At 54.0% G+C, this 138,380-nt stretch overlaps 6 protein-coding genes and 1 long non-coding RNA gene across 10 annotated transcripts; 3 read left to right on the forward strand and 4 right to left on the reverse strand.

The window, feature by feature from the left end:
- The first annotated feature begins 606 nt into the window (after positions 1-606).
- Positions 607-6,091, forward strand: LOC140662026 (uncharacterized). The gene is made up of 3 exons (XR_012045970.1): positions 607-4,072; positions 4,802-4,982; positions 5,460-6,091. It is a non-coding gene; the product is annotated as an uncharacterized lncRNA (long non-coding RNA).
- A 4,556-nt stretch (positions 6,092-10,647) lies between these two features.
- Positions 10,648-32,299, forward strand: ZC3H12A (zinc finger CCCH-type containing 12A). Of its 4 annotated transcripts, none has more exons than XM_072885012.1 (8): positions 10,648-10,801; positions 10,971-11,507; positions 14,718-14,857; positions 15,647-15,881; positions 16,432-16,538; positions 16,644-16,980; positions 20,916-21,130; positions 29,225-32,299. In XM_072885012.1, the coding sequence occupies exons 2-8, from the start codon at positions 11,014-11,016 to the stop codon at positions 29,476-29,478; spliced, it is 1,782 nt and encodes a 593-aa protein (XP_072741113.1). In that variant the 5' UTR covers positions 10,648-10,801; positions 10,971-11,013; the 3' UTR covers positions 29,479-32,299. The 4 variants fall into 4 exon arrangements, with proteins under 4 accessions (XP_072741113.1, XP_072741115.1, XP_072741114.1 ...); XM_072885014.1 differs by lacking the exon at positions 29,225-32,299 and adding an exon at positions 21,438-21,567; XM_072885013.1 differs by lacking the exon at positions 29,225-32,299 and having other exon boundaries at positions 20,916-21,398.
- Positions 30,353-37,647, reverse strand: MEAF6 (MYST/Esa1 associated factor 6). The gene is given in 8 exon segments (XM_072885017.1): positions 30,353-31,150; positions 31,629-31,662; positions 35,678-35,870; positions 36,534-36,579; positions 37,046-37,133; positions 37,279-37,394; positions 37,553-37,620; positions 37,623-37,647. Coding segments are annotated over 8 exon segments (579 nt in total). The 3' UTR covers positions 30,353-31,141.
- Positions 37,648-39,785: 2,138 nt separating this feature from the next.
- Positions 39,786-42,545, reverse strand: SNIP1 (Smad nuclear interacting protein 1). Its single transcript, XM_072885015.1, has 4 exons — positions 42,305-42,545; positions 42,121-42,217; positions 40,965-41,554; positions 39,786-40,297 (listed from the first exon to the last, which is right to left on the reverse strand). Exons 1-4 carry the CDS (start codon positions 42,481-42,483, stop codon positions 40,033-40,035), a joined length of 1,131 nt encoding a protein of 376 aa, XP_072741116.1. The 5' UTR covers positions 42,484-42,545; the 3' UTR covers positions 39,786-40,032.
- A 97-nt stretch (positions 42,546-42,642) lies between these two features.
- Positions 42,643-46,817, forward strand: DNALI1 (dynein axonemal light intermediate chain 1). The gene is made up of 6 exons (XM_072885016.1): positions 42,643-42,770; positions 42,848-42,978; positions 43,068-43,237; positions 44,076-44,254; positions 44,539-44,703; positions 46,218-46,817. Exons 1-6 carry the CDS (start codon positions 42,663-42,665, stop codon positions 46,251-46,253), a joined length of 789 nt encoding a protein of 262 aa, XP_072741117.1. The 5' UTR covers positions 42,643-42,662; the 3' UTR covers positions 46,254-46,817.
- A 418-nt stretch (positions 46,818-47,235) lies between these two features.
- GNL2 (G protein nucleolar 2) lies at positions 47,236-59,314 on the reverse strand. Its single transcript, XM_072885009.1, has 16 exons — positions 59,125-59,314; positions 58,967-59,051; positions 57,609-57,703; positions 56,949-57,088; positions 55,652-55,836; positions 55,090-55,156; positions 53,619-53,777; positions 52,938-53,051; positions 52,013-52,141; positions 51,184-51,288; positions 50,915-51,073; positions 50,664-50,771; positions 49,878-50,311; positions 49,125-49,204; positions 48,304-48,401; positions 47,236-47,416 (listed from the first exon to the last, which is right to left on the reverse strand). Exons 1-16 carry the CDS (start codon positions 59,186-59,188, stop codon positions 47,267-47,269), a joined length of 2,172 nt encoding a protein of 723 aa, XP_072741110.1. The 5' UTR covers positions 59,189-59,314; the 3' UTR covers positions 47,236-47,266.
- A 7,280-nt stretch (positions 59,315-66,594) lies between these two features.
- On the reverse strand, positions 66,595-72,170 carry RSPO1 (R-spondin 1). Its single transcript, XM_072885019.1, has 5 exons — positions 72,048-72,170; positions 69,570-69,761; positions 68,200-68,349; positions 67,581-67,769; positions 66,595-66,758 (listed from the first exon to the last, which is right to left on the reverse strand). The coding sequence occupies exons 1-5, from the start codon at positions 72,139-72,141 to the stop codon at positions 66,601-66,603; spliced, it is 783 nt and encodes a 260-aa protein (XP_072741120.1). The 5' UTR covers positions 72,142-72,170; the 3' UTR covers positions 66,595-66,600.
- Between the last annotated feature and the right edge of the window lie 66,210 nt (positions 72,171-138,380).

The raw sequence follows: 138,380 nt of genomic DNA on the forward strand, positions 1-138,380 counted from the left end.
CATTTAATTATTATTACAAAGAATTATAGAAAGATAGAGAATTGTCTAAATGCCTTAAGCTGCAACAGGTTATTAGCATGGATTTTTTTTTTTTTTATAGTCACGTTAAATGGATTAGTATCGCAGCTTTGCGCTAAGCATAGCGCAGACATCTTCGCATCGGCCCGCGTCATCCCCTCGACGGTTTCGTGGCAGCGCAGGTGACCTGCAGCGGGGACGCTCAGCACGGCCGGGCCAGCGCTGCTCGGCCTGCGGCGGGCAGGGACGGCCCCTGCTCAGCACGGCTCCCGTCGCAGGCGCTGGAGACTTCTCCTCTGGGGACTTCAGGCCGGGTTCACGGGCCGGGGCTGCCGGCTGCAGCGAGAGCAGGGAGAAGCCTCTCGCAACCCGTCCTGCGGGCCGCAGGGCCCGGCCGCTCCCGCAGCAGCCTCCGCTCCCCCGGCAGCCTCCGCTCGCCCGGCAGCCTCCGCTCGCCCGGCAGCCTCCGCTCCCCGCGGGCCCAGCGGCGGCTCCGGGGAGGCCGCCGGGCCTGCAGCGCCCGCCCCGCGCCTCTAGGGGGGAGCCTGGGAGCGCGAATCCGCCGCGGGAGCCCCGCGGCCCCGCCGAGCCCCGCCGGGCCGCCCGAGGGCCCTCCCCGGGGCCGCGGGGCAGCGCGGGGCCGGCCGAGCCCCCGCGCTCCGGCAGCCGGCTCCCGGCAGCGGCCTCCGGGGCCGCGGGGCCGGGCGCTGGCCTTCGGCCCTCCCGACGGCACCGGCGAGGCCGCGCCTCCGGCTCCCTGCGGCCGCCGGCCCCCGAAGCGCAGGGCGGGCCGGGCGAGGTTAGACGTTTTCTCTTCGAAACCCTTCTGCCTTCCCGCGCCCTCTGCTCCCGCTCACACGCTGCCCGGCGCGGCTCTCCCGGGGCACCGCGTCCCTCTGGGACGTGTCGGGGCGGCGCTGCGGGAGGAGCTGCCCCAGGCCCACCCGGGTCGTGGCTGTGCGGGAGTAGCCCCAAGCGCGAAATGGCAGCAGCGCCAGCAACGGCGACCGCTGGCGAGGCACGACGCCCGCTGAGGTGTTTGGCTGAGGAAGCTGGAGCCTTACCCAGGCGAGAAGTTAGGACAGACCCCTGCGCTAACACCGCTGATATTTCTTAAGGAGCTGTTGCACGCACAGGTTTTTCCCTTCCTTTCAACAGCAGATTAATGGGCAGAATCACTGCTAAAGCAAAGCTCAGTGGAAACCGACAGCCGCTCTTCTGTTTTAATGAAAACATGTTTTCTTCCAAAATGCAGTTATCGCTGGTAAACGGTCAACTTCCCACCCTTCACAGCAGCGCTGTGCATAGATCAGGAAGGAGGAGAAGGATGTGCTACTCTGTCAAGTCTGCAAAGAGGCAGGATGGCAAACAGGCACTTGGGAGAGGCACACCAGATTTACCTTCTGCTCTAAGCAATCGGAAGTTGTTGGCATTTACTGTACAGAGAATTCCAGATTATAAACCAAAGGAAATATTTCCATTTCTGCACATAAGATTGGACAGACAAGCCCAGAAATGCAACACGTGTTTATCAGCATGACTGGAAGATGGCATTAACCGCGCCTGAGCCTCTCAGTAACCTCCTCGCTGTATCCTATCATCCTTTTCATCCCAAATGCTCATTCCACAAAGCTGGGGACAATCAATCAGGAAGTTTTGGACTAAATTGTAAAACCTTGTTCAGTCCTCTAGGTCGAAGGCTCAGAAAACAAATCTAATTATTAGAAAAGGGGTAGTTTGTCCCAAAGAGCAAAACTAAAAGTGCAATCGCTTCTTTGCCCTCTTTACTTGATGTCAGATGTGAATCAGGCGCGTGGGTTGGGAAGACATTGTCAAAGGTTTGCAAGGTCTTAACTGAAATAGTCTGACAAACAGACCTCAGATCCCACACGCTGTTCCTGAATATTGTGTCTCTTGAGTCTTCTGCTCCAGATGCTGTTTTGCAATAAGTGCATCACTCCTTTTGTACACTGTTGTGTAAAAGTGGAAAGACAGGCTGGGGCCTGGCTGTGCTCTCCCGCTGCGGTGCATCAGCAGGACTGAACAGACCGGGATCAGGGCTGGGCAGCGCAGGAGGTGGCAGGGGCCCAAAGCCGCCGGCCGCAGCATCCCAAGCGCCGTGCTGTGCCAGGGGAGTTCCCTGTGTCCTGGATGCTACAGAAATCCGCAGCTCCCCAGGAGCAGCCAGAGCCCAGCGCAGCCAGAGGCTGCTCCAGCTCCACGCCAGTGCGGCACTCCTCGCCCTGGGGAAATCCCCAGCCAAAGGTAGCGAAAGCATGGTCTTGCCCCACGGAGACAGGCTGCTCTAATAGCAGTGTAAGTGAGGGAGAGGCCAGCCCTGCTCGCACTTCTGCATTGTGTGCATTGCACAACTGCTGCAAGGTGTGCAAAACACGGAGCTGTCCTCCAATACCAGACAGCTCAGTCCTTGTCTGCGCTCGTGGCCATCTGCCAAACGTTGGGAACAAGCTTTGCCACCGATCCGTGGGCCAGTTAACACCTTCTCTACTGGTTAGCATGAGCAGGTAGGAAACCACCTCTCGGCCGCTGCCTGCCAGCTCTGCCGGCTGACACAGGCTGAGTCATATCAGATCAGCAAATGGAGCGGCTCCTGCTGCCACTGACATCATGGGAGCCGCGAGGGGAGAGCTGTGCAGTCTGTTTGTCTTTCTGCCCCGGTGACACACATCCGTCTCGTGGGAGGGCTTTGGGGCAGCCAGCGCTGTCCCACATTGCGCAGGCAGCGGCACAGCCCCGATGGTGATGCCCGGCCCCCGTGTCTGGGGTCCGCGCTGACCCGGCCGTCCTGGCTGGGAGAAGGAGGAAATGAGAGTTTCCTGACCGGCAATGTGCGCTCAGCCCGGTGCCTGGCAGAGCCGGGAATCCCATTCCGCGCAGCTTTAACAGGAGCACTGGGGAGACCCAGCCTCTGTCCCGAGGGGCTCACGATGAGCCCGCTTAGCACAAGAGGTCCCAAAGCTGCTGTCAAGGAGTTAACCCCTTGGGTTGGTAGACCTCGGCGGGGCTCGTAAGGGAAGGACTGGAGATATCCTTCCCTGACCTCCTGGGTGCCCAGAGCAGACACTCCCCTGGAACACCTGGAAGCTGTTCCCAGATGGGCAGTCTTCTTCCCTCTAACGCTCCCGCTGCACAGTGACACCAGCAGCGTGGGGAGCGGCTTGGGGCTGGCCTGTTGGAGAGCAGCTGCTGGCGCCTGTGCCCTGGGCTGGGGGAGCTGAGGGCCGGGGCTGGGATGGCCGGCTGCCCCTCCACTGCTCCCCCCTGCTGTGGGCACCGAGAGCTGCCAGGTGAGAGCACGTCCCCGTGACTCAGGGAGATGTTCCTGCTCTCAGGGCTGGAAACGCAACAACAAACCACAGAGCAGACAGCACGGGGATGTGTGTCCCTTTGCTCAGGAAGCGTTTGACACTTCTGTTTTTTGCTACATGCCTCCATTCATCCTGGAGACGTGCCTACAGATGACTAACAGCTATGAGCCACAACGCTGCGCTGTCTCAGCGCCTTGCTGCGAAGCCAGCCTTGCAGACCCAGCTCGCTCCCGGCCCACGTGCTGAGCTGGGGCCCAACGCCACCACACGCCTGCAAGCCGGAGGCACGTGATGGACACGCTGCCACGAGGCCGCAGCGGGCACCAGGGCTCTCCCTCGGGACCTGCAGGGATCTCAGCCCTGGGCAGTTTGGGAGGCTTTGTCCTCTGCCCTGACACATGCAGGGCACAGGGAAAGAGCAAACACATCTCCCTTCTCCCTGCAGAGCGAGGGGCATCCCTAGCAAGCTCCTCTGGGGGCTGGGGAGCCGGAGGTGTAGCTGTGCCATCTCCCCGCTGCGTTCCCAGAGCGTAGGCACAGTGAGCTCTGCATCTCCTGCCCCGAGGTGAGGTCTGCTCCGTAGGATCCTCCACCATCCCTGGAGGGGAAGAGCCGGAGAGCTCCCGGCACTGCTGCCCTTGGCTCGCTTGTCTTGGGCGTGCTCTGCTTTCAGCTCCTTAGAACAAAAACTGTCTGCTTCCCAGATGGATGTGACTTCTCAAGAGGTATTTGCTCAGCAATAGGCATAAATCCTCCGCTCTTAACATTGCTCTGGGTGGGATAAGGTATTCTGTGACTGTCTATTTAAACATCTTATGTTAATACCATGAAATGTTTGTTCAACTTACATTATTCTTTCAGCTCTGAAGTAGTAAACGCTCCCAGGCATGTCATCAAATCCATGGCTACAGATGCTGCATCTAAACAAAACTCAGGCGGAACAGGCAGGGATGTTTCTGGAGAAGGGGACAGTTGATATTTTCCGGCAGAGGGGCCATGACTGGGAAGGGCTTAGCAAAACAGTAAATAGCTGCTGTCACAGGCACTTGCGTAACTGCTTGGTTTTCCCCATCATTATTTATTAGTTGAGTCTGTTGCTTCTCTCTGCTTTTGACTCTGCTGTGGTAAACCTGAGGTTACCCGGCAAGCCAGGAGCACTGCTTCGGAAAGGAGAGGGTGGGTGCTACCTGAGTGCAAATGCTCTGGGTCCTTCTGTTAAACACGTCTGCTGGGACGAGGGGATCACAGCGGGGAGGAATCATCCAGGTATTGAGTCACTGATGCATCCTGGGCAGGGGCAGTGGGACCAATCATCCCTGGCTTTGGTGCAGGGATGTGGGGGAACCTCTTTCCCAGGCCCAGCCCTGTCCCGGCTGCCAGGATGGTCGGCGACAGGGTTTCTTGGGAGCTGTCTGGCCCCAGCCATGGTTTGTCAGTGCCTTGCTTGCGTGCAGGTTTACCTTTCGTGGAAGACTTCAGGAGACACACGCCGAGCTGCACAGCCCTAGGCTGGGACAGACGAGGAGGATTCATTTCGCGGCTCCCTTGCAGGGTACCTGCCTCACCATCCCTGGCTGGTCAGCCGAGACCGCACGTGCAGCACCGTGTGCTGCACCTGGGACAGCCTGGGCGATGGTAAGGCCGTCTCTGTCCCTTCAACCCTCAACAGTAAGATTTATAGTCAAAAAGACCTTGAAAAGATGGCTCTTGTCCTTGATGGAAGCGCAAGAGAAAAAAATAGTCAGGGTGTGCCCGATCCATCTGTCACTGAGGAAATAATCCCGTCCTCCTATAACTTAATGCCATCATTCACTAAGACCAAAGGTAGAGATCAAGGCTGCTTACTCGGAGTAGTACCTAAGGCCATGTCTAGTCAGGCACACAGGCAGTCTCAGTGACAGCCAAGTAAATTACTCTGGCATGGTCCCTTGGGAGTGCGTGCTCTCCTCCAGAGCAAGCCATCGCCTCTGAAACACATCTACTCTGCAAGGAACCCTCGGGCTACGCAGGGAGTAAGTTACTCTGCAGAGTGCTTATGAGGATCTCCTTAAAAGCCAGGAAATAAGTTCAAGAGAGAATATTTCAGAGAAAAATCGGTCTATTTGTCTGCAGCTGCAAAGGAATCCCATGCTCGGGGATGAAGGCGCCACGGGGAAGACAGCTAGCAACGTGACAAGTACTGTGGGCGTACAGGCTCAAAACACGAGTCAGTAAGTTCTGCAAATCCTCGGTTAGCCTCTCCTCTAGTTCTCCCTTGCTACGTTTTCCTTTTTTGTGAGAAGACTTGAGCTACCTTTTCTCCCCTTGAATCACTATGGCACGTAGCACCAGGGTTGGGAGGCCAAGAGCTCTCGCCCGACGCGTGTGCACGGGAGCGGAGCTGCCCTGCGAGAGGGGAGTGACCTTCCCACTGGTGGCTCCGCTGGGCACACTTCCAAACTGGAGCGATGCGTCAGCTGATGGGTTCTCACTCTGCAACCAGCTACGATGCTGCCATCAGAGATGTCTTTATTGAAGCAAGCGAGAGAAGCAGATGGTCTCTCAGTCAGCATCTCCATAAATGTGAGTGGTTGCGGCTATAAAAGCAAACTGCTATAAAGGGATGTTGCTAAGCTTTCCTTCCAGCATTATTGCTCGGCTTTCCTCATGAGGCATGGTGATCCTCTTCCAAAGAAAGGGCGTAAATCATCACTTGTTTTTTCCTTTAATTCCTGGATGTGCTGAGTACTGTGTAATAAATTATACTGCTCACTGTAAAAGAAAATTCAGATGCAGCTCTGCCAGCCTTTTGAATCCCTGCGTCGCAGGCGATGGGAGGATTCAGTTAATCTACCCGGTATTGTTCGCATCACCCAGGAGCGAACACACGTTGGTAAGTGCAGTGAGACGAGCCATTAGGTCGCTCCGCAGATGAACAGGGAATCCGCAGATCCCAAGGCAGCCAGCCCCAGCCCCGTCCCCTCCCAGAGAGGCTGTAGCCGTGAGCTCAAGCTCTGAGCAGGTATGGGTACCTGCTCCTCATTGCTGGGGGCTTGTCTACACAGGACTCTGAACAAAGTTAAATTGAAGTAACTAAATCTAAAGTGGATTAAAGAGCATTAAAATTCTGCACAAAACTCTCATTCAGAATGATAGTGGCCTTAATTCAGTTTAATTTACTCCCAAATGCTCCTAAATAAGGCCATTAAAATTGTCCTTAGTTAACATAAGCGGTCCCATACAGGCATTTATAAATGAGGTTTAATTAGCCCATTTTTAAAAGCAAGTTAGCTGCCTTGAGCTTCCATAGGTGGGCAAGCCAGGTCCATGGCCACTTTGCTGACGAGGCTCCTGATTGAGGCTGGTTAGCAATAGTTTTGTAGCGTTGGCATCTCTTCCCAAGGAACTGGCAGGAGGCCAGCTTCTTCCCCGCCAGCAGATAATAAGATCCTTGAATACCACCTATTTTGACTGCGTTAAATGTACGAGTGGGAGATGAAAGGCTTTGCCAGAGGACGAGCTCTTCCTTTAAAATCTGGGACATGGGAGTGGTAATCCCTAGAAAAATCCCTAGAAAAATGGGATGTCAGGATTTTACAAGACTTGTTCATGAGCAAGGAATCAGACTGGAGGAAACCACTGCTTTACACAGAGAACTGGAAGGAGACGGGGGACTGGGAGGGACTGAGCCCACCCTGGGAGAGGGCTCCTGCTATCACAGGCTACCGCGCCGTCACTGCTGCCCCCGGATGCTTTTGTTCCTTTTTTGCTTACTAGAAGCCCCGATTCAGAAAGACGACCCTTCAGCAGCATGAGACACGCTGCTGGCTGCCCTTGATACCCAGCCTGGAGCGGTTGGGCACATCCTGTGGTCTAGCATCTGGCCTTGCCTGCCCGCTGCCCTCCCCCTTGCTCTCACAAGTTCCTCCTCAGGAAAGGCCCCGTGCATGCATGCGCTGCAGAGGGGATTTCCACCTCTTTCCTGTGGGCGCAGATATCTCACAGCGGGACGGAGGCACGAGCACCGCTCGGCAGCCCAGCAGTGCCAGCGGACAACCCGTCCCGTGGCAGAAAGGGAACGATGCGGCCGCCCGACTGCCGTCGCAGCGCTGCCTCCCGCCCAGCCCCGCCGCCCCGCAGCCGAGCCTCCCCAACAAGCCCCGCCGGGCACCTCAGCCCAGGGACCGGGGCTGTGTCCCCCCGCACGCCATCCAACCCCACCAAGCCAGCAGAAAGAAAGTCGGATCGCTGTGAGATGAGGGCTTGACCTCTGGTGCACAACACAAAATCTCAGCTGTGCAAGATGTTTTTCCCAAAACTAAGTGGTGTTTGTAGGCACCTGGATGTGGAAGCAGAGCGGGCAAGTTGGAAAGCACTTCTGCAAAAAGCCATGGAGGTGCTCAGGACCCCTTATGAAATCCATGAAATGGTTACTGGCATGTCTCCGGCAGACTTGGTGCTATTTAGACTCCTCTGAATATGGCTCCCTTCCCTCCCCTCAGACTGATTCTCTGTTGTGCAGCTCCTCCAGCATTCCCCACTCCGGGACAACTCCAAACTCGATGGCAGTGGGCTGTTGTGGTCATGGTTTTCTGCAGGGTACTGCTCCCTGGGCAGTGCTTTCCTGAAGTCCTGCTGGATCTGACACCCCCGGGTGAGCAGAGAGGGGCAGAGACCTCCGGGCGTGTTTGGAGGAAGCAGGACGGCAGCAGGTTCCCGGAAACCACCGCGAAGGCAGTACAGCAGCAGCCGCACAGCATGAGGGCCAGGGGACAGCGCAGCAGAGGCATGACTGTCCCTGAAGACACTCCGGGCTTGTTTGCACAAGGAATTCAACCACAATACCTCCTCCTCCATGCTGCGGAGTGGAATGGGTCAATGCACTTTCAAATCACACCCATTAAGTGAGAGCCGGTTTCTTGCTTTGGAGCTGAGAAGCTGTGGGAGCTTTTCTCACCTCAGAGGAGGTGTCACGGTGGGACAGCTCTGCTTTTCCAGCCCCTCTCCCTGTGCAGGGGACCCTTCGTGTGCCTCAGGGAAGAAACAAAGTCTCCCGCCTTGTAGGTGGTCGTGAAGGGCCTCGGTGCACCAGTGGTCCTGGCAGAGGCTTTGTTCTGGAAATCTTCATATCCTCAGAAGCTGCAGCCTCCACAACAGCCCTTGGAATGCCAAACAATTGAAGCAAACTTTCTCTTCAAAGCAGTTTGCAAATACAAATGCAAAAAAAAGAAAATAAATCAAAAGAAACCACTGGGAGTTTTGGGGCGTGGCCAGCACACGACCCTCTTTGACTTTGAGGTTGGAGAAGCCGACAGACCCTCTCTATCCTGGCTTCTCTTTTTTACCAAATCGAAACAGGCAGCATGCAGTTGCTGTCACTGCTTTGCATAAATCAGAAGATCCAGCTTTGTGGCTCTTACTTGGGGTATTTCCTATAAAAAGCACATCTGTGGCCATACTTTTTGCTGCAATAGAGTTTAGCCTGGAAGCAAAAGCACACAAACAATGCTAAATTCATGCTGACTGGAGTAGATTCCAAAGGAAAGAAGAGTTGGGAAAGCACCTACTTAAGTACTGACTAAGGATATTATCTCTGATCTGAATCTAGCCTCTGTGTGTGTGTTACTGTTGAGTACACAGTGCGGTTTCAGACATGGCCAGAGACAAGAAAAAATGATTGTTTCAGGGTAACCACAAGGAAGATGAATGCAAATGTATTCCTGTAACTGGGAGAGTTCCCTTGCTCTTAAGTTGGGCTCTAGTACATGGCCTCAGGGAAGCAAATTTGCAACTACCTTCATTAAATTGTTTAGGAATGATTAATCAGAAGTCAGAGATGTAAAATCTTTGCACATTGTGAAATGTTAGTTCAATTCCTGTACTTACGGACAGTCTGTAGGGGTGGCTTTAGCAAACAGTCAGGGGACAGGTACTGGTGGTTGATCGGTGCTTCCTGTCGGCTCTTATCTCCTCTAAAAGCCGGGTTGATAAGCCTCCACCGGCTGAATCACAGCCACCTGCATCACATCGGGATCAAAGTGGTGCAAGAGACGTGTGTCAGAGACTCCGGCCTCCTGCGCGGTGCGCGCCCGGCGTGCAGCCTGCGTGGGCACCTTCGGGCTGGTCACCGCTGGCGCAGGCGGGGCCACCTCGGCAGGAGATGCTGCTAGCACCCCTGGCCGCGCCCTGCCGTGTCCATCCATCAGGTGACTTCAGTGTCACCGTAGGCTGTGTCCAAGCACCGGCTGCTGGAAGTGCAGCTCATACAGAACATAGTAATACACAAAGCACCTTTGCCGATGTGCCTGAAGCTTGTGGCTGTACATTCGCTCATTCCTTCTGCCTAAAGCTGCCTACAGCTTAGGCTTGGCTTAAACGGCAGTGGTGCATTCTCAGTGACTCCTCGGTGACTGCAGGATTGCCCTTGCACCTGACAGAACCCACCGTCCCCTGCCTGCTGTCCCGTTTCCCTCCCTTTCCAGTTTCAGCTCGCGGGTCTCCTCTGCTTCCCAACTGGGCGCTGAGTGTGCTGGGGCTGGAGCGATGTTTTCCTGACAGCTCTGAGGCCAAAGCCTGGTCTTTAACATGGTGAGGGGCAGCAGGTTGGTACCGCCTCAGCCCCGTACAGGTCAGGAGATGCACGCTCTCTCGGGAAGCACCGAGCATGCGTTTCGGAGCTCTGGGACTCAGTTACCATTTGACATCCACCTCTGATGGTGGGGGGAAATAAAAAAGGGCCAGGACTGGAGTTTTAATGATGTTTTTAGCCTCAGAGCAACAGCAGCCAAGGACAAGCTGGAAAACCCTCTGAGGAAACAGCTTCTCTGCCGCATCGACCTCTTTGATCCAGGATTCGCCTGCCTTGGCTAACTCAGGGTTTTGCGGCGTCTCCTGCTCGGCTCGCAGCCCGGTCGCCCAGGCCGAAGGGCCGCAGATCCCACAGCGGGGAGCACGGGCTGTCCCCGGAGGAGAGCAGGAAGCAGAAGGCAGCATTTACCTAACGAGCACGCTTGTCGGGGCAAATCTGCCCGCATTGCAACACGATTTGCATAAAAACCAGGTGTTTGCAGCAGGGGCCTGCCTCTACATCTGCCGGGGTTATTCCGCAAGGAGGCACCGCCGGGGCTGGAAGGGGACCAGCGGCAACCGCAGGGGCCGGGACGCGGCGGGGGGCGGCCAAGCTCCGGCCCCGCTCCGCTCCGCTCGCCCGGCGGCGCAGGCCCGGCCGCGGCCCGGGGAGCGGCAGGCCCGGCGGCAGGGCCCGAGGCGAGGCCGCATGCCGGGGCCGGGCCGGGCCGGGCCGCGCCGCCTCCCCGCCCCGGGGCCGCGGCCGGGCGGGGCGCGGGGCGGACCGGGAAGCGCCTGCTCTGCCCTTCCGCGTTGACGCTGCCCGGGCCCCGGTATAAAGCGGCGGCCGCCGCCCAGCCCGCTCCGGCCCCATGGAGGCGCAGCGGCGGCCCGTCGGCGGCAGGCCGGTAAGAGAGGGAGGCGGGCGGCGGCTTCGGGGCGGGGGGCCCGGGGCCCGGCCCGACACGCGGCCGCGGCCTGGCCTGGCCCGGCCCGGCCCTGGCGGGGCCCCGCGGGGGCCGGGGGCCGCGCGGAGGCGTGCCGCAGCCCGCTGCTAACGCCCGTCTTGGCCCGCAGGTCCGGGGCGTGAGCGGAGGCCGGGAGTCCCCCGCGGGGAGCCATGAGCGCGGGCAGCGTCTCCTCCGTCCCGGCCTGGCCTGAGGCGCTGCCGGCCGCCAGGCCGCCGGCGTCCCGGCTCGGAGAGAGGATGAGCGCCAGAGACCCGTGCGAGAGCCGCTGCCTCGGCCCCGGCGGCCTGCCCGGCGCGGAGCTGCCCGAGGAGGCAGCGAGCCCCGGGCGGGAGCCCTGCGACAGCGCCGAGATGCAGCTGAAGGTGGACTTCTTCCGCAAGCTGGGCTACTCCTCGGAGGAGATCCACGTCGTGCTGCAGAAGCTCGGCCTGAACGCCGACACCAACACCGTGCTGGGGGAGCTGGTGAAGCACGGCCCGGCCGAGCGGGAGAGCACCGAGGCCCCGCCGGAGGCCAAGGAGGCCCCGCTGGTCCCGCGGGGGGGGGCCGCCAACAAGACCCCCGGGCCCGTGCCGGCCCCGGAGGAGATGGAGAGCGAGAACCTGAAGCCCATTGTTATCGATGGCAGCAACGTGGCCATGAGGTGCGTTTGGGGTTGCTGGGTCTCTCCGGGCTGGCAGCGCTCGCCGCCGTGGCCCGCTGTGGTGGTGGCTTTGCCCGACCTCTAGCCATGAGGTGTGCTGAGCGCTAAGAGCTTGAAGTCTGAAAAACTCTGGGGGTTTCTCACTGCAAACAGCTACCGCTGGATGCCCTGGTAGTGGCGGGTAATATTTTCCAAGGCACCTCACCAGTATGCATAGCTCTCGTGAGGACGAGCATCCCATTTGCAGATGCAGTCTGCCTTGATGGCCTCTGCTACCCATGGTCTCTGCCACTCCATAACCAGCAGTCACAGCGTTCTGACAAGGGCAGGTGTGCTTGCTGGGAAATAAAGACATTTCGTTCTATTTTCTAGCTTATGAGGAGGATAACTGAAGATATGTTGTCCTCTTACCTAATGGCTTTATGTAACTTTCTGTAGCAGGAAGTTGCTTAATAAATGATTACAGGTTTAATTAGAGAAGGCTGTGTAATATGGAGCTGTCTCCTGCATTGGACATCAGTCTCCAAATTGTGACTCATATTTTGGTTATGTTTCCATACAGTGTGGAGAACATCCTTTGGGATGCCAGAGGGGCACCCTAGTATATGGTGTCACCAAGGCAGGGCTGCGACTCACCCTCAGCATCTCAGGTGTTCTGGTGCTGATGGCGCAGGTCCTGGCAGGTACCGCAGCCAGAGGCAGCCTGCAAAGCCGCTTGGGTTGGAACAGTAACTTGGTACTGTGGGAGCCCTAATATCCATGGAGCACCCAGAAGCTCTGGGCTGGATATTTGTTGGCCTGATGTCCCTACTTGGCTTTTGTTGCCTGCCCCCACCTCAGCCCCTGGTGCTGCACTCCCCCCCCTTCTGCACAGGGGGGTCTGGGCTCCATTAATTTAATGCACCAGGTTTCTGAATTGGGCTTTGTCGTTGCAGCTCAGAAGCAAGCCTCCTTCGCTGTGTTTTAGCTTAATAGATCTTGTAATGTGTGTTTGTGTACACAGACCTTTTTATAAAAAAGCCCAACAACCAACAGGGTGCATGCGGTGCTGCTGCATGCATTACTGCAGACTTTGTCGAAGGTGAAAGTGCTGAGCAGAGCTATGCTTGCAGGTGTGGTTTTCTTTAAGCTGTGGTTGACAGGTCTGAGGACAGGACTGAGGAAAGATGGGGTACCGTCTGCTGTGTGACTGACAAACAGAGCCTGCGAGTCCCAGGGCAAATGAGGAATTCTGATGGCAATCGAGCAGGGCCGGAGAGTAAAAGGTGTGAGCTGGGCGTCTGCAGGAGAGCACAGTCCTGTTGCTGTGGCTCTCCAGCAGCTGTGCAGTCACTTGAGGAAAATGGCCCATTGTGAGACCTGGGCTGATAAGTGTGACTCTTGCAGTGAAGTTTGCCTTAGATAAGTACTCAGGCTTAAACAACAGAATTGGTTGTGTTTTTTGAATGAGGAGCCTCTTACCCATGGAAGTTATCCCAAAAAGTGCAGGAGAGATTGCAGGAAATGTGACTCGGGGCAGGCCAGCTGGTAATAACGCTGCCGATAGGACAGAGTTTGACATGAGAAGAGCAGTCTGGCTTTTTTTAAGCAATTTGCTAGAAGGGGAATTCCATTCTGAAACTTCCTGTATTGATGGTGTGATGTTCCCTGCTGATTCATTTGCAGTGTGTACAGCGGCCTCCCTGAACAGCTCTTGACAAACATATGCAAATCATAGTGGAAATTAGCTTTTACTTCCTTCTAAGGGAATTTTTCCTTGGCTACTGCCAAATCAGATCAGCTCAGTTAGCTCCTTTCTGTAGATTTGAGATTGGTAGCAGGGACTCAAAAATCTCTGCTTTTCTCATTTATCTCTAACAGACTATAGTAACCTGTGTCTGGCTATCTATAGCAGCACCAATCTGACACTGGAGAAAATTTTTAGAGCATCTTTCTTCTGATTGTTAATGTCAACTTTTCTGTGATTTGGGATTCTTAATGAAGATGTGTTAGGTGTCTCTTTAGGTGTTAGTTTTGGTGTTAAATGCATAGTTCTTATAGAATAATTATTTTGGTCCAACTCTTTGGTTTTCTTAATAGCTTCAGAGAAGGGTGAGGACAGGAGGAGAAATAAAGTTTCTTTCTAGTGGTACAGTTGTACTATAGTAACAGCGCTTCTTAGCAAAGCCTCTGCGGGGATGTAAGCTCTTCAGTAGTTACTTTATGGAGGAGTTCACCAGCATGCTAAGGGGTGGGTGGTGGGAGTTGAAATGTCATTCAAGTGCAGATGGGAAGAGTAAGACTTGGGGTGGGGTAGTGCCCAGGTGGGGAAAATCTTACTGAATTATGACACCAGTTATCTTTGGTATAGTACATCTTGCCAGAGTGTCATCCTGAAGCGCAGGCTGCTAGATCCCCAGAATGACAAATTGGGCTGTAATACAGAAATGTTGAAAGTTTGCCAGAACCGTTATCAACAGAAGAGCTGATGACACTGTAAATACTGGCACTTGTAAAACAGGAGTGGTAGTTTCCTCTTAGAAGTTCTTGAAACTTATTGATATGACCTCATTGATAGGACCTAATGAATAATTAAGAAGCAGCTTTTTGCATTGGTGTGTAGCTTCTGATTCTGTTGTCAAATTTTGTTCTCAAACTGCCAAGTGCTGTTAAGACATTCAGCACTGATCCTGTTAACAGGAGACGTTGCTGTTTCATGCCAATAGTGCATTCATAACTGACTTTTTGGGCCATAATATAATGAGAAGTGTCTTTCCTCAGTCCTGATGTCCTTGAGTGCATAAAATGTCTTGTTTTCCTTACCTTTACAAGGAAAACACCTAGTGAGGGTGCACTTTACACTGGCAGAGGTTAGCCACTGGTGCTAGCTGGCAGACTAGGACAAAGGGTGTTCAAGATCACATTGTACTCAGGGCTAAAAATAAAGATCTAGAGTCCAGAGTTGAAGCAAAGGCTGTTTCAGAGCAGCTGCCACAGTTACGGCTGCTTTCTCCCTCCCACTGAGGATTTGGGTATTTATTGGTATACTGAGGTGCTAAAAGCAACAGTAATTCTGTGAAGACCTTAGTTCTGCTATTTACACGAGATGAGCAACGAATACTGATTGTGCTACTCTAACACTTCTTCACTAAAGGTTGTCTGAATTGCTGGATCCATTTGCTTAGTGTATTGCCTGAATGTTGAAATTCTCAATTTTCTTCTTTGGTGCAGCCATGGAAATAAAGAAGTGTTCTCCTGCCGAGGTATCCTGCTGGCTGTCCAGTGGTTTTGGGACAGGGGACACAAGGATATTACAGTCTTTGTGCCATCTTGGAGGAAGGAGCAGCCACGACCAGATGTACTTATAACAGGTGTGGAAATATGAAAACCAAAAGTAGCTTTTCAGGCTTACTGCTTTGTCACTTAATGAGCTTGCAAAGTTCTGGCTAGTTAGTAATTAACTTATGAATGGAAGCTCTAAATAGTAGGAGATCCAGTAAGCTGAGCTGACCAGTGAGAATTAGTCATTAACTTCTCCCCTGAGCAAGTTCTTGCCTGGATCAGCTGGAATAATTCAGAGAACAAAATGTAATACTACTCTACTTCCTAACTTCTTATCTTCATTACTTGCATTTTTTTCCTCTTTCAGGGACACATCTTCATGCTATGTATTTGACTATAACGTATTTGACACTGTAGACTGTACAGAATTTCTACATGCTAAAAGTTAAAGCTTGATGGGAGTTGAGTCAGAATCATTCAAATTGAGGGGAGTTTTCTCTGAACTTGCAAACAGCTGAGATTTTGAAGTAACTCTACTCAGAAATCTGTGCGTGTAGTATGGCACTACAAAAGATACTAGCCTGCCAGTCTTAAATGCAAATTGCACTTTGGTGCATGCAAAGGATTATGTGGATGGGACTTGCTGTATTACAGCAGCCTCCGTGGTGTGTGCCGAGTGTTCTCGAGTGCCATGCAGGTGCCGTGGCTAGGAATCCACCTCTGACAGCCTGATGGATGGTATAAGAAGAGATGAGAATACAGGCTGGGTTGTGGAGAGATGAAATGGCTTTACGTGAATCTTGTAATTTATTTATAATGTTACTTTATCTGTGCGAAGGCCTTTGGGCTGTGTGTGTTCACAGTTGTGTTTGTTCTAGACCAGTACATTCTCCGTGACCTTGAAAAGAAGAAAATTCTGGTCTTCACTCCTTCCAGGCGGGTTGGAGGCAAGCGTGTTGTCTGTTATGATGATCGATTCATTGTGAAACTGGCACATGAGTCTGATGGCATTGTGGTTTCTAATGATACTTATCGAGACCTGCAGAACGAGCGTCCTGAGTGGAAGAAATTCATTGAGGAGCGTCTGCTGATGTATTCCTTTGTTAATGACAAGTATGTTCCCATTCTTCCTTTGCTTTTAAAAAAGATCTGCATGAGCATGCCATCTTGTTTTAATGAAGCAATGGCAAGTGATGCATGAAAAGAGCAAAATGCTGGTACAGAGTGGGAAAAATCCTGTAGAGATATTTTTTGGTAGAAGGAAGCATGGGGGGAAGAACTGCCCGACTGTGGTGAGGTACAAAGACATAAGGAATTGGAGCCATCTTAATAGCTGTTCGTGGTTTGCAGCTAGGAGTTCTGCTGTTGTGGAGTTCCTAGGAGAGCTCCAGGACTTGATTTCCTCACAGGACAATCATTAGCAGGCCCAGCAGCAAGTACTAATTCTGGTCAGCAGCAGAGCACCAAACCTCTTCTGTGCCTGAAGTGAAGCACTTCATGCCAGTCTTTACTAGGTGACAAGAGTTGTCACTGCAGTGAAATGGGAAAGCATTTTAGGGCTCAGATAGCTTTTAACCTTCAGTGAAATGGGAGACTTCTAGAGGAAGTGAAACCCTGACCCAAGGAAGTGAGCTACTGCTGATTGAGATTTATTTTTCTTTAGGTTTATGCCTCCAGATGATCCCTTAGGGCGACATGGCCCCAGCCTGGATAACTTTCTCAGAAAGAAACCTGTGGTGCCAGAACACAAGAAACAGCAGTGCCCTTATGGTAAGACCTGCCTTCTAAACCTGAAGACTGAGGTGTCTGTGCAAGTGTAATTCATGCATTCAGTAAAATTTAGCTGCTCATTCCATGCTCTGCCTTTCCTTGCAGGGAAGAAGTGCACTTACGGAATTAAGTGTAAATTCTACCACCCTGAAAGGATCAATCAGCCCCAGCGCTCATTAGCTGATGAACTCCGAGCCAATGCAAGGCTGTCTCCTACCAGAAGTACCAGTGCCAAGGAGGAGAAAAAGGGCAAAAGAGGTTCCCAGGCAGAGCTCTTGTGCTCTGTGCCCACAGAGAGTGATAAAAGCTCTTTGCAGAAGGTCTCTGCAGAGAGGAAAAGCTTGACCCACAAAGCAAAGCCCAGCGATGTTCCGCTTCAGGTCAAAGGCTGTGTGTCAGGCAGCGTCCCTCCTAACAGTGGGAGTCACAGGTCCTCTGACAGGTACCAGCAGCCTCATATGGACTCTCTATCTTATATCTCTCAGGAGCATCTTGACTCGGGCATTGGGTCTTTGGAGAACCAACTGTCTGACATGTGGCCTTACAGATCTACCAGTCACTGTGATCATTCCCATGCTGATCAGGTGGCAGTCTGCACCTGCGGTAGGCAGAGACCTGTCTACCCACATTCTCCCAGCTTAGAGCAAAATGGTCTGGTCTCTTACAAGCATGGTTCCCATAAATCTTCTTCCTCTGGTGCTAGCTTCTTGCAGTATAGCCCTGACATCTCTCACTCAGGACCACCTCACTCTTTCTCAGGCTATGGAGTACCTGTACACCCAGCGAATGCTGGGCAATACAGTCTGCCCAATGAGTATAGTGTCCCTCCACCCCATTCTCGCGAGTACTGGTCTGAACCGTACCAGATGCCACCTCCTCAAGTGAGATCTACCAGTGTGCGAGATCCTCGTTCAGTACAGAGAGCCCCAGGGCCAACATATGGGGACTCCTGCCAGTGGGCTGTCTCTGACCAGTTTGCAGAGGAGCGGGCCAATGTGCATGTCAAGCTGTGTGGCATATTCCATCCCCATTTAGTTGATGCTGTGATGAGCCGTTTCCCTCGGCTTCTGGATCCCCAAAGGCTAGCTGCAGAGATACTAACATACAAGTCTCAGAACCCAGGTATATGAGGCAGATGCCGAGGGCAGCCAGGCATGTGAAGAGCTTGAGGAGCAGTGTTAGCACTCTGTAGCTGCCATAGATGCCTTCTGAGGCCTCCTCCTTATTCCTTGGAAGTACCAGGCTCCAGCTGGAGGCTGGATACCAGATGGGGTATGCTCACAGCAAATCCTAGTCTAGCCATGACAGTGTGCTGCTCTTAGAGGCAGCCTAGGGTCCCATCTGCCCCAGAGGATGTTGAAGAGGCTCTGGGTGCTGAACAGAAGAGCCTGCAGCTTCAGAGCAGGATTTTTCCCTTGGGGTTGTGTGGCGAGTCAGGCATACCCTAAATTCCTGCAGTTGTTCAGAACTGAATGTGACCTTACTGTGCTCCCATTAGCTTCCCTTTTGAGATGGCTTAGTGTGTTATCAGGCATAGGGAGGGAGGAAGGACTCCGGGGGGGGGGGCGGCTTGTGAAAGATAAGGGGGTACTGCCTTTGCAGTGGTGTGAGGCTTATTTGTAAAGACTCAAATGCATTGTCAAGGCTGTTCTTAGCCCTTAACTAAGCCTCTTTACTAAATCCTACCATGCAGATCTGTGGAAAATGTTGGATTATAAATCTAGTATGAAGCTAGGTTTAGCTGACTTTAGTTTGGTTTTATTGGTGCAGTTCTTTAATGATGCTTTCCATACCCCTCCCACTTACGCTTACCTTCCTGAGACGAGGTAATTCTCCAGTACGTACCACAAGTGCTTAGCAAGCTGCTCAGCTCCCAGAAATGAGAGGAGCTAGGAGTGCAATCCTTTCTCAGGAGCAGGGGCCTGACACTGCTCCGAAGCTACATGCGAGTTGCATGTTTGGCATTTGCTGAAGAATGCAGTTGTCAGAAAATGTGGATGACCACGCTGTTGATGCTGCTCTAAAACATTGACCTTGGCTGGTAACCTGTCTTAGGCTATCTCTGTACAACACTGACAAGGAGGATTTATGATCTTGTGCCTTTTGTCTTCAAACAGCAATAGTTTTGAGCATTCAGTAAAACAGCTGTAGTCATGTCTGGACTGCTGCCAGTACTGTTCCTGAGGATTCCCTAATATTTTTCTCTGTAAAGCTGTTGCTTCATCTTCCTTCTTACTAATGTTCTCCTGTCCCCTTCAGCTTTGTCAGACTATAGCAGCATCCAAAAGTATAGAATAAGACTTATTTGGTAAGACTGTTCCCCTTTCATTCCCTCTTACTCTGTGAGATGTTTTTTACTGTAGATACTGTAGCAGATTTTAAATATGCAAAACCAATTGCTGTAGTAATTGGTTCTGGTCCTGGAATTTCATTGTGCTTAGAATGCAAAGATGTTTCTTGCACTTGCAGGCCAGAAGCAGTTGATTTGTTGATACACATTGTATCTGTGTGTTTTGTTATGTTTTTTAAATATGTCCATCTTGTGGTTAAACCAAGGTTGTTGAGTGGCAAATTACGAAGGGGAGAGTGGAAGACAGCTTGTTTCTGAGAAGCCTCTTCAGGAATGGCTTTGTCTGTTGCTGCTCTTCCCTCTGACTGTCCAAGGCGTGACCTACCCAGACTGGCACCATGTGCCGCAAAAACCACAGGGACACAGAAACCTGTATACCTGGTTAATTATGATACATTACAAATTAGTAATGTTTCATGTTAGTAAGCAAAATGCTTCTTAATTTTAAGTAACCTGATACTTTGCATATTTGTAAATTACAGGAAAAATGGTTTTTAATGTTATTGTCCAGCAACTTGCTGCTTGATGCTGTTTTTAATTAGTACTATTCTCGACTCAGCCATTGTGTTACTTGGCGTGGTGTTTTTGTTTTTCTAGTGGAATGCTGATATATGCTGCTTCTCTGCAATCAGAAGATTAACATTTTATACTCACAAGCTGACATTTTAATGAACTTTCTGTATCATTATGCAGTATATAGTTTATGTACTGAATGGAGGCAGCCGTGTGAAAGCCATGGCAAAGTAAGAACTTGTGTTATACAAATAAAAACTGCTGAGTTGAATTATTTGGTCTCTGGTGACTTTTTGGAAGACCATTCAACATTTTGGCTGGCTTTCCAGGAAAGCCAGAGAAATTATCCTTCTTCCCTGGGGTTCCTCTGCCAATGTTAGCTCTCCATACGCAGTCTGGTGGCTGGATATTGACAGGCTTGTTAATGGATGTGGTGTGATGGGTCAAAAAAATCAAATAGCTCCAAATTGCTGTAGCAGATAATAGCATGTCCAGTGTTTACGGTTTGGCATCACTGAAGTTAGCTCACTGCACAGGGGATGCACTGGCAGTCGAGGTGCAGTGAGGCAGCAGTGTGCTGGCATGTGGCTCTGACTGCGGTATGCGAACCGCTGTGGTGTTGGATGTCTCGGGTGCTAAGGAATAGTACACTCCAAATTATTTTGGAATAAATAGCGCAGGCTGTGCTTCAGTTTTAACAGCCAGTTCCACAGTACAGTCTGGAAAGAAATGCATATTTTATCCAGTTATGTAGCACATCTGTGCCAGATGTTGAGTATGATAATATGCTAACTGTAACATGTCAAGACTTTTGCTCTAAAGCTTTATTATGAACTGGAAAGGAAATGCAGTAGGAATATCAATGCTCACATTTCTGTATAGGAATCTTCCCCTCCCACCTGCTATACTGCAGTACAGCATGTTCTTATCTGGCTGGTTAAATAACTTTATGGTCTGTATTCAAATTTGTGCTCTTAATTTAATACAGAGCAATGGCTATTTCTAGTTAATCAAAAACAAGGAAAGGAGGTGCTCCTGGAGACAGTGCTTTTGTTTCAAAACACAAATCTGAAATTTGAACCTCACAGTCTGAAAGGTCATTTATGGGCTGTGGGAGAGGAACGCTCCTGAGGATGTCATCTGAACTGACAGTGAGCTCGTGTGGCTCTGTACATGTATGATGGCTAGGGTCTGGGGGGGATTAAGTGATGTGTCATAGGTTTGATCAGACCTTTTAACCAGGTGAAGACTTTTCTGCTGTTTGTAGTGGGGTCCGTAGCTGAAAAATGCTGCAGGATTTTAAGGCTGATCTTCCAGTAAAATACCCTAATAGGTAATTTTAGTTTTGCAGGATGTGTAGATGTAGGGGGGAATGTTTATTTTTATTTCTATCAAAGCTGGACGGATCCAGCTGAAGAAATCTGTGCAGAAGCACAGAGGTTCGTTACCATAACGAGGAAGGGAAGAGCTGGTGGTGACTTAGTTTGGTTATGATGTTAACTTTTCTATTGCAGTGACAGTCCCGATGGCACACTGAGCAATTTGGGAGGGTCAGTCCCTAACACAAATCTGGTCAGAATTATTCCCGCAAACTGCTGCTGTGTATGCTGCCATGCCACCCAGAAAACCAGCGGAAATCCAGCCACTGTTTCTCTGAATTCTCTCACACAAGGCTTTTGCGTGAGTGAACCTGCACCTCCTGCCCCTGGAGCATCCCCTGTGTTCGAGTGTAAGTACTGCTTTCTCGTGTGCCCCACATCCCGGTGGGCCCATTCACTGTGCTGCTCAGGAGCTTGGGAAACATGAGGAATGCTGATTGGAACTGTCACTGCTGCATATTTTTTCTCCCCACACAATCGTCTGCACTGAGTCAGAGGAGCTGCCTATCCGCACACCGCAGGCTGCTGCGCTCGGGCAGGCTCTCGCTGTGCTGTTACTGTGGAATTTTCATAGACGCTTCCTTGGGGTGCGTCGGTGGGGAGGACCTGTCATGATTACTGTGCGTTTACATTGTGTTTCTTATCCTTCTAAAATAGGTTAGATCTCGTCAGCTTACTGAGTTAAGGAGGTCACACACAGGCACCCTGTTGAAAGTTTCCTGTACTGCAGCGGGGTTACCCTGCCTTCATCCTGTCGGCCTTCTGCAGTTGGTAAAGCCTCGTGCTGAGCCCCGTGAGAGGCCGGCTCCTCTCCAAGCAGCTTTTCCTACCCCGACAGGGTGAGGAATCGCTGCTCTTCACCTTGAAAGAGGGAGCTCCCAGGCTGAGCTGGAGAATGGGGTGCAGAAGGCTCCTGAAAAGTGTCAGGGCACAACCATGGGAAAGAGGAGAATTGCTGAGATGACCCAATACTGTTTCTGTTGGACAGCGGGGCCAAGGGGAGCTGGCTGAACGGCTGTGAGCTCTGCAAAACAAGCCTGGTGAGCCCATCCATCGCTAGCTCTTTCCTCCTAAATCAAGCGTGCTGTCCTTCACCCTCCAGCAGTGGCCAAGTCATTCTCACTTGTCATCGGTGGTGTTTCCTGCTCAAGCCAGGTGCCTGCTCTCAGCAGGAGGGGATCGCTGTGGCTGTGTCCTGCTCAAAAGCACAAGGCAGTGTAAAGGGAACCGAGGAGAGTGGGTTGGGGTAGGAAAAACTCTCTTGACGTGAAGGTGAGGAGGCTGAGTGGGGGTGCCTGCAAAGAGAAATGAGGGGTCCACCAGTGTGTTTTGGGGGTAGAGGAGAACAGTGTCCTCTTTGCCTTCCCAGTTGTGCTAGAAATAGATGGAAAAGGGGGTAAATATCATCCACTGCACAACAAAAGGATGAACAGGCAGGGGAAGAGCCCTCCTTCAGAAGTCAGTGCTGCAGGATATCTTGACTTTGGTTTTTTTTAAATCAATACTCAAAAAAGGGAAGGAAGAAATGGGAAGCGGTGCTGTGGCAGAGGTCAGGGTAGAGGCTACAGGATTCTCGTCTCCCCCTGCCCTGTGCTGGGCGGTGACGCACGAAGGGGTTGCGCAGCCCCCTGCTCCCAGCCCAGAGGGGATCAGGCACCCGGTGTCTGCGGGGCGCAGCCTGCTCTCCAGGGTTTGCTTGCCTCTCCCCTGCGCCAGCTGCCTCGTGCCCTTCTTGCTTGCTGAACTTTCGTTTGAACCCATCTGGTTTCCTCCCACCGGGGGATTTCCAGGATGTGGCTAGCTCAACTCTAACTTTTTAAGGCGTTTCCAGAGGCAGGAATCTGACCCAAGGCTCCTGTACAGGCCGTGGGAAAGGGGCTGCTATTTAATGGAAGCACATGTGTGTGTGGTGTCACATGGGAGCTGCCGTGATGGCACCCGTCCGGGGCAGGCCACCTTACAAGGAAGCAGGTTCAGCATCAAACCGCTGTTTTCACCCAACTCTGAGGCTGCAGAGCTGTTTCTCTCCCTGCAGATAGGAAGAGGAAGAGGTGTCCCGAGCATGGCAGCAGCTCTGCACTGCGTGTTTCAGAGGCGGTTTGGGGTACAGTCTTGCTGTAAGACAGAAATGCAGGAAGCGAGTAACTCCGCAGAGTAAACGTTGCACCAAAGCGAACAGAAAGGTGCAACTGCTGGAGGGGTCTGGGTCCTGCCGGAGGGAAGGAAAGCGGGCAGAGGCAGGGAGGCTGGCGGTGCACTGGGGATGGCAGTGCTGCCTCTGCAGGTACCTGTCAGCGCTCGCCCTCCAGCCACGCATTTTTCAGTTCGCCTGTCACCAGCCTTCCTCGCTGCCTTGGGGTTTAGGCCCTGAATACCCCCGTGCTCCCTAAGGCCGGGGTTTGCCCGTGGAAAGGTTTCCCTTAAGGAGTTGCCTGAGGGCAGCAGAAGTGCTTTCTTGCTATCTCTGTTTCTCCTTAGGCAGACTGCTCCGAGCAAAGCTAAACCCCTTGCTGCAGCGATTGGGGTGGCAGCAGCCAGCTCAGCCCTCCTGGCCAAGCCACGGGCCATGAGCGAGAAGCAGCCCTGAGCTTCCCAGTGGCCCGGCGCGCCTCCCCCGCGCCCCCGAAGGCCCGCATTGCACAAATGTTTTGGAGTTAATACAGCGTCTGGTTGAGCAATAGGTCAGGAGGATTTGCATGGCGTGTTGGCCTGGGGGAAAGGTTTCCGCAGTCTGCGAGGCAGCTATTGCCTCACTCGGAGGTGGCGTGGGTGAGGGTGCTGCACCGTGGGGGCTGCTCCAGTGGCAAAGCAGCGTTGGCGAATGTAGCTAATGCTGCTTGATGTCACCCTCCACCTCCTGAACCCTGTCCGTGGCAGAGTTGCTGGGCCGCTGGCAGAGTGGGGCTGGCAGGGGATTTCCAGCACAGCCCTGTGGATTGCCTCTGGAGAGCCGAGCTGTGGCTGCGGCAGGGCTGGGACCTCGTCGCATCGCTGTAAAGCTGCTGTCTGGTGTCAGCGCCCGAGGTGTCTCTGCGTGGATGCTGCTGTGATTCCTGCGGGAGAGGGGATGGCTAACTTGGGGCTGGGGTATTGCTGCAGCAGGAGTGGCTCATTCACAGGACCTGATTTATTTTGGTATTTCTAAGAAGCGTGGGGCTGTCCCACCTCAAACACCGTGCAGGAGCCAGGTCGGTGCAGGATGAGTCAGGCTGCTGTTATTTGCATTGCATCAGTTCCCTGACGGTGCGGGGTGTTGCATGGGCACGTTGAGAGGAACGATCCCTGCTTGCTGTAGGAGCCTGTCCCCCGTCCCTGCAGCAGGCTGGCTCCCCGGGGCGGGCACGGGGGCTGCAGGCAGGGCTGTGGGGACGGTTACCACGTGCTCTCCAGGGCATGGGGACGGCAGCAGGCCCAGGGTCATGGCAGCCAGTCCACAGTGTTGCAGCGTTCCCAAGCAGCATCACACAAGCCTGCCTGGTGCTGGCAATAAAACCGGAATGAAAGTATTCCCATAAAAGCCTTAGTGCTGGAGGCCGGTTGTCAGGGCTGCAGGACTGCGAGGAGCAGGGTCAGGGGCTGACCCTCAGCCCTGTGCCATGGGGGCTCTTTGCGCTCACCCCAGGTGAAAACCGCAGCCCATAGCGAGCACCAGCAGGAGAGAAGGTAGGAGAAACTGGAGTTTCCTCTGGCCTGTCCCAGAAGAAGACGCCTGCCTGCGTGGTGGGTCAAGGGCCTCTGCCCTGCTTGGGAAGCAGGGAGACAGTTATGGGCACAAACTTGTTCCGCAGTCTGTTCCCTGCCTGATGCACAGGCTGGGGGCTTGGTGCACGTGCACGGTGGCATCAGGGGGCTCCCAGCGCCTGTAGGTCGTGCAGGCAGTGACAGCAGGAGCCTTGTGCTGCCGGTGGCAGAGGGCAGATGCCCCTATAGTAGCGGCTGCCTTGTCTCAGGGGCAGCTGCAGCTTCTGCAATAGGCCATTTGCCAGCACGTAGCTTCATTCCCCCTTCACCTGGCACTTGTTGGGAGTTATTAAGTGCCAAACACTTGTGGGGTCACCGCTGCCAAGGGTGTAGGCAGCTGATGGTGGCAGACAGCACGGTGCCAGGGCCTGCAGGGAAGGGCTGCGCACACAAGGCTGGCGAGACATGTTTTGAGCAGTGGGAACAGCGATGAAAAGAGTTTGCCCATCTCTTGGCAAGGAGTGGCTGGTTTGCATAGTCTTCTCGCAAGGCAGGATTATCTCCCAGGCGGGAGGTGCTGCTGCCACACGCTCCCCTCAGCAGCACGGTTCACGTTTGCAGCGAACACTTCCCTGACTGAATCACCGCTGCGGCACACACCGCTCCGGGCCAGGCCCCCGGCTGCCCGCAATGGGGACCGGTCCCCTCTCTGCTTCAGCAAGAGCTTGTCTGGGCACCCCCTCCCTAAAGAGCCGTGGGACCAGGGTCTTTGCAGCCGGTGGTGGCAGGGCTGTCCCAGCCTGCGCAGGGGAAAGACCAAGCAAACGCAACCAAGTGGAAAGCGGCCGCCTGTATTTTACAGCAGCGGAGCAGCGGCCGGCAGCCCCGGGGCGGTGCAGGCAGGGCGGGAGCAGCTCGCAGCCCCTGAGGCAGGACCAGGGCTGGGCACAGGGCAGCCGTCCTCCCCTGCGCCTCGTGCGGGGGCCTGAGGCTGATCCTGGCACCCGTGGGGCCTGGGGCTGGGCCAGAGCTGCCCTGCTCAGCACCCTCCTCCAGCCCCCCACGGCTGCTTCCTCTCCCTTTGCTGGGCTGGGGGCTGACTGACCCAGCATGGCACTTTGGAGGGGGCAGAGGCAGGTTTCCTCAGGTGTGCCCTGGGCGGTCGGTACAGCTCGGAGCCTGCTCGGCTTGTGGTTGGCACTGCGGTGGCACAGCATCCCTGGCTGAGCCATTCTCCAGGGATGAGGGCTCCTCAGCCACCCCAGGAGAGCCGGTTTCCCCCAAGTGCTGTTGCAAGGAGCCCGCCGAGAGTTGCAACACGCGTGTGGAGCAGCTGATGGAGGGGACTTATCTGGCCAACAAGGAAGTAAACAGGGCAGCACTTTGGGTTTTGCAATCCATCTGTGTGGGGCCACAAGCGTCTCCAGCTTGTGCAAGGTGATGGAGCTGGCAGTGACCTTACTCGTCGCTCCTGGAAGCTCCCAACAAGTTGCAATGGATTAGGAAGATGCTCCTTGCTGGGCTCCCCTGCCCAGGACACGGTCAGCTCTGGGGCTGGCCCCAGGCACGGGGCGGCTGTGACCTGCCCCAGGCAGCGCAGGGGGCAGCGGCTCACTCCGAGCTGCCTCCCGGCTGGTTCCTGCTTCGGGGAAATGGCTGCAGGGATGGAGGCACATACAGGGACACAAGAACGCAACTGGGACTGCGCCGTCCTGGTCGGTGTCCTGCGGTGCCTGGGCAGGGAGGGACATGTGGCTCCTTCCCGTCTCACCAACACCCTGCTTACACCTTCACTTACATTTTCTGCCTGTCATGGAGCCGCTGGCCCCAAAAGGCTGCATGGGCACGGGGCCGGCTACCAGGGTGGCTCCATCCACCGGCGTCCTTTAACAGAGCAAAAGGGCGAGAGGCGAAGTGATGGCCGGAGCCCTGCTGGGTGCAGCAGTGACTGGTCACTGGTGCAGAGGCCTGGGAGCTGTGCAGGGGCCGTGACCCGGTCCTGGGGCGGCTCGGGGGCAGCAGCAGGCCCCGGGCAGCTGCTCCATGTGGGCCAGGAGCTGCCCCCATGCAGCCCCCATGCTGCTGTCGCTTCCTCCTGCCAGGTCCAGCCGGGGCTGGGCCCCCTGCCCCTGGGGTCGGGCAGCCAGCACCCCGGCCCTTCCCCAGCACCCTCTCCTCCCAAGTACCTCCCAGGGCTGCCCAGTGCCCAGGTGGGAGCTGGTGGGTCCCCCCTGCTGCTCACTGGCACATTGCCCCAGCCCAGGTCTGGCTGCAGGCATCAGGTGCCCCCTTCCCTGACCACTGGCTCCCCATTCCCCCAGGTCCCCAGCTCCTACCTACCAGACTCTCTCCCTCGCTCCCACTGGCACTTGGGTCCTCTGCTTCCGCCGGCACCTCGGGGCTGTCACCGCAGTCCCACTGCCGCGAGCATTCCTGCAGCTGGGAAGGGGCGTGAGGGTCCTGGGTACCAGAGGGGACCGAGGGGGCTGGGGACCCCACGGGGGACTCACCCGCTGGCGCAGGCCTTGCTGCTCCTGCAGCAGCTCCAGGAACCGGCTGCTCCACAGCAGCTTCTCAGCACCCAGCTCGGTGCAGAGGAAGCGGACGTCGGCCTCCAGTGCCTCCAGCCTCCCCAGCACGGCCTCACTGGTGTCGCCTCGCGGCTGCCCTGGCACCACAGCTCTGCTCCCACCAGCGCCCCACGACACCCACGCTGCCTGGCTGCTGTGCCAGGGACACCCCCCGCCTGCCCGCGCCGCTGTGCTGGGGACCCACCTGCCTGCCCTGACTCCAGCGCCGCAGCGGAGCCCCCGTCCTCCTCCTCCTCGCTCCCCTCGCTGCCACTTCCCAGCCTCAACTGCAGCGCCATGCTGAGCTGAAAGCCACCACAGGCAGCAGGGACTGACACATACATACCGGCACCGACCCTGACCAGGGAACCACGCCATGCCCTGGGGACCTACAGCCCCGCTGGCACTGCCGGGCCACCCAACAGAGCACGTCACCAGGCTCAGCCCTGTCCTGCGGGGTCGGAGCTCTCCACAGCCTCCGTGGAGTGGGGACACGTCGGGGAGTTACCTCCTCAGTGACCTGGAAGGCGCCGTCCCAGCAGCTCTTGTAGCAGATCAGCAGGTACTGGGGGGAGAGGACGGTGGCCGTGCCGTGAGAGCGGCAGGCTCAAACCTGCCCCGGGGAGCACAGAGCCCGGAGCGATGTCCCCATATCCCCAGGGCTCTTGGTGGGCAGAACCATACAGCGCCTCGAGCCATCCCCCGAGGATGAGGGTCCCGACCCCTTAGTCATGCTGCCGGATGGGGTGGTGCCCCCCCCACCCCCCCATTCTCCAGCCCTGGCTCTGGACATGCGCCACGTTTGGAGCTGACACAAGTGCATGAAGGTCCTTGAGGAAGGGGCCCCATGGTACCAACCCACACCAGCCTCCAGAGCCACTGCAGCCCCCGGAGCATCGTCCCGGAGAGTGACACGAGCCACCAGCACCCGGTGCGCAGGAGCTGCCTCCACCTCGGCACCGGCGGGCCGTGCTGCCTGCCCATGGAGGCCCTGCAGAGCAGGAGACAGAGGTGATGTGCCCGCACCCTCAGGAGCCTTGCTCAGCTGCCAGGCTCTGCACACTGGAGGGATGCGTGGTGCACCGCCGCACGCCGGCGTCCAGCCCGGCCGAGTGCCAGGCTAGGGAAAGGGCCATATCCCAGCACGTGGGGCACGTGCTCAGCGGGCCCGCCTGCCCCCCCTCCCTGGCTCTGCCCCCTTACCTGGCGATGCACCACGCACGGACCCCTGCCCCTCCTGCCTGGTGCCAGCGCTCGGCTGCTGCTCAGCCGCTTGCTTGGGCTTGATAAACTCCTGCCTAATCCTCTTGGTGACGAGGCTGTGCAGGGGATTAGCGTTTCTCTTGCTCTACCTTTGGTGGCCATAAGGACAGTTCTGCCACACCTCATTTGCTCTGCTCAGGATTCATCTTCTGCAAGCAAAGGACTTGTGATTTATTTTTAACTACTACTTTCAGCTTTCGTTACCATTCAGGTAACAGCCTGCGCAGCTCGCTCTGGCTCCCCTGTCCAAGGCCGGGCACTGGCTAGCCTGGCGAACTTTAGTCACGCAGGCTGTTTAGGAAGAAAAATAGAAGTCTTCAGAAATAAAATAGACATTTTAGGCAAAACTGTCAGACTCCCGCATCCATCTCACGACACTCCGGTAGGTGATAGTGCTTGTGTTCCCAAAGCGATCGGAGACCCCGCACCCTCTCCTCCCTGCTCCTCATGGTAACACCGCAGGGAAGCTGGTGCTGCAGAGCCGTGGCTACCGGTTCTCGTTCTGGGACGAGGAACTGTTCCCTCTGCTGGGGCAGACCACACCAGGTCCCACGGCCCTTAATCTCACCTGTCTCATGGCAGCCAAAGGGCTGCTGCTGGTCAGCAGGCCCTGGGAGGGAATAGCTGCGCATCAGCAGAACAGGGTTGCTTTAACTGTGAACCAAGCGTTTGCCATTTAGCTTTCTGCCCTGATCAATGTGCCGGCTCCCCCGGGCTGCTGCCATCAGACGCTGTCCTCATCAGAACAGGCTGTCCCCTTCCTTTAGCGACAAACCCTGCCGGAGGGCAGAAAGGTTGCATTTTCCCCTTGTCCCCACAGCACCCCTAATGCCTATCACAGGGAAACTGGAGCTGACTGACACTTTGCCACAAAAACGCCTGTACACACAGGACTCCAAGCTACACAAGCCCTTTGCTGTCTCTCTGCAGGTAAACGTCCTGGCCAACAAGGTACAGCAGCTTTCCTCCAGGTCAAAGAGGCGCAGCAAAGACTTTTACCCTCTGAAGTCCCGGCGCTCTTGCGATCCTTGCTTTGGAACAGCAGCAGTAGTGGGACAAAAGCTGCTTTTGTACCAAGTAATCAAAAACCATCAGCTAAGACTTCTTCTTTCCAGAACTATGGAAAAGCAAGGCCTTTTAGGAGTTTATGCAGTTTCCTAGATCTTCCACCCCCCTGTATTTAACCTCTGTAACTTAAAACACAAAAATGTAGGACAGCTTTGCAGCTCTCCCGTTAAGCCGTTACATCCCGACACCCCCCGCAGATAAGCAGCCGTCAGCCCCTGACAGCAGAGTGCCAGCCGCTCGCTCTCCTGCGGGATAAGCCAGCTCCCACCACGAACAAATACAGAGCTGCCTTGATCCCTGAACCAGACAACAGAACACGGGAGAACTTCGCTCCTATACATTTGCCTTCACTCTTCGGCACCGCTCTGCACTGACTGGGTTGCCTGGAGGGAGCTGAAAAAGACCCAAGACACCACGAAAGTAGAGGTGCAGCAGAACGGAATGAACACTCAGCTGTCCCAAGTGCACATGCACGTACCAGGGGCTGTAAGTGACACAACTTTTCCCATGGCACTCCCTCCATCGGCAATGTTTAAGCAGACGCAAATGCATTACAGCGTCGGTAACAAAGGCAATTTACCGCCTTGAGAAGAGCAAAGCCTGTTTCGACATCAGCATTGATATCTTGACCTGGCTACTGTGAAAAGCAGCTAAGACTCATTCCTCTGTGTACTCTTCCAGTGGCAACCCAGACTGCTCATCCCTTATCTGCGGGCATTCTGCCAGTATCAGCAAGAACTGATTTACATCCAAGTCCTACCTTGAAGCAGGATTAGTTGAACACAGCTGGAGATTAGTGCCGGGCAACCCTTTCAAGTACTCAATGTTACGTCTACCAGAGGAAAGAAAGCACAAAAAAAAACTCCTAAGGGTCACGAGACAAGGAACAGCTACTATGCGAAAGTGGAAGAATTCCAGCAAAGTCCTCGTGAAGCAGGTGGAGAATAAAAAGCACTAGGAGTCAAATTTTGGACTGAACAAAACATGAGAAGAGAGACAAACATGTAACTTTTATTGTTTATGTACAAATGACAGAAGTTTGTATTAAAAAGAGAATCCACCCAACCTCAAAGATAGCAAAGAGCAAGATGGCTTTGAGCTCCAGCCTTCCCTGCATCTAAAAGCACTGCATAAATTTTAGGGCATGGTGTTTAAAATTAAAGTTTGAGAAAAGGGTTAACCACCTTCTTCTCTGCTTGAGTAAGAATCAAAATGAGCTGTTCCACAAAATGAAGAAGCTTCCACTCTATATGGATTAAAACAAAGAAACCAAAAGTCAATTTGTTAACTATACACTTTGGTTTAAAAAAAAAAAAAAAAACCAACAAAAAACCATAACAAAACCAAAACTACAAAGCTAAGTATCAGCAACAAAAGTAATCTAAGTCTTACAACATGGATGGGACATACTGAATCATACCCCAGTTCCAGTGGAAAAAGAAATACCTCTCCGTGGGTTTGCAGATGACAGGGGTGGCAGCAGCAAGATCAGCCAATTTTAGGAAGTTCCCAACTGAGGTGGAAGCACAGAATAGTCAGGAATTCAGGACTACTACTACTACTACTACACCTTAGTCTTCCTGCAACTCAGGTGATTTAAAAATGATGCAATGTACATGGTCCAAGATTTTCTCTCCCATCTAAGTTCTTTAGAGTGAGCCACTCCCATCTGCAGACACTTGGCCAAAGAGCTGCCATCGTGCTCATTCAGTCGACTGGCATTTTTCTCAGTGGGGATTCATGTAGACCTAAATCCCAGAAGCATCAGCACTGATGAGTCTAGTAGTCCTGCAGGGAAAGGAAAGGACAGGCACATTAAGACCTTTCTACCTTCAATTACGCTTGCAGAGCTGGGATTCTCAGTCTTCTCTCATTTCTACATACAGGCAAAACAGAAGAGAGATTTTTTTCTTGTAGCTAAACATTCAAAAGAAAGGACCCTTCAAAACCTTAGTTCAAGAATGCATCAACTCAGACCAGATGCTTCTTAATGCTCCAGATCATGACAAGATAACAGGACGCAAAACCAGCATTTTTCATAAAAAGTGCACAGGACTTAACTGGGACCTAGCTTCATGACAAGCCTACCTGGGCTTATTTACTGTTAACTCCACAAGACAATGCTTATTTCATACCATGATATTCCTCAACCATGAAAATAAGATCTTAAATTACAGCAGAGGGAGGCTTTTTAAGGTTAGGAGTCAGTCAGCCACTCAAGTCTACAGATGAGCAATGAAAACAATGACAGAGCACTGATACTTACGGCTCTTGGCTTTTTGTTTAACTTGAGATCAATCCTGTGGTTGGAAAGATAAGAGAAATGTCCATTTCAATACATTAAACCAAGACTAGAGCTCAAAGAACCAGCTACTGCATTTGGCACAGGCTACAACAAAGACTATTTGGTTAATTCAATCCACGTTCTCAATTCGGCTGAGCCAAATCACTGTCCCAGTATTACTGGACAAGAGAGTAGCAAAGAGACGGAGAGTGGATTCTTTATTATTTGCCAAAATGCATACTCCGTCCACTCAAGAAAAAGAGTTAATAAAGGTTCATAATAAAAATCACAGGGAAGTTATGCAGCATAAAGAAACAAGGTTAAATACGCATGCTCTATGTTAATTTGTTAGATGTGTAACTATGCCACAGGTAATTATTCAGACATAGTGGTAATGGTTATTTACTTGGAACAGAGATAGGACTTAAGATGACAGGGATTATATGAGTCAAAGGTACTGAGTTTATTACATTTTTCCAGAAGGAAATATCCAAGTCTACACTAATCTCCTTAAGAAGCAAAGCCAGAAGAATCAGTTTTTACACTACGTTTTTAAGTTAAAAAGTTTATCTATTTAAAAATGAAATAGAAAGGTAAGGAAGAGTGAAGTTAAATTAATTTTGCTGAAGTTATTAAATAAAATGTTACCTCCATCACGCTTTTCTGTTTTTAAAAAAAACTTCCCAGCCTAACCTAATATACATACCTACAATTAAACAGATAAACTATGGGTTAGAAAGGTCTCAAAAGGCACATTGGTGTCTACACACTAACAACACAGCACAAGTACTAATTCAAGTCAAACTTACTCAAAGTCATAATCAAACATGCCAGACGGGCTGAGGGGCAGCATTTGAAAGGAAGAAAGCAATAGAAATTAATATACTAATGAATTAAATAAATTAGTTGATTAGCCACCCTAGCGAGATTACTAAAAAATAAAAGAAAATTAAAAAATAATAAAGCCATAAAGTTCTTAAGATATCTTAACCAGAATTGGGCACAAAAAGCACTCCAGATTTGGCAATCCAGAGTCCCCCTCCCCAAGTGGATTTCTGGGAAAAAGAGGTGTTAGAACAGAGGCAGAGTGGTTTTATGGAGGGAATTTTAGGTGCTAAAAAAGGAAGCTATCAGATATGTGAGAGTGCACGCTAGCTCGCAGGCAGAGAGAAAAACTGACTTGCTTGCAAAAACAAACGAGCGGGTGGTCGGAAAGCAGTGGCTTTGTCTAGATTATTACAGCAAAGCAAAGCTTGTTCAGGCAGAGGCGGAGACGACACAGAACTAAGTGGGCAACTTTGCATTCGAATATTCTCATAATGCACACATCCTCTTGCACTCGCTTCCTTTAGTGAGCTAAAAAGAGAACACGGTCAATTGGCCAAAGCTAATTACAGTCTGGTGCCGTTCCCACCCCGTCTCAGCATTCGCACAGGTATCCCAGCACTGTCTCTAGAAACAGTTCTGCCCCAAAGCTAACAACTGTATTTGTTGGAAAGGACTTATCATCACATCAGCTGTAACTCAGTAGCTTTTCAGCACCGAATTTCTAAGAGGAAACAGTATTGTTTTCTCCTGAAATACTTTTTAGCCATGAAAATTGCTGAGCACACAGAATATAATCACCTTGGCCTTCCTGTGGTCTCAGAGGGAACAGAGGATGACTTCAGTAAAGACACTGTAACTTCCATCTGATTCCCTGGTTTTGACTGTTCGAAGTTAAACTGCCTATTCACACCAGTTCTGCCCAGTCTGAATCCAACCTTCCACACTGCTCGCAGTGGCACATGGAGTAGAAAACCCAGTGGAGTCAGTGCACCTTCGGGGGGCCTGCTCCCTACACCTCCCAGTTCTTCAGGAACAGGCGAGCAGAACTCAAACGTATGCTGGCAAATGGAAGAGCTTCCAAACAAAAAGAAACGCCAGTATTTCTTTTTCTTGCCTTTTTTTTTCTTTCAATCCATGACACTCAAGAAGCAGACACACAGGTCTCTTCCTAAAGAGCACTCGGGGCTGCAACGCATTTTAAAGCACTTAGCTGTACTTTCAGTAGACTGGGACTGTTCTGTTGTTTGGTTTTTTTTAACCTAGATATACTTGAAAATTGCTTGGTCTTTCCTGCCAAAATTTAGGGAATAGTCAGTAACGGCATTTGCAATTTTCAAAGTGTTTTTGTTACAGACAAACTTAATTATCTCTTCTTTTAATGATCTATCTGGCCATGCTACACATTACAAAATAGTCAATTACTAGCGGCAAAAGCCTTTCCGTAACGTTGATGTGGCTGACGTATCTCTTAGGATGATAAGAATTGCCATACCAGATCAGACCAGGGCTCCTCATGTCCAGCATCCTGTCCCCGACAGTAGCCAGCATCAGCTGCTTCAGTGGAAGGAATGCAGAAGCAACCCCAAAGCACACACCCTGCCAGCGGGGCAGTTTCTTCCTAACTCCTGTCGCTAACGTTCGGGTTATGTAACGGAGCAAAAGCATTTGTATTATTTACAGCATTCGTATTGCACCCCACTGCGTCTGCAGTGCATTGGTTTGCTGTCCATGTAAGCGCTTAGTGGAAGAATTTGTAATTTATTTGAAACAGCAATTTTCTTAAGCTGTACTTCAGTTCTACAGATTGTTCCTCTGAACTTGTTTACAGATGTAGTTTCTTGTGTTATTCCTGAGCTTCTTTCCAACTGTCTACAGGCAAAAGAAGAGTTTTGAACTGCTTTGGATTCCCAGCTCATGAGGGACCAAAGGGACATCCAGTACTTTACGATGTTGGCCCAATTAAGACTGCTGTAGGAAGAAAATTCTGATCTAAGAAACAAAGACACGCTAATGACTCAAAATGTCATGAAGGAGAAAAAGTAGTTAAACATTTTTCAAGTGCTATACCTACCTCTGCATCTCCCAAACCAACCTTCCCCCAGCAATCTTTGTAAATTTTTACTTTTCTTTAAACATTTCTCTCTTGTAATTGTATGGGAAGGTCTCTTAAAGAGGAAAGCCCACCCATACACGAAGCCAAGAAGCTCAAAGTTAGCAAGAACAGTAGATTTTTAAAAGTGCCTTTACTTCTAATAATCTCTAGGTACCAGTTCCAGCAATTGTTTCCAGAGAGGCGCAGTTTTGCAGTGCCTCCTCTTTCCAGAAGCATGGCTTTCCAGGTATTTTTTTTCCCCTTAGGGTGTGACTCCACAGTGCACTGCCGTACTCTGTAGAAATCCTTGGGCTAGCTCTGCCGAGGGGCACCGAGACACGGCTAAGCAGCAGGTTATGCTGGCCCATGGAGAGCAGCACTGTAAGGCAGGGAGTTTCTTTCAGATTTCTGAGCCGTCAGCCCGCCGTGCTGCATCACGCCTTAGGGGCATACCTGGTCATCTAAATTCAACCATACAAGAGTTCAGGAAAGCTTTGTTTCCCAGGAATTTCAGGTCAGTTTAATAACAAACACGTTGAGGTTAACGTGAGAAAGCAACTCTTCCATGCCATAATCAAAAGAGACTCAGTTTGGGACACCAAAAACTGAAAGGGCTTGGAGTGGAAATTTCAGGGAAGAGTGTCCACAACCCCCAAAACATTCCAATTTGCTTTTTCACCCTTCTTTTCCAAAGAAAGTACTGACATTCCTATCTTACTTGGTTCTGCAGAAACCAAGAAGCAAGCACAGGAGGCCAGGGCTGCAATCTTCCTCTACTGGAAGGCAGGCAGCTTTATTCTCCTGGACAGACAGGAGAGTTGAAAGGGCCATGTCAAAAGCATAGCGGTACCAGAGCTGGAGTCAGTACCCTGTCCCGACTGCTTGTTTGACTTCCTCTGCATGCCTTCCCCTCCTTGATACCACAGGGGCAATGGGGTCCTGATGAACGCTACAGGATGCATACAACTAAAAACCAGAGAAATTACCAAAACAAGTGACCTGAGCTGCTCATTATTCTAACAAGTTACTAGATCCCTTCACATAATGCAGTGAATCCAACAACAGCTAACCATTCAGAAGGCATGACAAGAAGGCTGCCGGTACCACTAACCTGTGTCGATTTTTGTTCTTCCGTTTTTTGTGGCTGCTGTGGTGGCTCCCAGAAGAAGTAGAGGAAGCAGCTTTCTGGGGTTTCACCCCCTGCACAGACCCATCCAGCTCTTCAGCATCCTCCTGGTTGGGCTCATTCTCCTGATTGTGAAAGTCTGGGGAAGTGTCACTTTCTGTGCCACTGCCTGGCTCCCCTAGAGCGTGACAAAGACAGACGAACACAGCGGTGACCTCCCCGCAGCTCACATCCCAGGCTGCCCTGGCAAAGCCCTGCATGGAAGAAGCAGCCCCCAGCAACAGTACACGGGCAGCAGAGACACGCTGAGCCTTACGGCACCAGGGGCTAAATAAGAGAACCTGAAAAACATTTTTGAAGGACAGCAAGCTACTTCTTCAGCAACTGAAGCACACCAGAACTGCACTCGATTTGGTACTGATTACAAAAACATTTTAAAAAATCCTGACCATAAGTGGCTCTTCCCCACGTCACTTGCAACCGACTGACAGACACACAAACAGAAACACGTTGCTTCCGCTCTTCTAACCTCTTTCTCCAAAGAGCACCAAATCCTTTTAAATAAGTTTTATGCACAATAAACCCTTGCTGAGCATACAAGTTTACTCGAGGAAGGAAGCTCAACTTTACTTCTGTTTCTCACAGCGCCGCTTTGCTGACTGTTGTAGCTAGAGGTTGTGCTGGGAGCCGGCCTCAGAGGAGCAGCCGCAGGTCCCTGAACGGGGAGCGCTGCCGGGGAGCAGCGAGTTCGGCGCAGATCCAGACAACTGGAGACAGAGCTGAATGGTGGGGAGAAGCGTAATTCTTTCCAAATTCTGAGAGAAATGAAAAAGTGACTTACGCTTCTCGATGAGCTGGTCCTGAACTCCAGCTAATGCACTGACCGCCTAGAAAACCGAAAGGGATGTTAATGAAAGCAGTAATTCACTTACCACTTTTCAAATGTTCAAACCCACAGAGATCACCTCACAGAGGAAGACACATCAGGCCTTTGCTTGAAAGAGCTTACGACCTAGCACCAGCACAACACAGCGGAAGGGGGTGAGGAGCAGAAAGATAAAGACACGGATGGCAGTGACAAGCGTGTGGCACGGGTGGCTCTCGACTGCGGTTCCCTTTCAGCTCTCTGGGTGTTAAGCGGGATAACGTGGGCACTAGGAAAAGGGCTTCTGAAAGAGGCTGCGAGGTGGGATGAAGATGCTTGGGTTGCGGGCGACAGAGCAGGTACAGGAGCTTAAATGGAAAACTGGTCCTGCAGCAGCCTGGGCGACCACCACGGGAGCAGCCGCACCGAGGAGCGCCGAGGGACGGGGACACCCGCTCGGCCCCGCCGGGGCCCGGCCTGGCACTCACCGCTGCCGAGGTGACCGAGGACTTGCTGAAGAGCCGCTCAGCCTCCTTGAACTTGCGGTTCCTCCGGTCGTTTTTGCTGTTGGAGTTCCTGAAACAGAGAGAAACAACATCGCGGGGGCCCGGCGGGCCGGGCAGGGGCCGGCAGGGCGGGCAGACAGGGCCGGGCAGGGGCAGGGGCAGGGGCAGGGGCAGGGGCAGGGGCAGGCAGGGCGGGCCGGGCCGCCGGGACTCACTTCTGGTTGGTGAGGTAGCGGTCCCAGCCGCGGATGATGTTCCCGTACATCTGCGTGTCCTCCAGGTAGCTGCCCTCGAAGGCGTAGATCTGCCGCTCCAGGTTGGCCAGCGTCTCCTGCCGGGCACAGCGCGGCGCATGGAGCGGGCCCGGCCCCGCGCCCGCCCCGCGGCCCAGGCCCCGCCGCCCGCCCGGCCCGGCCCCGCCGCCGCCGCCCGCGGCCTAGGCCCCGCCGCCCGCCGGCCCCGGCCCCGGCCCCGCCGCCCGCCGCTCACCGCCCGCTCCTGCTTGCGCTTCACCAGCTCGGCCAGCTCCCGGCGGGTGTCGGGGGTCTGCGGGGGCCGCCGGCCTTGGCGTGCAGCGCGGCCATGGCGGCGGCGGCCTGCGCGGGCCGGGCGGGGCGGGGCGCGGCGGCGGCTGCGCTGCCGGGCGGGGCCGCCGGGGGCAGCGCCGAGCCCGGCCCGGCCCCGCCGCTCCGCTCCGCTCCGCCCGGCCCCGCGGGGGCGGCCCCGGCCGCTCCGAAGCACCGCCCGGCCGCTCCGCGGCGAGCCCGCCGCGCCGGCAGCCCCGGTACCGGGCAACGCCGCGCCGAGAACGAGGCAGCGCGGCTCGAGGCGCCGGTTCAGGCTGCGGGGCCGAGGCGGCGTCGGTGTCCCGTCCCCCCCCCACCCCCCCCCGGCCTCGGCCCACCGCCAACGGGGTGCCCCGGTCCCGTCGGCCCTGCCCCGGCACCGGCCGCGCACGGCAGCTTCGAGCGGGCGGAGGCGGCCCCGAGGCAGCCCCGGGCTGCGGGGGGCCTCGCTCCGGCCGTTGTGCCGCCAGCCCGGAGCCCCCGGGGGGTCTCACAGCCGGCGGCGGGGCCGGGACGGGCACGGGCACGGGGCCCGGCTGCTGGCCCAGAGAGGCGAGAGGGTGCCTTGTCTGCCTTCGCCATCACAGCCCGGAGGGTCCCGGCTCCCTTGTGAAAAGCAGCCCCTTCGAACAGGTCACGTCAACGTCGGGTACGTTTGTCTGGTTCAACCGAACCCTTTTCAGCTAGGTTCAAGCCTCTACTGAATCACGCCAGTCGAAGCGCCCTGCAGTAAGCGAGACTCGAGGGGCCAGTTTGCCTTTCACGGCACCGATCATCTCCGGATCCAACCACGCAGCGATTTTGCGTCTCAGCGTGAACCCATCTGCCTTGGTGCAAAGAGCCTGGACACAGAAGAAGCCACCTGGGCCACGCTCCGGTAAGAGGGGTGCGAGCAGAGGGGTGCGGTACAAACCCGCCACAGCCTCTCACGTATACAAATCATGCAGGGTTTTTTTGGTTTTTTTTTAACTTATCTGCTGTCCTTAATACTGACGTGAGTACTGAAAGTTCATCTATTTCAAGGAACGTAAAGGAAAAAAAAGGGACACTAGAAAAATATTACGACTAAAAAGTAATGAGGGCTAAATTTACAAATTCTTTATTTAAAAACCCCTAGAGTATATATAAAGGAGATCCTCCCAGTCAGAACTCGTTCTACCTACTGTTGAAAACCTACATCAATGCCCCATATTTACACCATAAATGTTCTACCCTGTGTATACAATATGCAACCCTTGTATACACAACGTATATACACAGCAGGTATGAATAGCTCGTGACCACAGAACAAACATCCAGGCAAATTAGTAAACAGTGTGGAAAATACACATTTCTTATACATAAAGCAACGGGGAGAAGACATCCAAAAATACGCAAGATGCAAGTACTTGCAGTGAGTGGAATTGGTTTTTCTCTTCCTAAAGCACAGTTTTCTTTTCCAGGGGAGAAGATTATTTCAAACAAGTGACTCTAGAACTTTTTTTATAAAAAGAAAACTTAAATAGTGCAAACTCTGGTTAAAACATGTCACCGCATAAAGGGTGTTTATGCGTAATACAAACAAAACCAAGGAGAAGTTACTCACGGGGCAGGGGTGGTATCAGAAATAGAGGCCCCAGCTTCAGACCCGGACACTCAACACCAGCAACAGTTTCAGCACCGTACACTGGAACACTGGCCTAGACCTCAGCCCCCAAATCACAGTATCCTCACCTAAAATCCCAGGAAGCATTTAACTTCTATTTCGGATTACCTCGTGATTTTCAGGCAGCGTATTCCAGTGAAACGCCCCTCCCTGAAAGTGATCACAAGGCAAACTACCTACCCAAAGCCTACAAACACAAGAGGGGCTTGGCAACATTTCTGCCTTTTTAGCAGCGAGCCGGGTAAATTCTCCTGTCTAGAACTCTAACAGGCAAAGGAATTTGGCAAACCCTACCAAACAAGACGTGTTACAAAATGCATCGGGTTACTTTCTAACTAACATTTCCCTTAAGTAGCAATTTCAAAGGGCTATGACAAAACAGTTAATAAAAGTAATTGTAAATATGCCAGCTGCGTTTCACATCGTTTCCTAGAAGAGGACAGTCTTTCAACACTTGTTGCGTACTTCCGGCATCAGAGCATTCACATTCAGGTGCTCTTTTGCTTGTTGGGGGGAAAAAAGAAAAAAAAAAAAAAAAAAAAAAAAAAAAGGCTGTATTTCCTGATATGCCAAACTATCAAAGATGAATAACCAGTGAAGTCCCCCAAAATCAACTACGAGAACAGATCAGCAACAGAAAAAGGACTTTAAGGCAATACGAGGCATCAGTGCTGCGATGCTCCGATGTTTACATCCCAATGCACGTTCAACTGCAAAGAATTTCTCTCCCCTGCCCCCCCCAATTTTCTCCTCATCTGTTAACTGTCAGACTCTTCCTCCTTCTCCTCCTCATCATCATCGTCCTTTGTGTTGGCCTCAGATTTATCTGAAGACTCATGGAGAAGAACATATTCCCTGCTACTGAACCCAAACTTCAGTACATCCTTTTCCTTCAGTTCGTAGTAACGCTGAGGTTCAATCCGCTGGTTATTGAGAAAAGTGCCGTTCCCAGAGCCCAGGTCGATGATGTAGGGCCTTACTCTGCGGCCAACGGTCCCATCGGCACGAGTGTACTCCACAAGCCTAGCAAAACAGAAGACACCGTTTCAATCACAACAGCGAGAGACAGAAAACGTACCCCAACAGCAGACGAGTTTTCCAACACCTGAGCCCCAGTGCAGTTAATACTTATCTGTACTTGCAGAGATCTGAACAACTCTGAGGAGAGCAGTGAGAAACTGCGTGAGACTGAGCAGATTCTGACAGACTGCATCACCTTCTAAAACTTGTGATGATGTAATACGTAATTCCTACCACAGAACAGATGGCTGTTCCCTAAGAGAGCATCTTTGTCTTCAGCAGCAGGCCACCCCTGCTGCTTCAGAGGAGATCAGCAGACTTTGTTGTGAAAGACCAAATGAAACAAACCTCTCCTTGAAATGCCTTTACTGCCGATTACACCTGCCGGTTTATTCCAATTCAGATACACAAGCAGTTCTGCGTTTAACCCTGCTGTGTTATTTGTCTTACTAAAAGGCTGCTTGCGGTTAAGTGAGAGGAATTACAGATATTTTTGATTACTGCTAGGATGATATGCGGCAGTCAAACATAAACTCCATCTCTCTCTAACGTACTTACAGCAAACTCGTACCTCTCAACTGCGCGTATCCGGGGTTTGTTTGTTTGGGTTTTTTTTCCTTCAGAAGTTCCCGAATAATCCTGTTTCACCAGCAGGCAGAGCAATACTTACCGGTACTGAAACACAGCATGCTGCTTTGAGCAGGAGGGATGGTCAATTGGAATATCTGCGATTCTGCGGTGCCTGCCCAGAAGATAAGCGCTCTGCCTGTGAATGTACATGACTGGGAGAAACTCATCGTTTTTGAAAGGATAGAGGCGCCATCGCTTCTTCGGAATCCGAGCTTCGGGGGGCTCGCTGTACTTAATCACGACACCTCGGAAAGTGTTGGTATCCTCCAGAAGCGCACCAGACAGTTCAAAGCTTGGCTTCTCTTTGTTTACAGAAGCTTTTTCTTTTGGTTTGTTATCAGATTGCCCAAGTTCTGGATTCTGGTCAACGACAGTGCCTTCGTTATTTTGTCGATGCTCTCGTCTTCTCTCGTTATAAAACTCCCTCTCTGCTTGCTGCTCACGGATGCTCTGAACATCCCGCTCTCGCTCGTGGCCTCGGACTCCAGGCCTTTCGTTCGGATTCTTCCTTCTGTCCGAGTGGTCTCTGTGTCTATCTCTGTCACTACTTCTCTCTCTCCTGTGTTCTTGCTCTGATGGGTATCTCTGCTTTCGCTCCTCGTTTCCTCTACGACAATAATCATCTCGCTCCTGTAACGAAGAATCGCTTACAGTGACTGTAATACAGAGGCGTACTCAGAATTAGAACGAAAGAGCAGTGAATCTACCTCGGCTTTTAAGAACATCACAATCCTACCCATGGAAAACGCGTACTCGGACGTGTCGTGTGCAGATCTACCACAGAGCGAGAGACGCTTATTTCCTTGCCAAGCTATTTAGATTCCTACAATTTGCACAGAACAAAGCAAGATCAAGAAAGAGGGCGATGCACCGTCTGCTCTGGGCCCGTGAAGGAGCTTGCAGGGACAGCCAAGTGCCAAAGGCTGGGTTCACAACACGCGTGAACACCCGGTCGCGTACGGCAAAGCCCGAGGTTGGCAGCGCGAGCTACGGAACTACCCGCAGGCTCCCGTCCCGTCCCGTCCCTTCGGCGACAGGCGGGGGGACGAACCGCCAGGTGAGAAGGCGTTTTTCGTACCTGGCACGGCCGAGTCTCGCCGGAGCAGCCGCGGCGGCGGAGCCAGGCAGCGCGCAAGGCCCCGCTAAGGCCTCGGCGGGCAGGGCCGGGCCTCGCGGCTACCGACAGCGCGATTTACCTGCTTCACCTTCACGGCGGCGTGGTGCGGGCTGCGGCTCCTCCTGCCGCGCGGGGACCGGCTCCTCCGCCCGGACTTGCTCTTCCTCTTGGGCGATCTTGAAAACAGCGAGAGGAGGGGTGAGCCGCGGGGCCGCGGCCGGGCCGGGCGCAGCGCGGGGCCCGCAGCCGCCGGGCGGCCCTACCTGCTGCTCCTGCCGCGGCTGCCCTGGCGCGGCCCGGCCGGGCCCCGCCGCTCCTCGGCCGGCGGCGACTGGCTGCCCCGCGCCGAGCGGGAGGCCGAGCGCCGGGGGCTCCGCTTCTCGGCCTTCACCGCCACCTCCCGCCGCCGCCGCTCCCGCCGCCGCTCGGCCGCCGCCTCCATGGCGCCGCCGGCCGCCACAAAGGGAAGTGCGCGCCGCTTCCGGCCCGCGCGCCGGCACCCGGAAGCGCTTCTTCCGCCGGGGACGCGCCGCCGCGCAGGCGGCCGGCGCCGCCCTCGGGCGCCTCTGCGCCTGCGCGGGGGCGCGCGCCGGGCCTGCGCACGCGCCCTCCGCCGTCGCCATGGCGACAACGGGCGCCGCCGCCGCCATGATCCCGCCGCCGGACTCGCTGCTGCGGTACAACCCGCCGGTGCTCGTCAGCCGCCGCACGGAGAAGCGCTCCCCCGGGGTGAGCGGCGCCGGCCGGGCCGGGGCGCCCGCGGGCCGCGCCCCGCCCGCACCTACCGCGCTCTGCTCTCTCCGCAGGCCCGCCCGCTGAAGGCGACGCTGCCGCCGCCCGCCCCGAAGGGGCCCGTCCCGCCGCCGCCCCGGCCGGCGGCCGCCGCCCCGGCCGCCAAGCAGCCGCAGGAGATCCTCAACGCCATCCTGCCGCCGCGGTGAGCGGGGCCAGGCCCACCCGCACCTGGCAGCGCCCGGCCGGGCCCGCGCCCCCCCCCCCCGTAACGGCGGGTGTTTTTCCCGGCAGGGAGTGGGAGGAGGAGAACCAGCGGTGGGTGCAGGAGGTGTCCAGCGCGCCCGGCACCCGCCTGGAGGTCATCCAGCTGCAGGAGCAGCTGGACCTGCGGCTGCAGCAGAGGCAGGCGCGGGAGACCGGCATCTGCCCCGTGCGCAGGGAGCTCTACTCGCAGTGCTTCGGTCAGTGCCCACACCGGCAGGCGCCAAAAGCGTGGCTCCTCACCCTCAGCCCGCGGGGCTGCAGCCCCCGGATCCCCGTCCCGGTCAGCGCTCCTCCGCCCAGAAGGCTGGACGCAGCCTCGGTCCCCGCCGGGCAGCGCTGAGGGGTGCTGGCAGGGGAGGCTGCGCAGGGCAAGGGCTGCTTTTCCCGTCGGCCCGCAGCGCTGCAGGCTGGCGTGCCCTCACACCCGCCTACCCCGGCAGCTTTTACACAGAGCATTTTACAGTGTCTTGTTTGCAGCGTCTCGTGTACAGCGTACACTCAGAAGATGCGTTGTACAGGTATGCTTACACAGGCGTAACAGTGAAAAGTGGAAAGAAGCTTAAAATTCTCTCAGTTGTACTTAACCCCAACAGTTAATTTAAAAACTTAAAACACTGTGTAACTGTTAAGCACTCTTACGCACTCTGATGACGTGGTGTTGGTCTTCCAGCTGTAAGAGATTGTGCTCAAACAAATGACAATTCTTCTGGAGGCTCTTGACTCTTCTGCAAGCTTCCCGATAACTGCAAAAAAATCATTACAAATTCTGAGGTGTTTGCTGTTACAGCTTTAGTGGAGCAGTAGCACTGTTGTTACCATAGGTTCTGTACCACCACACCACCACGCTGCTTCTATTTGCTAGCACTTGATGCTATAGCTGTAACATAACAAAAAGAACAAAATTGTGACTATCTCCAGTTTGTGGTGCAGAGAACAGGTAAAAGACAAGCAGCTCTGGACCCTGTGTGTACCCAGCAGTCGCAGATAAAGGTACAGTAGCTACTCTAACTAGAGTGTTGTACCCTTTCTTTAAAGATGAACTGATCCGTGAAACTACAATTAACTGTGCAGAGCGAGGACTGTTGCTGCTTCGAGTCAGGGATGAAATCCAAATGACAATCGCTGCTTATCAGACACTGTACGAGAGCAGTGTTGCGTTTGGCATGCGGAAGGCACTACAAGCTGAGCAAGGCAAATCTGACATGGAAAAAAGAGTAAGTTGGGCTGTTAACCCCATAATGTAGTTTCCTGCACTTGATACAGTGTGAGGATATTACATACAAAAATTTTATATGAAACTATTTCGGTTTCCACTGGATGGCAGTAAAGATCACCAAAATACCTGTCTTACTGTTTTCCTAGGGCTTAATTGCACTTCATAATTACCTGCTATTATATCTGCAACACTTTAAAGACTGTACAACATACAACTTTGTCCCATCTTAACTGAAAATTTATTATTAACCAACAAAACTTGAGATCTGTACTCTCTTCCAAGATTGCAGAGCTGGAAGAGGAAAAGCGGGAGCTGGAAAGACAAGTGAGTGAACAGAAAGCTAAATGCGAAGCTATTGAAAGACGTGAAAATGAAAGGCGACAGACAGAAGAGAAGAAACATACTGAAGAGGTTCAGTTCCTGAAACGAATGAATCAACAGCTGAAGGTTAGTAAAAAAACCCACAATTCCAAACAGTAATGGTAAAACTCCTCGTTTTGTAATTAGATAGGCAAATAATTTTCTCCTTATAGTTTTCAAAGTGTTACATTTATGATGCATTTGTATTAATGTTCCACTTCCTTTAAATTCTCAATGAAATGGGAAAATAGCATTTTGCATTCTCTACTTCCTTGCTCAGTCAGTAATTGTTCATCACTAGTAAACCCCACGATGCAAACAGGTCAGATTAATTGAATTCTAGTCATACACACATTTGCCAGGGAGAGATCAGAATTTGTTCAGAAAATGATAAAGTGTTACAGTCAGCTGGAGAAGAGCAGACGCATGCAGCTGAACCCCAAATGCAGAGGCTTCAAACTTGACTGATACCCCAGGAATCTATTTCTGCACAACTGGATCGTAAGGTTATCGCAGTTAGCACCCCTTCTTGACTACAAAACAGAAAATCTAGAGAAGGCAAATTTCTTTGCTGTTGGCCATTAAAGTTGACTCCCTGATAACAAGACACACCACTTAACATGAAATATTACCTAAAAAGAACAATTGTGTACTTATGCAGTAGGGACTGCATAATTACAGGAGTGATTTTGTGCACGCTGCTTTGGTGAAAACAGAGCTTCTGCTCATTACTTTGCTTTTGAAAGGAAAAAATCCCACATCTTTTGAGTAAAGAAAAAAATGTTACTATAAACAATGTTAAATGTTTCTGGCTACAGCTAAAAACATATCCTTTACACCGAGCTGCTTTCCTTATCTTCACTGTTCCTACAGTTTCTCCTTTCTAAACCACTAATGTCTTCAGGCCATCTGTGTTTTAGGGCACAAAATGGAATAACTGTTAGATCCAATACGTGCTGCCACTGAACCCATGTTTCTTCCTTGAAGTACAAGTATTCTAACAGCTGTGCATGTACCACTGTTGTAGTTCATTTTGATGGCAGCTCTAGGAAGAGGACAACCTAAGGGTCCTGGAAGCTTCATGCACTACACGCTCCCTAAGCATGGGTAGCTCTCTGATCAATCTACTAATTGGGTGTCAAGTTGTCTCAGGAACTGAAAAACTTGCTGTTCCCAGCTACTTCTGTCCCAGAATGAGAGTTTGTGTTCCAAATGCTAGAGTGCCAAATATTTAATTTAGCTAACATAGTCCAGCCTGAAATCAGAGAATTCAGACCACTGTTTCAACAGCTTTTATTTAATTTCCTCTTCAGTGCTTTACATTATAAAACGAGTCTTTCGTTGTACGGAACCAAGGCCAGCTCTTTTCTTCTCAGAATGCAACAAGTGTGTATGCCAAGAATGAAAAGCTAATTTATAAAACATGTAGTAAGGAATGGAATAGCTAGGGAAAAAAACCCTGGCCTGCTTCTCTTGAAGTATTGCAGCATCCCTCAGCTCCTTGCTTTGAATATCTAACAGACAATTTATCACTTTACAGCAATGCGGGTTTATTTTTTAGGTTGAATCTAATTTGACTTACTGTCTCATTTGTTTTTCAGGCCCAACTTGAAAGCATCACTGCACCAAATAAGTAGATTTTTTTCTGTTGTCCTCCAGGCAGCGCTCACAAAAGCTGTCAGAGCAAGAAGTTGGCAATTAGTGACAAGGATTTGTCTTCATAAAACAATCTTGAATTTTCACTTACCGGTAACTGAAGGCAGCGTAATTGTATTATTTCTTTCTTTTTCTCTTGAAGATTTGAAATTCAAGAGCTTCATTAATTACTGCACCCTCTTTCAACGCCGTCTCAGCATTCAGCTCCTTGAACAGTGAACCTGTCTGGGACTTGCCTCTTGGCAATATGCTAGATGACCTTCAAAGCAATAAACTAATAAATGTTTTTATATGCAAGCACCTCTGTAATATTATTACTTTGAAAATGTTGTAGAAAATTCAGAAGCAATATACGAAGTGTCTACAATAAATACAAGTCACATTCAGGAAGAATCAGATTGCAGGTAATTCTCAGACAGGTGTTTGGAGGGTATTTCCTTGAGCACGTGCAAGTTGGTGTTAATTGTACATCAAAATCCCTTCTCAGAACTGTTAGCAGTAACCTAGATGAGCAACACCTAAGCTCTCTACGTGGTTATTTCTAATGAAACAAAGGGGTATAATACCACTGCAGCATCGCTTCTCAGTGGAAGCAAATGAAGGTACTGGAGGTACCTGTGTAACTAGCTGGTTATACATCGCAAGCAGACATGGGAGAGATAATTCACTGTAGTCATATGAAAAACTCCATAAAGCTAGTTTCCAGAAAAAAAAAAAAACAACAACACAAAACAAGCCCACCACCACTGAGTAACACTTCAGGATATGTTTTGCCAATGCAGTGTTTACTGGCCTTAGATGCTGATGTGGAAATACCACGATCTTCAACTGCATAAAGAACTTTCAGATGATGCAGAAACAAAGAGTGAGATGCTACTCCTGGGAACGAGACAGACAAGTCAAACTAGGCTTTGAATGGGAACTACAAGTTTTATATTAAAAAAAGCCACCGCATACTAGAGCTGTTTTATGTAAAATTTAATAGAATAAGCAGTTATTGCTTATGTTTGTATTTTTTGTGCTTTGATCTTTGTCCCTCCAAGCCAATTTTTTTCTTGTTCTTATTCTTATTTTTCACGTTGTGAGTTTCATAATACCGGACTCCGACTTTCTTGGACCGCTGCTGCCTCTCAGCTCGTCTTCTCTGTAAATACACACAAAACACATTAGCAAATCCACAGTATCCATAGCCTGAATTTGTTTGCATTCTTTCAAATATTGTTCACTTTGCATTCCACATGCCTTAAGTAAAATAAATAATTTCAAATAAAACATTACTGATGGACATCTATATGGAATCCACCCACCCATGCTCTTAGAATGTTACAGAGGAAGATACCCTTTGATCTTTACAAAAGTAGTAAACAAGATACAAGAAGCAACCTGATGTGCATAGTCACGTAAGAGGTCTTTAACAGAAGACGTGACAGAACATTCATAAACAGAACTCAGGCTTCCGTTCCCCTCTGACAGTCCTAACAGTCCACAGCAACGTTCCAAAAAGCCCTTGCTGTACAAGTTTGCTTACAAATCACTTTCAAAGTCCTACAGACAATTTCACTTGGTATTTAAGTTATTCTAGAAGAATTGTTTAGACTTGACTAACATGAACAGAAAATAGCAGCAGCAGCTTTCTTTGAAGACAGAATAGTACTGCCCATCTAGTTCCAAATTCTCCCATCTCCCAGCATTTAGACCCCTGCTCTCTAACAGCATCAGTGGGCAAGCCAACACTGAAAGCAGAACGCTTATCCACAAAGGATTCTCCCCTTAGCACTCTTTCCGTCATGGTTACCTGCTGGAACCTTCTATGGGTCCACGCTCAGCTGGAACATGCTGCTGTCACATCTCACGTCAGCAGCAAGCCACCCTGTCTTCACATTCCCCCTACCTCAGCTACAGTCCCTGCGCTCTCCCTTTCCTACTAGTGCCCAGTCTCAAACCTCATAAGTGATAACGAGCAATTTATGTATAAAAACAGCCAGCTCTCTTACTCTGCTCATTTGTTTTACTACAAGAAATCACACTTACTTCTTTGGATGTAAGTTTCTTGCAAGGCTGTTTACCCGAATTGTCATCATCGTCATCATCATCATCATCTGCTTTCCTTTTTCTTTTCTCTGTGCTGCCTGCAAACAGCAGAGATCACATACTCGGGCATCTTCCCAAACACCCATCTGTTTGCAGAACTTAAGACTGGGACACCATCCCATCTACTTCAGCAAAGCATTCTTTTGGTTGTATTTTAATAGCTTCTACCAAAACAACATGCATGTTTCTTACCAGAGAATCACTCGCTGTTACTACAAAAACTGCTCTTGAGAAGCAGATTGCTCAAAGCCCCATGCAAGTCCAGAAGAATTTCATAGTCTTGTCAGAATAGGGTTCTCCCATGTGATTTTGCCTTTAATCAAACTTACGATGGAAACTGAAGCCACAGGCTCTTGAAGTCACAACAGTAAAACCTATAGCCTGAAGTAGCTCTGTGCTTTTATAATGTCATAAAACCCTTCCACTCCCTTCTGTGTAATATTACACCATGTGGAACGCAGTTGCTCAGACTGCAATCTGCCCATAGCCCCATTCTTTTGGAAATACAACATTTGTCTCCTCTTTACCCTCATTCACTAGCAGAGGGACACATCTTACTGTACAGACAGGTGTTCTACAGAAAGGCTGCAGCAAGGTCATCAGGCAGCCCTTAAGTTAGCTATGGAAATATTTAAATAGCTTTAGGGGATAAAGGACTTGCAATCAGGAGCTAACGAACACTTCTCCCCCTAACTCCCTCTCTTCTCTTGCTTATGGGATTTCCAAATGTAGATTAAGAACATCTACTAATCTTGTTTTACCTCTGTCTTCAGTTTCTTTGGGTTCTTCAGACTTCTGCATGGATTTTGCAAACACCTTTTCACTCAGCTGCTTAGGGATTCTACAAAAGATAAAATAAGCAATAAAAGAATGTCGTAACACCAAATGTAACCATCTCTGAGAAGTGATCAGTCTCCAATAGATCCCAGTAGCCCAGCAGCAGCAAAGCCACAGGCTTTGCACCTGAAAACATATTACAGTAATCTTGTCTCTGGAGTTACTGGGCTTGCGCCCTGCACAAAGGGACAAAGTATAACACTTAATCTTGGAATCTTAGCCCTCACAAAGTTGGTGGATGAGCTTTGCTAAAACTGGGCCTAATGTATGAGCTAGGATAGTCTTGTACATGCACAGAGACCCAGCTGGCACATCCAGGTAGGACATTAGCCTTGGTATTGCTCAAGAAAGAACACAACACCAAGGAGAGATGTAATATTGCTACCCAGAATACCAAGAGATTTCTAATCCATAGCTTAAGAGGCAGCTTTCCAAAAGTGAGAACATTTTTAGTGATGCTGGTAAATGGGACTTCTTGGGATAATCTTTCAAAAACAAACTGCTGCTTAGCCAAAGTTCAAATATTTATGGGTAAACTAGATAAGCTGTGGCAACTTGTATGTGGCAACACCAAGGAACCAGTCGAGCAAGTCATGAATGGAGTGAAACTACAGCAGAACCACATTAACCCTTTTCCCCCTTGCGAAATATTTGAGTCGCTGAACAGATTCAGATACCTTATTGCTGAGAATCTCTTGGCTTTGGCTTTATCCAGAAATTTTTTGTATTTTGCAATCTTCTCCTCCAAAGCCTTAAGAACTGCCTTAGAGCTCTCCCTGGCACCTGGTGCAGCCAACTGAGATTCCTCCTCTACTGCATCTTGATGTTGCTCATTTTCCTCTTTCTCCTCTTCCTGCTCCTCCTCTCCAGAAGAATCACTGTCTGTTTCATCAAAGCCTGGCACATCTACAGGAACCAGGTCTTCTTCTGAGAACTGAGGTGCCACATTAATCCTCCCAAAGTTCTGCCGAACATGTGACATGAGTTGCTTAATTTCAGTGTCTGTATTATTCTTCTCTTCTGCTGGCTCCACACTTGACGCTACCGACTCAGAGATTTTCTCCTCATTATTATCTTGGCTTGACGTCATAGCTGCTTCCAGCGCAGGAGGCTACAAGAAAGAGAGTGTAATGGATATATTATCTACAAAGTCTGTCCCATCATCTCCGAGAGCAATTTCCATTTTATCTCTTTGGGAAAAGCCCAAGATGACAGGCTAATGACGTCATCATTACTGACATTCCTGCTAGTCAGATGATTGTAAAATGGCTCAGACATCTCTGTGAAGAGCACTGCTACCTGGTCCTCACCAAATTCAAGTGAGTTTCACCTGAATCACCAGACTCGGGCAGAGCCCAAGATATGCACTGCCCAAGTTACATGGCACTCTGGGAAAAACAACAGTGAATACCATTAGGAAACTGAATATGTGAGAAGAGGAGGCACGAGCATCACATTCTCACCTGAGGACGTGTTTCTGCATTCGGTGGCTTCACAAAGAATGGAATTCTGCCTCTCTGCCAGTCATTGAGAACCATCTTGCTCACAGTTTGTATGTCAGGCTCACCACCCTGAAAGAACCCAGTAACAATTTATGGCCATGTTTGCAGGGCACAGCACCTATTTCCTGTAAGCAACAGAAACATTCCTATTTCCCATGTTCAGTAACAGGCCACATGCTCTTCCAGCCTGCAAATGCAGAAAGTTGTCACACCTTTAGCAGTTTTCCAGTCCTAGAAGCAAGTTTCTCAAGGAACTCTTCTGCATCCTTCCAGGAATCAATTTTGTACGTCTTTCTGATGTACTCTGGTTTGGCTCTTTCCAGCACGGCACTAATATGATCTTCAGGGCTCTTAATCTTTTCAACTTGAACCTGCAAATGAATGGTAGAACATCAACCCTTTGGAAAGTGTGCATTCATTTCTTTGAACCCATCACATTAACAACAGCAAAGATTTTCCAGCATTTAGTGCAGATACATACCACTCCCTTCAGCACAATGTCTGTTTCTGTGTCTCCAGATGGATAAACTACACCTGGGCAGTCGATGAGAAAAATCCGCCGCATCAAGGTAATGTATTGCCACACCTGAAAGAGACCAGTAGTTCCCCGTGTTACCTCCTTCCACAGACAGCCTCTGTTCTGCTTTTTAAATGCACAGTTCTAATACACAGGAGTCATCTTAGGAACTTGGTATTAACACACAGAAACAGAATATAACTTGGCATTTTTGTTAGCTAGCCAAGATGTATTGCACCTTGGTCCTTCTGTATCAGCCAACACCATCCCTAAGGTTTTGCATCAAACTACTAACTCACAGGACCAAGGTGAGGAAACTACAATCATGACAAACTCCGATATTCTGTGGTTTTCCTCTTCCATGATCCTTAACTTCAGTGATATTTAGGAGTAAAATGAACAGTCTAGCAAAGAAGATTCCTGTAACTTTGTCTTCTTGTTTACTCTCACATTCTTGATGAACAGAGTTAGAAAACCAGCACTAACAGAGCCTGACAGCACAAATATACCCAATAATTTGATTCGGGAAAGCACAGACACTGAGTCAGGGCAGCTGAGCATTCAGATCACAGCACTACAGTGCAGGTAGAGGGGGAACTCAGGAATGCTTCCAGTAGCGGTGCTTCAGAGCAATGCCTGTCGATCAGCCACTCCTCAGACTCTGGGTCACAGAGCCTGTACAGTTCAAGTGCTAGATTTGAAAATGTCATTGAGATAATTTTACATGAACTCTGCCTTTGACAATGCACTTACATAATAAATTTTTATCTTTAATGTAGGGATCTCTTCCTACCTTTGTTTCACCTGCAATAGGGGCCACATTGCAGACCTTCTTAGACCGTAATGTATTGATCACTGAGCTTTTGCCAACATTCGGATAACCAATGAAACCCACGCTGATCTGTTTCTTGTCAGAGTGTAACTGTTAAGAAATAACGCATCTTTTTAACACCTCATAGAGAAAGACAGAATTACTACTACAGTTCTGAACATGTGAGCAGCTACTGTTCTCACTATATTGGAAAGCAAAGGGGACTCCAAAGCACCAGATGAAAACATGAGATCAGCTCTTTTCTATCGGGAGAAACGTATAAGGGTACAACCAACTTGCCCCCCAAGAACTCCAAGCATTGAAGAAAATATTTGCTACTACTTCAAAAGGAAGATGTGAACCCCTTGCATTCCTTGTTGCTCTAAAATTACTTGTGAACGCCTTATTTAGAAACCATTTAGGTTGAGAAACCAAGCAAATACAAACAGTAGCTGGGGACAGAATATAGACATGGCTTGACAAAACAGTAACTAATCTAAAGGCAACAGAAAGTGCCCTTTTTGGAAAAATGAAGACACTTAAAAGGAGAATATCTTAATAGAATATGCATATATGCAGGACAAACAGGTGTGAAATATGTTCCTTTCTTCTACGCATTCAAATGAGACCCAGGAGTGTCAATGGGATACTCTGTCTACAGGAAACCTAGGCCAGGTCAAACCCACTCTTTCTGGATCTCCTCAGTTTGACAAACATTTTGAACATATTTGAAGGAACATTTTTTGTTTTCTCTCCAAAGAAGGGAGCTTTATTGATGGAGTCGTTTGCTGACAGAATGCCCATAGGAAAGTGTAGTGAACCCCAAACGCTAACAAAACAGGAGACTCCACAGTAAACACCCCCACCCTCCCAAACACCACCACAAATCCCCAAAATTGTTCTGTACCTTTCCAAACTGCCTTAAAAGCTGTATGAAAGCACCTTTGCCAAAAGGGTTTGTGAGGCTGGCATGAAAAGCAAGTGTTGGATACTCCTGGGAAAGGACAGCAACCCAGCGCTTCTAAAGAGGAAAACATTACTCGGTTAGGGATCCTGTGCTGCGGAGGTGGTGAAACAATCTGCTTATGAGCAGAAGTACACAGCACCTTCACTTGGGTCAGAAATGCAACTGTCTATGAAAATTGCTATGTAAGAACCTTTGAAGCATTTCACCAACCCAATAGCTAAAAGGACTGAGTATTGTTTTTATAAAAGACAAACAATTTCCCAAAAACGCCTTCACTGCTAGCTAAAACTAATTAGTTTAACAACATAAAGTAAACCAGCTGTGGTGGCTATGGATCTTAAGCGCACTAACATTTAGCATACTCTGGAGACATCAGCTGAACTGTTAAATCCAGACAGAGGAAGTAGAGAATTTGTGGCTGGTGAATGTTGCTCAACTCAGCCAAACTTGGACAGACTTACATTGTAATTGTTACTTTTATAGCAGGCAAGCAGAGAGTTCCCACTGACCCAGTTACATTACGCCCTTTGAGACGGGCATGAGGACTGGCAACAGAATTAAAGCAGAGGCTACAAAAGGGACAAAGAAGGTCCAAGGAATAACAGGCAGGACTGTGCTTACAGTAGCCCAGGTAGGAACAAGATCACATTTGTTCAGGACAAAAATGAGATGTTTCCAGTGTTTCTCCTTTTTAAGATAAGATTCCACATGAGGGGAGCGAGTACCCATGGGATCCCTGGCATCAAGAACTTGAACAACAACATCTGATGAGTCTATCACCTGAAAAAAAATCACACAGAAGGAAAGGATTTTACAGAAAGATGTCTGTACTTCCAAAATGAAAACTAGCGGTTTTCTAAACTACATCACTAATTTAAAAACCTTGTATCCTTCACGAACAACTGTTACTTCCCCATAGACTAGTAAAGCTCAGACTAATACCCATTGATCCTCCACTCTCTCTTCCCCTAACTCCCCTCCACATTCAGGCTGGACAGCTGAACAGCTTCTACCTGTTCTTCGGCACCAGGAAGACGCTTGTAGCACTTGGGAAAGAAAACACTGTGCCCAAACAGGAAAATTAATTGTTTCAGCAGACAAAACCAATGTTCACCATCCTTTCTGCAGCAATTCAATTCTGCCATTTCATAAAGGATCAGGATAGAAAGTATGTTTTCTGGATCAATATGAAACACACAACCAAGTAGGAACCTGCTGTTAGTCCACTAAGCATCTACAGCAGGGAGCTGTCATTTTATAACTTGCTTCAAGCCAAGAGAATTTGTTTCACAGCTATTTCCTGCATTTTTGGCAGCGTCTTACTGAAATCTGTTTTGCTCGATTGTTCCCAGAGCTTTTAGATCTAAATGAAAAGGTTTTAAGCTACACTTGGAAATTCAGAGCAAAAAGTCAAGCAATTTCACACCTAACAGTCACTGAGAGCACACTAACTGCTCTTACAACCCTAACTCATTCTCAGTCTCCATTCCTCTAGCAGTCAAGGTGACTCCCAGGGAACTGAGGGTCAGAGCCCTCCAAAGATGACCCTATCAACATGCCAGATGTTTTTAGCCTAAAGAAACTTAGGGGCCTCTGACTGGTTTATTTGTGGTAAAGCCCCAGGAAACTAAGAGAAGCTAATACCTTCGCTCTGCCAGTCCACCTCAAGATCATATATTTTAAGGTTGTTTGTTCCAGTGGGACAAGAGCTCAAGAATCAAGCTCAGTCAGGCAGAGATTTGAAAATGAATCTCTGCTCTCTCCTACAGCTGGCTTTTCTTGTTCCCATTTAGGTACTGTATCAGTACCCGAAAAAGGGTGTATGGTTTCAAGTCAGTCAGTACAACCAGGCTGAGAGGAAAGCAGGCAAGGGAACGACAGGACATCTCTGCATGAAGAAAGTCACTGTCTTGATGTTTCTAAGAAACTTCACAGCAAATTCAATTGTATCAAAGCTTCCAAACAGAGCAATAAATGGTTTTCAGAGCTTTTCCGATTATTGCTGTATAGGATTTCCAATGCTGTGCTGAAGCACCTGACTTCACAAAGGCTGATAGACATGACTCTGCTGGAAATTATAAGCATTGCTTACCTTGTAGAGCTCACCCCAGATTCTTTTGGACTGTCCTTTCTTATATATTTCCTCTTGTGCTTCATCCCTGGAAGTGGATTACCAGAGACATCAGCAACCACAATAACAGGGTTACAGGGTTGTCTTCTCTAAAGCCATGTAGCCATTTACAGACAGAAGAGGAGATGTGGCCCAAGTAACAGACAGCTGGGATTTAGCCCCGCTCCCCGCCCTCTGCCTTCAATCTACCCATCCGCAGAAAGATCCTACAAACACGCACTCTTTCAAAGATTCCTATCTGTCCACTGCTCAGTTCCCTATCTAAGCCAAACCGTGAGTTTGGAGATATCCTGACATGCAACAGAAAATGAATTATGAATAAAGACAGAAGGGTTCCACGGAAGCAGCAGTTTGATTAAATACAGAGCGATAAAACAGGATTAAAAAATCCCAAATTCAGCTAATTTCACTTTCCTTACTCCTCATACAGTAACAGCATTGATGGACGTACTAGATACTTCTTTAAAAATAAAGCTGGCCTTTCAGAAACGGAAACAACAAATAATGTCTCCTTTCTATTTACCTTACACCAGTGTCTTCCATCACCAGGTCTCGGTCCTTGCCCTGATCATAAGATTCTGATGAGGCTTCAGCATTCTCCACCAGAGACTGCACATCACTTGCTGAAAGATTTGGTCTTTTCCTCTGTGATTTGGGGCCAAATGTTGATTCAAATGTTTCTGTGTCAAGAATGTGAACTCTGGAGGTCTAAGGAAAAACAGGCTATTAAAAAACCCACAAACACTGTTTTTTCCACTCTCATGACACGCAGTGTACAAGACCTTAGTTCAATGCAACTCTACAACCTGTGACAAGAGTTACAAGCACTTTCCTAACAATGTTTGAGTTCTCCGGCTTAATCTTTGAGAAACATGAGTGGATATTTAATAAGCAACAAAACACACTGCACTTGCCAAAGAACTATGCTTCAGTTCCTTCACCATAAATGATGTCCAATGTAATTAAAGCTACAATGATGAAAATTTCGCTGCTATCTTTGATCATTTCTTATTTTTCTAACAAGTCCACAAATCTCGCCAAATTCACAGAGTTTTGTCAGGCATAATTACCATCAAAATTCTAGATTTTTAAAGCCTGTAATGAATGCCAACTTTTCTTGGAACGGCATAAAATTCATTGCTGAAAGAAGTAATTTGTTTTTGTAATGCACATTTTAGTTTCTTATAACTTTTTCCTTAACTTAGGTAACATTTTTATGACATAAACCTGGAAAGTTTCCATATGAAAAAAATAGCTAGCAAGAGTTCAAAATAACAGTTCAGACATCATGAAAGAAACCTGGTAATAACTAAAACTTGATGTACTAGAAATGAAGGCTGCATGCACAAGAATTTCTGATTCAAGGTAACAAGCACATATTTGAGTTCAAATTCATCACACGAGAGCGTGTGCAGTGCGAAGCATCCTCAAAAGAGGTGCCTCTGTCACACGAGCTATTAGAAGCATTAGAACATAAGGTGGCAAGCTGCCACACTCATTCTAAGCTGGTACGCCAACCTAGGATGTTTTAGGGTAAGTTTCCTATCGGAAAACGAGAATTTCTAATAAATAATAGAGCTTCTCACAAACTACGGGGAAGTAATACACCATTTCTTTGCCTTCACATTCAACAGCCACAGTGATGGGCTCTCAAAAACATCCTTCCTCAAGTCATCCACTCCAATTGCCCCTCCCAACGCTTCTAGAACACAACATTTCACCAGGCTGAACAGAGGCAGCACCATCGCCCACAGATAAATAACATGACACCCCTGTGGCCATAACCCAGCCGTCACCCTGTATGGATGAATGATACTCACGTGCGGTTTAATCCGATCGTAGAAAAGGGACATCGGCAACTTTCTTTGCTTCATGACAACTCTGTAAGGATCTTTCATGACGGTTTCCATCTCTTCTTGAAACTTCTGTAGGGATGATTGCTTGATCACGCGAGTATTTCCTGCATGTCGAAATAAATATTGCACCTGACCATTCCTCATCTTAACTGCTTCAGAGACCCCGGGTACACTAACAAAATATTAATACTCCATCTGGAGCCAAAAATACCAGTGACAAAAACCAGAGGAATTTACTTGAGACAAACCCCAAATTAGCATAAGCAAGCCAATCCCTTTCTTTCCTGTCATTTAAAGAAAATTTTAAAAGTATCCCTAGAACACTTAACGTACATAGGCTACAACATACATACACACAGGCAAACCCCAGAAAATGACTGAAGGAGAGAGAATAACCACACTCGAGAGGAGTGCGTGGAAAGCAAACGCCCAAAGTACAGGCACATGCAACGTGTGAGCCCATACCCGTGCCTACAGTGGGGGTCCTTCACCTTCATTATCAGCATCTGTCCCACACAGCACTGAGACAACTCTGAAATAAGCACCCTCCAAACACACAAAGTTCAACAGTTTTTAAGCTTGCTGAGCCTGAAAGTTGAAGAAAAAAAAAAAAAAACAACTCACCAAACCATTTAATATTTGGTTCCACTCTTGCAACTGTGCCTGGTGCCACCGTTGACTGATACTGCAGAGGCTTAATCACTTTACCATGTTTGTTTCTAAGTGAAAAATAAGAACACGTGTAAATACGCAAGGGGAGCACACACCCTTTTGTTCACCAGACCAGAAGTACACCCACAAAATCCAGAGAGACCCTTCACCTAGAACTGGTGCCCCCGAGATTGCTACCAGAGACGGTACAGCCCGTGAAGGCCAATTAACTCAAACACCGGAGCAGAAGAAGTGATGTCAACCAGCGCACGCTCCTAAGTCTCACTGCAGCTTGACCAGACTCTTCGTGAAGGCTGCTTATGTCAAACCAGGAATGGCTTATTGGGGTGCAAAAAGCACCAAAGTACCATTTCCTAGTGAACACTGCCTTCTTCGCTCCCGGGCTCCCGTGGAAACTTTTAATCAGCCCTACCCATCAGCTGGTGCAGAACACTCATCATAAGATAATTTCCAAGTTGAGACCTGGCTTAAATTTAGTCATTTTTTAAAATACATATTTCCCAGTGTGCTCTCAAAACAAAGTGAAATCTGGCAAAACAAAACAGCTAATCTGAACCAGGATTCTCAGAAATGCCTGCGGCATCTACGACGTGGCAGACGCAGATGTTTACGAGGCGGGAGCTGCTCCACAGCCAGCGGTTCTCAAGCGGGGCGAAGGGGCGTCTCTCAGCGAAGGAGCCGTGCGGGAGTCAGGCTCTTCAGGTGTTTTGAGATGAACTTTCGAGTTATGCCGTTGGTGGAAATGAAGGAATTCTGGGCATTTTGGGGTTCGTGACGTTCCAGTGAGATCACATCAGCTGCTCCGCGCCACCAGTTTCCCAGCTGCGTTCCCGGGGCACGTCGCGGGCTGTCGGAAGCCCACGGGAGGGCTGCCCACCTCACGGCGTCGCAGACCACACGAAGCAGCGCGGCCGCGCCGGGACAGAGGCGTTCTGCCGCCGGAGGAAGGACAGCCGCCCTCGGCGCCGTTCCCTCGGCCACGCGGGCCCAACGCGCTGGCGCCAGAGCCCCCGCTGCCGGGCTGCGCCGACAAACGCGCTCCCTGCACCGCAGGGCCGCGGTCCGTCCCGCAGGGCACGGCCCGGCCCCGGCCCCGGCCCCGACAGCGCACTGACCGGCGCCCGCTCGCTGCCGTGCCCGGCGGGAGCCCGGCCCCGCGCCCCGGCCTGGCCCGCGGGAAACCACCCAGCGCCTCCGCCCGGAAGGGCGCACGGAGCCGCCCGCGCCCCGCGGCACCGGTAACGGCGGCGGCGGCGGTGGTGAGGCCAGGCCGGTCCCCCGCCGCCTTCCGCGGGCCGAGCCGCGCTCACCTCCTCTCCTTCTGCCGGTACATGTTGAGGCGCCGGATGGTGGCTCGGTCCCGCATGTTGTTTCCTCCCGCGCCCCCCACGCGATCTGCGGAGACAACACAGCGTCAGGCCCGGCCCGGTCCGAAACGGTCCGGCGCGGCCCGCGGCCCCACACGTACCGGGATTGGTGCTGGCGCGGGAGGGGTTGATGGTGCTGCGGCCCTTGTAGCGTGGCTTCACCATCCTGCTGAGCGAGCCCCCTGCGCGGGGCGGGGCAGCTCACGGCCGGACCGGGGAGAACCGAGAGGTCGCTCCGCCACACGCGCCGTACCGGGCAGGAAGCGGCGGCAGAAGCACTTCCGGCGTGGGGGTCAGCGGCATGACGCACTTCCGCTGGTCAGTCTTCCGGCTGCGCAGGCGCGTCAGGTTGCCCTGACGACCACGTGCGCCCCCCCGGTCGCCATGGCAACGCGTGGCGTGGCCCGGCCCCGCCGCCCCGGCCCCCCCCTCCCCGGGCCCTCCCGGCTCCCCCCGGCCGCCCGCCCCCCCCCCCGGTGCCCGCGGGGCTCCCCGGGGCCTCCCCAGCGCGGGGCCAGGCCGCGGGTGCAGCGCGGCCGCCATGACCCGCCCACGGGCGCGGCGAGAGGGGCGGCGGCCCGTGGGGCCCGCCGGGGCGGCCTGTGCCGCGGGGTGCTCCGGCCCGGCCGGCCCCGCCAGGCCGGGGTTGGCGGGAGGGCGGCTGCCCGGCAGCGCGGCCTGCGGGGCGGGCGGAGGGCGGCGGGCCGCAGGGCGCCGGCCGGAGCGGAGGGCGGGCTGCCGCCGGCCCGGGCAGCGCGGGGACCGCAGGCCGTTTCAAAGGGAGGGCAGGCCGTGATAACGGGGGTGCTGGCACGGGAGCCCTCCCCGTTTGTGGAGCGTTGTTTGTTCGCAGGAACATAATAAGAAGCGTTCGGGAGCTGGGCGTTAGCGCCCGCTTCCGTGGCAGGCGAGCGCGGGTGGCCGGGCTGGCGCGGCGGTGCGGGGCTGGCGGTGCGGAGCGTGCTGCGTGCGGCCGGGCGGCGCGGGGTGTTCATGGGCACACAGGGCTGTTTTTTCTGGGTTACTGGCAGTGACTTTTTAAAATTAGAAATAACAACACCGGCGGTTTTGTATGCATGGAAAGAATTGCATGGACAGTGCAGAAACCTAAATCAAATTTAGGCAAATTGCACGTCTAAAGACTAAGCCTACGTTCGTGTTAGTGCCAGATTTTAATAGAAATTGGAAAGATCCTCACCTTGGGGGAATTAGCAAAGCTCCACTGAAACGGTGTTAATTTATACCAGAGATTGGGTTGGGGCCAAACTGCTCGGCACGCTGGGGAATCGTTCCCCAAAACGAAGGTCTGGCCCATCGTTTCTAAATACTTGTTAGCAGTTAGAGTGTTCCCGGCTAGTTCCGTTTCCTTCTAGGTGTGCTGATGCTCTTCCAAATCCAGAACAGTAACAGAGCTTCTGAGATTTTGTTCTTTTAATGATCTTCAGCATTTTGCTTTCAGGTAGTGCATAGTCCCTGTTGTACGACGAAGTCCTAATGAGTCAAGACTTGTGAGATGTTTTGTAAGATGGCGGTCTTGAATTTTCAGTCTGTTTTGGTTAAGCCTACGATTTCTGTTTTTTCTCTTAATAGAATTATGTATGCCTTGGACATTTAAAAAATACACATTGATGTGGGCGTAAAAATTAATTCCAAATTGTAGATAATTGTTTAAGCTATCAGACTTGAGGCTCATGTAGAAGAGTTTTCCCAGGACGAGTGTGTTTTCTATTAGAGTTGATATCAATCTGCCAGAAGACCCTTTTGATTTTCAGATTTTTAGACTAAATAGTTGAGTAATACTTGCTCTGGTCTCCCCCACTCTTTCTTCCTTTTCCTTAAGAAAACACTCTTTTTATTGTTAGCAAGATATCTTGGAGTGCATCCAGAAAGTTGCTGTCTCTTTCTGTGAAAGAATAGAAATAGCTAGCTTTAGACGTGCGCTTATGTCACGGAGAACTCTTATTGGCAAAGCCTCTGAGTTAATTGTTGAATTCCCACGTTGAAAGCTTTAACACGGAGGTCTCAGCACCACTTTCCCCAGCCTTGCTTACAGTGAGCCCTGTCGCCCAAATCGGAGTGGGCTACTATCCTGTATTTTCTGTCATAAGAAAAGATTATGCTGATAATGTACGGGAACTGCATTCAAACTGGAATAAATTCATCCTTTCAGCTGTGCTTTCCTCTCTCTCATGTTTTTCCTGACCAAAATTACATTACTGGGGCTAACAGTATTTAACTTACAGTATCTCTGCAGCTGCGGTTGTTTACTTGTGTGTCTGATAACATACGAGTCAGATATTTTACTCTACCAAAATAATTTTTTGTTGCTGTGAGACTTGCAAGCTTTTCATTTGCTACGGATGCATCCTCCCATTTCAGTTCTTAACTTTCTTTCCTTCTTTTTAAGTTGGCCGCAGTGGGATGCTGTCCGTGCTGCGTACCAGACAGCACAGGGGGGTTAGTGACAGACGCCAGGCCTGTCGGATCTGCCCAACGGCCTCAGCTTCATTGACGCGACTAGCCTGACCATTGCTGAAATGAAATCATTTTGAATTTTATGTGGCCTCTTCCTTGTCAAAATCCCAGTGAATGCGGTTATGTGATGCCATCAGAATGACTCATTGCCATAATTACATATGTTCTAAGGGGTTATTCCCATTGTATTATTAAAAACTAGTGATGTTTGATTTTTGGCAGGGACTGTCTTCCTTGTATGATCTACAGATTTTGTCAATTAAATGAAGGAAAAATAGATTTCCAAGACTTCAGAACAAGACTGGACTTGTACTCAGAGCACTTTTTCGGTGCGGTATTGAGCTACTTTGTTTTATTTAATAGGATAAAGGCAACGTCAGCCATCTTACTCTCCTCGTTGCAGCGTTCCCCGCAGAGCACAGGGACAGAAGCGGGTTTTCTAGCCAGCCTTCAAAATCATCCCATGCACTGCCAGGAGGTCCCGTGGATGGTTTAGCACCACAGTAGTTTTCCCAACTCAGTTCCTCAGGAATAGGTTTGCAGGGGTGTAGGTTACAAGAGTGGGAGGCAGGGCTCCTTGGCAAAGGGCTCGAGGTTTGACGGCTCCTTAACAGGAAAAACAGAAGTGATCCCAGGTATCGTTGCCTTGGATCTGGAGTTCCCAAAATGGTGACTGAAAGCAACAGGGGAAAGCTGGAGGGAGGAGAAAACTGAAGTCAAGCCAAAAAGGTGAAAAAGGACTTGGAGAGCGTGGGCTGCGCTGTGCCCAGCAGGATCCGGCCCTCGGAGCGAACGTCGTGCTCGGTCCCACGCAGTTCTCGCAGGCTTGCAGAGCCTTCTGCTTTACTCTTTGAACGTGCGCCGGTGCCGCAGCTCTCGCTCACAGGAATTAAGTGTTACTAGCAATCTGGAAGCTAAAGCATTTATAGATAAATGCTTTACTTTTGTGATTTGATTTTGACAGTCGTGAAAAGTGGCTTCTTTTCTAGAAAGCTGCACATGCTGCATCATGCGCGTTAGCCTTGCACGTCGCAGGATTTGACGTGGCCTTTTGCAGGCCGTTTCAGTGGTGAATGGCAGACGAGGTTCTAACCAGGCGGTTTTGCTTGTGCTGTAAATAACAATATATTATCTACCTTTTTTTCCCGCTAAGGTCCTGCTGCTCTTCAAAAATCATGGCGATTCTGGCAAGCAGCTCCATCTAAACTATGGTTTGGCATTCCGTTGGGTGTAATATATTATCATGTATATAAATGCCAAGGGCGTGATTTAGTTATTGGTGACTGGTTAAATACAGCTAGTATTTCTGTAATTTTGATAGCGGTTTTCTTAAAATGCTATGCCTAACATCTCTCTCTGTGAAGACTATTGACTTAATAAAATCTGTAAATATATATAAAATATCCCTTTTAGTGTTCTCAGACAATGTAACCCAGATAATAGTATTAGGGATAACCTGTTTCACTATCCTACTCTATTTCCTTTAATCAAAGGTAAGATTTCTTCTGAGTGAGAAATCATTTTAACATAAACATGAACTAAGAAGTATATACATTGCCTCCATCTCCATGGGGGTAGAAAGCCAGTAAATTACTGTTTGAGGAGTATGTGTGCACACATTTAACTCTCCTGTAGCTGATGAAAAATACAGATTTATATGACACAGAGAGGATAAGAATATAATACAACCAACCTGTGTTTGGGGAAATTTGTCTGCTTTACCTCCTAAATCTCAGCGAATGAGATGATAGAAATTAAACAGTTCCAAGCCCACGACTGTAAGCGGTTAATACATTATCCTTGCGCTTTGTTCCCCATTACGTGGGATGAATTACCCAAAAGCTAAGTAAACTGCCTAGAAACTGCAGGTTTGGAGTAGAAGTCTGTCCAGCGAATAGACACCAGTTCGTTCAACAGTATAAATGAAGACGTCTTCTATGCAAAGGAGTTCCTGACAAAGGATCTGTCTGTCTGTCTGTGCATCTAGCAACTAGTGCTCCAGCTCAGCAACTAGATGGTCAGAGCACAGAACGTGAATGCGCGCAGGAGCCGGGGCAGCGTTTCCATGCCATGATCCGTATAGGTACGTTTGGCTTCTGGACGGTAGCAGGTAGACAGAAGTTACTTAGGAGAGGCTCTCTCTTTCTAGACATTTTTGGTCAGTGGGGATTTGACTCCAGTTTTGGTGAATAAAGCAAACAAAGCGTGTTCAGCAAACCCATTTATTTATTTATTTGTTTAAAGAAGCATATTTTACAGTGATGCCATGGAGAGAACGCCACAACAGATTTTGTTTGGTGGGCTGAAAGAGAGCGTTCACGTGCATGTGAGTTGAGATGACATCAACCTATCTAAGGAAATCTCTGGCTTGGACTGTTGAGCTCAGCGTGCAAACCTTGTTAGTCAAAGGCAAAATGTTTCTAAATCCATAAATGAACCAGCTCTCTTGGGGTGGGAATAAGCGTAATTCTCGAGCTGATTAAAAAAAGAAAAGAAATTTGACCTGTTTTTTATATTTTCCTCCTAATTTTTCTAAAACACTTTAATTTAAAAATCACCCATACTGCAAAATCTTGGGTTTTCTTAATATGCATTTTAAACTTTCCTTTGCCTTGCTCCCTTTTTCTTCCCATTTTGCTGTGAAAAAGGAAGAAAGAAGGGAGAAGGCTACAACAGAAAGAAGTTTGTCAGTTTTTCTAAAAAACCCTAGAAAGTTCTATAAAATAGGTTGTGTTGATTTATTATAGGCAGTTTAGTTTTGAAATAGTTGTGCTAGTATTGCCATGAGTTACTGTAGGGAATCCAGTCAGTTAACAGAGCCTCCGTCTGTAAAACCTTACTAACGCACTCTCGCTTCTCTCTAATCCTTGTTGAGAAGTGGATTGAGATACTGCAGCAGGAGGGAGGAAGGAGTCGTTTATGAATTAGCAAGCTGAGGTTCATGAAAGGGCTACTGATTATTGCTGCTAAAAAGCGGAAGGGAAAAACGGTTCTGCTTGCATGCAACGCCATGGCACAAACAAAATACTTCTCTCACAGGCTAGCTGAGGCTAGAAAATCAAGTGAGATCTGATCTTTCAGCTGGGAGGCTTTCAGGGATCATCCGAACATCATCCGTAAACAACTCAAAGGATGACTTTAAGAACCTCTTTCTCTCTGCGTGGTATTGCTGGTCGTTTATCATTGTGCTGAAATGGAATCCCCTTTAAAAGATATAACGGCTTCTTGTTTACTTAAACACAGAGTGGATGATGGGCTGAAAGGTTTTGCTGCCAGCGGAGCAGTCACGGAGAGCTTGGTACAGCTCTGGAGCTGAAACAACTGTGCAGCTCCCACGTCCTGCACTGAGCCAAACCAGCCACAAAGCGAACGGGGCGACGGGAGAGTTTAGGTGTCCTCTGCTGGAGCAGAGTCCTCGGCGGGCGCCACGAACCGCTGGCTCTTCGCAGGAGAGGACCAGGACTGCCGGGCGCAGGCAGGTGACCCATCGGAGCGAGCGGGGGCTCTCCCGCAGGCGTCCCCGCACACTTGCTGGCTCTCTCTGCCCTCCAAAACCGCAGGGCAGAGAAGGTGGTATGAAAGCAAGCACAGCGGAGATTGTATTTGCCAGGTGTAGCTTTGGGGTGAGCTTTTCCCTGCCCATCACCTTACTGGGGGAGTTAGGAGCTCCAGCGGCGCGTCACTGATCCACCCCGGGCACACCTCTGGGAGCCACCGCACCTCCCCTGGCTCCGTCCCTCAGGACCAGAGGGCTTTTGCTGAACTCTAGAAGAATTAAATGTCTGCACATATTTATGTTGAGGAAGCATGTTTTAAAATATAAGGGAAACTGAGCGGTATGCCACCTCGTGACACTGCTGAGGGTAAAGCTCTCCGTGCAGAGAAGGCGGCGTTCACGTGTGCCCCGCGCGGGTCTCGCTAGGTCTCTGTCCTGCACCGTCCTTGTCCCGGTTCCTCTGCCCAGGTGTCGGCTCTTGCAGAGCAGGAGCGCTTGTGCTGAATCCAGGGAATTCCCGTCAGTGACGTGCAGACCAGCAGTTTCTACCAAACTTAAAAGTTTGCTTCTCTTCTGCAGAGCCCGAACTGTGCCTTCCCCCTCCCGCCTGCCTTCCCTCCTGCTATGCGCCTGGGTGGTGTCCGGGCGGACGGACGAGCGTGTCCCTAGCCCGGGATGGAGTCCCGCAGCTGTGACTGTACAAGCAGAGTCACAATGTTTCGGCAACCTGCGGTTTGTTGTAACCTCTCATTTTCTCAATCTGCTGCATGTTAACTGGATCCTTCAGTGGGAAATTCCTCAGGGGGCTCCGCGGAGCACAGCTGGGGTCCTGCGAGCACAGGACGGCTGATTTGTGGCTGCAGTGCAGCTGGCAACATTTTCTGGGATTTTCTTAAAGCTTTGGTGAGTTTCCCTTCCACAAGTGAGTCTCTGTCCTGTGGGACACCAGCCTCCATAGGGGCCAAGGCATGAACCACACACTCAGGAAGCTGGTTGTCATTTTGGTTTTTGTTTTTTAATTTGAAATAACTCTTTGAAGCAGATTCAGGGCAGATACCACTGACCTCTTACCACAAATGTTTAACATGTATTTGCAATGATAAAGTCATACAGCTTAAAACACAAAATAAAGGGTGGGGGAAAGAGAAAGAGGCCACTGCCTTTGTGTGAGTCCGGGTCCCAGGCTGGGGAGAGCGACCGTGCGGCTCCGGTCTCATCCCTCTGGCTGCAGCCGTGCTGCGCTGGGGCCACGCGGCCGGTCTCGAGTTGAGGCCTTTGGTCATGAAGTCTTGTGTCTGGGTCCTTCGCGGACTCATGCTCTGCCTCTCCTCCCCGCAGTGTCCCCTGGGGACGTGGGCTTCCCTCCGTGCGCGCTCCCACTCCTCTTCTTGGCAGCGTCCTTCCGTGGTCCTGGGTGGGGTGTGTGTGTGGGCAGCCTCCTTAAGTATTGTGTATGTGGTTTCTGTCGGGTCTGTGGGTCAGTCTGGGAGTATATGTCTGTCTTTCTGGACATGTGGATGTGTTGTGTAGCAGTGCTCTGGTTCAATAAAGCTTTCATATACATAGCAGCAATGAAGTCTTGCCATCAGGTGACGTAAAGGGGCAGCTACTGGGCAGGGCTAGCGGACGTCGCGGGGACCGCGGCCCCTCTCTGTTTGCTCTTCCTCTTCTTGGTGCCAGACTTAGCGTCTTTGGTGTCTTTCCGATTTCTGTTCCCATTCGCATTATCTTGCTTTCCTTGCTCTTCCTTTTTCTTTCTTTTCCCTGCAGTAAAGCAAAGGGGCACCATGAGGCTCTCCGGCAGAGCGAGCTGGCCCACGGCCCGCTGCTGCTGGGGGTGACCCCAAGGGCCTGCACCCCTCCCCACGCACAGAGGTGCCCGAGAGCCGCCCTATCTGCCAGGCTGTGCTTTGCCTTGCAAGCTGTTGCCTAAATATAAACAGGGAAGAAGGATCAAATCAGGATTTAGCTTTGTAATTGTCGGTCTCCAGCAGAAGCGTTAACACTTGCGTTTCTCCACGGCTGCATACCAAGCCCCTTAGCTAACGCACGCCGCTGTGTGCATCAGATCGGCCGTGTCTGCCTCCCCCTGCCCGGCTGTTTAATCCCTGTGGTGTTAGTCACTGCTCAGAACTGGTTTCCCTCAAAACACTCAACCCAGCTGCAATCCTTGTCCATCCCGTAAGAGGATGACCAAACCACCATTCATCCTGAAGACACTCTAATTCCTGGGAAAAACACAGACCTAAGCATTCTGGTAGAGGAGAAGATGACTCCCCTCTCCGCAGTGCACAGGCGTGCACCTTCGGCTGCTCAGCTGCCTCGCTGCTCTCTGGCCAGGGAAGAAGCTCAAATATCTGAAAGCCCGCGGACACGTGGCAAGCCGTGCTGAGCGTCACCCACCCGGGGGTCTGTGCCGGTTCCACCCAGGGGTCTTTCTAGCTGCTGTCACGCTGTGTTCCCTGTACTGTAGCGGGGTAGTGAGATGTGCAGCGCGTTGACGATACTGGACAATTGGCGCGATACTTGTGCCTGACAAACAAAGGATGCTGGGGAGGGATGGTGAGATATTCCACGTCTGCTCACCTTCGGGGCACTGGTTCTTCTGCACGGTGCATCTCCGCACCTCCGTGGTGGCAGGACACAGGGATGCGTCTCCGGAGGGAGCCTGCAGAATCCGCCGTGTTCGGTCTTCGTTGCCCTTCTTGAAGCCACAGAGCTTCCTCTTCTTGGAGCAGGGCCCCCAGGGCCCCCACTCACTCATTTCACATTGTGCTGCCAGATAACAAGAGAGGCCAGCGGTAACTCGTGTTTCTCCGTTGCTGCCTCAGGACTTCCCGGAGCCCTTGCACACCACCGCACCTCTCCCCCACTGTAGGCTCGAAGGGTATGTGTGTTTCCCCAGCAGCTTCCTAAGTTTTCAAGGCAGCCCCTTCCTTGCCGTACCGCACAAACTCTGAGTCACACTTCACAAACACGGGGCAGCAACGCTGGGGTGCTGCTCCCCGTCTAGGCTGGTTTCCTGAGGGCTTTGCCCTCTGAAGGGCTGGGCCTGGCCTGTACCGTCACCCACTCGACACAGGTACGATGAGCCATCCTCTCTGAGGGGTCCGTTTTATCATCTAAACCAAACCCTAGCAATAGGTGTGACTGGGCCCGACAGACGCGCAAAAAGCTCAGTGAAAGGTGCCTGGGCATCACTTACCAGGACTGCTGCACTCCATGGTGCCGTTGGCAGCAGAGTAGCCTTCGGGGCATGTGACGTAACATCTCCCTTTGTGCAAATACAAACCTTCCTTACATTTTGTGCAAAAGTTTCGACTGAAACAGGACTCACAGTTCTCAATTTTGCATTCTGGGGAAAAAAAACACGAAGCCGTCATGTAGTCTGATGTGAGCAAAAGACTCAGGAAGCTCTTGACTGCTAACTGGAGTTTGCTCCTGGCTCCAGGGGGTCTGCCAACAGCCAGGGCGAGCCTCTGAACGTCCTGCCAGGCCTGGTTGTGCTACGCAGATAGAAGTCAGTTTTCTTTGCACCATTCCCTGGTACAGGACAGAGCCGCTGTGCTGCAGCTCTCATAGGCAGCAGCAGCCGCTGCCAGATCGAAATCGGGCAGGGTGGAAAAGGTTTGGGCTGCTGTTCAGCTTGGGCGTCAGTCAGCCAAAGTGGGACAGTGCAAAGAATAAAGTCCCATATCAACTGCTCCAGCTGCAGCTACAGTACAGGCTGCAAAGAAACGGAGTTAGATGGAAATCTGGCCATGAGGGTGGTTTGTGTGAAACTGCCAGGGAAGTGATCACATTTTTCCATGTCCAGCTTCTTTCTGGTGCTCTGGCTGAAAGAGGCAGCCCCAGGCCAAGGATCTCATTCAGAGAGCTGTTTGGCTACGGTGAACAGGCAGAGGAGAGAAGAAAAGGTACTCGTGCGAGCAGTACCTTAAAAGCTGAAAGGATCTCCTTTCTCCTCCTGCCTCCCAAAGAAAGAGGGTGCCAGTCTGGCAGCCCAGGTAACAGAGCTTCCCACATGTCCTGCAGGATGCCACATCCCCAGCGTACCTGGGTGGTGCTGAGCATGCTGCAACGGGGTAACCCAGCCCTGAAGGCTTTGCCAGTGTCTCTCTGCTCTAATGGACCACCGGTCCATTACCACCACCTGCCCGCAGCACAGAGAGACCCACAGAGGCTCTCAAAGACCTGGAAGGCCAAAACTCAAGTCAAAACCTGCATGGAAGGGCTGATATGGGGGCAGTGGCTGCTTACCCACTTCTGAGGGCATGGTTCGGGCAGTATCTAGCGGCTGGTCAAAGGGAAGGAGCATCTCAGCCTGGCTGCACGCTGCACAGTGCCGTGGCAGGGAAGTGCCTGGGCACCCAAGGTGCGTTAGCCAACATCGGCATAAATTATGGGGTTATTCCCTGGGTGAATCGCTGCCCTGCTCAGCACCGCCTTCTGCCCTTCGATACAGCCACAGCATCGCCTCTCCCCTGACCGGAGGCGGCACGATCCCCTGCAAAGCACTGCAAAGTACCACCACCCTCCCGCATTTCGCCCTTTCCCTCCCTCCCCCGTACTCACTGATGCACTTGTTCATGTCTGTATTGCGAAGGCCGAAGTATCCCAGTGGACAAGATGGTAGGCAAATCCCAATTTGCCGGATATCATTCCTCTCCAGAAGGATGAAGAGTTTGGGGGAACATCTCAGGCACCCATTGAACTCGGAGCACAGGTCGCAGCCTCTGGCACAGCCCTGACTCAGCTCGGTGCTAACTGGAAGAGCAAAAGAGAGGCAGCGGTTAGTGCCCGCCCGCATGGCCGGGCTCTGCACGCACTGGGTTTGGCCCCAAAACACCGGCACCACCGGCAGGAAGGGCAGGGACCAGGGCAGCCCGAGGGCTGGGGTCCTGCTGCACTGACGCTCTCGCTGTGGCTCCCGGCACCGCTCTGGCTGGGCGTCACGGCCCCGTGCCCGACGCCCATGGGTGCCAGCACCGCACTGAGCACAGGTGTGAGGGTCGCGACAGCGGCAGCAGCGAGGAGCAGGACCCAGAAGCAGCCACCGGCTCTCCACAGAGTCCCAGCGCTGTCCCCACCAGCCCCCTGCCTCCCAGCCCTGTCCATCAGCCCTGCCGCCGCGCCGGGCCGGTGCCCACGAGGGACACGTGCCCGGGTGGGCCAGTGCCTCCCTGCCGTGTCCTGGAGTGGCGGTGCCGCCCCGCCGAGCTGCGGGCACGCTGCAGGACGAGCGGGGACCGGAGCCGCACGGTGCTGGAGCGAAACCGTCTGACTAATTCTGCACTGCGCTTCAGGCCAGGCCATGTCCCAGGCTACATCTCGCTCTGACCCCGCTTATGTTAACTATATCTGGCAGGAGATTTCACTGCCCCCAAAATAGAGACGTGTTCTCAGCTCCTAAGTTCAGTCCAAGAAAAATACTCAATCCCATGTCTTGAGAGTTTTCTGCTTTTAATTATCATATAAAATGCTGCTTGTTTTGAAACCAATAGCATTCTTTGCAGGCTAGAATGCAGGTTATTTTTATTAGTTTATTATGCAAGCAGTGTCCTTGTTTATAGAAAAGCTGTGTATTTAAAAATGTATTCTTTTCAATACTGTGTTTGATACACTTCAAAAGCAAGCGCGGAGCACCACAGTGTTCACATGCCAGCCTGAGAGGTACGAAAACTTTCCTCTCCCCCTGCAGTGACCCGAGACCCCGGCAGCTCCCCCGCTGCCTGTCCCAGCCCCATCGCTGGGTCCGTGGGCACAGAGGCTGCCGCAGCCTCAGAAAATGAAGCAGAAAGCAGACGGGGGTCCCCAGCCCCACGGACCCTCGGTGTCCAGATGCCAGGCGGGTTTGCTGGGTCAGGACTGGAACCTCCCCTCAGCATTTTGGGCCCTGGCCCCCCCGGTATGCAGGGACCCTCGGGGAATCGGGCCCCATCCCTTCCGCAGCGCTGGGCCGCGGTGCCAAGGTCTGCCTCTATGGCAAAGGTATAAACCGGGCCCTCACTGGAAATTGCACTTTATAGCATTAGCCATGACATCAAGTTTTCCTTGTTCTCACAGGGCTCAGCAGTCCCAGTTTTAATATAAAATCATTTTTATATAACTTAATTTAAAACAGTTTTAATGTAAAACAGTTCTAAAACTAGCTTACATAAATGAGGACAAACCCATGTGGCTGCTTTTGTGCCGATCCAGCCTGGTTGCCCTGCGTGAGCCCTGGGCTGGCACTGGCCAAGGACCGACCGGGCTGGAGGGATAATTAAAACCCCTACTCCCCGTGCACCTTGGGTCGCACCACGGCCCGGCTGCCCACGGCCTGACACACTCGTGCGTGGCCGCTGCCCAGGGCAGAGCCTGCCGGGGGGCTCCGGGCGGGACAGGGTGGCCGCGGGGAAAGGAGGGTGCGGGGCAGGAGCCTGCGGGCAGAGCAGCGCTGGGGAGGCGGATGGGGAGCGAAGCACGGCTCGTGCTCACACGCTCCCTTCCCTTCCCTCTGCTGCTCCCTTCTCCCGGGAAGGCACCTGACCTTGGTGAGGGTCCCGGAGGCTGCCAGCCTCGGCGGGGTGCGGAGCTGGACCTGCACCGCTGCCAGCCCGCTCAGTGCTTGCGGGGGCGAAGGCGGGCAGGGGCCATGGCAGCCGGGGCGCTGCGGGAAGGGGGGAGGCCGACCCCGTCCTGCTCTGCAGAGCGAACTCCTCTGGCTGCGAGAGCTGCCGCGGGTGCCAGCTCACCCGAGGGCCGCGGCCTCGGGGAGCAGCGCTTGCTGGTCCCTGCCCCGAGCCACAGCCTGCGGGGTAGATCCTCCCTGTCCCTGCCCGGCGCTGCCTGCGGGCGCCAGGGCAAGTTGGCTGCGGCCTGGGGCTGTGGCAGGTCCAGCGGGAGAGGGTAGTGCACATCTCTGCACAGGAGTGGGACTTGGGGAGCTCCAAGGGCTCACGGGGCACCCCGAGCCTCTGCCCAGCTCTCTGTTGGTAAACACATTCACCATCTGCATGACCCGTACAGCATCACGAGAAGAAGTAGAGAAGAAAAGCGTTTCATACATACTTCGTCTTTGCCTCTTGCCCTTCACCACTTTGCTGCTGCCTGTTAGATCCATCGAGCTTAGAAAAACCACCACCACAAACAGTCCAAGCTGCATAGTAACTCTCCAGCGCTGCAGCCCCTCCGTCGCAGGGTGGTCGGAGGAGCCCGCTCCACAGCTGGGGGTCTCTCTGCTGCCGCTAAAACGTCTCAGGCTGGATCAGAGCTGAGAGTCTGTGCACGAAGCCTGGTACGGGACCATATCCACAATCTACATCAGCAACAGCGAGCTTAGGTAGCAGGTAACATGGCTCTACCTTCATCCCCGTACGGAGCGCAGGAGCTTGGCTCTAGTCCCATCTGGGGGCTCTGGCAGCGAGCGTTAGCTGCTTGCAGTTTCCAAGTGCAATCCCGGGAACTGCGAAGGAAGAGGAGAAGAGATTAACTTGACAGCCGACATCGATCCCACAAGGGCTGGGCTCGGCGCTGTGGCGGGTGAGCGTGGAAGCCATGGGGCAAACTGGGGGAGCGGTGTGCGGGGGGTGCAGGCAGACAGCGGCTCCCAGAGCAGCGCGGGGCGAATCGCCCTCCAGCCTCACCCACAAGTCACGGCCTGGCTTAATAACAGTTAGCACACCTAACTAGTAGAAACAGCTTTGTCATCTGCCCGATGCTGCACGCGGTTATAGCTGTAACTTGTTTAAAATAGTGCCAGTCCCCCTCGGCCGCCCCTCCTCGAGTAGCAGATGGCCTCTGTGGACTGCCAAGCACACAAGATGTTTCCCATCAAGTGGGCACCTCTGGGGCTGGTAGTCGAGCCGAGCAGAAAGCGAGCCTGCAGTCCCAAGCCGGAGACGGGGCTGTCTGGGGACAGGGCGGGATTGTTTCTGCTCGGAGGGAATTTCCAAACCTCCCAGCTCCCGTTCCCCTGGAGCTGCAGGGAAGGGTCAGCACTGCCAGCGTGGGCAGAGGCAGTGCCAAGCGGGGCCGAGCGCAGGAACTGCTCTGCCCAGGGCTCGCCGGCTCTCGCACGGCCCTGCTGGCAGAGGAAGTTCTGCCCGGCGTTCGGCAGCGAGTGCAGCTGTAAGGGCTGCGCTGCCCTTGCCAAGCGGTGGTGGTGAGTTGCCCAACATGCGTGGCAGGACAGGGCTACGAGACGGCAATGCCAGGAGGACCGGCCGGGCAACAAACCAATTGCTCTGCCTGAACTTCTTGGAGAGCAAATAAAGCCCAGTGCAGCGGGAAATTGCCGGATGGCAGCCCAGCACACAGGGCTCCAGGCACAGCCAGCCCGGGAGCTGCCGTGTGCCCCGTCCTCGCCCTGGAGCCTCAGAGACTCCAGGAGAGAGGCAGCGCCGGCAGGGCTGCTGCGGAGCAGTGTGCTGCTCCCCCGGGAAATGACCCGAGAGGTGGTTTTCCGTGTGTCCTGTGGCTGGCGCGCAGGACGGGTGACCTCCAGGCTGCACCGAGAGCTCTGGCACGGCCAGGCAGGGCCACACTCTTCTCTCTGCGGCTTGTCAGAGCAAAGCCCCGCCAATAGCTGCCATCGTGTGGGAATAAAGGTGACAATATTCACTCTGTGAGGTCAAATGAAACAGAAAATCCCTTTATAATAACTGCGCAATTGCCGATGTCCCAAACGGCCAGTGGCGATGGTGCTGGAACGAAGCCCGGCTGCAGCCTGCGCGCTGCCTGCGGGATGGACACGGGCCCCGGGGTGCCGGCCCCCTCCCATGCCCACCGTGGGGTGGGGACCTGCCGAGGAGCCGCTGGCTGGAGCAGCTCCCCTGCCCCAGCCCAGCTGTAGGGTGGTTACGGCTATGGCAGCAAAGTACCTGAACGGAGAGGGCTGCCCACAGCAGCGGCAGTGGGCTGGCAGCATCTGAGTCAGCTGCTGCAGGGAGACGCAACCTGGGTACCGCCAGGCCTTGTAGCAGCACGTGCCTGGATGCGAGATGTGCCCCGGAGCGGGAACCTCATGGCAGCTTTGGCTCACGTGTGCTGGTGAGGCCTGGGGGCCGTCGGGCGCTGCAGAGCACTGCCATCATCCTCCTGCCCCGATGGCTTTGAACTTTTCACCGTGTCCCTGCTGCAACTCTGCTGAGCGCTGCTGGGGCAGGAGCACAGCACTCCCCATGTGCTTGTCGTTACAGCCCACAGCTCATCCACAGGATTTTCAAATAAATAATTAGTCGCTTGTGTAAACACCAACTTGTTCTGCACTTCCAAGTCTGTTTGCTGCAAGCTGCTTTATAAACACTGTCAAGTGCTTAAGCTGGGCTGTTGGGAGTGTTTACCAGAGCGGAGAGCTGTGCAGAGAGGGGATCCCACCCCGGCCCCGCAGCCTCCCTCCACACCGTGCTCACGTGCAGGGACCTGGGCACAGCACGGGGCTCCCCTGTGCGGGGGTGAGGCAGCACGGGCAGCCGGGAGAGGAAGGACCCTCTGGACAGATGGCACGGCATGGCATGGTCTGGCACAGCCAGAGGACCCTGGGGATGCTGGCTGGGGTGAGCGGGGCAGCGTCAGCACAGCACGGACCAAACCCTCCCCAAATTAGTGCTGAGCGCTAGCTGCGCTGGAGGGAGCACGGTGCTGCTGCCCTGGTCTGGCTGCCCCTTGTTTTTAATTACGGCGGGTTTGCAGGTGAAGCGCGTTCGCAGGAAGTACACGCTGAACCCGCTCCGCGTCCTGCAGTGTTTACACAACACTCACAGTTTAGGCAAAGTCCCCTCGGTGCGGGGACAGCAGCAGGGATATTCTTAGGGAGCAAGTACAGCCCCAGCGTGCCAAGAGCCAGCGTGAAGCTTATGCCGCAGCCACATACCCCGTCTCTCAGGGCTTGTTCAGTGCAAGGGCAGGGAAATGCCATAGGAAACCTTGAGGCCACGAGCACAAACCAGACAAGCACGCTCTTTTTCCTCCTTGTTTCCTTGCTTTCTAGCCCAAGGAGAGCCTGGGCCTCCGGCCACAGCTGCCCACTCAGCACAGAAAAGCTACTGGCATCCCGGATGCTGAAAAGCCAGTGCCAAGGCGGGTCACTACCACGATCCCCATGTTTCAAAAGCTCCCTGCAAGCACACAGGCTCTGCGGCGTGCCCACCGGCAGAGGCTGCAGCAGAAGGGCTGGGCTTCCAGCTCTTCCCACCCTCACCTCAGGACACAAATTCTGATTCTTTCTGCTATTGCAGCCATCAGTCAAGCTCAGGTTGCTGCAAACAATTTCCAGTCTAAACATTAGCAGGATTTATGCCATTATCCCATCAACAGGAAGAATTTGGGGTAACCTGAATTGCTCTGAATTCATTTATGGAGAGACCTGGCCCCTGCATCTGAGATGACAGTAAGCCTTGTTTGCAATTCAATCAGGATAAATTGGTCCTTGGGAGCTCCAATACAAACCAGAAAATGTAAACCATCCAGATAATTTACCATTAGTCCTCCTACACACAAGGTGAGAAAGACCAACATTATATCCCCGGGCTATTTGAGACCTAATCCACAATAACTAAATTGCTGATATATTGCCTCCTGCTGAATGTATCAGGCTATCCGTAATGTAAACGGGCTCTCCAAAGGTTTACTGAGTCTGGGAGAGAAGGACCAGATGCTTGTGTGAGGGCTAGAGGCAGGACAAAGTCGGATTACAGCAGCAGCAGTAATGCACCCCCGGGAACTGCCAGGTCGGCTGTCAACAGCTGGCTGGACATCAGCTATGAGTGCAGGGGGGTTTGGGTTTCCAGGTCCTGGAGCTGGATAGAGAATTTGAATTTCCTCTTGGTAGTCTGTTTAGGGGGTGCAAATACGCAAGGAGAACAGGTTCCAGAAATGCCTTTGCCTGCAGGAAGAGTCGTGGTTTTGCAGGGGTTCACCAGGTTTTGTTTGGGCCCAGCAGACTCCCAGCCCCGCGTCCGGCAGGCTCGGGAATGGGGGACGGCAACCGGGACAAATTGCCCCGAGCCCTCCCCAGCCCCAGGGCTGGCAGAGGCCGATTCCGGGGAGGTTGTTTACGGCAGCAGCCATCTCCACGCTGCCGGCAGATTCCCCAACCTGCCTTTGTGTAAACGTTCAACAAGCCCGTCAAATAATGATAATGGCACCCGGATATCAGAGGCGCTGGGAGGGGAGCGGGAGGAGGAAACGAGAGCGGGCTGCTAAGGAGAGCAGGGCCACACGTGAGGATGGGCGCCGTGGGGCATGCGGCAGTCCTCGTTCTCGGCACGATGAGCTGCTGCCTGGTGTCTGAGCCAGCCAGAGCAGGGCTGCAGGGGTACAAATCCCAGCGGGTGCCAGCGGGGAGATAAAGGAGACTACGCAGGAGTGGGAGGAGACGCGCTCCTGCAGATCGGCACCAGGACCAGCCGTCCCGTCGAGGGTGGCACAGCTCCCCGGCGCCCACCAAAGCCCCCGGGCCAGTGTCAAGCAGCAGTAGGATGGGGCGATGCTGGCGCCCTGCATCAGGAGGCACTGCTGCCACCATGAGCCGCCCCGCACCCTCCCCAGTCCGGCCCTGCCCCTCAGAGCGGCCGAGCTCCTCTGGCAGCATGGCTGAACCTCGGCAGGTGGGATGTAGCCAGCAGGAGAGGAGGCATCTTTCAAACAAGCAGAAGCCCACACACGCGTTTGTCTCACTGCACGCCTTCCCCTCTCTTGGCAAACGTCTCCGGCAGGCAAAGCTTCCCCAAGACGTCTAAAGCTCGCAGCCCCAGGTGTGGCTGTGCGGCTCCTCAGCCTGGCGAGGGAGCAGAGCCGGCGGGCTCCAAAGCGCCCGTCTTCCCTCGCTGCCCCGGCGCCTGCCAGGAGACGCGGGTGTCAGGAACCAGCCCCGGGGAGGCGAGTGCCGGCAGGCGTGCGGAGCCGGAGCCTCATCCAGGTGCGGTCAGAGACCATCCTCAGAGCCGGCCTCGGCGGGCAGCAGCAAGGGAGAGGGGCAAAGAGGTGAGCACCAAAGAGCGGCTCAGTGCCGGCTGCCTGCCCCACGCTGGGCAGGAGGCAGAGGCAGTGGGTGAGGGCTGCACAGACGCTGCAAGCTGGGGTGCTGCAGGACCAGCAATACCAAACACCCCGTCTGCCTGGGCGCCCCAGGCAGCTCGTTCAGCCCTGCGGCACCATTATTCCTATTTTACAGGCACACAGAGATGTGCCCATGGTGCTCGTGCTCCCCGAACCCGATGTCTCCGCGCTGCCTGCACCGTCCTGCCTGCGCTGGGTGACTCCCCGTGGCCGCAGCTCCCTGTCTGCTCTGCCAGCCCCGCAGCGGGAGGCAGGCAGCGCTGTGCTGCAGGTAGCGGGTTTGGGGGCCCTCATTCGCTTTGGGAAAGTCTCTCTCTTTCTCGCCTCGCTGTCTTTCTGAGGGGTGTTTCCCTGTTGGCAAGGCAGAGACGGTGCTAACACTACACGAGCAGCACTGTGAAACCCTCCTCGGAAGAAGGTCCCACGCACACAGGGCTCGGTCATCGCGACTGCCACAGGGTGTCTCACGTGCCTCCAGCCAGCAAACATCTCTGCACATGCACATGCAGAGCCACTTTGTTCTGCTTAATCTTTGAAGCAATAAAAGAAGGCTGCATTAAGTCAAATTTCCGAACCAGAAGGTCTTCATTTGATATTATATCTGAGTGCCAAGTTCTGCAAAATCCCTAACCCATAAACTTCACTGAAAAAATAAAATAATAAAAACCAATCTGGCAGCAGAGTTCTCCACAGCATTGTTGAGGTCTGACTCCTTCCACCAGCTTCTGCACTGCATTCCCCGGATCTGCGGAGCCATGCTGTGACCCGCTAATGGGGAATACGCCGAGGAGAGGCTCCTGCCCGTGGCCGCCCCGCTGCCCCAGCCCGGCGGCGGGGAGTCGCTCCCGGGCTCTGCCGCAGCAGCACCCCAGCCTCCCCGCGGCTCCCCCCGCTCCGCTCAGCGCCAGCTCCTCGCCCGCCTTGTGCAGCGCCCGGCACAGTAGCTGCTCCAAGTAATGCTGCGATTAATTGTGCCACAGGCCTCTCTCCGGGAGTGCTTGTGCTTCAGCATTGTAAAACATCAGGAAATTTTTTACTGGGGGATTTCCATTACGCTCTTGCTAGTGCAGAGAGGCGGCATACTGGTCTGGAGGAGAAGGAAGCAGCGAAGCCCTGAAGCAGGCTGCAGGTTTGGTGTGTGCTGCTTCCCCACAAAAACAGAGCAGCATCTGGAAATGCACTGGAGTCGTCCCGGCAGGCACGGCTCCGGTACCGCAGACCGGGAAGCTGCCTGGGGATTTCGCTGCAGTCACTGAAAAAGGAAACCTATTTCTATCAGGTACAACTTCAGGTAGGTTTAAGTCTCCTACAGTTCAATAACTCACTTACTAAATGCCAACCAGGGACAAAATGCACTAGAACAGCAGCAACCAACGCAAATTTCAGACCAGGAACTGCAAAACAGCCCATTTCAGAGCAACGCAGACCAGAGCACTGAAAACCTTGCTCTTCCATCAAAAGGGCTCCTCAACAACCCTAATGGCCCTATCGCCGTGCAGGGACGTGCTCAGCAGATTCCCCAGGAGGTGCAGGGTGGATACACACCATGTTCGTGTACAGCCCCCACTCCCAGAGACCCTGAGCGTGCGGGGAGCAGGGGGGTCTAATGCAAAACGGGAAGCACAGCCAGGGCTGCTAAGGCTCTTGTCCTACACGAGCGCGCACACGTTCAGCTCAATAGCCAACTCCCCTCTTATTTTAGTATAAATGTGTCCAAACAAGGGCTTACCGCAACCTTCCACAACTGACTCTAAATGCAGGCGTTTTAAAAGCAAATTTCCAGGGCTTACAGGAGCCCAGAGAGTCACAAGCTGCTGTGCTAATCAGCTTCTCCAGGCAAAAGCAGAGACGAAGCCCGGGGCAAAGACCCTAAGCAGCACCTGGGGCTTTCTGCTTGGCCATGTGCAAAGGAAGCATCTGCCAAGTGTGAGCCTCCTGCAGGGCTTCCCGGTGCACTGGCTCTCCCACCGAAATGTCACTGCCTGGGAAACCTGAGCCCTGCAGAGCCAGGAGCAGCACAAAGCTCAGCAGCAGAAGAAAACACAACTGGGAAAAATAATCAGCAGCCTCAGCTTTGGGCATTGGGCAGAACAGGACGTTCAGTTGGTGGGAAGGAGCGAGCAGGGCAGCCTGAGCTTTCTCCAGACCAGCCATTGCTGCAAGCCTGGCGCAAGCACGTGTGAATTCTGCCTTTTTGAGGGGTGACAGCAACCTGCATCGCCAGGACAGGGGGACCCAGGTCTGAGCTCTGCAGAGCCTGGCATTGCGTGGGGTGGTTTGCAACGAAGGACATCCTGCAGCCAGCCGATGCCGCCTGGCTGCACACACATGTGGGGCGACTGCAATCCCGGAGGAGCATCCTCGCAGTCAGGTTGTTGGCGGCTACGGCTGGAAAGCTGTCTCTGTGTTTGCCAGGGTCTCAGGCAAAGACAGGCACTTCCGTCCCCGGGGAGACAACAGGTCGCCCTCACGCAGCCCCGGGGAAGGTATCTCTGCCGGCCGGTCCCCACCTCTCTTGGCTGCACGGTCCCCGCTTTCCCACTCTGGGGCCATCCCCACAGACCAAGGGAGGCTGACCTGGCCCCCAGCTCTGGCGTTCACTGCAGTCTCACGGCCCTGTAGTGCAGGCAGAGAGGTGCTCTGCCAGCTCAAGTCTAGCTTGGGTGATGGAAGCATGGGGTTTATGCTCTGCTCTGCCACTGCCTGCGCATGCTGGCATGGCCAGCTTATTTTGGCTGTGCTCGGGGGTCACATCTGTGCCCCTGCACCCCCGGGTCGCTCCCTACCGTGTCCCTCAGGGTGGTGCTGCTGCTCTCGCAGCGGCCACACCAGGGCTGGGGAGCTGATCCAGCTGAAACGAGCCTTTTTTCCAGGGTGGTTTCCAGGCATGTTGCAGTGCCGGCGTTCCCAGGCCCTCGGTGTTACCACCGTCTTCCCACCCAGCCTCCACAGCCCTGGCCCTGCAGTGGGGATGCGGTGATCGGGCAGTGAGGAGCTCTCCTGCTCCAGGGTCATGGATGGACTTCAGACAAAATCATTCAAAGTGGAGGGCACTTTGGGCAGATGTTTCACTGCAAGTGCTGGGTCCCCGCAGGATCTCAGCATAAACCTGGCCACCGCAAACAGCACTGTAAGCACTGCTCCAAGTTCACAGACCTTCCAGTAACAGGATTTTTTGTACTGGTACCTGCCGACCCCTGTGCAGAAGAGCGAAGGCTTCATGCCTGCCGTGCCGTGCAACATTTGCTTCTTGCTGGTATTATCCTATTTCCATGCCTTTTACTGTAAGACACCCCCTCAAACCCAAACCGCATCACCTGAACACCCCCTCATCTGTCTCCATGGCCATTCAAGGGAACGCACACAGCTGACCCTACAAGAAACCCCAGCAGTCCGGGGTGACCATTCCCCAGTCGCCTGCACCCACGTCTCGCAGCACCCTGGCTCAGTCGGCACGGAGAACCAGGAGGACGAAGGCTGAAACGCCACCTTGACCCGAGCCCTCGTTGGGGATCCGCGTCCCTGCCGGGCTGCGGGAGCATGCTGCAGCGAGCCCCAAGCCCTCACTAACCCACAGGCTCAGCAGCCCAGCGCCAAGATCCAGCAGCACTTCCCCTGCACATCAGCATGGGGTGTTAACATGGACGTCTAATTATTATCAGGATCACTGTTAACCATTTCTCCACTGATCCCCCATCCGAAAACCCCGGGTGTACGTACTTACCCCACACTCTCTGGGTGCCTGCTCTGCCCCCATGGGTGCCGTCCTCCGCAGGAGGCTGAGTTGGGCGCAGCCACGACAATATTGAGACAGCAACTGCTTAACTGCCTCGTCCCCTCATTGCTCAGCTCGGGCACGCTCCTGTCTCTGGAAGTCAGTGGGAAAGCAGGCAGGGCACTGCAGCCCGCTGCGCAGCACTCAGCGTCTGCGCTGCGGCCGGCGGGACCCTGGGGCTGGTCCAGTATCAGCAACGAGCTCCAGCGGACTGATCAATATTGCGACTAGCTCTCCGTGTCCCCTTCCCGGGTCTGGGAAGGTAAAACAGTGGCAGGGGACAGCACGTAGCAGCCCAGCTTCCCTGCAAAGCCCCACGCACCTTGGGGGTGGGGGAGACGGGGATCCCAACAGATCATGCTGTGATTTCTCACAGCTTTCATTGTCTGAACTCATTATCCACATTGCACAAGGCAAACCCGCAAGTCGGATGCTGACAAGGCTTGCGTTCCTCATTAGCAGCCCACATTGCAAAAGCTTCATCTAAACAAACATGCATTCTGAAACCCTTACCTCTGACTTGTCACTCCCTCATCACTGCTGAAAAGACTCTACTGGTTTCTCAGTTTTAAAATACTACAAGACCAACTACAAAAATCCTCGGTTCCTCCAGAGAAAGTTACATGCACGTTTCTGTCAAAAAAAATGAAAAATATATTCATGGCGAGTTCATGGAGAAGTCTGGTGCGTTTGGGTCTGGGTATTTTGTTCACTTGTTTTTTGAAGCAGGTTTCTAACAGCTTCCCAGGTTTTGCGCAGAGAAACAAACCCTTCTGTGATGTGCAGGATTTCAGCTCGTAAAGATCGCCCAGGCTAGTTCATACTCCATCAGCCCACGCTGCTCCCTGCGTATGCAAAGCAGAAAGTATGTGATCATATCAGAGCAATTTGCACATTAATAAATCCTGGTCTCAATGCCGTAGACTCCATCCCCATCCACCGGGTAGGGGCTTTTTATTATTATTATTACCAGAGTATCCAGCTTTGTAAAGGCATCTAGTGCAAACTCCTGCATGAGGGAATTCCACCCCACTAGTACCACCTCCTAAGACAATATCCAGCCAAAATATTGTGACTGTTGCAAAACCCGGACTGGAGCTCCACAAAGGACCTTCCAGCATTGCATCCAGAGCCAACGGGGTCTCAGTAAATTACTGCAGAGTGACACACCATCTAGTTGTCTTTGTAGTCTTTTTTATTTATGACAGTTAATTCCGAGTTATTGCTAACATTTCAGTAGTAACTGGCATATGAAGTCATCAGCTGTCACAACTGCATCTGTTAATAAACATGTCAAATATTAAAAGCAGCTTATTATCCTCTGGAGGGGGGAAGGCACTAAGGCGAAGAGCTCGAAAGCCTGGCTATTTTCCGCTCTCTGGCTGTGCTGCAGGAGGAAACGCTCATGCTCAGGAAAACAGTGTGACTGCGGTGAGGCTGCGCTGGGATACCTGCCCTCCATCACACCTGAGCAGCCCAGGAGCTCTCCTCCCCGTGCCATCATCAGCTCCCCTTCCCTTCTCCGCCTTAAATGTGGTGGCCATGAGGGACGTGGGACCCTCATGCTTCGCACGGGCACACAGGGGAATGCTGAGGCTTGGGCACCTTCCCCGAGATCCACCGCGCCTGGCGGGCGGAGCAGGATCCGGCCTGGGCAGCATCTGGCAACTCGCCCTCACAAGCCTTCTGGCCTGTGATGCCATTCTGACCCGGCTGCGATCGGCAGCGGGCATCCCCAACCTGCTTGTCCCCCATGGAAGAGGCAGAAGTGCCCCAGCCCCAGGGGAGCCCGGGGGGAGGCTCAGGGGACCCCATCCCCTCTCGTGCCCCCTGCACCAGGGGCTCAGGCACGGAGCTGGTGCTCCTGGGGCACGCGGCCACAGAGCCGTGCTGGACCCTGCACCCGTGTCTCTCTGTACAAGCCATAAACAGGAATCGATGACCGCCCGCTTCCCGAGCAGCCGTCAGTGCCACGTGGCTGGCAGCAGCGGGTCCCCTGACCAACCCTTGTCCCTGGCTCTCGTGGGGCTGATGCGGTGCCCGTGGCCGTGGGGCTCTGCCGAGAGCCCTGGTGCCCCGGCGGGTGGTCCCAGGGGCACGGCTGTGTGGCAAGCTGCCCGTCAGCCCCTCAGCGCGCCGTGCCCCACAGGCCCTGGCAGTCTCCTGGGGAGGGTTGTTGTCTCCCTTCGGTGCCCGCGAGAGCCTGGGGGAGCGCGGGCAGGTTGTGTGTTCCTGCTTCGCAGGGTCAGGGCCCACTCCCACCCAAGGGTGGGCTGGGGAGGACACAAGGGTGTGGTGGAAGGGGCGGCAACATCTGTCCATCCTCCCTTCCTTACCATTTAAGATCATCATCCTTAGTACGTGAGGATGTAGTACGTCTTCTCCCTGCTTTGCTGAGCCACCCGTGCTCTCGGTCTCTGCAGCTGGGGAGGAGGCCGCTGCTTCTTCACATTCACCTTCCTTCTGTTGGGAATCTCAGACAGAAAACGTGCCCCTCTCTAACGCTTTCCTTGTCCAACTGCCTCTGGCTTTCTCTGGCTGAAGGTAATTTGCAGGCTGTGCTTTTTGAGGGGTGCTGCAAAAATCAATGGCAATATCTTCTAAACTCTCTGCATGAAGGTTATTTGGCCATAACACAGGGTAGTCTCCTTAGAGCCCAAACCAGTGACCTGCGACAGGCAGGAGTCAGGGAGCTGCAGAAGGAGATGCACTGAATGCTCCATCTTTACCTTCCCCCTCTTGCAGGTCAACTTCTCCAACCATCTGAACACATTTCAGTATTTATTTTAGGTGTAAGATCCACTTGAGCAGATGCCATAATTCTTCTGTAATGAGTAAAATTCTGTCTTAGCTTCCAAGTGTTCCTAGGGACATCACAGGACAACATGCTGATGGGTGAGAACACCCATGCCAAGCAGGGTGACTCACCATGCAGTGCTTAGCAAAAGTCTTGAAGCAACGAGGAGCAGCATTATCTTCCTTGATCCTCCCCAAGCGTGCAGGGCTCCTAGCTAGAAGCCGGAAGGCACAGGCTCTTCCAAAGGCTGGTACGGGCCCTACGGTGGATCCTGAATCCCCCTGCGCGTCCCTCACTGGGGGCTGGGGCAGGTCCCCTTCGATACCCCGCTGCCCACGAGCCCCCACTGAAGATGGGTCTCTGAGCGTCCCCAGCAGTCACTGGCACAAGCCCTGGAGCTCTTTGCGGGACTCGGTACGGAACTGGCAGGCCCGAGGAAGAGGAGGGCTGGGGTACGGGATGTGGCAAGGAGCAGCCCCCCAGACACACTGGGGTTTGAAGAGTCACACGGATCTGTGTTCTTCACACACTTGCAATCATCTCTGCCTTGCACAGCGCTTGTGTGGGGGCAGGTATGAACACAAAGATGCAAAATAACCCAAAACAGGCAAGAAGGAAAATTCACCCTTTATGCAGCTTTTCCTTTGCGTTGCGTTTGTGTTAATTCATGTGTATATGGAAGTTTTATTCATCCTGAATTTTCTTTGGCACCTCGTTAAATGTCCCTAGTTTCCTACTTGTAAACGATATCTTCTGAGATCATCGCTATCTCACAGGAGCATTAGTGAATGTGTTTTGAATACTGGGCAGATGCAAAGTGGTCACTGTTGTGAGTGTCCATATGAAAGACCTTTTCTATTTATATTTGGAGGTTTTTTTCTATTCTAGGAAATTCTGAAGTAGCAGCAAACGTTGTCTGGGAGAAAATCACTTAGTTGACTGTAAGAGCGAAAAATCTCATAAACCGAAGATCTGGTATTTTATGCTTGTGTTGAATAGCCAAACCTTTTTCTTTCTAATCTCTCTCAGAGCGCTGCAACTCCAGTTGACAGCTGTAGATCAAGTTTCAGTCTGGAGCAAATGTTTACAACTGAGCAATAAACCCCGAAGACAGAGCTCTATAATGGAAATGCTGACAAACCCAGCTGCAAGAACTACCGGACACATCAATAATTAGCAAACAGAGCAGTATATCTGACTGAAGGCAAAGGAGGTGTGCTTGCCAGCTCCCTGGTGTTAGAAGGTATCATTGCAGAGGACAGTAAATCACACTAAATCCTGCCTTAACACCCTCCACAATGAATCCAGCATCAAGTCCCACATTTCTTTCCCTTCTGACAGGCAGCTAATTTACCATTTTGTTTTTCTTTAGTTAATGGCTGTTGAGCCTTATCCTAAATTAATCCTAAACAGGCTGTTTCTCTCTTGTACAGAAGGACACGAAATTCCACATTTTAGCGGGGTAAAAATGCCAAGTGGCTACAGATTGAAAGCAGAGCTGCTGACTTGGGAGATTTTCCTGGCCGCCCACAGAAGTCCTTGCCGAGCAGGTGCCCAGCAGCCTGGGCTCCTCCGGCCAGGCCACGCAGGCACAGCAGCACGGCAGGCGGTAGTGGCAGTCCCAGCTCCCGGTGCCGGGGGAGCATCATCCATGGCCTGCAGCTCGCCCTTGGAATGCGCTGTGCGGGGAAAGGGGCATCGGGATGTTCCCGGAGCAGACAAAGGATGCCTGAATTCACCGGTTTCAGTCGCATTAGGTGGAAAAGCAAGCGGCAGGTCTAATCCTGCACTACAGGTACCACCCAGCCTGGGTGACCCTGCCCATTTGGCTCCAACCTTTCCCCAGCCGGGCTCTCTGTCCTGCTCTGCACGAAGTCAGGGGACAACCTCACTCCCCTATTTCTGCAGAGGAAGCGCCGACTCCCCCACATCCCTCAGCCCCTTATTCAAGCGCGTGGTTCTCCTCCCCGTTAAAAACCTGCCATTTTTTGGTCTGAGTTCACCTCTCTCCAGTTCCTGCCCTGCATCCCCCTCTGCCTCTCTTGAACAGGGGAAAGGCCTCTCCTCCATGGAAATCCTGCCCTGCCCGGGGACCATGGGGACTTCCAGGATGGGGCTGAGACACTGCCAGGAGCTGCGTCCCTCAGCCTCTGGGCACAGCTGAGGGTGGGGGGGCCCTGGGGCGCAGGCGGCAGGTCTGCACCCAGCAGCTCCGGCACTGAGCACCGCAGCTTCTGTCAGACCCAGGGCTCTGCACCCTCGACATTAACCCTGTGTGCAGAGGCAGGTACCAGTGCCTACAAGTTCTCGGCTGGCACAGAGGGTGCATTACTCATCCCTGGTGCCTCATCAGCCTTTGATAATATCTCAGCATAAGCAAAAATAAAAAAAGACGCTCGCCAAGAAAGCAGAAGGAAAGCAGGAATGTTCTGAAGTTGCCTCTGACGCTCCTAGCTTTGACCTGTGGTGTGCTGCTTCTCTGCACCCTGCTTTGACACAGAGGTCTGCTTCTCAGAAGGTTTATCTCCTGCAGAATGATTGATAGCCTGGGCAATTGTTTTTAATAATATCTGAACACCTGCAGTCCTCAGTCCCCGGTAATACAGTTATCCCAAGTGCCTAACTTATTGCATAAACAACTGCTCTGGTTGCAAAGACAACTATCAAGTTCCTGACACAGGCTGCACAAGCCGTGCTGGAGGGTCAGGAACGGGGGCACGCAGGATCATGCCTTCCACGGGGAGATGTGGGAGCAAGAGGAAGGGGAGCTGACTTTCTGATAGGATCACCCAGGCATGCCTCTTCTTCCCGGGCAGAGCAAGCAAGCCTGGGCTTTCGGCCGGGCAGCACTGCTCACTGGCCTTGTCTGGAGCAGGCGGCGCTGGCAGCCTGGCAGCGGCCCATGCTGGGAAGCGTGTCTCCATCCAGGAGCATCCCCGGGGAGGTCACCCCAGTTTGGTGCTGAGCAGCTGCGAGCTGCGGAGCCATGAAAACGCCTTCCGCGTAAAACTCTTTGTGGGTGAAGGAAGAGCAAGATCCTCATGTCCCATCCCACCCCAGACGTGGCACGGGCAGCCTGCCGGGTGCCTGCCTGCACCCCCTGTGTCGCCATGGGCAGATCAAGAGTTGTCCGGCAGGACCGACTTGCTTTGTGCTCACCAGGCACGGGGCAGGGAGGCAGGGTTCGAGTGGTGGACGTGCACGCCCCGGCGAGCTGCCCTGCTTTTCAGGATCTCTCTTTCATCCCTGCCGGGCTTTCTGACACGGTGCCCCGTGCAGGCTGGACATTTCGCCTCTTTCCAAGGAGCGACGTTATGCGCATGTTGGGAAACGCTCCTTTCTCATTTGCTTCGAAGGCCCTTTTCCCCTGTTGTTTGAGGAATGCTGTTTGAATTAGCTCCACGGATTGCAAACAGACCCCGTTGTTTTCCTTTCCCAATGCAGGCAGGCTTCTGTTCTCTTTGGCCTGCTGGATTAACCAGGGGGCCTCACACGCTGACCCCTCTGCAGCTCAGGGAAGCTAATTTAATCCCAATATTGTTACAGATCACAGCAGGACGGATCTCACAGATTCCTTGAGGCAAACCAGTGCTGAGCTCTGGCAGAGACAGCAGCGCACTGTGTTTGTAGAGGCAGGAGCTGCTACAGCATTTTCTATAAAATTTCCTCTACAAAACTTCTGAGGCTGAGGAGGAAGGCAGCGCTGGCAGGACAGTGGGGGCACCCTGGGCACGGGGGTCCCACTGAGGAGCTGCTCCACCTGCATCCCCCAGCATCCCCCAGCATCCCCGGCCACGCAGGAGAGTGGTGGGCCACTCTGGATCCTGGCAGAAGAGAAGTAGATGCAGACAGGCATCTCCTCGCTATTTCTTTCTCCTCATTATTTGTTTTCCCTTGGTACCTGCTCCTGGGGCTGGATTTTTGAGGTGTGTTGTCATCAGGCCGTATACGACAGCTGCAGCCAAGCCGTGCCTGCTCCCACCAGCCGGCGCCTGCGGGGTCCCTGTGTCAGTCCCTGGGCAGGTCACCTTACTTCACGTCTGCAAGGTGGAGCCGTCCCCCCAGTGCCGGAGCACAAGTGCCTTGCTGCTCTTCCCCAGCGTTGCTATCATGGTGGGGGATGGCAGGGTCATGGCAAGGGGCCCACGGCTCCATCCCCAGCCCTGGCCCAGCTGGGGCTGCCACGCTCCTCGCACCAAGTGCTGAGCTGGTGGGGGCTCCCTCTGCGCTGCCCGCGCATGGCCCCACACACGGCCCCGTGCGCTGCCCTGCTCACCGCCCCACGCGGTACCCCACGTGTTGCCCCACGCGTGGCCCGATGCATGGCCCCAGGCATTGCCCTCGGCTGTCTCTCTCTGACTTTATCAGGTCCCTACTGTGTAAAAGCCCAACAGGCAGGCAGGTTTGCAAGCACCTTTCTCAGACAACTCAGCTCTTCACCAGCTCAGGTCCTCCCTGCCCTCCCTTCCCCACACATAAGACAGACCCCTCTGAGGTTGGTCATAGCAAAACCACTGGCAAACGCGGACACTTCTGCTTGCAGCCTTTTCTGTCCCATAACGAGTCCTGTGGAAGTGGTCTGGGATGTGATGCTGAGCCTGGAAAAAGGCATCCGGCACCTTCACAGTGGGGCCATCAATATAAACCTCGCTTGTATTTTCATGGGGAAGATCAGCCTTCTCATCCCACGTGCAACGTCTCAGCTCTTCCTCCCCTTGCTCTCACAACCCCACCTGAGATGTGTTGCTCTCCCAGAGATGAAAGCCCAGCTGTTCAACAAACCCAGCCGAAGCCCCGATCCATCACACAGTGTTAATCCATTTCCAAAGCACATGACACTTCTCCCACGGACTGAAGCAGGGTCTGCTCTATGGGCCAGCATGTGAGGGGACAACCAGCCCGGGCTGCCGGCCGCAGCCAAGGAGGGCACCCTGCCCCTGCCAGCAGGGCAGGGCAGGGGGGCGCAGGGGCCACCGGGATTCACAGGGGAAGCCCTGCCTCTCCCAGTATTGCTCTGGGGGCTTTGATGTTCGGGAAAAGTAAATTGCTTTGGTACGCTATTAAAGACAAGTTTAAATGATGACACACCACAGGGCTGGGACTTCCAGCGTTTCTTGTAACTCCGCCCAGAGCTGGAAGTGGAAGAGGCCACTGGCACAGCCAAGAGGACACGAAACCGAGAGCCTCTGCAGCAGGAGCGGCTCCGTGAACAGCTTGTCCCTCTCCAGGCTTCTGCCCCCTCCCTTCTGCCTCCGCTGCTGTTGTGCCCAGCAGCAGCGGGGCAGGAGCTGACGCTGCCGTGGGGCCGAGCTGGCCCCACTTCCCTGGGAGCACAGGGCAGAGTTTGGGGAGCAGGTATGGGGTGCCCAGGGGAGCCATAGCCCAAAGAGCCGGTCCCAGGAGGCTGGGCACAGGGGAGCTGGGCATGTGGGCCCCTGCTCGAGCCCATCCTCCTCTCGGCCATGAGCAACTCTTGGGAACATTCCTGCTGGATGACATTTCCCAGGGCATTGAGAAAAGAAAAAAAAAAAGGCACTTTTTTCCCAATATAAAATCTTGCAACATTAAAAAAAACACACAATAGCTGTAAGCCCTGAAACGGCTGGGGGTAAAAAAGCTACAGCTTGGCATGGAAATAGCATTACCATCCCCACCAACTGGTCGAATCCCAGATGTGAGACATCATGTGTGACAAAACCCCAGAGGAAGGCCACGCAGGAAGCTTGTAATTGTTGTGGGCTCCCATCGCTGCATGGGGACGCAGGCTGGTGACCTCGGGAGTCCCGAGTCCCCCTGTCAGTAACCTGCGGCAGCGAGAGTGGAGAGCCACGGCCAGCTGGGCTGGCTCTGGGACCGACGCGGGGCCCAGGAGTGGCTGGGGCCAGGGAGAGCCCCTGGCTCGGCTCTAGCTGCGCCCTTGCAGAGAGCAGGCTGCCGGCAGGAGGGACCCTGGGGCGGTTTTGGGACCCTCGGGTGGTTTTGGGACCCTGGGGCGATTTGGGAACCCTGCAGGCGCGAGCCAGAGGTTCCCGCTGACCCACAAAGGGACGCAGCACTGACGCTGGTGCTCCGGGTTGTACCGAAGCGGCCCCGAAGGGTGAATAGTGCCTGTCCCCATGTCCCCACTCACGGTGGGCACACGTCCCCTGGGGAGGGAGCCACACAGGTCAGTCCAGGCCCACGCAGGCAGACAGGAATATCACTGCACTGAAACCAGCATAAATAAATCAGCTGAAAACATATGTTGAGGGGATCCTTGTGCAGCAAAAGCTGTAGAAATTTGCTTGCTCCACTGCATTCTCTGAGACATTTGCAGTACACCTATAATTATTTTAATTACAATCAAAGACTCTCCTGTGGCTGTGCTGAAGGAGCCCCCTCAGGGCTGTGCGTACGGCCTGCCTTCTGCTGCACTGCGGCTTTTCAGAGATTTCCAGTGGAGCCAAAAGCTTTGCTGGTGTGGATGGGATATGTCTACGTATTGTGTTTTAAACTATATAATTAATTGAATGCAGTGCTCTGCAAGGAGCTAATTCTGCCGAGGGATTTCGGTAATTGTACAGACATTGCGAGGAGCAAGGCCCAGCCCCGGCACTGCAGGGAGCTGCAGGGAGGAGGCCGGGCAGCGCGGGGGGCCAGGCCCTGCTTTCGGGGATGGAGGAGGCAGGGCAGAGAGGGGGGATTCGGGCTCCCGGGGCTGGGGCAAGGGGAAGGGGGAGGCCGAGATGGGGAGGATGAGGGGAAGATGAGGAAGTGAAGGGCAGGCGGCCCACCATGCCGGGGCAGGCCCAGCCCCAGTCACCATGCCCACAGCTTGACGGGAGGGATGAGCAAAGAGCTGCGGCAGCTCTTCCCTCTCTCTCTTTCTGCCTTTTTTTGCCCTTTCTCTCAGTTTTTGCAAGTGTTCATCATGCAGGACCTCAAGGTGAGGCCGGCCCAGGCTGCTGGCCCTGCCCTCATCACCCCGCATCGCCCCGTACCGCGGCACTTACTGCACACACCGTCCACTTTAAACCTCTGCGTCTGCACGGGAAGTGTTTGTACGTATTTTAAATATCTTCAAGATGACGGCATGAAGAAGAGAGTGGATTGAGCCTGGCTTTAAAAGATGGCAGAGCAGAAAGCAACGATCCGAGGCGAAGGCGAGAACACTTCAGCCAGGCCTTCACCGCAGCACCAGGCTGGGCGGCAGAGCGGGCGCTACCGAAGCCCGCGGTGGGGATCCGAAGTGCGCGACGCGTGTGTGGGAAGCGCGGTGCTTCTCCTTGCTTTGCACCTTTGCTCCCTGAGGAGGAGCTTAGGGTATGCTGGACAAAACTGTCTGTGGCCAGCCGCTTCCAGACGCAGTTCCAGCAAATCTACATTAGACGCTGTTTCTTGGAGACACCTTTTCATTTACAAGGGGGAAGAATAATAATGCTCCAGTGACTGCAATGTCGGCAAGAGAGCTACCACAGCCATGACAGCCTCTCGTAGTGCCTCTGCCCTGGGAGCTTTGGGGTTTCATTTCCAATTAAGCTTTTCATATGGTAACATTCAGAATTTTGATGGGAGATGAGGCTACTTTTGTCTGAGAGAGAACATACTTTCACTGTTGCGCCCGGCCCAGGAATGAGTTCTCCACTATTAAAATGTAATTTAATTTATCTCCATGGATTTTGTGATGACTAGGATTTGTTCTAAGGAGACCTTTAAAGGAGAACTTTGTATTATTAAATGTATGTGCTAGGAAGTTGAGTTCTGGCATCCTCTGATAACCAAATTTCTTTTCTATCCTCCACTATATCCATCATGATAAAAGCCCCTGCCAAAGCCCTAACTCAAGCCATGCTTCTGGCATATTGTGAAACGAATCAGGAAAAAAAAAAAGAAACCCACAAGATGCTCTAGTCCAGTATTTTTTTTAATCAAAGTTTCAAGGATATTGATGGTTTACCTCATAAGGTAAACATTTGTAGCCCAGTTGCTTTCCCAGGGTTAAACCAGAAACAAGTGGCTAGCTGAAACTGCAACTAATTTGCTCTGACAGACTCCAGTCAGCTTCAAAATGAGTTTTCTTAAAAATCACAGGCCCTTTACGTGCGGAGCAATGGCACTGGTACCTTCCCACGGAGGGCTGCAGGATGATCCCATTTTCCAGGGACAAGCCCGGCGGACGCCCGGCTCCTGCAGTGCCCCGGGCACCCTCTGCCTGCGGGGACCCCGCTCCACTGCGGGGAGCTCTGTGCCGTGGGGGTGATGGGCGAGGGACCCTTGTCCCTTTGCCCCTGCCTCACCCTCCCATTGCCGGGAGACGCTGCCCGTCTCTGCAAAGGGCCAGCCCTAGCCACGCGCCGGTGCTGGCCAGCAGCGGATTTCCCACCCCGGCGTGTGACTGTGCCCCTAAGGCGCACACCTGGGAGCAGGGGGACAACTGGGGCATGCCAGGTCCCTGCTCGGCCACTGGCATCTGGGATGGCCCGGGGCGGGTCCCCTTGTGCCCCTTGGCTACGTGCCCCCCCAGGCCCCTGCCATTCCCAGATACAGCCCAAGAGGTGATGGAGGGGGCAGCTCTTGTGCCAGCCGCAGCCTGGGGTCATGGGCACGGCCCCGGGACACCTCAATCCCAAACCTGGGACGGGGGCACTTCAGCGATGGGCATGGCACCCACGGCTCTGCCAGCAGGTTTCTCCTGCCGGCTTCCACACGGCGTGCCAGAGGGGACGGCCCGGGACAGGCAGCGCAACTCAGGCTGTCCCGTCAGAGTGGGACTTCGGCAAAGAGGTGCTGAAGTTTTCGGGGTGCCCCACAGTCTCTCCGACGGCACCACTTGTGCTGTCCTCCCACAGCACCAGTCATGGCTAACCCCAAACCGAGCCGCAGCAGCGCTGGCTGGGATCAGGAGCAAGTGGGCACAGGCAAGCTGGGGTCAGGCTGGAGGGAGCCAGCCAGTCTGGGGGGACGCTGGTGTCTGTTTGGGCAGCCAGTGGTTAACAGCAGCATCCTGCTGTTCTGCCTCCTCCAAACTGCATGCAGCGGCCTGGGGTGCAGCACAGCTCTCAGGGCTGTATTTATTCTCCACTGACAGCTGGCTCGCTGAGGATGTCACTGCGCCAGCCTTTCTCCTTGGCAGACCCAGGATTAGTGGACACTGGTTCCAGCTCCACGTTCACTACCTGCTAACCGATGGGAAAGATCTGGGGTTTGACGCCAGCCAGCACCTATCTACACACCGACTCCTGGCCCCAGTGAAATCTCAGCACCTCGGAGATCTGAGTCCTCCCTGTTCTCCCAGACCTCCTTCGAGCGAGGCAGTGCCTGTCTCCCCGTTCCTAATGGTCGCCCCCGTGCTTGTCCAGCACGGCTGTGGAGCCTGCTGCTCACCGAGCCGGCACACTGAGGCTCAACAGAGGAGACGGCACAAGTGATCTTTAACTCGCTTCAAGACTCACAGTGCTAGTGTGCTCTCTGTTAAAAGCCCTGTGCAGAGCATGAGGTTTCCTGTGCACAAAGAGGAAGGTACCTTTTTTTAGAGTCTAATTTTATTGCTTCCCTGATGCATTAGCTCATGGACTGGAGCCACAGCAAACCGTGCAGTGGAAAGCCACAGCAAACCGTGCAGAGACTCCCTTCCCTAAGAGCGTCTCCAGGGCATAACAACAGCTCCGAAGCCAGGAGAGAGCCAAGATTATTTCACCACCAAGGCTGGCATCGCCCCCAGGACTCGGTGCGGCATGCAGCACCTTGTTGGCACAGCTGGCGTGCCCGTCCGGCAGGTTGCCATGCTGGTGCAGGAGGACAACGTGCCTGTGCAGTCCTGGCTGCCAACTGCAGAAAGCTGCTGCTCTGCTTTGCGTATAAGTCAAAACCTGTGAGCTACTGGTTACAGAGACACTATTTCAGCAGACTGAAGTGGGAGAAGGGAGAGAGCTGCCAGATCCCAGCTGGTCTCTGCTCCGGGAGCTGATGGAGGATTAGCGCAGCAGCATGTCTTTACAAATTGTCGGTTCCCAGAGTATACAAAACAAAGCTCTGAGGACTGAGTGTCTCAGCACAGAGGCAAAGACAAATACTTTGGGAACCTGACAGCGCTTCCCACCTGGACACACAGATACGGGGACCCTGGCTTCCTGCGGTCCCCACAGAGCGCTGCCTGTCCCGCAGAGCTTCACTCTCGGCAGATGCGGCGTTACGACCAGTGCCTTGGAGCAGATCCCTCCTGCCTGCAGCCCCGCAGCTGCCAGCCAAGCCTCTCCCTCCCTGGGCTGGTGCCCCACAAACCAGAGGGGGTTTGCAAAGTGACCATGGGTCCCTCCTGGCACATCCTGGCACACGGAAGCCATCTGCCCTGGAGCACGGGGAGGCTGCTAGAGTCGCTTCGCTGCCCCACACAGCCTCCACCTTCTCTGCAAGGCATCAGCCCCGGGGGCTTGGGGTGGGCTGATGCCCCTGCGGAGAGCCCACAGACAGGCCCAGAACTGCACCAACCAAGAACGGCACTGGGTGAAGCTGCCACGACCCGACTTCTACAGCCCTCCCAGCCCAGCATCATGTGCTGCCCTGGATGGGGAGGGAGATGCAGGGCTGCGCCTGCTGCAGGGGCTTGTGGCGGAGCTGCCTGTTCCCATTGCCCTCGGCTAACACCGCCGCACGTCCTGCTCCCTGTCTCAGCTCCTTGCCTGGACGATGCTGGGAGCCTGTGGCATGTGCCGGCTCTGAGCTGACCCTGTCCCTGTGCCTGCTGCTGCCTGTGGGCACAGGGATGTGCCAGGCGCTCTCCCGGTGCCCTTCCTTCAGCCATCCCTCCAGTTAACCCCCCGCCCTAAGTGCACGACTGCAGTTGTGCTGCTGGAAAGCAAACGCGTGCCAGGCTGTGGCAGGCATGGGGAGAGGCGTGCAGCCCGCTGCCTGCTGCCCACTGCCTGCTGCCCATTCCCTGCTGCCTGTTCCCTGCTGCCCGCTGCCTGCTGCCTGCTGCCCATTCCCTGCTGCCCGCTGCCTGCTGCCTGCTGCCCACTGCCTGCTGCCCATTCCCTGCTGCCCATTCCCTGCTGCCCGCTGCCTGCTGCCTGCTGCCTGCTGCCCACTGCCTGCTGCCCATTCCCTGCTGCCCATTCCCTGCTGCCCGCTGCCTGCTGCCCACTGCCTGCTGCCCATTCCCTGCTGCCTGCTGCCTGCTGCCCGCTGCCTGCTGCTGCCCTCCTGCGCAGGGCCGGGGCCTCCCCGCCGGCTGCCCTGTCGCACGCGGTGGCAGAGCTGGAAGCACTCGCTACTTGTTTCACGGGAACTTCCGACATTTCAGAAATTGTTTTCATTCTGGCTTGGAATGAAGACAAATATTTCAGAAATTTCCTGGATAACATAAAGTTTAAAATATCCTCCAAACTAAAATAGAAGAAGTAGGCTATCTCAGTTCTAGCATTATGTCATATCATGCCAGCTCATGGTACACTGCCCAGAATTACAGAAGACTTGTCATGAGGAGATGTAAATAAAAATACAAATAATGTCAACAAGAGAGGAGAAATGAAATGCTGAAATGAGAAATTCTCGAAAACGATTCTTTTCCCCCTCATGCAAATTAATTCTCCATGGGAAATTGCTTGGATTTTATAAAAGAGCACATTCTGGCCAAAGCAGCTCTTCTATTCTCCGGAGAAGAAGGAACACCCAGCCAGCGCTCCCCACCAGCCCCGTCCAGCCACGCAGCCCAGCAGCGATGCCGCCGCAGCCGGGATGGGTCCGGGCTGTCCCCGTGCCCCTCGCCTGCCTGCGCTCCTGCCCCCTGCCCCTGCCCCCGGCCGCGCTCGACCCCTTATCTTGTTTCTGGCGAGCCAAGGGCAGGCACGCTCCGTGGTCAGCCCAGCACAGCCCGGGCCCCTGCTGTCTGCCGGCAGAGATAACGCCAAGATGGATAAAGCCAGGCGCTGGGGTTAATGGCGCGAAGCGGCGTCTCCGTCGGGAGAGGAGGAGGTTGCGTGGTCCTGCTCTGCCTGGCCACCGCAGAGGGGCCGCGGCTGGGGACGGTGCTTACCTTGGCTCAGCTCTGCCCGGCCGGGGCTGGCTCCTGCCCTCCCTGCGCCCGGCGCATCGCCCTCCCGGGCGGCCGCTCAGCGCCGGCACGGCTGCCCCACGCCAGGGCTCTGCGCCGGGCAGACCTCTGGGCGCCGGCTGGCACCCATCCCCCTGTCTGCCCCGTGCCTCTCCAGAAAGGCACTGCTGGGAAGGAGTGCCGAAGCTCATGTCTCCGGCGCTGTATCCACCCCTTCCCACCCTCTTGGGGTTCAGTCCTGCCAGTTCCACTTGTGGGCTGTCCTCACCACTTTGGGCCTTTCTACCGCTCCCCTTCTTGTGGCTCCGGATGTCACCACAGACACGCTTTTATGAGAGTGGGCTTGTGCAAGGCTTGTATAAAGTGTTCTCAGAAATACGAGGTCCTGTCATTTGTAAAACTAATAAAAATGTCCAATAATTTTTACAAGGGAAAAATGAGTCATTGGATGGCACATTTCTCATTACTGGCATTTTACAATTAAAATGAGCATCTATTGAATCAATCCAAAGCTCTTATTGTTAGCAGACACTAATAACTTCCTGAGCTATTGAAGATACTTTTTTTCTGAAGAAACATGACCCCTGACCACGGCATTTCTCGTTGAGAGCGGTATCCAGCTGAGACCAGCTCTGCTCAGCTCCTGCTGGAGTGGTTTCAAACACATCCTGATGAGACTGGTGGCTATAACTGGGTGGGAAATTGTTTTTAAGCCCTCAAAAATGTTCAAGATTTCAAAATTTTTCCCGCTCCACATGGGGATGAATCCAGAATTGTTCAACGTTTTTGGAAAAAAAAAGAAGTCCTCATGGAAACCAGCTCCGGAATAGCCAATAGCCATCGGTCACACTGAGCCGGCCAAAGCGGGGACTCCCGCCCGCCCCAGCTGGCCAGCGTCTCGGACCGCCGTGCTGGTGGCTGTGCTGGCATGAGCCGACTTCTCCTCCCAGCGTGGGACACCCATCCTGGACCTCATGACCTTCTCTGGTGAAAAATGAATCCAGTGAAACTTTCCCGATTTCACTGCAGCAGTTAGGCGTGCGTGGCCGAGCGCTGGTCTGCGCTGCGCTCTGCCCCGCGCAGGAGCCAGACCGGCAAAGCGGAGTCATCACCACCTTCTGCCTTCGGAAGGTGGAGATTTTTGCAGCTGCTTGGGTTTTCAAAACCCACTAGAAACTTCAGGACAATATAGAAAGGGCCTAATTTTCAACAGGCACTAAGCCCATCTGCTGCTATCTCCTGAAAATCAGCCTCCTTCCAGATGTCTCAGGATGGATCCTGCTAACCAGAATCACTGCCTGCTTTTGAAAATGGACACCCTGATAGAAAATGAGGGATGGTCTGAGAAGAGTTCCATGAGAAGCAGTCCCACAGCAGCACAGGGTACAGCCAACGCTCAGAGGCTCTGGGTGCCCCAGCCAGTCCTCCTCTGCCCGCGAGGGCTCATTTCAGCCTCATGAGATTAGTCCGAGAAGAGCCAGCTTGACCGCAGGACTCATTTCTCAAAGCTTCTCCAGATGAAGCAAAACGGATTAAAATGCAAAGCCCACGTATCACCTACAGCAGAGGTGTCCAGGGAAAGCTCCTGCTGTAGGATTTAGCAGGGGGGGCTCCCGGTTGCTGTATGGCCAACCACCAGCCAAACCCTCAGCACGTGCCCCAAGGTGCACCAGCTGGGAGACGGTGCTGAGGACAGTGTCACCGGTGCAGCCCCGGGGCGTGCCACAGCCACCCGCACCGTTTCCCAGGACGCTTGCTCCCACCTGCCAGCAAAGCCCAACGAAAAGGAAATTCACCTGGGCTTTGGGTGACCTTCTTCTTCTCTTTATGTTCATGCTGGCATCGCATTTGTTCTGAACTTCCTTGTGGAAGGCATGTTTTAGGAGTGCTCTTTTCCCATGCGTGGCCACCTGCATGTCCCCAAGGCAGAAGGAGAAGCTGTTTCCCTGCCACGATGCCAGAAAAGAGAAGCCAAATTCTCCCCACATGCACAGAGAATACAGTGAGTTTCTGGAAGAGAACGGGCATCTTTCCTCCAAAACCCCAACGGACCCTGGGCAGCCAGGCTGCTGTCACTTGTGGGGAGGTTCAGTCCCTATTCATATGATCAAACACGTGCAAAGCTGATGAAAAACTACCATGAAATCCCACTGCACAGCAGTAACAATGAGCAAGTGCTGGCTTCCAAATACTGAGTGCCCTGCCAAAGAGCAGGCAAGTACATTCCCTGCTGGGCTGCAGGGGTCTCCAGATGCTGCTCTTGCCATCGCAGATCGTCTTCGTGCAGGTCTGCAAGAGACAAGCCCCAACCCAGCCGCCTCTCCAAGAGCCTGCTCAAGTCCTTTGCCAGAAATGAATGCCCAAAACCTAACACCCATCCATGATGGAGGCTTCACTCTGTCTAGAAGAGTCCTCATCCGTGCCAAGCAGAGGACTGGAGCAGGTGCTTGGCGTTTGCTGGTTGAGCCGTCCAAACTGGGCGCAGCAGAAGGATGCTGAGCTCTGCTCCCTGTGCACCACACTCTCTGGACTCTCCTCTCTCTCCATCCTCCCCATTTGTCTCTGGAGGCGATGGTTCTTTCTCTTGGGAAAGCGCCATGGGAGCGGGGATGCTGGTGTTGGGGACAAACAGATGAGGTTGTTTTCCATTCTCTGTTATGGTGCAATGGCTCCAGAGCTGGAGACACTTCCCACTTCTTTTCCTTTGCTACTGAACACAGGGCTTGGGATGACAATATGTATTGTCACTTATAAGCACTGTAAGACCCTCCTGGGACCTACGTGCATAAATCTTGTGTTTGCTTTAGCATTCTTTTTCTCTCTTGCATCCTTGCAACACAGCTTCCGCCTGTGCTGTATGTCTGTGAGACTGAGCTCTGCAGAAACCGAAGTCCTGCTCCTGAGAGCATCAGTCTGTGTTGCTGCCATGCTCCTCTCCTCCTGCTCTGAAGGGAGGGCTGTGGGAACGAGCTGCTAATCCCCTCTGTCCTGGCCAAGGTCCTGCTGCAGCTGCCAGGTGCCTGAGCGCAGCGCGTGCAGTGGGCATTGCCGACAGCTGGCAAGAAATGCCAAGAGGTTCCCTTTATGGCTCCGTATTTCCTGTTAAATTTTTATGGGATTTCCTCAGCATTCAGATTTATGAACGTGCTCGCCTGGTTTAGGAGGCCCAGGAGCCTGGTGTGGGCAGCAGCCGGACGGTGGCAGAGCCAAGCGAGGAGACCCGCTGCCAGGAGGGGACGGGGCTGGGGGCCCGCCTGGCTCCCTGGTGCCCACGGCAGTGGTTTCCCATGCCGGGAGGGCAGGCCTGAGCGCGGGTGCCACCGGCCCGGCTGTGCTCCCAGCCGCCCACCCGCTGCAGGGACAAATCCCAGGTGCCACTGCAGGAGTTCAGCCCCCGGCTCCCACGGGGCTGCCTTGCGCCTGGCCCTGCAGTGAATTTGGCATCCCCACCGCAGGACTTATTGGCTGATGTCGCAGGATTTCCTCACCCCGTCAGGAGCGCACAATAGCGAGGACAGGCTGCTCCGCAGACACCCTAATCCCTTGGCAATTGTGCTGCGTTTCGGGGGGTGACAATAGTTCAATGAAGGTTTGCAAGGTTAGCAGGAACGTTAATCCTTACAGAAGAAAAATGTGACAATTATTTAATGCCGTGGCTGGGAGCTTTTGTGCTGCCCTTAGTACAACGTGTTTGTACTGGGCAACGTCTCATCTACAGCATTGCTGAGGACAAACGCTGCGCAGGCTACCTGGGCGCTGGCTGTGCGGCTGCCAGGGCTGCGGGGTGCGAGGTACGAGAGGCGACAGGCGCCTGTGTCCGGAGGCTGTGGCTGGAGCTGCCAGATGTCCGTGCAGCCTGGCCCTGCTTCTGCACTGTCCCTTTGAATTTTCATACGAGCAAGGGAGTTTCTGCCACCATCCAATGAAAGCACAAACATGTGCACAGCCAGAGCACACAGGGACGGCTCTTGGGAGCAGCAGAGCTTTTTATTGTCTGAATTCAATTTCCAGAAAATTGGGTGTCTCTTACAATTCAGAGATACTGCAGAAGAAATGCAGCTGACGAGCTCCTGCTCTCCAAGTGTACGCTGCGGTGCGATGAACTGCGGGAGGAGAGCATGGAGGCCACACGCCTGCTGAACTGCTCCGGGGAGCACGGTGGGGAACGTGCTCTGAATGGGGTCCGGAGACCTGCAGAGGAGGGGCTGGGTGGCGGGGGGGGGCTGGGCAGAGGGAGAGAGAGGACCCTCGGTCGCTGGACGGCGATCCCCAGGGCAGGCAGTGAGACCGTCTGAGCGGAGGTAGGGGAGGTTGCCCCTTCCCTGCAGAGCAGACCTACCCCGTGGTCCCAGCGCCCCGGGGGCAGCTCAGCGGGGTGGAGAGCACCCTCCACGAGAGCCCGCAAGAGCTGCCAGGGGCTGGAGGAGACGTGCGAGTGCAATCGTGTCAGTGCAAAGCCTTGGCCGCTTCCCTCAGGACAGCTCTTCTGGCATTAGTGAGTTGCTGGGAGGTGGAGGAATGAAACACCCTCGGCGCTGCCAGCCGGCTTGTGTGCGGAGAGCCGTGACAGCCATCTGGGGATTTCTCTGGCTGCAGGGACTGAGGGAAGGGAAGGAAGGGATAAAGCACTGAGATCACAGGCGGGATCCCGCCCGCTCGCCTGGAGGCAGGCGCAGCACCACAGCACGCCCCTCCAACCTGCTCCCGGCGGCGCGGGTGAAAGTGCCGATGTGCTGTCCCTGCCTGACCCCGCACACGTCCCTGCGGCACACCGATAGCCAAAGGCAGCGGGAGCAGCCAGGTCTGGCGGCATTGCGACAGCCCGAGCACGGCTGGCGAGACGGGGGGACCCGCAGCGGTGCCGGGGCCAGCATCTCAGCCTGGCCAGCGGCAAACAGCTCCCCAGACACCCCCTGCGTGCGACCGGCAGCCTTCAGCCCATCCCGGCTCCCTTTGGCTGCCCGTGTGGCTGGGACGTCATACCAGCCTCTCCAGAGAGAGAGGAGCTGCCAGCCCCTACCAGAAAGCAGCCCCAGAGCACCCGGCAGGCTCCCGAGGGGCTTGGGGCAGCCTCCCCCTCACCTGGCCCTTCCCTTCCCGCGGCTCCTGGCCACGACTGTCCCCTGGGCACATGAGGCAGGGCAAGAGGCCACCGAGCGCGGGGCAGCGGGGGCAGGCTGTCACCCGGTGCTGGCAGCGGGCACCGTCCTCAGTGGGCAAGCAGCTGCCCAGGTTACGCATGCGGCCCGTTCGCATGGCGGTGTGCGTGGTGTGCACTCGTATGTGCGTGTCTAAGTCATTGCGGCTCAGTGGATTTTAGGCACTGCAGGCAGAAAGTACAAATCTGCGTCTGATTAAAATGGCCCTTTGTAATATAACCTATATGAGCCTGCACTTAACACCCATCATCCTGAGGAAAGCCCAGGCTCTCTTCCAGCCAGTTGGGCTGCGTGCCTCCGGGGCAGATCTCCCAGGGACATGAGACTGCCAGGGCAGGAACTTGGATGCGTTTCTGTGCGGATTCTTCCCCCTTCTAGAGAGGCACAATGGGGCTTTGCATGAGTGATACAAATATGCCAGTTGTACTTAAGGTTGACAAATAATGTAAACCACACAATCTGGTTTGAGGGAAACGACTTCACCACAATTTATTTTAGTGCTTTAAACATCACGCCAAACTCTGTAGTGAATTGCTAAATTAATGCCGGGCTGCCATCTAAATAGACATCTTCAGATCACAAGCATGTTATAGGGGGAATGGTTTCCTTTGAAATGGTTCCCACAGCTTAAAGGCTGTGCAGAGAAAAAATGTGCCCAGGATTCAATTGCTGCCAACATGTGGCGGCCACATTTCTCTGCTGCTATTGGCCAAGATGCGCAGTAAAGCTGAGGAAGCATCATTTGAGGTGGATAGATAAACCGGTGATTGCAGAGAGACAGGGAATGTCATAAGCAGCTCACTCCGAGGAAAGGGATAAAGCAAAATAGCCTCGGTTCCAAGCTCTTAGCCTGGAAAAATGTGCCCTGCCCAGGCAGGCATCTGGTTGTCCCCATCACACACTTTCTCGGCTGCTTGCGATGCAGCAGAGAAGCCCAGCGAAAGCACAGTGGATGTTTCTTCCACTCTTGGTTTTCCATCGGCGTCTCGGCTGATGTAATCAGCACCGCTGCACTCCTCTGCTCCCCTGGCTGCAGGCGACCAATGGCAATTTCCACCCGCTCACAGCGGTGTCCCAGATCTCTTGAGAGAAAAGCCCATCAGGTCCACTTGGCAGGGGAAGCCAGGCTCCTGGGGCCAGACCTCGCTCACTGGCGCTGGGAGACTGCACACGAAGGGAACGAGAAGCAGGTTTAACACCTTCCTCATCCACAAGTCCACTTAGGGTGCAGCTTGGAGAGCTGGAAGGTGCATGCAGGTGTGTTTGAGCAGGGGCTGCAGAGGATGCCCTGCAGCAGCGTGGGGGGAAAGAAATCAGAGGTGGCCTCAGGGCAGCCCAGCCAGGCGAGGGCAGAGGAGAGGAGAGAGCTGGGTGCAGGAGGAGGGCCGTGCCGAGGGAGGTGCAGGCAGAGCAGTCCCTGCCTGCGTCCTCACTAGCTGTTCTTTGGGTGGCTCCAGCTGCTGGGTGCCGGGAGCTCACGGGACCGAACGCCCACCCCAAAGCCCAGCCCGGCACTGCCCATGCTGTGAGCTGCCGGCAGGGTGGCAATGGGACCACAACAGCTGCCCCCTCCAGCCCAAAGGAGCCGGGGAGGCTCGTGGTGGGCGCTCATGCCACGTGTGCTTCACATATGCACTTCAAACACTAGAGATACCCTGGCATCCAGTGGCCAGGCTCTAGCAAGCACCCTGTAGACAAAAGGCGAGAAGACAAAGGAGAGGGCAGGGAGCTGTCACTTGGCCACTGCTCCCACCCAGGCAAGTTGGGTTTTGTTTCCCCATCACCAGCCTGAAATCCATCTTCCATGCTTTCGTGGCTCAGTCGCTCTTTCCCCTTATGGTTTCCTTCAGCTGAGCTGGAGGAAGAATAAAGAAATGTCTCTCCGGGCCCCAGCCTCTTACAAGGCTCATAAATATGTCTCTGCTTAAAAACTCAAGGATTAATTAACTCATGAGTATCTCCTAACCAAAGTTCTGGGAAAGGGCACCCTCCTGCATGGGAGGCAGCATGTCCGCGGGAGGTTTCCCCGGGGCCTCTCCCCTGCCCACAGATGCCTGACCGGGGTGGACCCAGGGCTGGGCAGTGCCCAGCGAACGGGACGCTGGCCCCGCACCGCCCCTGCATGCCAGCTGCACCGTGCTTGGGCTCTGGTGCCACGGGGCACCCGGGTGGCCATCAGCATCGGGCTGCCAGGCCATGTTGCCGTGTTGCCTTTACAGTGTTTTCAATTAGGGGCTTGACAATGCCCAGGCTCGGTGGTCCGTCGTAAATTTTGAGGGCTAACAGTGCCATGGGAAAGTTCGGACCAAGGGGGCTGGTGCCTCAGGGCGCATCTTGGGGCCCAGCTTTCAGGACGCAGCAGCTGCCTTCCCCCCCCGCGAGAGCCAGCCCAGCCCCACGCCACTTTCGAGCCCCTCGCCAGAGCGGCCGCCCCAGCGCGGTAGGGCTGCTCCGCACCGGCCGCCCGCGCACCGTCAGCCCCCGTGCTGCCGGTGGGGCGGGTGGGCTCTGCCAACGGCTCCTCCCTCGTCCACACGCTCCGTCCTGCCTTGGGAGGTGCAGGCTGTCTTGGTGGGTGCCCCTTCTCCCAGGAGGCGCGGGCAGGCGCGCTCCCCACGTCGCCCCTGCCCCGTGCCAGGTCCGGAGGGGTCTGCAGCAGGCGCGGAGCAAAATGGCCCAAGGGTGTTGCTGGAGGGTGTGCGGGAGCACGCCTGTCGCTTACGGCTCCCTCTGCCTTCGTTGCTCACTCGGGCCCCTTGAAGTCTGGGTCCTCTCCGCAGCACCTACGCCTTTGCATGGCAGTGGGTCTACAGCCCTGCTGGCCCCGGGAGCCCCCGTGGGCACAGGCACCCTTGCCGGGGAGATGGCCCACTCTGAGGCTCGGCTGTGCCCAGCGCAGCCCCTGGGGAGGGAGAGCGTCTCCAGCAGCCGTCTGGCCCTTGGCACAGCACGTCGGCTCAGTAATCTCTGGTCTCCGAAGAGCGGGAGCTGCCAGGAGCCACTCCTTCCTCAGTGGGTCTGTGCAGAGCTGGTACGAAACAAACAACTTTTGCAACATGTTTTGTTTTCCATCATTACATTTTAAAAGTAAATAAATTAAATCCATTTTGCTGCCGCTTCACTATGTCAAGTGTAACCTGAGCGCAGCTCGCAGGGGAGGCAGTGCACGGCGAGAGGCCTCCCCCAGCTCGTGGCACGGCTGCCTGGCTCTGCCGGCGCTCGGGAGCTGCGTGAGGACAGGCTGGGACAAGGTGTGTCAGACCTGTGCCTGTCATCCGCGCTGCTCTGCTGGCTCCCAGGAGGAACGTCCCCATCCTGCCCAGCAGGCAGGCAGGGCTCAAAGGGCTGGCACGGGAGCAGAGAGAGGCGCAGGAAGCTGAAATGCCGAGGCTGAGCAGGGATTGTCCCTGACCCACAACCGCAGCTGAGGACTGTGGGGTCCCCCAGGGCTGGCACCGGGTCTCTCCTCCCTCTGCTCCTGCGCCGCTTCCCACCTTCTTCACCATGTGCACAGGGACGGTGCTGCCCGGCTCAGCACGGCAAGGACCGAGCTGCACGTGTCCATCCCGGGCTGCTGCGCGTCACGGGGGGCTGCACGCACGGAGCGTCACCCAGCAAAGCACCGGCACCGGCAGGAGGTGCCTCCCGAAGAGCTGTTTACCGTAATGAAGCGGTCTCCCTCAGTGAGGTTTTTGTCCTGGCCTCAGTCTGGGTGGAGGAGAGGCCCTGGGGACAGCTCTCTGCCAGTCCCCGTCCCCAGACCACAGGGCTGGAAGCATCTCGCGTGGCCACGCTCGCCCTCTCCCAAGGGCAAAGGGACTCTGCACGCTCGGTTGCCCACCGCCCGCCCTGGGCAGCCCCCACCACCTTCCCCAGCCCCTCGGGGCTGCCACCCCCCGGCCAGCACACAGGAGAGGCGGGAGGACGCCCTGTCCCAGGCGGCTCCCCCTCGCTGGGGCTCTCTGGGCGGCGGGGCTGCAGAGGCAGCAGCGCCGTCCCGGGGAGCGGCTCAGGGACGCCGGCCGCGTGCCAAGGGCAGAGCCTGCCGGAACTGCAGCGCAGGGCGATGCACTCCAACTCCCCTCGCAAACGCGGAGCAGGGAGGGGACCGTTGGCGCTCGCAGCACCATCCAGAGGCCTGGATTTTCTCCTCTCCGTGAAGGCAGCTGTCTGCACCCGGGACAGACCCTGGTTACGCTGGCGTCACAGTCAAAGCGCCCACTGATGTCATGTGAAGTAGAACTTGGCCCTTGGTGCGAGAGGACTCAGTGCTGCTTCCAGCTGGCCTCCTCGCTGCTTCTCGCACTGTCTTTGGGACATAATTAATTTGCTCTGTTGGAGGGGTAGAGAAGCAGGGATCCTCTGGGTTTACCAGTCAGTGAAAGTGGTTTCCAAAGCACAGGCCACCCTTTCTTCTCAAGAACTGGCTTGGAGAGGCAGCAGCAGCACCCCTGGTTTCCTGCCTATCACAACACCATGCTTCTTTTTTGCACAAGCCCAGCTGTTCAGCTTTATCAGATACTTCTAGATACAACATGATTTCTCTGCAGCACTACATGTGCTACAAATCCAGTGTTCCCCATGCGGGCTGGCTGGCACCAGAGAAGCCCACGGGCTGGCCGCTGCAGGGACGCAGCTGCCCCGGGCTTCGACACGAGCTCTGGGTGCCGCCTTTGGCCCCAGCAGCCGCCGCGAACACGCATGGGCCGAGCGTCACCCTGCCCCGCGGGAGCAGCCGCGCCAGCCGTGCCAGCCGTGCCGTGCGGTGCTGCCCAGGCGGGTGGCCCGTCCCCGACGGCACTCCGAGCGGTGGGAGCGGCTGCAGGCTGAGCCAGACGCCTGGGCTTCTCCTTCCTCAAAACTTCTTTCCTCTGCCCCTGCACTGCCTGCAGCCAGGCTGCACGGCGCTGGAAGCCCAGCCGTGTTTCAGCACCCCAGAGAGGCCCTGCCCTTTGCGAGCTCCCGCCCCAGCTGTGGGAGCTCGGAGGTCGGCACCCCAGGGCCACCCAGCCCTGACAGCGCCCTGGTGCCCGGGACGCTCGGCCCCGGCCCTCTCCCACCTCCACCCTGGTTACTTGCAGAGGTCTTTGCTGAACCAGCTCTGCCTCCGTCCCATCTTGCCCACACGCGCACGGCCAGGCCCCGTGTGTGCTCGCATTCGTTTCTGGTCCGAGCTGGAGGAGAAGAGGAAACATTTCAGCAAACTGTTTTACCAGAAAACATGCAAGTGACTTTTTTAATAATAACATCCAAATGAAAACAATGTGGGCTTCAAAGTCCATCCTTGGGATGCTTTGTGGTTCACGGGCTTTCTGACAGCAATACTCCTTTCCATCCCGGGGAACGCACCCAGAAACACCAGCCCCTTCCCTGGTGCTTGGGGTGCCCCTCGCCGCTCGGCCACCCCGCAGAGCTGAGGCCCAGGGAGCGGGTGCCAGTGGGGCTGCCGGCACCTACGCCGGGATGTCTGGGATTCTGTCGCTGCACAAATTGGCCGTTGAGCAGCTTCCTCTTTCCTGCCCTTTGCCAGTAACGCAGGCAAGAGCCCTGACAATCAGCGTGACCATGGCTGCGGTTGCTCTAAAGGCGCTCTCCTGTTACCAAAACGTAAATGTTGATGTTTGAGGAGGGGAGATGCTGATGGAAATGGAGCCGGCCCTGTTTGTTTGTTAAAGCAGCTATTTTAAACAAGTTCTGTTCACATAGCTTGCAGTTCGGAAGGAAGTTTTCCCAGCCATAATATCCTAGCTCAGCGCTGGGCAGACAATGGTTCAGCAGTTGCCCGGGATTAGCGTGGTGAAATCACCCTGCGCAGCCCGGGAAGGGCGTCTGGGAAAGGGCAGCGGTGGATTTTGTGCCGGGGAGGCCGGGGGGGCCGGGAGCCGTGCAGGGAGCAGGGCCGTGGGCACGGCAGCGGCAGCCCAGCTCGGAGCAGGGCACCGCGCAGCCGCCCCGGCTGGCAGGGTCCCGGCCGAGCGCTTCAGGACAGCCCTCCCTGGGCGCTCAGCATCTCTGCACCGCGCTTTTTTCCCAAGGAAAACGGTTAAATGCAAGACAGGTTTTTGCTAAAATGCTTCCCAAAGCCTGAAAACGGGGCACCTTGTCACCAGCGGTACCGGCAGCGGCTTTGCCCTTCGGCAATGCTGCGGCTGTGAGCAGAGCCAGGCTGTGCCGGGGCGATGGGGAGAGGTGCCCACAACCCCGCTCCCTGAGCTCGGGGGTGTGCGATCCTCTCGGAGCCACCTCTGCCTGCGCCCCGAGCGCGGCCACGCACCGAGCCCCATGCCGCGGCCGCCCGGGCGCCGAGGGCCTGGCGTCACGGCCGCTGCTCCCTGGTGTGTTTACTTCAGGAAAGCAGACAGGGCTCTTGGAGGGTGGCGGAGGCGGCAATGCCAATTCCTTTATTCATTACAGCCTCATATACAAATAAAATCTTTACAAGCTTGCCTTGAGCTTTTAAAAATGCCGTTTAGGACGTGTCATTTGTATTGTCTGACTTCGACTCTCTTGCACCACGGCTGATCTCAGAGGCAGTAAAACACTGCTTCCACGTAAAACCCAAATGAGTTTATTTTATTTGCTGAGGCAGGGCGAGGGAAACACTTACCAAGCAGCTTCCTTGGCTCAAGATGTGACACCCTGCTGCCCTGGGCAGGGTTACCCTGCCTGCCGGGGACGTCTCACCCCGAATCCCCCTGCGAGCGCCTCGGTGGTCTCACGGGACAGGGGGCGTGGGGTCCTGGCAGAGCCTCTGCGGGTGCTGCTCCCACCGACACAGGCGCCCGGCCACGGAGCTGACCCGGCTGCGTTCCCGCTCACTTTTGCCCACAGCAGGATTTCCCGGACGGTCTCTGGCTGGTGCCTTGTCAGCACCCCATTTCTGGGGTCCTCAAGCCCGGCCCCCCGCGGCGTCCCTGCTGCTTGCAGCCCCATGCCCAGCGACTTGCAGGATGTTTTTGCAGAGGTCCATGGGGCAGAGCCTCCCGCCACCTCACATGTTTCTACTTGGGACGTCCCAGCGAGCGGCCGTGGCAATGTCTGCGATGTCACAAACATCAGAAGAAGATGCAGAAGATTAAAGCAAATAAATCTCTGCCACCCCTTCGGCTGCTCTGCGAATGCCAAGGCGTGAAAGCTCTGACTCCGGAGGTGCACATGGAAACGCTCCACCAAGGGGAATTAATTGCAGGAGCACTGGCCCGTAGCATGAAGATTTTTTCGTTAAGGGCTCAGATGAAGCTTTCTGTTTCTTCCTCCTCTTGGTGAATCTTATTGTGATTAAATTAAAGGAATTCTCGTTAAAATGTTAATATCCTTTTAAGACTGTTTGTTGTTTTTCTCAGCTGCCTCTGGTCTCTTAGAGCCTTTGCTGCCTTTTCCTAACGTTTTCCAGCTCTTCCTCCCTCTTCACGCTGCCCTCCCCCCTTTTTCCGAGGCAAACTGGAAATTTACAGTTGTGGTTGACTTGTGGCTGCGGGCAGTGAGTCACGCCGAGGATCCCCACTCGCAGCTTGTAAACAGGAAGGATAAACACCCCCCCGGGCCCGGGGCTGCACCCGGGGGCCTCGCAGTGGCACGGACGGGGACGGGGACGGGGACGGGGACGGGGTATGCCTGCCCGCCGCCGCCCATGCCTCTCCTCGGTACGCAGGGCAAAACCAAGGCAAAGCCTGTTTCCTCGTGGCTGTCAGCGAGCCGTGGGTCAGGGGAGAGCCCGGGCAAGGCTGGCGGCCCTGCCTGCCCTGGCCCCTGCCTGCGCCCCTCCAGCAGGCACCGTGTGTGCAGGGCCGGCAGCCCCCGTGCGTGTTGCTCCCGCTGCCAGGCACGTGGCCGTCCCCAACACGTGTCCCCTGCTCCCGCACCCCGGGCCAGCAGCCACCACGCGGGGTGAACGCACAGGCGGCTTCCAGTGACTCGGCAGCAGCACCTAAAAACTTACTAAAAAGTTACTGAAAAGCAGAGGAGCGATAGGGTTTTTTCCCCACCTGAGGAAAAATGCTTATTTGTGGACTTCTTCCATTCAGGAGCGTCCAACGCAAATACATTGTTCCTCTTTGAATTCCTAAGCATATGGTATTTTGTGCTGTTAGAGTTTAATATTCTTTTCATTACTGATATCTAATACAGACAAGTCTTGAGGGTTACACAAAACATATGCGAACCTAATTTGTTTTTACTGTGCCACATGTTTTTACTCCCTGCATCATTCAATTAGCTTTTTTTTTTTAATCATGTGATCAGCAAAAACGTAATACTATTTTTAAGCATGGTAAGAAAGTGAAAAACACATTTACTGTGACTGCAGAGTAAGAGGAGTGTAGATCCCCCTCTGCAAAAATAACTATTACAGCGTGATAGCAAAATGTGATACTGCTGCTGTGAAAATGGCATTTCTTTAGCAATGCAACTTGTCAAAATACTGCTCTGCTTGTGAGACAAATTCCTAAGAATTCTGAGTTTGGAGTAATTTATCAGATTGACAGAGATGAGAATGGGCTTTGCAGATGTGTAAGTCTGTGGCCAGCAAGCAACCACCTTCTCGTGTGCCATGGGGAACTCACCATCTTCCTGCCCTTCATCCTGCTTGGGAGACTTCTTCACCTTCTCTTCTGACATCTCTCTGGAGAGGTGGACAGTAATTTATTGAATACATCGTCTTTAATGCTCCTTTTTTTCCCCTTAAATTAGCCAGATGTTCACATGGGATCCATATTCGTACGGGGGATACAGAAGGATAACTCAGTTGTGGTCACCACGCCAGCGCTGGTGAATTGGTGCTTTATTCTCTGCTCTGCAGCTGCGTCCCCACTCAGTTGCTAAAGTTGGAGTTGAGCTCATTTGGGCATTTTGTAGCCTGGAAATGGGGGGAGCAGGGAAAACAGGAGAGGTTGGGTTGCTGTGTGCAGGGCAGCTCTCTGCCGCTGGAACAGAAAGCATACGGAGATGTCGGCTGTGCGGGTAGGCTCAAGAGATGCTCGTTGCCACGCAAGGCAGGTTCCTGGACACAGGTCTCTCTAATGCAAACAACCAGTATTAAATCACAACCTGCCTTAGATCTTTAGTCAAAATCTGAGCTCTCTGACCCTGGTTGTTGGAGATCAGCAGGAAAGGGGAGGACGTTTGCATACCGACTGGTGGGGCAGAGGGAGGGAAGTGTTGCCCACCCGCCGGATTCCCTTTCAGATGCTCACGGATGTACAAGCCTCCTCCACGCCAGCACGGGTGTTCATTGCCCAGCTCCTTGCAGGTGGCAGAGGAGAAGTGCGGCACTTGGTTGGGATGGCAGTGCCGTCCTGCTGAGGCCGTGTGCCGGGAGCCTGCCCCAGCAGGTTGGGGAAACCTGAGCCCTGGCGGCTCGTCATGCCGGAGAGCTTCAGACAACCCCGAACACAGGAAATCCTGGTGCTGCCACGTGCTGTATTCTCCGTTCACACACATGTGCCTTATTAGCAGTGTCAGAAGCCTCCAGCTTGTGGGTGACTGCTAACCACAACCACCAGCATTAACCTCCTGCTTGGGGGTCATTTGCAACAACCCACAGAAATGCCTCAGAATTGGGCCATGTTGAAAGAAGCTGGTGGGTTTCTAAAAAAAAAAAAAAAAAAAATCTTTATTATTTATTTATTTGGGCCTTTGAGAATTCTGGAGTAGAGTAATAAAAACGCTGTGGACATCTGGAGCCTTCCAGGCCAGGAAGCCCAGGGTGCCCATAGTGTAGGACAGCTCCATTCATGGGCTGGGGTCATGGTCGCCGGGCTCTGCCTGCTTTGTCGCAGATGTACGTGGGTCCTTGCCTACCCTCTGACGACCGAGCGGTCTGGTGTCAAAACCATCCAGCCACGCCAGGATGCACCCGGCCGCAAGCCGTGATAAACCCGGTCGCTACAGAATGTGCTCAGCACGTTGGTTATCAGCCTGAGTTGTTCAGGGGAGTAACGTGCGTTGACAGTTGCAGCGGGAAGGTGGAGCCAGTGGGAGATCTCAACTGCACGGACCAGAGAGGGACAGTGGAGAGCCCAGGAGACAGCGCCTGTGGGTCTGCAGAGCTTCAGGCCGCTAAAGCAGAACTCCAGAAGAAGGAGACAACTGCTCCTCGGCCGGTGCTGGTTCTGCAGGAAACCACAGCGCAGACCTCGCCTCGGCAAAGCACCGGCTCATTTCCCTGCGAGCCTGCGGCAATTCTTTGGGACAGCGGCATGGCCAGCAGCCCCGTGGGGCAGAGCCGAGTGCCGCGGGGCAGGGAACCACAGACTCAGGGCAGCACGTCACCAGCGCTCGGGGCACTGCCAGCTCCCTGCTAACTCCGCTGGTGACTCACCACCTCCTGGGTCGTGGGTTTGCATGCTGTTCTTGAGAACATTAGCAATGCTCCACCTGCCCGTCCAGCGGCACCCCCGCCGTCTGTGGGAGCCGTGCCACGAGAAATGCCCAGGAGAGTGCTCCCCCTCCCCGACGCACTGGAGCAATATAGCAGGAGCAGCTTGCCTAAGCCAAGGAGAAATTAAATCTTACATTACGTAACGTTGCAACGCATGATGGAAGGGGAAAACAGGACAACCCAGCAGCTTTCTCAACACAAACCTATCTGCTCCCTCCAGCAGGAAAATTCTAGAAAGTGAAGTCAGGTGTCACCATGGGACCCCCAGCTTGCACAGCAAAGCAGAGGCCAGGTTTGCTGCACGCAGAGCGGAGAGGTTGGATGCCATGTGAACCACGGGGTGCTGCACCACACATCTGTGTCGGATACTCCCAGCATAAATAATCCATTGTGCTCTGGAGCCTGTCAGCCCTGCAGCTGGGTTCTCCTGCAGGTCATGACTCATTTGGCCAAGATGCTGGATCTGTGTCATGGAGTACATCGAACCTGAGCCTCTTTGTTATGAGCAGGGCCTGGTCTTCAAAGGGTTAAGGGTAATTTGAATGATTCCTTTTGTTTAGATTCATTTCAGGTTTCGTGATTTCTGTTATTACTGCATAAAATCACTTGCAGGCGCTCGAGGTGGGGGCTGGAGGGAAGGATAGCTGTAACAGATGTGAGCTAATTGGAAGCACAGCAGCAGCAACGGCAAGTGCTGCGCACCTCTTTGGGGGCTGAGTGCCGCCCCAGAGGCTTCATCACACCCTGTTTGTGAACTGCACCGGCCGTGGGGAGAGACTGGGAACGGGAGGATATACCAGGGTGGGATGGAGGATGCTAAACAGCAAGGCTCTGCACTGCAATGAATGTTGAAGCTCTGCTCATCCCGGGCCACCATCGGCCGGGGTAAGAGCACCAGGTGTTGCCCAGCTCCCAGCGTCTCGGCTCAGCTTTGAAGTCGGATCATTCTAATTTCCATTCGGTTTACAAATAAAGCTGGCTGACCAAAGGCAAATATGATAATTACTGCAAAAAGCAGGCTGTTCTGATTGCAGCGGCTGCCTGGGATGTGGGTAAGAAACAGACCCGGAGGCCTCCTCACCAGCGCTTCAGCGGATGGGCCATGTGCTGCTGGACAGGGACAGCCCCAGCGTGGCCGCCCTGGGATGGGACGGGACGGCACGGGACGGGACGGCACGGGACGGGATGGGATGGACAGCAGGCATGCCCAGCTGGGAGCCCCCCTCCAGCGTGAGTCATTGCTTCTAACATGGGAGGCCACAAAAGGATTTTACAGAAGGAATCAGGGATAGGCACAAACCCTCTTTTCCCTCACTCCTGCGAAGCTGGCACCTGCAGCAAGGGCGGCACCTCTCCATCCCGTAACCCTACTCGCAGCGTGCGGCTGCTTGGCCTGCAGCCCCGTGTGCCGTTGCACCTCATTTCACCGGTGCGACCCCCTCCAGCTCCCCAGGATGCGACTGGTCCTCTGTGGCGTATTCAACTTGCGGGGCAGCCAGTCTGCCTTGCACTGGGAGTGCGGGCAGCGGCGCCGGGAGCCGTTAGACGACTCGGCCTCTCCCATCACTTCCAGAGGCGGGTGTGAGATGCTCAGCTGCCCATCGGTGGCCGTTCCCTGGGCTGAGGGCAGGATCCACGCTCTCCGGCAATCCGCAGAGGGGTCCTGTGTTAACAGACATAACTTATCCATGCCAGGCACGAGCTCGCTAGAACCTGCCTCGTTTCCAAAGATCAGAGCAGAAGCTGTTGTTTCCCTAATACCCGCAGAAAGGGTCGCATCACGCTGGGAGACATGCTGGTGCTGATCAGAGCAGGGATGCCTGCGACCTGCCACAAACCTGCGCCTCGCACCGCGAGAGGGGTGAGAACCTAAGGAGGCCATACAATAAAAATTCAAAGCATCCCAATCCAATAACCAGATGGAGCTGCAGGTGCTAATGAGATTGTGCGTTGTCTGTTGTTCCCCAGCTTGCATCTGTCAAGAGCTTTCTATGCCCCGCCATGGCAACATTTGCTTTAATTAAAGAATCTCCGTGCGGCACCAGAGGGCAGATTCACCCGGCCGGGATTTGCTGCATTCACTGAGTCGCTAGACAGTCTGTCTCTCGCCGGGGATTAGGCTCCAGGAAACTCTCAGGCTGCTTGGCATAGAAAAACAGGAGAGCTTCTGTGTGACTTTGAAGAACGTAGTTCAATTAACTTTTCTCACTCTCCCTTTGGGCCAGACACAGAGTATGTCTGGGGGTTCACACCCAGGCAGGTGACAAGGCTCAGGATTAATTAAGGAGCTGACATTCCCAGAGCCTCTCTCCCCGGAGAGCAGCCTGGCGCTGGGAGCCGGCCGTTCCCAGCGCTGCCCGCGCTGCCCAGAGGGTCCCAGCCCCCTGCCCGCCCGGCGGGCGCAGCAGGCGGCACCTCGCTCCCCGCTCGCCGTGGCTGTACTGGAAAGTCACATCCGTCCCCAAACCCGCTGGTGTGGCTGGAGAGACCGGACACGCTCCAGGTCGAATGGAGCCCGCTCGCCCCAGGCCTCCATCACCGGATGGGTGCAGCTGCCCGCTGGGACCCTCGAGATGGGGGACAGGGGCAGGCCCTGGTGCGGGCACCCTGGTAGGGATCCCCTGGCTCCCCCAAAACCTACGGCTTATCCGTTAGACCGATGTCCAAAGCTGTCGCCTGCTTGCAGCTGAGGCCCTGCCCTGCCCTGCCGCGGCTCTGTCCTTTCTGTCCAGACCTGGCAGTCCTTGGGGAAAGCCGGAACCTCATTAAATGCCAAGAACTGCCAGGACCTCATTAACTGCCGAGGGGAAGGACTGAAGCCCAAGGAAAGCCTGGGTCCAGGGTCTAACCCACCCCGCTCGCTCCGGCCCAGCCGTCCCAGGTGGACGCTGTCTGGTTGCAGTTGGCTGCAGGGCTGCGGGTGATGGATCCGTCCTCAGGTACCTTCAGAGCACCTCGCCTCCTCTTTGGCTGGAGCGTGAGAAGCTTTCTCTGCACCATCAGGACAAAATTCCTGCAGTTCATCATCTTCAGTTGTTCCTGCGCTAATTGGCCTTGTACCAATAGGACACAGCTTTTACTGCGTGCTGGAAACAAGCCTCCGGCCCATCCGTCACACCTCCTCGGCAGGTGTGCTTGGCGAGCCTGTCTGCACGCAAAAGGCATCTGCAGCAACGACCGAGCCTCTGCACCGCCCGGCGCTGCCGTTCATCGGCGCTGCCGTTCATCGGCGCTGCGAAGGGCTCTTAACGATGCTCTCGGGGTACCCCAGCTGCGGCTCAGCAGCACCCTGAGGGGCTGGGGGCATCCTCGCCCCCTGCCATTGCAACGGCACAGGGGAGGCTGCAGCGGGTCCAGTGCTGCTGCACGGGGGAGCCTGGGGAAGGGCAGAGGGGCCGGGAGGTGACAGGGGCAAAGCAAGAGCCGGAGCTGCCCCGGAGCTGCTGGGGCTTGGGGGGCGGGTGTGCGTCTTCCTTGGATTTGGGGGGTTTATTTTTGCAAAGCACAAACAGCGTCTGCCTTCAACTTGGCCTCATCGCTCAGCTTTTGGGATGGGAGCCGTTGGGATGCGCTACGGTCACTGTCCTCTTCGCGGCCAGTATTAGCGAGCGCTGGAAGAAGACTTTGGATCAGCGATAGGGGAGGGAGATGTGTCTGCCCGTGTCCTGCCGGAGCATGTTGTTCTTCTTCCGAAATCACAGCACCTCCTGCAACCTGGTCGATGTAACCAAAATATCTTTCGAAAGGAATCTGGAAATAGCCTGCTGACACTATCAAAACATCCTGTTTTGACATTTTCTGATGAATCATTTGGGGTTTTTATTTGGAATGACCTCACTGCCTTTTTCGGTAGAGTGAAATAGGTTCTATTTATCAAAAAGTTGTAACCAAAACAAAGCGATTGATTTTTGCCTCAATGACACATTTCAGTCCCCCTCCCTCAAAATTTGCTTTGAGGTTTTATTTTCTGTAGTGGAGAATTTCTAAATATTTTAGTTTTGTTCCAACTTAAAGCCAGATTTTGCAATCCCAAGACAAGCAGCCCCGGACACATCCCACCTGGACCAGCCCCTTGCGGGGCGGCACCGGGGGGTCTCTCCCCTCCGGCCCCGGCGGGCGCGCAGCCCCGGGGGTGCAGCCCCGCGCAGGGCGGCCATCACCGAGCCCCGGAGCCGAGCGGCTGCCGCGGGTCCTACCTGGCAGCCGGGGGTGACGGGGGCTGCGGGTGACCTGGCTATTAGCGCTATTTGACAACTTGTTAGGATTAGAAAGCTCATCATAAAAATCTCCAGAATGAGCGCTTTTTGTGTGTGTGTGCAAGTTAAGCTTTTCTGCCCCAACCAGGAACAGATGTCTGAGCTGGTTGATGAATTGGAAACATCTGAAACAACTTTCCAAGCTGAAGTACAATAAATATACCTTTCATCACGATCCCTGCAAGAGGGTTTTAGAGGCAAAAATCACTGAAGTGTTTAATATGGCCCACGGTGAAGAATCATTAGAACAAATGAACCAAATTAAATGAGAATTTCTCCCCTTTTTAGTGACTTTGCTGGGACTCCAGGTGCCACCTTTTGAGCTCGCAGTGGGGGTTTGTCCTGCCAGCCTTCCCAGATCGCTCTTCGTTGGCTTAGTGCCATCATCTCCCGTAGGCAAAGGGAGGACGGGGAGCCCGGGCCTCCCCCGGGCGCGCAGAGCCCCAGGGCGCACCCAGGGTCTGCCCTGGCTGCGTGGGCAGGAACCGGTGCTTCTGCACCGGGGCGGGCGGCTCGCGGCTCCCGGGACGTCGGGATCCTCATCCACGGACAGCGCAAAGGGAGGCGGACGCACAGACCCCCGGGGCCTCCGGAGCCCTGCGCAGAGCTTCACCATCTTCAGAGGCTGCCGGTGAACCCCGAGCTCTTCGCCCGCTGCCCCGACACCTGCCTTAACCTCTGAGCCTCCAGTGCCGCCGTAGCCCGTTGCCTCCATGCCGGGACGGGATGACGGGATGCAGGCAGAGGCTGGGGGGTCTCGGGTGTCCCCCCGCCGGGTGACGCCCAGCCCCGGGCTCTGTGTGAGGGCATCGCCTGCCGAAGCCGGGAGCGCTCCCAGGGCTGCGCCTTCCCAGCGTGGCAGACGGGGGCTCTGCGGCTGCCCAGGAGCCGGCCTCGTCCGGCCCAGAAGCAATCAGCAAAGCCTCCTCGTGCTTTAGTGCCAGGAACATCTGTCAAAGCCACAGAGGGCTGCCTGCCAGAGTTCAAGTGGCTGCCATTCTTGCTGTTGATCCCATGACCTGGATAGATGAGAATCTTTCAGCAGGAGTTGTCAGAAAGAGTTTATTTTTCCATGTCTCCACTTGGCTTATTCCACCGAGCAAAGTCATGTTCTATTGATTTATTCTGAAATCACATTTATTTTCCTTTAAGAAATAAAACCCAATATTTCTTCCTTCAAAATTCATGTGCATTGCACAGGATTTGAGGGTCAAATTTTCGAGCGTGAGTACATCCATAAAAAGCTTCTAGGTAGCGTCATTTACACTTGGGAACCCAGTACTAGAACATGTGCTGGCACTTAGCAAGCAAAGCGAGTTGCAGCTTCGCAGCAGCACTGCTGTTTAGGTGGAAATTTGCTCCCGTTCCCATTCTGGAGCAGCTCAGGGCTCCCCGCCGGCGTCCTCGCTGAGGGACAAGCATCGCAACCCAACAGGCATGCAGGATTTCAGATTCTGCCCAGGTGAGGGCTGTAAAGGAATGTGAATAGGGGAACACAGACCAGAGACTGACTCCACAGTTTGGTCTGTTTGGCTCTGGCTGCCCGCTCCGGGCTGGCTGCATTCAGGGACCCGCAGTGACCCCCCCGTCTGGATGGAGCTGCCAGTGCCCCCACGCCCTGCAGCCCTGGCTGCCACCGCCGTGCCACCGCCCTGCCGGGAAGAGGTGGCAGTGGTCCCACAGGACTTGCTGGGGACACGCGCTGGCGCGGGCACGCCCAAGTGACAGACACACACCGACCTCCTGCCGACACCTCGCCAGGGACCCTCCTGCCTTGGAGAGTGCGGTGGGCCGCAGCATCCCTATGGTGACACCGTCCCCGTCCCTGTGAGACCGGGGGATGTGCCATGTTGTAGAGCAGCTGGGTACTGGTTTTATACAAATATATTATCAGAATGGCTAAAACATCCCCCAACACATGCTTTGACCAGAATGAGTCACTAGAACATGACTCATAAATAAAACAGACACCTTTGATGTCTCCATTTTCAAACACTCAGCGAGCCGGCTGGCATGGCAAGGGCTGGGGAGCACTCGGGCTATCGCGCAGATGTCTGTAATGGGATACTTATGCTCGCACATCGCTTCCACACCATAAAGTGATGGTGCCCCTTCTAAAAAGGAAGCATGTGCAGGGATTCATTTCCTCCAACTTGCCCGGCTAAAACTTCCCCAGGGCCTGTTTGCTAATCCCCGCCCGTGTTAATGGAGCGGCTTTTGTTAATGGTGTGGATTAGAGAGCACGTCCCTGCTGGTGGATGGGATGCGAGACCCGCACGTGCACCTGCGGGCTCGCAGGTGCTGCCTCTGGCTTCAGTCGCCCGCGTCCCCTCTGTGCTGCGCCGCCGCGTCCCAGCAGCACTTTCTGAACAAACCCCTGGGACCTCGGAAGACGTGACCAGCGGCTGGGGGGGTCTGCGCCGGGGAGAGGGACACTTGTTCCAGAGCATCCAGCCATCCCCGGGAGTCACGAGCTCGGACAAAGCCTCAACGGGCAGGGAAGCTGCTCCCACCCTCTGTGCGGTTTGTGTGCTGTGAGATTCCCGGAGTGGGGCTGCTCTCCACAGCCGGCTGCACCGGGGAAAGGCAGGAAAAAAACACCGCCCCACCTACGGCCGAATGCGAACGGCGAGATCCCAAAGCATCCTGCAGGCACAGGGGAGAGAACCTGGTTTGCTGTCGTCTTAATTTCAAGAGGTAATCGGGGTTCTAGCAGAAAAGCCTTTCCTGGGGTGCCCACTGGCCCCTAAGCCCCACGCGCGGGGTGCGCAGCCCCAGCCCACCCGCCGGCAGGGCAGCCCCGCGGTCCGGCCCTGGCAGCCCCACGGGCCCCTCGGAGCCCCCCGACCCCTCCACGCTGGGGCTGGCCTGGGGCTTCTCGTTCTCACGCCCCGGGCTCGGCTCCGCAGCCCCTTTGTGCCCAGCGACACTTCGCTGGAGTCCGTTCCCGGGGCCCAGACGTCCATCGAGTGACCAAACGCCAGCGCCGCTGCTGACCTGCCAGCTCCCCAGCTGCCACGTGTGGGAGCTTTCATTTATTGAGCTGCTCGTCCCTCCCATCCAGCTGATGCAAACTGGCACCTTCTGTGCCAGCAGCTCTGTGCTGGGGACAGGGCAGTGACAATACAGAGTCCGTTGTGGTGCTGACTGAAAACTGGATTTATTTCTTTTTAATTTTTCTTCTGTTCTGTATTTTTCTTTTAAATTCTGTTTCTACAACTAGGAAATTCAAAATCCCTCCCTGGCCCTTATAATAGCAAGCCTACTGCAGACAGGCCATCGCTAAGGCTGCCAGGCGCCTTGTGTTATGAGCACCTACATGCAGTTGCTATTAAATCTGCAAAATGCAAGTCAACAGGGCTGACATTTTCTCGACTGCGTGCCTTCCTCAGGTTGCATTTTGGTTTGTTTTCTGGAAAGTTTCACCTGAAATGGTTCAGTTGCATCTGAGAATGAGACTAAGGGAAAAATTTTTACAATGTCTAAAAAAATATTCTGGCAAACCCCTTCTTTGAGAATCCCTCATACTTTCATGCCCTGAACCGGAGGATTGAAATTTGGCAGAGAGCAGCTTTCATGTGAGGGATGCAGTTTGTGCTGTCCTTTCGAAAGAAAAAAACAACACCCATATTTGGCCACGCTGCTCAAATACGCTGAAAATCTCTGCTCACACGCTCGTCTTAGAGATGGGATCTGCTGCGCTCCAGCCCTCTACAAGCTCTGCCTCTGCCGCATCGGGCACTGAGAGCATCTCGCAGCTCCTCTTGGGAGGCAGCGGGGCAGCCCCTGCTCCCGCAGCATCTGCAACGTCCCCGGGTGCTCCATCAGCAGAGGCTGGGTAGTGAGCCCGCACCCAGCGCCCTGCACCCAGCACCTTGTACCCTGCACCCTGCACCCAGCACCCTGCATCCCGCACGTGGTACCCTGCACCCAGCACCTTGTACCCTGCACCCAGCACCCTGCATCCCGCACGTGGTACCCTGCACCCAGCACCCAGCACCTTGTACCCTGCACCCAGCACCCTGCATCCCGCCCCCCCATCCCGCCCCGGCCCCAGCGGGACGCAGCTGCCGGGGCGGCTGCAGCCCTGCGGAGGGAAGCGAGGCCTCTGCGGTGGCAGTAATTGGATCAAGGTGCGGCCGGGGTTTGTTTTCCAGCGGCTGCCTGGGTTCAGGCGCAGGGGCTCAGCCTTGTCCAAGCACCCGCATGAGAACCGGTGCGATCTGAAGCAACTTTCTCATTTAAGAAAAAATATTTTGGAAGCCACCACCTCCCTCCCCTCGCCAGCAAGTTTAGGGTTTCATAAAGCCCGCTTGGTAATGGGTTACAAATGTACCTATCAGATTTACATTTGTTTTCATTCAGGCTCAGTGAACTCTCCACCAAACCTGGCGGTGGGCAGGGAAAGGCCCCCCCAGCCCCCCGCCCCGCGCCCGCTCCCCTCCCAGCACACCCACCAGTGAATTGTTCTTCCATAATCTAAACCAACACTCCTCTCCGGCAAATTGGATTTCGGTTAAACCCTGTGACTTATGTGCAAATCCTCACAACAGATCGCCTTGCGCAAAGCTCCCCGCGGGGCGCAGAGCCACCATGGACACGCGAAGCCGGAGCCTCCGCAGCTGGTGTCAATCGGCTCAGCCCGGCGGCGGCGGTGGGGCCGCGGCATTGCACCCCGGGTCCTGGGCACTGCACCCCCGGTCCTGGGCACTGCACCCCCAGTCCTGGGCACTGCACCCCTGGTCCTGGGCACTGCATCCCGGGTCCTGGGCACTGCACCCCCGGTCCTGGGCACTGCACCCCGGGTCCTGGGCACTGCACCCCCGGGTCCTGGGCACTGCACCCCCGGTCCTGGGCATTGCACCCCCGGTCCTGGGCACTGCACCCCCGGTCCTGGGCACTGCACCCCTGATCCTGGGCACTGCACCCCGGGTCCTTGGCACTGCACCCCCAGGTCCTCGGTATTGCATCCTCAGGTCCTGCGCATTGCACCTCCAATTAAGCAGCAGAAAAATAATCCCAGCAACGAGAAAAATAGCAAAGTCTGAGTTCAAAGAGCCTCATTTTGATGTCAGAAATTCAGAATATAAAAGTTATTGTGGTAATATCACAGTTCTAGGCATGGCAGGCACTAGCTAGATATCATAAAAGATATCTTTTTTCTGAATGTTATTGAACTTTTGAAGATGTAATAAAGCACAGTTCCCAGATGAGTCAACCAAACAGGTCTTGTTTGGATCATGTGAAACTGAAACTAAGCAAAGTCACCCATTTCTAATTTAGTTACATGGTGATTACATGGGTTCTCAGCTGAAAAGCAACAAGGATTTTTATTTTCTATGATGAATGAACATTTTTAATGTCTGGAGTAGCAGCTGTCACACAGCTTGTATTTTTGCCAAGAAAGTAACTCAGAGGGGAAAGCTAAATTTTAGCTCAACTTTTGTCTGATTTTGAGATTTAGGACCAAAACGTGACCGAAAAGCTCCGGCGTCCCCGGGAGCTTGCTGGGTGCGGGTGCAGAGCAGGCAGCAGGTGCCACCGCTGCAGCAAGGCTCCCTTGGCCGCGTGGGCGCGGGGCAGGGCCGAAGCTCTGCCGCCTTCCAGCCCGCTCCGCGCTGCAGCACGCCCTGGGCACCTGGCTGGTAGCTTCGGTCCGTTTGTCCGTCCTGCACGGCTAGAGAATAACGAACAGCGGCTAGAGAAGAATTAACCATCTTAGAGCAGTGTCTTAGAGCAGTGCAGATGCGACCCGGGGTAACACAGCCCCACACTTCCACCCCCTCAAGTGGGACGGAGCTGTCCCAGCCCTCACTCCGGAGTGTTTCAAAATGCAATATCCGTAAGCGAAGGCGACAGAGACACACAGACATCAGCGCATCGGACACGCCACGGCCCCGGGGGTTTTGTTTGCTGGAGCTCCCCGATGTCTAAGCAAAAGCCGCAGCGATTAGTAAGATCCACTTCCTGCACAATTATTCAGATATTACTGGGTCCTTCATGACCGACTCTGCTGCGGAGAGTTCTCAGATGGAAAAAATCTATTTAATTTTGTGGTCTGTTAGCAATTTAAGTTGAAGAAGTGGTGTTCAGTTCTATTGTTTTCAGACCGTGATGTTCGTGTGAAAGATTTCTTTGATTCAGGATGCTGCAATATATGAAGGAAGTGCAGACGCTATACGAAACCAGCGCATTTGTGAGAACATAGATAATTGATCAGGAGCTGATCGCTAGGGAGATACCAGTGGTGGTGTTTATTTAAAGGGATGTCATCAACTTAAAATTCATGTTTAATTTCTAAGTTAATTGGCATGCTAAGATTGGAGAGGCCTTGCACTGACTCCAAAGGAATGAGATCCGGAACGGGTGTTCCTCTGTTTCACCTGGCCTCTTTACTTTGTGCTTTTCGCCGCATCTCAGCCGTACCCTGCGCTCCTTTAGTGCACAGACTCCAGTGGAAATGCTCCCTGTAGTAAACCCAAACACACGTTGACGTCCTTGCCAGCCTGGGGCCGTGTGCGCGGTCCGCGTTCATGGCTTCCCTGGCGCCGGCGTTGCCCTCACCACGTGCCGCACCCGGCACTCGGGCAGGAACGCTCAGCGGGAGGAGGTCGTGGCTGTGCGGCTCCCCGACTTCCCGGGCAGTGCAGAGAGGGCACGCCGTCTTCATCCTCCCCCCTCCTGAATTTCATATCTGGTTTGCATTAATCAGCTCCGTTGTTCTAATCGGAATATCTAGAAGACAAGCCGCGGCGACTGCGTTTGTTTCTCTGGAGCTGCTCCCTGGGTGTGGGAGAGTGGGTGCCAGGCTGGCGCGCGGCTGCAGACCCCGTCCCCGCATGCAGCCGTGCCCCCACCCCGCCGCGTGGGAGCAGCGACCCGCACACCCGCGCTGCAGCGGGGCTGGCCGGGGCTGGAGGGATGGGACAACGCGCGCCGAGCTGGCCCGGCCGGCCGGGAGCGTTCGCAAGGCAGCGTCTTGCTGTTGGCAGAAATGTCAGTGACTCTCGGTGCATCCGCACAGAAACGTCCGTACTGGAGAGCTGGGGGCGAAGGAGTCCCGGGGAGCCAGGGGAAAGCAGGCGAGAAAACTGGGGTTCAGCACCGCCTGTGCTGCCCTGGCCGCAGTCCTGGGGAGCTGGGGAAAGGGAGGTCTGTGGGCACCATCCCAGCGCACTCGGGGACTGTCCCCAGCTGCCACGAACCAGCCGGGCCCCGTGGCCCCGTGCAGAGGCACCGACTGCTGCGCACAGAGCCTGGCCTCCCATCAGAGCCTGAGGGGTCTTGGTCTTTCATCTCTCGGGGCCGGATCCAGCAATACGTTTGCGCCTATAGGCTTTTCTTTAAGCTCAGGGGGACTTCTCTCACGTCACGCAGGCTCAGCGAAAGCAATATGTTTGTGTGGACTGAAACCTCTGTTGCAGAGTAGCCCAGTGCCGCGATTGCCCGCAAAGAAATAAGGGATTTATCTCCGTCCCCGCAGCCCCCTGACTGGGGGGGTTTGCTGGCGGGACCTGCAGGTGCCCAGCCCATTCCCAGAGGCGCGGGTGCTGCTGGAGGTGACGGCCTGTGCAGGGGACGGCCGGGTGGTCCCTGCGGCAGCACCGGCTCTCTCCGTACAGGGCCCGGCACCCACGGGGCAGCACCACGGGTGCAGAAGAGCCCTTCGGAGGCTGGAGGGTGCCCACCGCAGCCCCAGGGAACCACAGCACTGCTGCGGCGGCTCTGAGCGGCCCCGGGCTGCCGGTGCTGGGCTTCCCCCAAGCCCGGCAGCCGCCCCGGGGCTGGAGCTGCGGCGCGGTCCTCTTGCCTAGTCTGGATTGCCCCGGGGACCCGCAGAACAGATTATTTCCATACTCCTTGCAATAACCTTTTGCATATTTGAGGACCACAACCACATCTCCTTTGGTCCTCACGCCCCCAGACTAAACAAGACCAGTCCCGCCCATCCTGTCCCGCAGAGAGCGGTTTCCAGGCCTCGGACCGTCCTCCCTCCCCTCCGGCGCTCCCGACCTCGGTCCGTGGCCTCCTCTCCAGCCCAGGCCCCCCGCAGAAGGGGGGAGATGTGCCCCAGGAGCCCGCAGCGCAGCCGGGACAGACAGGACGGGCCACGTGCTGGGCGAGCCGGGGTTGCGTAAGGCAATCGGCCGCCGCGGCAGGGCTGAGCCCGTTCCCAGCCAGGCTGCAGGCGCAGCGCTCTCCTTGTGTGATTGCAGTTAAGCAGGGAAAGATCTCACTTCATTCACCCCCGGCTGAATTGCTAGCAGCCGTCCTGGGGCTCTACTTTCAGAAATGAAATACATGCTGTGATGACTGCTCCATTTGCCAAGAGACTGTTAATGGGCGACCCAGCGCAGTGCTCATAATCTAGCGTTTTCCTGATTTCACCAACCTCCTCCAGTAGTTTATTGATACCAAGCGGTACTGGAGCAGCCGCAGCACAGAGGAGGGAGTTAACCGTGTTGCTGGCACACAATAAACACAAAGAGGCTTTTTTGTGTACAGGCAAGCTCAGCTTTCAAACATTGCACATTGCCGGGCTTGGCTGCTCATGGATCATCTCGTAGAAATGCAACGAAACGTGTACCTGCTTCCTCAGACACGGATGCCATCCGCGCCTGGTGGCCGTAGCCTGCCAGGGACCCACGGGCTCCTGCCCTGGTTGGGCTGGAAACCTCGTGGGGGAAGAATGCTCCAACAGCATCGTGTCCACCACGTGCAATGGCTCTCATTACTTACCATGCTTGAAGTATTAGCATAGACACTAATGTAGCACTTAACAAGTCAAACTGAACTTGGCCCACTAACTCCACAGTGACATTAAGCAAATCTGCTTCTTATTATGATTTATTTTATCTGTTTAATGAAGCAGCGGGGACAGCTCCATAATTAAGGTCAAGCTGAGTGTGGCACTCAAAGTAAAACTCTCATTGCAAACTCTCCCTGAAATGCCATCATTTTCAAAAGAATGCTTCTTCTGAAATTTTACAAGAAAACCTCTTATTTAGGTTAGTACTTTCAGTGGGAATTTCCCTGAAGGGGAAGATTTTATATCCCAGGATCAAACAAAATAAATCCTCTCAAGTTATGAAAAATAGTGACTAAAAATGTCTATTAATCCTGAATAAAAATTGCTGGTTTTTTTTAACTAGCTGTCCTGCTAGTTCTGGGAAGGCAGAGCGGGGGGAGCGAGGCGAGGGGCGCGTGTGCGCGGGGGCACGTGGAAGCCGAGGGGAGTCGCCGGCGCAGGCAGAGCTGAGGCACGGGGGGATGCAGACCCCAGCAGCCGGGACGCCGGGAGGTGGCCCTGCACGGGTGAGAGGGGCTGGAGGGGCGGGAGGAGCGCCAGGATCCTGCCGTGGGCACTGCCACCAGCGGGAGCGACCCCGTCCATCCGCCCCCTCTGCCCGCTCGGGCGCTGTGACAGCGTGGGCTGCCCTGTGCCGTGGGCTGCCCTGTGCCACGGGCTGCCACAGTGCCATGGGCTGCCACGGTGCCATGGGCTGCCCTGTGCCATGAGCTGCCCTGTGCCATGAGCTGCCCCGGTGCCATGGGCTGCCCCGTGCCGTGGGCTGCCACGGTGCAATGGGCTGCCCTGTGCCATGAGCTGCCCCGTGCCATGGGCTGCCCTGTGCCATGGGCTGCCACGGTGCCATGGGCTGCCACAGTGCCATGAGCTTTGCTGGTGCCCAGCTCCACCCCAGCCCCTCGTGCGCCGGCCCGGCTGCTGGCTTCCCTCTGCCTCCCCCACCTCCACAAATGCTCCTTTTTGCTGCTTCATCTGGAACCAGCTGCAGGAGGAAACAAAACCAAACCAGGCTCTTGCCGGGCTGGCACTGGCTGGGGGTTTGTGGCACTGCTGGCGCTCAGGGAGGGGAGGGACACGGCTCTTTGGCTGCAGCCCAGTGCGAGGACGTGCCAGCGCTGTCCCGGGGAGCCGCGCTGGGCTGCCGGCAGCTGGGCTGCCGGGGTGCAGACACCGACCATCAGGGCTTCCCGGGGCGAGGGCTTTGCCCCGGTGTCTCGCCTGGGGTAATCTCAGCTCAACACTGAGGAAAGGTCAGAAGAGTGCAGGAGGACCGTGGCACACCCAGTCCCCGCGGCCAGGCTGGGGTCTGCGGCAGGACCCCCACAGCCATGGTGGGGCAGCGGTGGGGAGCGGGCACACAAACTGACATCTATACGTCTTGAACTGATTCCTAGCCCGGAGGCAGGGAGCGCAGGCAGCGGCACGGCAGCCACGTGACGGGGCTCCCTCTCGCAGAGCAGCACGAGTGTCCCACGCACCGGGGACGGCAGGGTTTCCCTGGCTGGGAGTGACATGATTAATAGTGTCATTACTGCAGCTTTCACTGCGCTGCCTGACACACGCTCTCTTGCTTGTACACAACTGTTGAGTCCTCGCTCTCGGTGCCAGCTCTGATTCATATGTCAATAAACACAGTGAAAGAAAAGTGGATTTCCTTGCCAAACTAAACAAACAGTATCTTTTTGGTCAGGGCTACAGCATCCCTGTGAAATCGGCGCCAAGGGGCATCATGCTGCCATCATTCCTCGCTCTGCCGATGCTCCCCGCGCCATGCCGATGGGCCAGCGGCCCTCGGCGGGTACGAGGCACCCTGGACCGAAACGTCCCGGCTCCCTAAGGGAGCAGCGTGCTCCTCTGCCCATCCGCTGCCCGGCACCTTACAGCGAAAAGTGGAAAGGGATGGGGGAATGCAACGTTTAATGGCACTTTTATTAATAAAAAGGAGAGTTATATAGGCCTGTATCCCTCCTGAAACTTTAATAAAAGTCAAATGATAGGTTTTTCTTCTCTCCTTTTTCATTTATTTCTAATACAGACCTGCGCTGGGGCCAGATCAAGAATGCTTTTAACCTTTCAAACGGGCCTGGTGGAGGCATGCCCAGGAGCACGGCGGGCAGGAGGGGGCTCTCCCGCAGGCACGCCGTCTCGGGACGGGCTGCCCGGGCTCCCCTGGGCGCAGCGGCCAGCGCGGGCACTGTGTGCGGCAGCCTGGCCATGAGCCGCCTTTGCAACCCCGCAGCTTCCTCTCACGCAGGGACGTCCCACCAGTCCCGCGAGGTCCGGCCGTGCTTTCCCCATGCTACCCCTTTCAGCGTGCAGCGATGTAGCAATCAGGATGCCCCGGTGAAAACTGGTTTCTTTTCTTCCAGGAATTTAGATCAGCTGTACTTGGTAGAGATGAAGAGATTTAACACAATGTAGTTTTGTAATTTTAATGAAGTACAAAGATCTACCAGAACTCTGGAAATAGAGATCCAGAAACGGGCTGAGACTTTCAACAAGCTTGAGGAGCAGCACGTACACCCCCGACGCTCACACAGCTCTGCCTGAGGTCTAGCGCTAATTCTCCTGGCTTTCATCAAACCCTTTTGCAACACCAAGATATTTTCCCTGCCTCATTCCCCACGCGGAGTTAGCAGACTCGCTCCCTGCTAATGCGAGTCCCAGCCCCGCACAGCACCGTCCTGCTCCCAAGCAGGCAGAGCACTGCCAGGAAACAATTGCATTGCAGCTTCAGACGGGATTAATCGTAATCCGTTTGCGTTGGCCTTGCGTGCTCTGGAGGAGCTTTAGCCTTAAACGCAAACCGGGCAGGGGCTGTGTGGCACAGGGCAGCCGGGCAGGGACCGCTCTGCTCACAGCGTGGGGCCGGGGCACCTGACTTTGCAGGATGCCAGCACGGGGAGAAGGCACAAGGAAAGGCATGCTTTGAGCTTGAAATGACCTGCAATTGTTTGTGACTTAGTTTCGTAAAATTGAAGCATGCAGCTGAACTTTCAGCCATCTCTCCTGGACCTTGGGGAATTTTCTGCACCCTTTTTTTGCCTGCCTCATAGCATGCCTGCCTCTGGCTCTCTGATTTATCTGACATGAGAAATTTTTGAGCTGTCATATTAAGATAAAGAGATTTATTTGTTCCTCGTATCACTTGTCCCTCTGCAGTTTTTCTCTCTCTGCAAGAGGATTTCTTTCCCCCCTGCCTGCAGTGTGCAAAGTCTCCTCTCGTACTCGGGTTCCCGCGCCGCACAGCCTCCGAAGCCAGAGCCGGAGCTGGCACAGTCGTGTCCTACAGTCTGGAATTTCCATTTGGTGGAAAACCTCTGCTTTCCATAGTGTGTGAACTGAGAGCAGGGGATAGCACTGCTGGGTGAGCTGGCATCACATTTGAATGCAGTTTTCAGAGCAGTATTTTTTTCATATGAAAATGTCAAGAAAATGGGACAATAATTATTCAGCAGGATGTAAAGACAGTCAGGTTTTGCTTTTCACATTCTTCTCATCCACTTTGCAGTGAAATAGCGAAATTGCCAAAACAAAGTGTCCTTTGCAATCATATCTTTTCCCAAGTACAGGGCTCTTCTCGGATTAGTCAGCCCTTCAGCTGGAGTTAAAGGTGCTGTTCCTATAAGGCCGAGAGCTACGCGTTGACTCACAGCGGATAATATGGCTTAAAATTTAGGTCCCTGCACCTTGCAAAAATCTGATAGCGCTGATCAGGAGAGCAGAGTGACAGACATGGGGGAAGCGAGGGGATGCTGGATGAGCCCGGGATTAGTGCACTTCTTGGTGCTCGGTTCTTTTTAACTCTTCATGTCCTCAAAGCCTGGCCATGCAGACTCTTCCAGATGAAATTCCACACTTCCCTGGTGGAAACGGCTGGATTTGCCAAAGGAAATGTCAAAGGAAATTATGCCAAAGGATAAAGGAAAATGTCTTCCATTAACACATCTAACACCCCCATTAGTGCATTCTCGGTTGTACGCAAGTGCTAATGAGATTTCACTTTGACACCACAGGAGGAGAGACAATAATTGGGGCACGTTTCATTTTCATGGCTGGAGTGGCTGAATTAATTGACTGAGATTAACCCTTCTGCAGGAGACAGCAGCTATCGTAGGTGGAAGCAAGGAGGAAATTAGTTAATACTTGAGTGATTATTGGATGGCTGACGAGAGGTGCAAAAGCAGGTGAAAATGAGCAGTTCTGCAGCAGCGCTGGTTTGGGTGTCCTGGCCGGGGAGATGGGCTCAGGCATGGAGAACAGAGGTACGTGTGGGTCCGTTAAAGCAATCTGAGCTCATCCTTTAATTCCCTAAAGCTTTCGTTGATGCTGTGCCCTTTATCCAGGGAGCACCCAGCTGGCCGACGGGAGCCCTGGAGGAGAAATTCACTCCCGGGGCAGGTCCCCGAGGGGGCCAAGGGCCACAGCTCCTGCTTTCCCTTTGCACTGCTGTTTTGGTGCCTGCTCCTGTGCCTGCAGATGCAGCAGCGCAGGGCCGCATCCAGCCCCAGCCAGCCCCGCAGCCCGGGTCACCCCGCTGGTGTCCCCCCACCAGTCCTGGGGGGCTTCCCTCCTGCGGGGCACGGGCGCGCGCCCTCCTGCCGCCGCGGCGGGGACCCCGCACTGATCCCACGTGAGGGCAGCGGGCTCCGCAGCCCCGGCTCCGCCGAGCAGCTCCGTGTTCGCCTGCGAGAGCTCACGTCCCACGAGAGCCGCCCAGCGCTGCCCAGGGATGTGCCGGGAAGCCTTCCTGGTGGAATGCAGCTATGGAGGGAAATATTTCTCATCTTAGCAAATGAGAAAAGGGAAAAATAAGGTGAGCGAATGTTTTATTTAATGGACAATGTAATTGCTGACATCTGTGATAAAAGCTGTTTTTTCCAAACTGGAATTTGTTTCTATCTCAGGATGAAGCAGGGATGTGGGGGCAAATTCTTTGGAGAGTCCCTTTGAGTCCCATCCAAGGGATAGGGAATGAAATGTGGCACATGTTAAACATGTAAATGAGGTACTGATTTACTGATTTATCTGTTTCTCGCATGAGATCTTCTTTGGCTGCATCAAAATTACGGTATTATTTATAAGCCTTAAACATTTAAAATTAGATGTGTGGTTTTAAAACAAAACATCAAAACCTTCATGCAAACCACATTGTTTCAATAAGAAATTAGATTTAAAAAAGCAAATTCAAAATGTTTCTGTGCTGGATCAAACCTGCACCTCATGTGGTTCACATCCACATTGGGTCCGTTCTGTAGGACTGGGTTGTCTTTGCAATGATTTGCAACAGTGAACTCAAAATAAACAGATCTGGTTTCATTCAGGGAATATTTCCTTGTTATTGAAAAACATCATTTTCTGTACTGTCCCTTGACATTTCTCGGGGAAATCCTGGAGACTCGCAGCTCATCTGAGGCACCAGGACATCCCGCTGGAGCCAGCAACGCGCTGCCGAGCGCTCGGGAGCTGCCGCTTCGCTCTCTGCGGGCCGTGACAATCCCTCGAATGGCAAAGTGCGTTCCTCAAGGCAGCTGGCCCTCACTGGCCCATTTGATACAGGATTTGGAGGACCCTGCAAAGCAGGGCTTACTCTCGCTCCCGTTTCATCCCGCAGAGACGGTGTCGACCAAAGCAACGCGGCGGTGCTCGTCACCCTCTCCAAGGAGGCTGCACTGGGGCGCGGCGCGAGGGGTGTGTGCTGCAGCGCCTGCCCAGGGGAGACCCTGCCTCGTCCTCTGCCTTGTGCAAGCAGTCACTTTGACACCTACGCCACGGCTGACATTGTTCGCAAGAAATGCAGTAAGGCTGCCCTGGAAGCATAAATCACTGAATTGCACGCTGCAGCTTGAACATTGGCAACCTCTCGGCCGCTCTGCAAACCCCTGCATCTGGAGAAGACACGTGGATGCTTGCAGTCCACAGACCCCACCATCACCCTCTCCCTTTCCAAAAGCAAGATGAAGTATCAGAATGGCTGCAAGCAGCACCCTGCTGATTTGCTCGCTTGCGAGGACTTGTCCTGCCTTTCCAAAGCCAGGCTAGAGCTGCACCTTGGTGATGCGAAGGTCAGAGGCTGCTGCGGTCGCTATTTTTGTTAAGCAGCATGAATCATGGCTCGGAGCATCATGGAGTCCTGGATTTAGTTGTACCACAACTTCCAGCTTCTGGCTATTTGTGCAACTTGTGCGTTCTTCAAATGAGAAAAAAAACTGCTGATGTCTCTCACTTACCCACAGGGGCCATTGCCCCAGCATCATCACCCCATAAACATGTCAACAGCGAAATGCAAACCAAATTGCAGCAGAGAAGCGCAACCGTAGTCAGAATTGCATCAGCCGGTTTGCCGCTTAGTCTATAATTGCACGTGCAACAAAAAAGTTGAGAGAGGATGAAGGACTCCAGGGCTCCACAGCATGGGACAAGGCTCGACTCGGCCAGGAGCTGTGCTGGGAGCTGTGCTGCACCTGCTCTGGGTCACATCGCAGCCGTTAATGTTCTCAGAATCGGCAGCTTTCTCCCCATGAGGTTGCGAAGGACCAACACCCCAGTTGACCGAGGGGTCAAGTGACTTGCCCAGTGCCAGGCACGGGGCTGGCATCATGCACGCTCGCTGTGCGGTCCCGTGCCCCGGTGTGGGATGGAGACAGCAGGCGGAGCAGCAGCGCTGAGCTGTCCCGCTGCAGTGGTGCAAACAGCAAGATGAACTATCAACCCATAAAACACCGAGCAGAGCAAAGAGTGAGCTGCTGCTCTCCAAGCCGCCGGGCTGCCCTCAGTGTACATCTTGTGTGCTGGCGGGTCACAGATGTCACTGCCTATTGTCATCATGGGGGGCTCCTGTCATTCTCTTCCCACTGATTCTGCTGTATTTTTTTCACTGCCAGCTTTGTGGTGTCCATCGGTTTGAGTCAGCATTACCCTCTACGGCTCTTCCCCTCCATCCTTCTCAGCACCCACTCCACACTCAGAAAGCCGTGAATCTTACTGGAGGACAGGAAGCATTTGCTAACGCCCCATTTAATGCACACTTTTTAAAGAGCGATGGAGGAGTTGAGGGAAAAAGCAAGAATTGCAAGAATTGCTCATTTCATTTCCTGTGGTTTCATAATTTTGTTGCTTACCAATTTTGAATTTCACGAAGCTTGTGGTTTCCCAACAGCCTTCATCTGTGGGGAGGATACATTTCAGTAGCATACTGAACTGACATGAAATCCCAAACAAAAATAATATGACGGCAATTGGCATTCTAAGCTATGTGGGAAAGAAAAAAATACCCCGCTGGCTGCGTTTGGCCCAGACAAGGAAGCAAAGCAAATCATCCCAGTGTCAGCAGGTCACCTCCGAGGGTCAGGAACGGAGACCACCTGAGATCCTGGGTCTCCATCTCTATGCAAAACGTACCAAGCATGGGCCAGGGCCTCACAGCCCCACCAGCCTGCGAGCGATCGCTGGCTTTGCGAGCGGAAAACGCCCAATTGCATGTTTGAAAACCATCGCATGTTTCCGCTGACTTTGGGTGCTGGCAAGGGCCGTGCGGCAGCGGTGGCAGGAGGGGAGCAGAGCGGGCTCCGGTGGTTTTTCATCTACAATCCCCAGGTTTTGCACTGCACCCCCTGCTTTGTTTCTCTGCCTCCCGGCCCCCCAGGCTGGCCCTGCTCGGCCTGGAGCATCGCCTCGCTGCCCCGGCAGCACGTGGCACGTCGCCTCGCCGGGGCTGCTGCCTCGCTGCTGCGTGTCCTTGGCGGTCGCAGGGATAAAGAGTGGGAGAAAAGGAGACTGGAAAAGAGGAAAACGTCTTCCTAAATCCACAGAAGAGCAGGACACCTCTGGTGTCAGCCTCCCTCAGGTGACAGTTTGCATCCATGTGAGCGCAGGCAGTGACGTCCACGCCAGGAGAAGGCTCCTGGCAGGGCTCGCGTGCGTCCCCGAGCCACCCGAGGGGTGAGCGGTCGCTCTCTGCGGAGGGTGCCCGCGCTCCCGGGGGCGAGCAGCCCACTGCTGCCGGCGGCTGAGCACGGGAGGGCAGCGGGGTGCCTCTCCCTTTCCTCTTTGAGCAAGCCTCTCTCTGGCGGGGGTGGCTGGGCCGGGGCTGGTGTGGCCGGAGCCCGGCTGGGGAGCTCGGGGCGGGCGAGGGCTCCGCTCACAGCCTGGGCTGGCCCATTCCCATGGACTCGGAGCTTGACCTCTGTTAGAGGAGTTAAGTGGGTGCACCAAAGAGATATTTGTCCCATTGTGGCTCAACGTAAAGCTCAGGGATGTCAACGGAGTGAGTCCTGCTGCCGCCGGTGGCCTTGGATCAGGTCCGTAACGGATGAGCCCGTCGCGATGCTGCCCCCGCCCGACCTCGGCAGCTGGAGGTGAGCCTTGTGCAATCGCGCAGCGCTGGGACGGCACAAAAACACGTCTCTAAGTGTCTTGCTGGAACAATTCAGGGATCGCAGTTGATTAGATACAGTAATAGCTGCTAACATCCTCCTCTGGAAACTGTTGGAGACTTAGCTTGTGTTTATTGAAAATAAACTTTCAGAGGGGAAGAGAAGCCTATTGGTGAAGAAAATACGTTTGTGAGCTCAGAATTTATAGCCTGCCTCTATAAAGCTGTCCAGAATCCACGGATCTTTGCTTCAGATACTCATGTTAAAATAATTTTCATTCTGTTAAATGAAAAGTGCTTTAAGTTTGGCAGGGCTGTGCTGCTCATGCTCTCACCACTTCATAAATAACACTTTATAATAACAGCTCAGAATAAAACAAAAAAAAGGGGAGGGGGGCCAAGGTCCGCACCGAGCTCTCCTTGTTGGCTGTAAATACCTCTCGCCATGATGTCAGCCGCTCTGACAGAGGATCTGCCCAAATCACTACCACATGTGTAGCCAGGGGATGGGCTTTACCTGGACTTTCCACTTACTGAGTAACGTGGCTCGCAGTCTCGGCAGTGCTCTCGCACGGCTCATGGTTGCAGGCTCCTCTATATTTTCCTGTTAATCAGTTACCAATATTGGACAGCACAATTTCACCAAATCATCTTATTTTTATTTCCCTCACGCTTCTTCATCCTCTAAATAAAAATTACTTCACACTTTCCTGAAGGTCTCCGATATGATTTAATTCGAAACATGCAGTCACAGGAATGGGAAGAGGATGAACTCTTCTTTTGGACAGAAACCAGAGCCCACATAAGGACAGAGCGAGATGGTCCCGTCTCCGAGAGGGCAGTGAAGTAAGTGTCAAGAAACGAACTTCTCGCTGCAGGAGATGCACCCAACCGTTTGAGGCTTTCCTGCAACATTGCAAAATCGGATCTGTGCCTTGAGATGCCCCGCTCGTGTCCCGCAGACTGCCAGCAGGCACCCGGAGCGGTTTGCGAAGGCTGGGGACCCTCAGTCCTTCCCCCTTCAGCTGGCGGCAGAGGCAGCGTCCTCGTGTTTGGAAACGCGGAGGAGCTGGGTGGCTCATCGGGGTAAACCGAGGGGCAGCCGCAGCCTCCCGCCGTCCCCACCATGGCTGTCCCGCTCTGCCGCACACCCCGGCTTGCCGGCAGCCGGAGTGCGCTGGTCCTACTTGGAACACGGGGCTTTTAGGACCAATAATACTTCTAATGACCCTTGGAAATTGTTTACCAGCCCTTGAAGGGGCTGAATTAATGAAATCTGCCCAGACTTGGCCTGGGTGTGACTGAGCCCAATCTGCCGCTCACCCTGCAGAGGAGCCTGGGGGGCTGAACGTGACCCCCCCCACTCTCCGGCTGGCTTAAAGAGGGCTTTTTCTCCCTGCATGGCTTTGTACCCATGATTTTAATTAATCTGCTCTGTGAAGTGGTTTGGGGATGCAGCTCGTATGAAAGGCACAGTAAAAAAGAGCACAGTCGAGTACTAAATAGCAGAAGGACGTGTCCACATGTGGCAGATGTTAGTCACATTGCCGAGCCCTTTGTCTGGAAGGACTCGGCCACATACAAGGAAAGTGCAGGGAATGGCTCGGGAGCTGAGCAGGCGCTAGAAAACGGTGTATTTTGGCCAAAACCTTGAGAAATATGTGTATAATAACCCTTCGCTAACGTCTAACTGCAGCAAAGCATTTCTAGCCCGTATTTGACTTGAGGCTCGAGCTTTAACCGGTACCTCCTAGCCCCAGCGGAGAGCTGATGCTCCGGCTCGTGAGCTCCCCGAGGTTTATGCGGGTGCTCAAAGTTAATGGCACTCGGGTGGGTGTTTCCCGAGTCAGGGCAAGGAGACCTTGGGCTCGAGGAGGGGTGGCAGCTCGTCACCCAGCTACAGCCTTCGTTATCCAGCCCCGGCCCCGGCCTTTGTGCTAGCGGGAGGGAGATCTCTGAGGATTTGGCTCAGTGCAGACAATGATGCCATGAGTGCAGAGCTTTTCTCAGTGCCAACAAGTCTAACCTAATAAAAGGGGGAAATTTCCACTGACCGCAGGGGAGCGGGGTGGTTGAGACAGAAAAAAGAGGTGGAAAATTATTTATGACAGTGTAATTGCATTTGAGACAACTTGTATCCAGCCAAGATTCCACAAGAAATTTAGGAAAGAACAACTTTAGGTCAATCTGATTTGTTGTCCTGTGTGTGTAGGGGGGAAATTTCCCTTGTGAAAATTGGTCTTTGCAACCATATAAGAACTCATAATCAAAATTAATGTGGAAAATAAATTGCTGGCTGGCATCCCTGTCAGCAACGGACACTCACTTTAAATCTGCCGTCCTGAGACAGCTGCACGTCCCAGCCTACCCAGCCCCGCAGAGCTGTCATTTTCCTCTGGTTCCTTTAAAATCTGTTTTTATTGTCCCCGGGGCTGGAGCGAAGAACAAAAGGATGCCAGAGCTCTGAGCAGGGTGGCAGAGGCTGCGTAACTCCAGCTGGGCGAGGAGAGACCCGCTCGCACCCCATTCCGAGGGCAGGACCCCGCTCTCTGCTCCCTGCCCTTGCAGGGCGATGCCACGTCCTCGGTGCCTCCCCGGGGCTGGGTCCCGAGCTGGGCAGCTGCCCGTCATGCTGCGCTCTGGGGCTCTGCCCTCTCCAGCCGGGGCTCCCCGGCTGCCCCGCGACGCACCGGCTGTTGCCGTCCGCCGTGCCCAGGCTGTGCCCCTGCCCGTCGCCCTCCTCCCCAGTTACCCATTTTGGGGGCAGTTCTGGGAAAGCGGAGTTTCTCCCCCCGGCAGACACCGGCCGGGTCACTTCTCCCCGAACCACAGTGCAGCTCTCCCGGTGGCTTCTCGAAGCGCTGGGGGCCCAGCCGCTGCTCCCTGGCCAGCACAAGTGCTCAAATCTTGAAAAAATGATGAATATGTGCTTCTTGCTAACTCCAGCTGGACTCTTAGGCATCATGCTTTCAAGCTTTTCTCTGCCACCAAGGAAGCTAGAAGCCTTCAATTTTTCAAGTAAAGGTGAGAGTTTCATGAACTCCTGCAAGAGTCTCTCTCTGGGCTCATTCACTGGAGCCCAGAAGTGGAGGCTTTAAGGAAAAACACCAGTTACTGCAAAAAGTTCTATCCTTGTAAGACCAAAGGCTGTTTGCTCTCCCCAACAGAAAACCAGGACTGCAGAAGGAGCCCCAGGCCGTGCCGACGGGGAGCAGTGTGCGGGCTCGGGAGGTACCATCTCCACACGGCGAGGTTACTGGATTTTAACCTGGCTCCGTTAGAAAATGTGCTGCTAATTCCAGTGGTTAATTTTACTGTGTGTCATTTCCCTCCATTATTTGGTTCAAAAGATGAAGACTAAACGTAGATTTTTAAATTGTCCAGATTTCAGATATTGCCCTTGGGAAAGCTTCAATCTCATCTTTTGTTTTCATTTAGGTTTTTTTGCAGGTCTGCAAATGTGTTTGTTTTAATAATGCAGCTGCAGGACAGATTAAAAAAAGCAAGTATCGCTGGCATTTAATATCTCTAATCCAGCAGTAAGACAAGCCTGCCGACTGTTTGCTTAATGTTCAACATCCTTTTCTGATTAAGCAAAAGGTTTGAAGTGATTATAGTTTATTTACAACAAAAGTGGACTTAAATGAGAGTTAATTCCTCCCCCTCCTCCCTCATTGGGCCAGTTGCCAGTTACCATGTGTCTGCTCAGCTCCCTCTTCGAGAGCATCCGCAGAAGCCGGGGCAGATGTTCCCACCAGGGCTCTCCACGAAGGGCTTCTCCTCTGGGAGCCCCTGGGGATGGGGGGGGGCCCCGGGGTCCCGGCTCACCCCGCGGCGTGGCGGCCGTCGCATGGCCGCTCCCGCGAGGGCTCGCTGCTGGCGCTGCTGCCCGCCGGCGCTCGTGGGTGGTTTCCCTGCAGAAGGTCCAGCATTCCTTCAGTTAATACTGCATGAGAAAGTTTTAATTTCCATCACCAATATGCTTTATTTTTATTATTGCTCATCAGATAGGCTTGAAAAAGCAGGAGGCCACTCGGGCGAGTGGTGGCAGCAGACCCTGCAGCTGGGGCGCTGGGCTGGAGCGTGCGTCACGTCCCCGCCGCCCCACAATCCAGGGAGACAGCAAGGAGTGAAGGGGGAAAACAGGAGGTGAAAGCGATGAAAAAGAGGAGGCAAAATCCGCTCGCCAAGAGACCAAAAAACTAAGTGGATTTCTCGAAAAACTAAGTGGCTTTTGATTTGATTTCTAGTCAAAATTAAAATACTTCCAACAGTAGCTTGCAGATGGGGGGGATTTCATTTTCAACAGACATCAACATTTGCCAGAATATAGAAAACGAAAGCCGGAGGGGCGGCATCGAAGGGCCCTTCCCAACAATACGCCTGGGACTCCCTAATGCCACCTGGCCCCTCCGTGCAGATGACGGCCGGGTCCTCATTCCAGACCGCGCAGTGCTTGCCAGAGCCTGCCGCAGGTGCAAGGCACAGCTACAGGCCTGTAATGAGATAATTATTTAGCAACGTAATTGCATCTGCTAGGCACAGAGTTCTGGGTAGCCGGCTGATAACCGGGTCACTGCCAAGGCCCTTTTCCAGCGAGCTCCGCAGCCTCCGGTGCGGGCGTTGCAGGGAGGGCGATGCTCGCCGGGCACGGACCGTGCGGGCGACCAGGAGACGGCAGCAGCGCCCGGGAACCCCCCTTTCCGAAAGCCCTTCTTTCCCGATGGGCAGGTGCAGTTTCTGGTTGGGAACCTGGCGGGTCTCAGACCTCCCTGGGGCAATTGCAGGAAGCGAGGGGGGGAGGCAGGGGGGCACGGGACCCCTGACTGCCCAGGGCCAAAAGGCTCCGGCTTCTCTGCCTTCTCCGCCGGCTGCACGAGCATTGCCGCAGACCTTTATGGTCCCCATTGGACAGCTCGTCATCCCTGCGCACAGAGAGCCTATTTGCGACTTCCATGGCATCATTTCTCTGTTAATTGGAAGTAATTTTCCTATAAAAATGTAAAATTGCTTCTCCAAACAAAATGTCTAGCACACGCCGCACGCCGACGTGGTGAAATGCCGCGAGCGCGGCTCTGCGTCTGAGCCGGCGGAGGGGTCACCGCGCTGCCGGGCAGGGCTCTGGCTTGGGAGGGATTTGGCATTTCCCAGCAGCGACGGCAGCTCAATGGACACAATAAGGCTGGCGGGACCCTGAGGGGCGGCACGCCGGCATTGCCCATATTACTACCTAGTGGATCAATGGAGGCCCCGGCTCTCACCGGCAGGGAGTGCGAGAAAGAAAGGCACAAAAGCTGCAGAGAGTGAATAAACTCAATTAGATCGCTGTAATTGCAACAAGAATTAGTGTGGGGGTCGGGCACATGTGCCGTCTCGGAGCAGTAATTAAAAGTGCAGTGTTTGCCGTGCTGGGGAGGTGGCCTGCTGGGTCCCAGCAGTGCCCTTTGAAAAGCTCCATGATGGAGCTTCTAGCCTGGATAAATACAAATGTCAGTGCCTCGCAGCCCATGGGGGGACTCTCAATCCACAGCCCAGTGGGAGAATCCCCTGCTTTACATTCCCAACAGTTGGGCTAATTTCAGAGTCAGGCTTTGATGTGCTTTGGGGAGCCCTGTGTGCTACACACTTTCCCAGCAAGGCGCCCCCTCCCTTTCTCAAATGCTTTATTAATTTTCTCCTGTGGTTTTTTTTATCCTCCCTTTCTCTTGGGCCCGCCTGCAACTTCTCTTTTGTGCTCACACAGCGGGGTTCATAGCGGAGAATTT

Source organism: Ciconia boyciana, chromosome 21, assembly GCF_034638445.1.
Source record: "Ciconia boyciana chromosome 21, ASM3463844v1, whole genome shotgun sequence".
In the NCBI taxonomy this organism is placed as follows: Eukaryota; Metazoa; Chordata; class Aves; order Ciconiiformes; family Ciconiidae; genus Ciconia; species Ciconia boyciana.

Coding starts and splice junctions, on each gene's coding strand:
- RSPO1 (XM_072885019.1), bottom strand. CDS start 72,141: ATGCAGCTTGGACTGTTTGTGGTGGTGGTTTTTCTAAGCTCGATGGAT. Junction 69,762..72,047: donor GGGCAAGAGGCAAAGACGAA/GTATGTATGAAA, acceptor TTGCTCTTCCAG/TTAGCACCGAGCTGAGTCAG. Junction 68,350..69,569: donor AGACATGAACAAGTGCATCA/GTGAGTACGGGG, acceptor TTTTTTCCCCAG/AATGCAAAATTGAGAACTGT.
- DNALI1 (XM_072885016.1), top strand. CDS start 42,663: ATGGCGACAACGGGCGCCGCCGCCGCCATGATCCCGCCGCCGGACTCG. Junction 42,979..43,067: donor AACGCCATCCTGCCGCCGCG/GTGAGCGGGGCC, acceptor TTTTCCCGGCAG/GGAGTGGGAGGAGGAGAACC. Junction 44,255..44,538: donor AATCTGACATGGAAAAAAGA/GTAAGTTGGGCT, acceptor CTCTCTTCCAAG/ATTGCAGAGCTGGAAGAGGA.
- GNL2 (XM_072885009.1), bottom strand. CDS start 59,188: ATGGTGAAGCCACGCTACAAGGGCCGCAGCACCATCAACCCCTCCCGC. Junction 53,052..53,618: donor TTGTTCCTACCTGGGCTACT/GTAAGCACAGTC, acceptor TTTCCTCTTTAG/AAGCGCTGGGTTGCTGTCCT. Junction 48,402..49,124: donor CAAAGAAACTGAAGACAGAG/GTAAAACAAGAT, acceptor TGCTGTTTGCAG/GCAGCACAGAGAAAAGAAAA.
- ZC3H12A (XM_072885011.1), top strand. CDS start 11,014: ATGAGCGCGGGCAGCGTCTCCTCCGTCCCGGCCTGGCCTGAGGCGCTG. Junction 11,508..14,717: donor GGCAGCAACGTGGCCATGAG/GTGCGTTTGGGG, acceptor TCTTTGGTGCAG/CCATGGAAATAAAGAAGTGT. Junction 15,882..16,431: donor TATTCCTTTGTTAATGACAA/GTATGTTCCCAT, acceptor ATTTTTCTTTAG/GTTTATGCCTCCAGATGATC.
- SNIP1 (XM_072885015.1), bottom strand. CDS start 42,483: ATGGAGGCGGCGGCCGAGCGGCGGCGGGAGCGGCGGCGGCGGGAGGTG. Junction 42,218..42,304: donor AGCCGCGGCAGGAGCAGCAG/GTAGGGCCGCCC, acceptor GCTGTTTTCAAG/ATCGCCCAAGAGGAAGAGCA. Junction 40,298..40,964: donor CATGCTGTGTTTCAGTACCG/GTAAGTATTGCT, acceptor CTGTTTTGCTAG/GCTTGTGGAGTACACTCGTG.